We start from the raw sequence: 144,179 nt of genomic DNA on the forward strand, positions 1-144,179 counted from the left end.
AAGGTCTGAACTTTACAGCTATCTGAAGCCTGGTGTGGAAGCCCTTCTCTAAAATCCACCGGACTCTGAAGGTGCTTTAACATGCTATAACTGTGTAATAACTCATGTGTGTAGATATAGTTGGTTGTCAAATATTACATTCAGTATCTGTGTCATCCTAAATCTAAAGTAGTAAATGCTGTTTAGGCCTTGTGTGATCTTCTGTGAAGCTCTTTTGGTTGCAGTAAGTGTTTCTTCCTGTCCCTCCGGTCTTTCCAGTGTGTGACGCCGTTGCATACAGTGTGTGTGTTTGTCTTCATAACTCGACACTTGAGTGTAATTTGGGCTTTTTCTCTTCAGAAGAAATTTACATAAAAAAGGACATTATGAAGTTCCATGTTTGAAGCTGCATTGTTGGACGGTGGAGGAAGTTTATTTTAGTAAACTTGCTGCTGCTGCAGGCTTTGAGCCAATTTACAAAGTTATTTTAAGGTTCCTAACTGACTTCTGGATGCCTGGAGCCGATGTTGAGCGATGTTGAGGACACCAGCTCATTGTCATATTTATGTCAACTGTCTCAGGCTACAACCACACTTATACGGTTACTTCTGGAACAACAGAACTTACCTGTGATTACACAAAGCAGCCACAGTATTACAGACTCTAAGGGTGCTTTCACACCTGACAGCTCTGGGGTTCGTTTGGACAGGTGAGAACACTCATTTGAACTCTGGTGCCGACCGAACCACCGGACCATGGTCCGCCAGAAAAGACGAGACTTTGTCCGTTTCCTTCAGACTTAAAGTAAGACCTAATGTAGGAAACAAACGAAAACACAGCGCATTAAGACATTAAAGTCCGCCATCGTGTTGCGTGTGATTGAGGAGTGTGCTCTCTGTTTTTGTTTACTTCAGGGAGTTTTCTGATTTGGGAATTCTGACCAATCACAGAGCAGTTTCTTCACGCATCAGAACTTTTGGTTCCGTTGGTGAAAGCTGCCGTGGGAACAAAAACCAAACTGGAGGCAAAATGCAACTTTGTAACAATTTGGTGTTTGATTCGGATCAAACGAACAGACTTCAGGTGTGAAAGCAGCCTTAAACAGAGACATATTGAATCAGCTGGTTTGAGTTTGAAATCTCCAGGTTTCAAATATGAAGACTTTGATCTTTAAGCTGTTCCCTGATTGGTCACGCCCTTATCGTGTGACCATTGTCCTCAAGAAAACAACCAACATCAGCCTCGAGTTGTGCCTGATAACTTCACATGAATTACAGGTGAAAGAATCATCTTGACCTTGATTGCTTTCATTTTAAAATGAAATAAAGTAGTGTGGAAGTAGCCTCAGATGAGTGATTTATGAGTGAATGTTATTAAAAATTCTTTATGGCGTACCTCTCTTCACCAGGACGAGTATTTTCGGCCTTACTGCTTCAGATCAGAGATACATAGACACATAATTCCTCAACAAAAATTAAATTGCAGAAAGAAACCGAGGAAAATATAAAAAGTTTAGTTTAGTCATTGTCTGGGGGATTCAGAAATCTAAATGGCCTAAAATTCTCTGGTAGACTCCAATTCAGTGTAAAAACTAATTTGAGTGTTCATAATGTATTGGCCAGAGGATTTAAAGGGAGAAAATCAGCAGCTTCCAGGCTTTATTGTTCTAAAGTATCAGATCTGTGGAAAATATAATAACTAGAAGATTTTGAGCAGCAGAATTTGAATGTTAGACCTTTTCTGTTTCAGTTTAATCTTAAAAGTAGAAAATCCCTAAATGTTTGAAGATATTTTTCTTGCCATGTGACATCTGACAACTTACTTTGTATTCATCGTGCAATGGCTTAAAAACTACACCTGCAGTCATAGTGGGTAATCAGGTGGAAACTACAGATTGAGATGCAGATTTTTGGTGGTTGTTTGATTTTACTCAGATGCCAGCAGTGGAGTTTAACCCACAGATATTATGTGTGAGAGTAAAAGAATCAGTTATATACTGTTGTATTTAAAATGCTTTCTTCTAGTTCCTCATTGTGAGGAATGTCACCACTATTCTGCTTTAAAAATAGAATCGTTTATTTGTCAGCTTATATCCTTTTCAAGCAGTGAACTCGTCTGTAAAGACAATCAGCAACCTTTTGAAACTAAAGAAGTACAGGTGGTTTATATCCCTGAATTCATGTGCCAACAAAGCAGCAGAAATTTAGTGTTTCTGTAAATTTTTTTTGATTTTTTTCAACTGGAAAATGTGTACGCGTAGAGTGTTCACATATAACTCAAAGCACAGTGGTGTGAAAACCAAGTGACCGGATCAGAAATTCTGTTTTGTGGACAGAACTGATCCTCAAAGGATTTACAGCACAACGTGAGAAAAGCAGATATGGAAACACGACTGCAAGCAACTAACCAGTGTTCTGTTATTCAAGTCCCTCTTTCTCTTTCTCTCTCACAAACACACACAGAAACACACTCACCAAATGACAAACAAAACAAAGAGACAGGAGACTTTTGGTTCCAGTATCACCCTCCAAACCTCACCCCTAGAATGGTGCATTATCATGCAAACCATGCAAAAAACAATGAAAATGTATTCATATAAAAAAATAAGTGTTACAAAATGGCATAGCAAGTATATGTATCCATTCAATCGCTTTTTCTGTTTCCTGATATCCTGAACTTTGCAGAGTCTACACTAGAAGTCGCATGCGTTACATGCAGTGCGGTTGGCTTTGCAGCAATAAAGCTTTTGGGTGTATATAGTATGTATAATAATGTTCCTTTTTATTTTAGCTAAATTTTTGCGAAGAGTGCGCTGTACAGAGTTTTACTTTACAAACTGTCCGGTTTCCCTTTTTTTTCTGGGCAGTCACGATGCCATGGCTCTCTGTCTGAACGACGGTCACTTGATGAGATTGGCGGTTGCCTCCGAAGCTCAATGACCTCATTCGCGACCTTGCAGCATCGAGGTGGATTACAGTAGACCCACCTTTCCTCCAAGTGGTTTGGTCCAGAGGTGTGGCTTTGACCCAAGCTGATTTGGGTTTAGAGGCATGGGTTGGATTTAAGGTCTTAACTCAGAGTTTTGGATTTCTATGCGGTCACACGAACCCCTCTCAGGGCGGCGTGTTCCACACAGCGTCACCAAATCCCTCCCCTGTGGAGGAGAGTGGCAGGGGCCCCCCACTGGGCGTAAATGGGTCTGTATCCGTGTCCGTCTCCCCCTCTGCCAGGTAGCTTGGCCTGGGTCTTGTCCAGCTGGCCTCCCCAGTCCCCGGCCCAGCTCCCATTGAAAAGTCTTCCCCTTCCTCCCCCTCCCGCTCCCCAGAGATGCTGAAGCCGCTGGGCGAGCGCTCCAGTTCCTCATGGTTCACCGATAGCATGGAGAGCGGCGAGTCAGCCCCCCGCCCCCCTGTGGTCCTGCCTGGCCCCACTGACAAGTCCTGCAGGGAGCTGATGGGCAAAACTGTGGGACGCTCAGTGTAGGTGGGGATGGCAGCTGGAGGGTGGCGTTGGTGGAGGTGTGACGTTTGGGGTTGATGGTCTGAAGGTACACGGCTTCCACCAGCCAACCCCGTCCCTTCTGCAGCTCCTCTTCCTCTGCCATAATACGGATTCACCTTGCTGACAGGCACCTGGTATGACATGTGCGGGAACGCCTCAGCGTAGTTCAAGAAAACCCGACGGATCTCACCGTTCCCCGTTGGGTCACAGGTCTCCAGGGTCATGCGAGCAGCGCCTGCAGAGTCCACCTGCAGGTGCTCAGTGTGCTGGATGTGCATGTCCACAAGGAAGTCCAACTTCTTCTCCATGTCCTCCACCTGAGACAGAAACATGTTACAAAATGCCAAATTCAAGGCCTCATGATGGAAGTCCAAAAACTAATGGGTGACCAGCAGTTGGCCAAGTCCATACTATCCAAGATGTAACAAAATATTTGGGAACCCTTTCTAGGTTTAAAATTGATTATGTTGAAAAGCCACTTTAAGGAAATGAAGTCCTTTATGTTTCGGTTAAATATTTCACAAGTATTGGTAGATCTGAAAGCTTATTACTTATTTAAGCATTTCAGAAAGGGATTCAAAGTTGTAACGCTCACCTGTCTCTCAACCCTGACAAATCTACCCATCATGCTTTGGTCTTCGGCATCTGGCATGGAGGCGGCTTTGGCTAGGTAGGTCTCGTGCCTGGAACACAGGGAGACTGAGTATATGTGGACTGCACAGACAAGCATTTTTGTTAGACAGTCTTATATTGCAGGTTGACCTTATAGCATTGTGATGTATATTCATTATGTTTTCTCTACAGCGTGACAGTACCTTGGTGACTGATTGGGCGGGTATGTAAAGGGCGTTTTCTGAGTTTTCTTCTGTTTGGGGGTGAGGGGGGCTCCGGGAGCAAGGATCATGTCGATCCTTAAAGGAAGACAAACAGGATAAGCTTGAGGAAGAGGAGATATTTGCTTTACTCAAACAGGCTTTGTCTTCTGCAGTGTGGTTGCTGACCTTGTCTGGAGGTATTTAATTCTACAGAGCATGTCCAGGTGTCCAGCAGAGTACTGCTCAATCACATCTTTGACATCATAAGGCCTCAGAGTTTCCTTAAACCGCTTCTTGTTCAAGAGGAATTGCATGATCCTGTGAGACAAAGAGTTTAAATGTAACAGTTGTATACATAAAAAAAAGGCAGAAACAACTTTATCAAACCGGAAGTCTGGAAAGTTCATCTTAAGCAGCTGTTTCAAGGTACCCAGGTGTTTGCTTCAAGATACCCTTTAGTGATTGTGTCAAGGGACCATTAAGCTTCTGTTTCAGGGTACCTTTAAGTGGCTGTTTTAGGGTCCCCTTTTGTAACATTTCAAGGTAAACTATCAACCCAAGTGTCTGTTTTAAGAGACACTTAAGCAAGTGTTTTATGGGAGGGAACTCGGAGTAGAGCCGCTTCTCCTTCACATCTAAAGGAGCCAGTTGAGGTGGTTTGGGCATCTATTTAGGATGCCTCCTGGGGGCCTCCCCTTGGATGTTTTCCGGGCACATCCAACTGGGAGGAGACCCTGGGGCAGACACAGAGCTCGCTGGAGGGATTACATATCCCGTCTGGCCTGGGAACGCCTTGGATCCCCCAGGAGGAGCTGGAAAACGTTGCTTGGGAGAGGGACAGATTGATGGATGGAACTACTTGGTTTGTTTTAGGAAACACATTAAATCAAGTCCTAATTTAAGAAGGGACTCAAACCCTCGTCTCCTGGGTAAAAATATTGCATTGTTGCACTTATCCGCCCTCAAGCAGACCACTCTCTCTACCTCACCCGACTTTCAACTTGCTGGATGGGCATAGCAGGTGTCTGAGCATCGTATATTGCCACGGATGGGTCCAAATCAGCTCAGGATTACATAGTTTACATCCAGATTACAATACATTAACAGTCATTGGTAAAAGTGCGGACAGTAAATGAGAACAGCCTGGTCCACGAAACCTCTAAAGGTAACCGAGAATCATCCAAATCAGCTATCCAAACAATCTCAACCTGCTCGTTTCTTCATAAAGGACACATTGATTTTCAGGCTCTCTGTACCTTACTACACATATTTGATATCTGTCAACCAGAGTCGACATATTTTCGAGAGAGTGTAGGGGTTTATTCTTCACATTTCACCTGGGATCAATGACCAGCTCCTTGTCTTTGGTGTGCATTCACCAGTCAACTCTTCCTGATGACCTACGCAATAGCCTGACATCTTTCAGTTCTGTGAAGGTCCACACTGCCACCCACTGAGCTCCTTCTTTTGTCTGTCAGATCTCCCACTTTGAGCTGATTTCAACCCGACTCCTCTCAGAGTCAGCGGCTGCTGTACAAGCCTCAGTGTTTAGCAGAAAGACTTGGGTTGTGAAACTAAAACCCTTCAGGTTTGAGCATCCCATTCAGAGACCCATTCAGCCCTGAAATAATAGTGTGGAAGGAAGCAGCACTTTCACAGGGTTAATCACTCATCTCACATGCCCTCATGCTAGATTGAATTCCTGCATTATGTCAGCTGTGTGGCCTATAGATTTACCTGCACACTGAAAGCATGAGTAAGCTCTGCCTACACGCTTTGGTTTCAACTGCTTACCCTCGTTCTCCTGCTGCAGTGACTGAAGGTGTTTACACTCAGTGCTTTTCTATGAAATACCTGCAGAAAGGATTGTTGAAAGATTTTAAACTTAAAGTGTTAATATCCGTGAGCTCTTTCTAGAAGAGTTCTTTTCTGCCTTTGTTGGAGCATTGCCTTGTCTTTGTACGTATCCACCATAGAATGTTGATCAGTGGCCGAGATGAAAGCCATCACCAATCACTGTGTTATTTCTGAATGTATGGACAGTGCTCCAGGAGATAGCCAGCAGCCGTGACATGGGCTTTCGTGGCATTATCCTTGCTAATGTGGCCTTCTCTTCTGTTAAAGTGCCTGCTTTTGTCAATGCAAATTTAGTTTCAAGTGATTCTAAGCTTAATCCAACTGAAGACGTTTCACCTCTCATCCAAAAGGCTTCTTCAGTTCTAACTGACGGCCCTAAGAAGCCTTGTGGATGAGAGGTGAAACGTCTTCAAGAACTTCAACCAAGTCCAGTTGCCTTTTGGATTAAGCTAAGAATTACCCTGACCTGAGAACCTTCAGAGACTTAGTTTCAAGTGTCTCACAACATTACAGAAATGATTCTATAGAGATATACCTTTACCAAGATTCTGCTGCTGTTTAGAGGTTGCTGAGTACTTCCTGGTTTTGATCTTTGTCATATTTTTTGTAAAATAAGAGAACTACAGATTCAAAGAAAAGAAGATAGCCATCAGCTCATCCAATCACGTGGGTAAGAAACTACATCATGTTACCCTGACATAAATAAGATTAATGGAAGAAAACCATTTAAATGACTGACTCAACTTTGAAGGAGCAGATAATAATAAAATGTTCATTCATGTTCCTGACCTGACTGCCCTGATGACCAGTTTCAGTGTGGGGATCATCTCCTCCATGAGGATGTCTGGTGGGAAGCCCCGCTCCTCTAAGGCTGGGTCTGCCAGGGCTCCTGCATCTGACCAGAGAAAAGGAGAAAAACTGTAATTGTATGAACGTTAACGAACGACAGTTAATATGAAGATAAACACATGGCCCCATAACCATGCTTTAATCTGAATGTGTAAGGCCAAACCCAGCCTTTTATGTTGAAGGCTGACCTTCAGAGCTCTGGCGGAGTGTGTGGGCCTTCATGCGGAAGGCAGTGCGGAAGCGTTCCCGATTACTGAAACCAGCTGGTTTTGGCTCCTTGGAGGGACTTTCCTCGATGGCGTCGGCATTACCTGTGAGCTTCTTACCCGACCCAATGGATGGCCGAGCGTTGGGAAGGCGAACGCGCTCCAGTAAACTCATTTTTTGGCTGAAATGGATGAAAAGAGAGAGAGTGTGGTGGATGATCAAATGTAATGTACAACTGTCAAACCTGCAAGATGTTCAGCCACATGTAAGATACAGAGTTGTAGCTTTAGGGAGGTGTCACTGTTCAAGTGCTGCTTAATTAACATTTGTCAAGGAGCCAGAAACATTGTGAGGTCAGAATTTTATCAGATGGATTGTTCTGAACATCGCCCAGAAAATCACTGTCTTTTAGAGGAGGAGCCCTCAATGGATAATTCGACTTCCAGTAAAGTTGACAGCTTGCTATGCTGCTCCTGCTCCTGCATTACTCTGTGTTCTATGATGCAGCTAAAAAAAGGTGCTGATTCGACTGACAGATGCTGACGTTGGGTCTTTGGAGGAAAGTCCAAGTCGTTTTCAAATGTAGATATTCATGAAGATGGCTGTGAACAATATATCAAAATCCAAGCTAAAACTATCTCTAAAGAGGGGAATTACCAAATATTTTAACATGTTTGTATATATGTTTGAATGTATGTATGTACAGGATATAAAAAAGACATATGGCATTGGAGGTCTACTGGAAGCTGAGGACCCGGGGACTTGGACAGGTTTGGGTCCATGTATTACGACGAGAAGAAAGTATGCGCAGTTACGTGTAACACCTGTGTGGCTTCTAAAGGAGCCGCGCGTTTGTCATCCGTCTGCGTGACAGCAAGTGGACTTTTAATCTGAGATAACTCCGGATTAGAATCTCTGTTTTTATCAACACGACATGATACCAGGAAACCTGGATGTGTTTTATGAACTTTCTTGGCAGAGGATGGATTCTATGCACAGCCAGGCACTGCGGAGAAGGCTGCGTCACACAGGTAGGACAAAAAGGTTTGTTTTGACAGCTGACTAACAGCAGCTTGTTAATAGTAATCAGCTGTGAAGTCGGCGCTGATCGGGTCTGTTTCGTCCGGCTGGGGTCGGGTCTGACGTAACTCCGTTTGGGTCCCAGCTTTCAAATAATAGACGGGTTCGGTTCTGGTTACTACGAGTCTCTTAGGGTTCGGGCACGAAATTTTGGACCCGTAAAGAGCTCTATATGGCATAAGTGTAACTGAAACTTAAAATTGGACTGACAACAGCTTTCCAGGCTTCTTTCTGAGGTTGTAGTGTTGGCTTGAAAGGTAGTCAGTGAAATCCTGCCCAAACAAAAGAGCATGTGTTTGGATGGAGTGATCATCGCCTCATGTTCCTCTCCAATTTTGCTCTGGTACCGTTCAAACCACGAGTAGGAAGCACGCTGACTCTCGTAGCCTGGGATGGTGACGACAGATCTCCAAAGCTGATGTTTGATTTGAGATTTAAACTGACATTTTTTAAAGTTAAAAGTTAAATACAAGTTTTCTGTTTTAAGGAGCGAGCAGTGGGTGATTTGAGTGGAGCTGGGTGAAATCCTAAACAGAGCCTGGAGCGGGGGAGCAAACATGCACTCACTGTGTCTATGTCAATAAATTAAATAAATTAATATATATGGGTTGTGCATGTCCCATTTTAGGGTCATTTACTGTTCTCGCAGTCTGAGGCAAAATCAAAAGATGCCAGCATCTTCCTCAGGAATCCTTCTTCTGATCTCTCCTAGAACTTCATGGTCTGCTGCCTCCTCGTAACAATGCTGCTCTCCTGGAATAAGCAGGACTCAAAGAGCTGCGAGGAGATTGGTCTCTTTTATTGTCTAATGGCTGACAATATTTGGCAGTACAAAGACTTGAGGGTAAAATAAGACTCCTGTGTGCCTTGGAAGAGGCAGAGAGGCAGGGTAACCGGAGCCGAAAACAGCCCGAGCAGGGCCTCTGAAACGTGGAGCGTTCTCAGCGACTTTGCTCCCACAGCAGAGACACAATATGAGCCTCTATGTGGCCTCGGGGCAGAATAGGGACGGCAGATTACGGCGCTGAGAGGCTGCAGAAAAGGAAGCTCTAAGGGAAGAGAGAATCTCTTTCTGACTGCTTCTCGACTGAATAAAGAGCAGAAAATTACAGGAGATTATCAGGTGGATCTCTGTGAACGAGGCAGCACAACAGGAAGAAATAAAGCTCCTTATCTCCCACAGGTCTGCCTTCACGGTAACACATATTGGTTTACTGAGCGTGCACAAACCTGCAGTGACCGCAGTCACAGCTTAACCCAGAGATTTATTATTTTTATAGTGTTTCAACTTTTATGATGGCTTGAAATTTGTCCCCTAAAGGAAGAAGTGCCCACACAATGTGACACAACACACACACACATCACAGGGCTCTAACTTTCTCTCAGAATTGCGTCAAATAGACGACACAATGCTACCGAACAACTCAGGAGAAAAGGTCTAATATCAGCGAAACACACACAGACACAGTAAGTGGCTTATCGCCCTGTCGTTGGACTTGGCAGCTCTGTTGTAGTTTCTGGCTGTTGTCCACGTCTTCGCTCAGAGCAACAAGATAATGTCACACTGCTAATTTCCCAGCCGCTGATCCAGAGAGGACTAAACTCCCTTTCTGCATCACGTTGGGCCTCTGTCCCGTCAGCTTCTTCCCCATCTATCCTTTTCTTTCTCCCTCCCATTCACACTCGATCATTCTTCATTTTCTCCATTCAAAACAGAATCAGATATCTAATAAGACTACGATAACCATTGCACTTCAGAAAGTGGGGCGACGAGGTAAAGTAGCTGCATTAGGGGGAGCAGAAATCCTACAACCAAGACAATTCAATCCAAAAATCTGAGATGTGTTTCAGTGATGTGGGTGAAGTGACCCTTTAAGTTCCTTTAAAATAAACACTAGCGTCTCAGTGAACCCCCCCCCCTCTGTATCAGCCTGTGTATCAGGGCTCCTGTTGTTGCCACTCAGCAGTGGCGCTCAGTGGAGGCCAGGAGGCGTCGGAGCAGAACGCTCCGATGTAATGAGGCCATGTAAGGACCAGGTACCAGGTGAGTCCAGCCGCCTGAGAGGGGCAAGGGGGGGTTAGAGACACTGTGGGGCAAATGTTGCAGCCGTTTAACCTGCAGAGATCTCTACCTGTGTGACGTCTACCTTGATGAACTGCTCTGCCCTTTCTTTTCACATTTAGTTTGCCTTTGATAATAAATAATCAAATGTTTACGTCATTTTAAATTCACGTTTTAGACAGAAATCTGAAACGGTGACAGGAAATCCATCCATCATCTGTACCCCTTATCCTGTTCAGGGTCGCAGGGAGGCTGGAGCCTATCCCAGCTGTCATTGGGCGAGAGGCGGGGTCACACCTGGACTGATCACCTGTCAATCACAGAGCTGACACATAGAGACAGACAACCTTTCACGCTCACATTCACACCTACGGGAGATTTCTGAACCGGGATTCGAACCAGGAACCTTCTAGCTGTGGAGCGACAGTGCTGCACCACTGTGCCGCCCAGATATAGTAACCCAGTAGCCCAGACATTGTAACTGAAGCTGTAATATTGCTATGATGGTTACATCACAATCCACAGATCATTTCACAGTCACCTGGGAAAATGTGCGAGAAGATGATTTATTGAGCTCAATGAAATCATTAGTTAATCATATTTTGACATCATTATTATAATCAGGGTTTAAAGTGGTCTGGGGCTGTCCGGCACATACAGGTAAGTGGAGACAGTCTGGACACAGACAGCTTCCTCCAGGGAGGAATCCTCATTTTACAAAATTAAACTGGTGTCACTCTGCGTTTCTGTTGCTCACCCACAACAACCCACCTCCACTGGTCTGCAAACCTGGTTTCCTGTCATTCTGGGTCACAGCTGGTTTTGTTCTGGTACTGAAAACAAGAGAACCACACAGGCATCTCTACTGTTTTTCTGCATACTTTTTTTACCTCTTTTTGGTGCTTTGGTATATTTTAATATTTTGCAGTTCTTTATGTATCTCAAGGTGTTTCCATGCACTGCTCATTGGTTTAACAAGCACAGAGTTTATTGTCAAGCAAAAGGTAATCAATGCGTTCTGTCCAGCTGAATAGAAGGACTGATACAGCTGACAGAAACGCTGGTTTAATTTTAATGACACTTAGGACAGGATAAAGAGCTGTCAAGCTGAGGAAGGCCACAGCTTTTCAAAGGCTATATATTACATCATTATATCCAACGTACAGCTAAAGAATGCCTCACATGTATCTCCTCATCCTGAGAGTATACAACAGACAGGGACCCAACAGAGACAGAGAAACTCGATAAACATGACGAGGTCTAAACCTCGTATGTGGCCGACCGCATCGGGTCAATGTGCGCTTTCGTGGGCAACACTGGAAGCGAGGCCTGTGCATGGCGGCTGTGGGACTTGTTCATTTTTCATTTTAAATACATGAAAACAGATGAGTCTTCACACTGCTGGTGGGACACCAAACATGTAGGGAATAGCAATGACAGCAATATTAACATCTCTTCCTGTAGTGAAAGTCACAGGCATGGAGAGTAAAGTAGGTCAACACTTCCAGTCTGCTTTTCAAAGTAAAAGCCCGATCTGGATTCTGACTCCCCTTGTTTGTACACAATGCTTTTATTTTGAAGTGTTTCCCGGGCCGTCGTTGTTTTCTTGATTTGTAACTTTTCCAGGAAGTGATTTGATGGATAAAGTCACTCACAGGCTCCTTATTGTGGTTCCTGCTTAATTTTCTTTGAAATAAAAACGTAGTCATAAGTCTCCCGCAGGCCATAAGTATATATAAATAACATCATGTTACCGACGTAACTCTGGTGTGATCTCTCCCTCTCGCTCGCTCTCCGTCTCCTCGTCTCGGCTCATGCGGTTGTTTTTCGCTGTATGTTAATTAAGGTCCCAATTCTAATGTAGATAAGATCGTTTTCTGTTCCGACCAACCAAAGGAAACCTTTAAAACAAAGACCAGAATCAACCCCTGTGCGCCATGCGGACGATGTCGCAACTCTCTCTCTATATGGCTCTGAAAGCACCGTCACTCACTCACTCACTCAGTCAGACCCATGTGTAGCGCTGACCGCGGCGCTCAGCCAAAAATGACAGCGTTCCTTCACTGCTTCAGGCTTTATCGAAAGCTATTCTATAAACAAACATCAGCTCACTGTCTAAAACATGTCAGCGGATCTACAGCGTGCAAAACGCGGCTGTGCGTTTCAGCCGCTCATGAAGACACGATGACTTTCCTGCACTGATCAAACATCCTGAGTGATCTTAATGATGTTTTGCTGCACACTCATTAACGTCCCTCCACATCACCCCCCCGTCAAACCCAAAGAGCCCATCTCAGGCGCTAATTACTCAATCTAAACCGTCATTCATAATTGAAACGTAACGAATGGACTCACTAATAGGTTTCTATAAAAATCTCTCAGCACAAATGTCATCAAAGTGTCAGAAGTGGAAGGCTGAAGTTCTATTAAGGAACGGGACGAGGGGGACTTACATCTCCATTCACATGTAAGAGATTTATTCAGCTTGTGAATTAGTAAAAGCAGCTATTTAAAAGCAGGCGGGGGGATATTCTGGGAAACCTTCATTAGTCTCTCCAGCATGCAGGGCTAATTAAAGCTCCAGCAGAAAGACTCTGGGCACAGCTCTGTGTGATTTACAGGATCTCTGCTGGAGATGAAACAACATGACCTACCTCGCAATGGCCTCCAAGTGATCCTTCCTTCAGTGGAGAGAGAGAAAGAACAAAGTTAATTTACAGGAGTTTTTGTGCTGTGGAAGCAGGGTGAGCAACTTTCACAAGACTGAATGGGCGCTGCCTTGGAGTCGATATGAAGCATGGAGGGATGCAGGAGCAGCTGGGACACAAATACACGTCCTGACGAGATGCAGACGCGCAGTTTGCATCGGTTCAGACAGCGAGAAAGTGTGTTTTTGTACATTTTCCGTGACCTACCTGAAACAGGGAAGAGAGATGATGGTTTCATAAAATCTCCACGTGGCAATGAGGTCTTCCCTGATTGGATTGGTGGAATAATATCTCCAAGCAGACTTGAAATAAACATTGACAGAAAAGAAGGTTATGTCACAGAACATTGGTGTGAGAAAGGTGGATGTGATGTCAGGTAGCTTCTCACCTGGATGAGCCCGGCGGCTGGATGTCTGCGCTTCTCAAAGTGCTTCTGTCTGTGCTGCTCCTGGACCTTCAGAGCCAAGCCCGAACCCAAGATCCCCTACGGTCACAAAACACAGTCAGCAACATGTCTCTGAGCTCACTGTGCATAAACACCACCAGGCCAAGTTATCCTACGTCCATGTGTCAATCCACTCGGCAGAAGCCAATAGCCCAGAAGCCTGGTGCATTAGTATGTGATGAAATAGGAAATACAGTACAGGCAAGAGGCAAAATTAAAAAGCTTTATTTTTTAGCTAAGGCTGTTTCATGCACAAATCACTAATAAAGTTGTGCTTTGATTGCAATCCGGGATTGTTTAAGAAGACGGTGTAACGGTCAGTTCTTCACTGTGCATTGTTTTCTCCCAACCAGTTGGTGCTACTTGCTAGTAACTTGCTAAAAAGGTAGCTATGTTGCTTGTGACTCACTTAAAACATTTGCTCTGCAGCTCTCTGGTACGACAGGAACCCAATAATGTCTGCTTGTAATTACTCAGGATGAATCATTCGAATGGTTCGAATCATTCATTTTACATGCTAAATCAGAGTAGCACAGATCGTCTCAAATATAATGAGTACTGTTTTTATTATTATTATTTTTATAACTATTCCAGCCTTACACCAAACATCATTTTCAGGTGTTGTGGCGTGCTACACATCACGACTGTTTTGTGTAAGGTAGTCATAAACCTACGTCGCCGTTTTTAGTCTTTAGTTCAGTAACGTGAAGGTTGTCAACAACCAAGAGGAGCTGCTCTCTCCAGCACCAAACAGAAAGAGGCAAACCAGGTAGATGAGGAAGGCTGCTGTCACCGTGACATGATAGTAGGACACTTGTCTGTTGTTAGCACATGTCGTTAGCACGGCCGTGGTTAGCTCTGCTGAACAGGTGAAGGTTTAAAGTAGGGAGGGAGGACATGCCTTGCTAGCAGCCAGCTGGCTTTTAATGCTAACCCAGTCAATGTTACACTGTGGCCAAAAGCTGCTTCAGTTTCTGCTCCATTGCTCGTTTTTCTTGTAAATTTCCACCAGGTGCATGATGGGAAATCATTTCAACAGGATTACAGCTGCGGTCTTGTAAATAGTGACCCCACAGGACAGCCAGTCTTTAGACAATCCTAAAATGTGTGACGTGAGAGGGTGTCAGACGTTGTGTTTCATAACACCTTTACAAGTCTTCTAGTTTATGGTTGGCATTTCCAAATATCCTCGCCCGACACACTTTGTTATTGGTTTGTGTAAGAGCTATAAAGAATTCAGAACTGTTGTAATTGATATATGCTGCACAGGAGAGCGTACTCACGGCGGGCAAAGCAAAGAAGGACACTCCAATCAGAGCAAAAGTGCCGGCTAACAGTCTCCCAGCCCAGGTCTTTGGGGTTTTGTCCCCGTATCCAATGGTGGTCAGAGTGATCTGCAAAAGAGACAAATAAATGATCAATTTTTCCTTCAATTTCTAGTATTATTGTCACATTTCCTAATTAAGGACAGGTGCGTAAAATATAGATCGGCCACTAGGAGGATACACAGCAGCAGTGTCCAGCGGTGTCACAGTCTCAATGTCCTTCTCCCTGCAGAAGTATACCGTAGTTCTTCCGAGAAACTCGACTGTGAGCCCTCTTCGCTCGGTGACCTCAGTATTGATCAGCTGAAGGGCAGATCAGTGTTTCAAAAGGTCATCTAGAATATGCAGCCGCTGATGATTGAGTATGTTGCTCGAGGACACTTCAGCGGGGACGATGCTTGCTGCCATAGAACTTGAACCCTGGTTGAAGGACGTGCCTCTTAATGAGGCCACGCTGCTGGAAAAAAGAGCTATATGGTGCTTCCCTGACTAGCAGGCATTCATTAGAGCATGATGCTGTGCCAGGACTGGACAATTCCCCAACAAGCTGCTGTCTCACCTTTCCAACAAATCCTCTTTTCGTTCAGCAGCTGACTTTGAAGTTGTGAGTGTTGGAGGGTCCATGAACGCAGCAGAATATTAGTGGCTAAAAACCACTAATTGCTTTTTGGCAAAATAAAAACCAGGTTTGGATCACAGTCAAATGATATCAGTTGATTCACAAGGTGTAATCTGATCCTGCACTGAAGTTTGAAGACATCTAACAAAATGCACCGATATCAAGAGGAATTATGTTTTTTTTTAAACTTAGGCCCAATTTTTTAAATGTTTGGAGTCTACATGATTTCAGAAGCAACAACAAATTTGTGTAACACAGCATAACTCAAACAACCCAGCCAAGCAGCCATTGACCAGCTGCTGTAGTGTTCTGCAAGGTAAATCGCTGTTTTTATCAATGGAGTCTGGTGTGTTTGCAGAGAGCGATGTAACGTCTGTGTGTGGTTAAAACAATCATCTTCCTCTGTAACAAAAAGGTCTATCTCTGTAGGGATCCTTTCTGTCATGTTGTCACACACTTAGAAGAACAATCTGAGCCTGTCAGTGGAAACAACAACAACTTTTAGTGGACGACCTTTGATTTGGGGCATTTCCCCTGAAAGATTATGTGCAGCCATTACAGCCTGTTTTGTGGCTGCCAGCTGAAGCAATTCAAAAACTCTTTGTAACTAATTATATTTAGACCCAGAAATATGTGAAAAATGATGCAAGAATTCACTGTTGATGAGTTGTTCAGTCTTTAATTTAACATGAGACTTTTTGTAGTTGAAGCAGCAGAATGAATGAAGCTAATATGGTGAAATAATGTGACTTGTTCTCCAGTGGGCGGTCAGTTATTCTAGTGAATCTTGTTCTGCACAGGGGCAGATAGGAACTTCAATAACAGTGTGTTTTACATAAATGTATCATTCAAAATGATGGATTATTAGGTAATACAGAATACTAATGTACGTACCAGCCCCCACCACAGTGCGTCGGCGTAGGTGTCGAAGTCCTGCGGTTTGGGCTGAGCGGTGGGGTTGTCGTGGTTGGATAAGTCCATGGAAACGTCGTCCTTCTCCACCAGGTAGACCAGGAAAGACGCCAGGATCAGAGACAGGAAGCCGATGTACCAGGCTGTGATCAGCTCCTACACAAACACATGCATAATCTCACATCAGCTCAAACTGTGAGAAGATGATATCCTGAATTTGGAGGTAGTATAAATCAGATGTTACAGCGCTGGAAATTAAAGGGGGATTCTGGTGTTTTTAAACTTATTATTATATTATTGGTGCAAAAACTTCTGGAATTTCTCCAGGCGATGTCTTCAGCCTGCAGCAGTGAAACTGTACAAACTGTGACTTGTTTGACTTAGAAACAGTCGTATCAAACCGAGTCGGGTCTCTGCCTACCTTACTGTGAGCGTAGATGGCCGACCCCAACAGCTTCCAGGTTCCTCCTCTCCGGTCCATACGCAGCATCCGCAGGATCTGCAGGAAGCGCAGGCTGCGCAGGGACGTGGCCAACACATTACCCTGGTTACGCACCGCCACCACCGGCACCGAGGCAATCAGCACGAAGATGTCTGAGTGAGAGGAGACACAGCAGAGGAAGATTCATCAAAGATGCTCTGTGTGGGGGCTTTAATTAATGAGTCTGACCCGACACGGTCATTTAGGCTGCTTTGTGAAATGATGAATCCAGCGTGAAGACCAGAGGAGTTAGAAGGGGATGAACATGAGGACCTGCTCGAAGCTGCTAATGAGATTTATTAGTGACACATCAGGAGAGGATGTTGTGGAGGAAGCCACAGTGACAGATCTACAGAGCACCTACAGATCTACAGAGCACCTACAGATCTACAGAGCACCTACAGATCTACAGAGCACCTGCAGATCTACAGAGCACATACAGATCTACAGAGCACCTACAGAGCACATACAGATCTACAGAGCACCTACAGAGCACCTACAGAGCACCTACAGATCTACAGAGCACCTACAGAGCACCTACAGATCTACAGAGCACCTACAGAGCACCTACAGATCTACAGAGCACCTACAGAGCACCTACAGAGCACCTACAGATCTACAGAGCACCTGCAGATCTACAGAGCACCTACAGAGCACCTACACATCTACAGAGCACCTTCAGATCACCTACAGATCTACAGAGCACCTTCAGATCACCTACAGATCTACAGAGCACCTGCAGATCTACAGAGCACCTACAGAGCACCTACACATCTACAGAGCACCTACAGAGCACCTACACATCTACAGAGCACCTTCAGATCACCTACAGATCTACAGAGCACCTTCAGATCACCTACAGATCTACAGAGCACCTTCAGATCACCTACAGATCTACAGAGCACCTACAGAGCACCTACAGATCTACAGAGCACCTTCAGATCACCTACAGATCTACAGAGCACCTACAGAGCACCTACAGATCACCTACAGATCTACAGAGCACATAAAGATCTACAGAGCACATAAAGATCTACAGAGCACCTACAGATCTACAGAGCACCTGACAAATATCTCTTTCTTTCATGCTGCCTGTCTTTCTGTCTGCCTGTCATTCATTGTGTCTGTCTGTCTTTCTTCCTGTCTGTCTGTTGTTCTGTCTGTTTCTTTCCTTCTGCCTGTCTTTCTCTTTCTGTTATACTGTCTTTCTGTCCTTTTTCTTTCATGCTGTCTCTCTGTTTTTCTTGTTGTCTTTCTTGTTAGGTGCTAAAGGTGCTGCTACACATGATGGACGTGGCTCCACAATACATTTACCAGAAGGAGCTCCTGCAGTCACTTTAGTCAGATGTTTGAACACATATGTTCGCCTGAACGTTGTCTGGGACCTTTGATACAGCTTAGCTTTGTGACTCTGTTGTGTTTGAGAACTTAACAGAGAGGTCAGTCGTTTACCTAACATGCACAGAGGCTTGCGAGCGAACTTCAGCCTCCCCCTCCATCCTTTGTAGCGACAGCAGCATCCTGCGGCCCAGACCCTCAGTCCAAACTCGGCCCCGAAGATGAAGATGGCGAAGGTTTCCTGTGCGGGACATGAAAGCAGCGTGTAAGAAGGAAAAATCAGTGTAGACACTTTTCACTGAAAACAACTTTCAATTCAAACTCTCTAAGCTGCATTCTTACAGAAAGGTGAGATATAATGCAAACCAAGGTAAACTAACAATCCTCCATCTAAGGAGCATTTTATAGGTCATACAACAGAAGTCTATGGAAGCCCGGAAGGCAGAGAGAAAAAAAAAACGATCTAATAATACACAATTTTAGAACATTTAAACATATTTTCCAGTATTTTATATCCTGGGCTCCTTTTTACACCTTTTGGGGTCTGAATTGCGAAATAACCAGACTCCATTCAAAAAACAGTCAATTTACATGCAGAACACATGACTTTCTTGTCTACCACTGCCTTTGTGTTTTATTGAGGTATTGTGTGTTTCACAAATATTGTATTGGATCTGAACTAAGCATTTGAAACACCACGGTCACATAACAACACAAACAAAGTCGAGTAGAGGACCAGCAACCCCTGTGTTCTGTGAGGTAAAATTACTGTTTTTGTGAATGGGGTTTGGTGGCTTTGAAAAGAGCGATGTAACATCTGTTTATGGTTAAAGACAATAATCTTCCTCTTTAATAAAAAGGTCTATCTCTGTAGGGATCCTTTCAGACACTCTTTAAATCATTTAGACCTCAAAGTAAAAAAGTGCCCAGGTTTAAAAATACCAGAATTTGGCTCAAATAAGAAATAAAGAGGAAAGGCTGGATGATAAAGGAACAAAGTCCTTTAAAAGGCAGCAAAGAACAGAAGGGGTTGAACACAAAAGAAGAGACATTGCAGCGATCTCACCAGTATGACGAGCCAGTGTGCAGACACCTTCTCGTGCTCCCTGAATGTTGTCAGTATGGCCAGGATCAAACATCCCAGAACGATCAGAAACCTGCAGAGACACAAAACAACACACGGCTCAGTGCGTGCAGCAGAAACAGCTGTTCATATGCACCACATACAGGAGGCGGAGGAAGACGACCTTTCACCTTTACTACTGTAAATGAGGCAGTGCGTTACTGTTACCACAAGAGGGAGCTACATGCGTACTGTTCACCATCAGCTGCAGGACAGTCACAAGCTCTGAAGTTACTGTTCATCATCTCTTTCATAGATCAGAGTAAAAACCTTTTTATGCAGAGAGCTGAATCAATGACACCCCTGTGAATCACCACTCCTCACACGTGTTTGGTTTGAAACGCTCTTTGCTCCATTTATGAAGAGTGTAATATCAGAATACATCCACACAGCTGAGGGAGTCCAGCATTTATCAGTGTCATACTTTCTATTAAATATCATTTATCTTTTACAAACTCTGCTCGGCTCCCTGGAGGAGAGTTTATCTGAGGATCAAATTAAAAAAAGAAGCAATAACCAGTTTGTGAGATAAATGGGTTAAAATCATTCATCAGATTTCAGCAGGCAGTTATCCACAGCCTGCAGCAGTGGTGGTTTCACTGGTCAGAGGGTCGAGAAGATTTCAGCCAACATGATGAAAAATTCAGTTATTATAAGGAAACCATCTCTGTGCATCATATTTGTCCTCAAGTTGAAACCTTTCAAAACTAATAATATACCTGTGCTTGATTTCAGTTTCCAAATATCACATGACAGATAGGACTAACAATTTCATAGGTATCAGTTTTATTTTTACTCTGTAGCAGATGTATGGAAGCAGATGAGGGCCATGTTTATAACATTTAAATGAGTTTAAACTCTGAATTCAGACTTTATTAACAGAACCAAAACAAAACATTAAAATTCTACATAAGATAATAATAATAATAAAAATAATAATAATAATAAAAATCAAAACACAAAATTCTTATTAAAAATTAAAAAAAATTGAGATTGCTTTGAGAATGCTAAAAAAATGTTGTGTAAGAAAAAAACAACTTTTTATGACTTTATTTTAAGAGAAAAAAGTAGTAAAGTAAAACATTTTTAAAATAAGTTAAAAAAAATTCTACATGAAAAGAAAAAGTGAGAAATTTGAGATTACTCTGAGAATGCTTAATTTACTTGTGGGAAAAAAGTAAGTAAGTTCTTAGTAAAATAAATTAAAAATAGTCAGAAATCTGATTTCATTGAAAAAATAAAAAATCATAAGTATATAAACTTAAAATAAAAAAATTCTCTGTCAAAATCTTAACATAGTAAAATATAATAAAAGTAAGTAAAAAAAATGAAATAGTAAGAAATTTGAGATTACTCTGGGAAAGCTTACTTTGTAATTGGAAGAAAAAAATAACCATTCAAAGTAAAAACAAAACAAAAAAATTCTACAAATTAGGAAAGTAAAATAAAAATGAAATTTATTTAAAGAATACAAAATTATTACTATAAAAATTAAGATACAAAATTCTCATTAAAAATCTTCAAAAAAAAAAAAAATTCTTTGTGAAAATAAAACAGTAAAAGTAAAATAAAATGTAAAAAGTCAGATCTGATATTAATCCTGGCATAAACACACAGTTCTTTCACCATTTTATTCTAAGTCTTTGACATCCTGTCTTCTGCTCTAAAAATGAGCAACGTTTGAACAAAGTCTCATGTTTGACATCTTGTGAAGAACTGTTGAGTCGTCAACCCAAAACTCCTCCAGGATTCATCTTAAGACTTCACTCATCTAAAGTTGTAAAACCTCTAATAATGCACCAGTTCTCTGCACGTGTATGAAAGAATGAAAACAGCTTTATGCCTCCACAATCAGAGAATCTTCACTTTCACGTAGCTGAATCCTGGATGTTTAAAACGTGAAAGATCCCCTCCAGCCCTCTCTATACTCTGACATCTATATTTAGCCCATTCACAGCTGAAATTAATTGGATACACACGTACAGACGGCTGTTTAAATTCCCCTGCACGCTGGAGCACACCCTGGCTGTATTCCACATAGTCTGCAGTTAACCAGCCGGATATGATATATGACGTAGAACCGCACTAAATAAACTCAACCAGCTGAGGAGCCGCACACACACACACCACAGATTAACATTAAAGCAGTGCGGCTTGTCCAATATTCTCCTCCATCACCTCCGTGGAAAAAAGGTTATTGTGTTCTTTATCAGCTCAGACGACAGCACGGCACATTTATACTGGAGGAAACACTGGTGCATGCTGGGAAACGGGAGATTATGTTGGTGAGAGGTTAAGCACAGTCAGAGCAGTGATAGAAACAAAGGTACGCTTAAACATCGGTGAATTCTCCTGCAGCGCAACATACATGAAGAGTCTCTATTTTCACCTTCAGTGTGAAACTATCCACAAAGTTTTAGATTACTAGGACTGATCGCAGCACAAACGTGACCCTAAAGGTCGTCTGTGCACCAGCTTATTACAACCCACATTTGGGTTTAGAATCAGGCAGTGACCTCTAGTGGCTGTAGTCGTCATTACAAGAGAAAAGGCAAAAATCAGGTGATCCAGTCCCTCCACGATTTCGCAGCTTTTTCTGTGGAGGTCGAAGAAGATGACGGGTGACGGGTCAAACAAAAACAGAACTTTCCTTCAGGAGGCCACAGTTTAAAGGGACAGGTCGGATTTTTGGACACTAAGTTGTATGAAATCCTTGCTCGCAGTGTAGGGGATGCAAAGCTATTAGCTTACTCACCAAGTCCCGTGGTCGGAGTTCTGACCGGTTCCGAACGTAGAATAAGTTGTTCCGGTGAGATGCCAGGGTCATGAAACCAAAAAGTGTTACCCTACAAAACAACACGCAGGCGACACAAAAATCATCATCCTACGACTTCATTTACTGCGCCGTTCTTTTGGCACTATTTTCTCTCTTCACAAATCCAAAGCGTGTCACGCGTATCAATGTGTGCGCATATTGTTGTGTTTTTAAAGGAATGATTTCAGAATGTAAGTGTCTCTTCTGCACCTCTTCATGTTTTACGAAACAAAAATGTGTACAAACCCACTGAAAAACCATAAAAGAGAGCATGACTGATCGCTCTGCCCTTTGACCTCCTTCTTTAAACCTGTTTCTACCTCCTGAATCATTCATGCTCCGTTGTGCTGCCATTAGGCAGCGATGACATCTCGGAGAAGTTTCCGAAGTGCTGCACAACCATAACAACATGAATATTTTACAGCCAAACAGCCTGCAGAGTTTTACATAATTCACCAAGAGGAAATGATAGTTGAGAGCAGACACGCCTCTTGATTGACGTCTCGGCGCTCTGTAGTGGTTTGTTGTGTGTTGACTCTTAAGTCGCCACACATCATGTTTAACAATCACTTCCTGTCCCTTAAATTAGATCGTTCCTCCTCAAAGTTATCCAGAGGACAGAGATGATCCAGGAGCGAGCGGAGGGGATCAATGTTAACTCGATACGATCCAACAGATACTGATCTGCAACACAGTCGGCTTCCTATTCTGCCTCGTGTTTGTTCAATAAGACACACAGAGCGACGTCGATGCCTGAAAGTCTGCACACATCAAGAGGAGGCATCAAAGGGTGCAACAGTATCATAAAAACGCTGTCAAAGAGCTGATGTGAGACTCATCGATGACTGCAGATAACATTCACAAAGCTTTGATGCTAAATCTGTCCTCTGACTTTGATATTTTAAAGTTCTAATCTCCTGAGATCTGAACCTGCCTGTGTGCTCGTCTGCCACTGCTTTTGTTTTTATTGAGTTATTGTGTGTTCTACAAATATTGTGTTGGATCTGAACAAAGCATTTAAACACAAACAAACTAACCAGTCGAGGCAGCGATAGACCAGCAGCCTCTGTGTTCTGCGAGTAAAATACCTGTAGATAACAGCCAGCACGGCCCCTGTCAGGAGAAGCCGGCCAGAAGCTAAGCTAAGCACCGTTGCAGACGGGGTCAGGAGCACCAGGGGCTTTAGCTTCAAGAGTCCTACATATAAACAAACATGTCAGTCACTTATGGGCCTCTGTACATATGTGCAGACCCTTGTGAGACCCTTCCCTCTGCATCTATTCTGTTGTTTTGCTTTGCACGGGACGTTTTCAGGAGGGGCGCTGTAGTGGTTCCCTGAGCTAATCACAGCGTACAGGTGAGTGTGGGAGTGGTTCAAATTAGCACCTGGGCCCCATTCAGACCGGCGACCATGGTGAGAGAGCGACGCAGAGTAGGCCTTCTTTCTGTTGGACAGGTAGGTGCCTCAAACCGAGTAGGACAAGCTAACTGGCGGTTAGCATGCTAGTGCAAAGGTAACCGGCAGTTAGCAGGTAAGGTAACCGTGATGCTATCGGTGTTAGCTCGGCGGGGTGGGCATGTTCTTGCACGAGAGAGTGAGAGTGAGCTTCTGGTGAGGAAGAGCCCAGGAGGAGGAGGGGCCAAGTTTGAACGTGTTGTTGACAAAATGCAGGAAAAATCCTCCTTATTTGACCTTTAAGTGTACGCTGTATTTTAGTGTTTTGTCACCGCTTCACATTGACGTATACCTACACATGCAGCGCGCGGTATCACAGCAGCTGTTCAGATCGGCACTTTATGGAAGAGAACATAAGTAAAAGAAAAACCCAAACTATCCCTTTAAAGGGTTTTTTTTTCGGTGTGCATGATCCGGTGCTGAGGTGACCTCCACCCTGCTGTCACTAGTGTTTGAAATCAGACGCCGTGAAGCTGTCGGATGCTACCACTGTAACGCTCAGCTAGCTGCTGTTAGCTGAACAAATGAAGCGTGGAATCCAATCAGTGTTGTGATTGGCAATCAAGTGTTACTGAGAGAAACAGAGCCTCTCACACCCGACCAGAGAGAGACACAGAAAACACTTCTAACAATCCATTTTCTTCCTGTGAAGTTAAAGAGGCAGAACTCAACCTGGACCTGGCGTCTCTCACGTGGAATCGGCGAAGGTAATGGAGCTTTTTAACAAGGTGGGAGATTTACAGCGGAGAGACACGGCTCTCACAAGCTCTCTGCTTGGGATAGGTTACACGTCTCACTGGGTAACAGTTATTCCACATACATGAGGCTCCAATGGTTTGGAGGCGTCTGTAGTCATTCTCGTCCTGCAAAATATGGCAGCTATAGCTTCTCTAGTGTCTCTGGGGACCAGGTCTCACTGACTACTGTATAGAAGTTACATTTAACAACTGACAATAAAACATTTTATTCACTGATTTTAATGAAACTGGGTCATGTCTTCCATCTGATCCTCCTCGGGTACTCTGCCTCAGTCTTCTGTGAGTAATGGAGTCTTTATGAAGGACTGATAGCTTCGTGTATTGTAACCGCTAACTGCTAATGCTAAAGCTAACATCTGATTCTAGCAGCTAGTAAGCTATCACAGTCAGGGGCACAGCTACAGACCTGTTGGCTGAAATCTCGTACACAAAGTCTCACGTTTGCTGACACTACGATCTACTCTGTAACATCTCGCTGCTGAAGTGCAACATCCACTGAAAAAACAAGACAATAATAGGTACAAATCTTTGTCACATAAGACTGCAAACTTTAAGCTGAGAGCCAAAACTATTGACTAATTCTATTCTGGTGTTATGTTTTTATTTGTTATTAAAGATCATGAGTCAGTAATGATGACAGCAGCCCACCTGTACGGCCCCTCTCTCTCTCTCACTCTCTCTCTCTCTCTCCATTAATCCACTTTATATCCCTCGGCCCAGTGGAGGCCCGGCCCCGCTGGGCTCCCCGGTGCTGATACCACCCCTGAGGATTCCTAACAACCAATTTGCCGGCGAGATTCAATAAAGAGAGTGCCAACGATGCAATTCTGACAGATAATTTGCTGGGCGATATGCAAACACTGGTGGGAAAGGACAGCAGCGGCACGCCGGTAATGACTGCAGTCACAAGGACGAGATGAGAGACGGCGATCTTTATTCAGCCCGGGATCTCTGAGCAGAAGTTTGGAAGCAGCTTCACACTGAAACCGTCCTGCAGAGTCGAACTCCTCTGACACGCTGAATAAAGCTGCGCGGGGCTGGATGTGAGCATCACTGTGACAGCTGCGGCTTCTGAATCACTGAAATGTTGCAGACAGTCGCAGAGATGAAATAACTGACGGCAACAGCAGCTTTGAAATCACTCAGAGAACAATCGTATTTATGTGAAACAATCATCCACGTCATTTTAAATGATACAATCTTGCTTCTGTCAGGTTGTTAGTTTAAAATAGCAGCACATCTTCAGTTCAATGAAACTGATTTGGCTTATCTCAAGAGATACAGCTGAGCCAATCATGGCAACAAACGGCAACAACAAACATTATTGGGACGTAGCAGCTGGGAGGCAAATGCACCAAGGATCCTGACAGAGAAAGATCCTTTTTTTAAACCAGAAACAGCCGCTCTCATCGTAACCACCAGACTCCATTGACAAAACTCAGTACTTTTACTTTAAACGACACTGAAGTTGCTGGTCTACCACTTCCTCTATCGCTTAGTTTGTTTGTGTTTTTGTGTGACTTTGGGGTTTTAAATAGTGAGTTAGATATTTGTGAAAGATGTGAAACCTAACAGTTCAAGGCCGCTGTATAGCAAGCAACCCTCATGGTGTGCAAGTAAAATTAGTGTTTTTGTCAGTGGAGTTTGGTGGGCTTCAAGAGAGCGATGTAACGTCTGTCTTTGGTGAAAACAATCATGTTCCTCTGTACCAAAAAGGTCTATCTCTGTAGGGATCCTTTCTGTCATGTTGTCACACACTTAGAATAACAATCTGAGCCTGTCAGTGGAAACAACAAGAACTTTTAGTGGACGACCTTTGACCCATTGAAGGGCCATTACAGCCTGTCCCGCAGCTGCCGGCTGAAGCAATCTACTGGAGCACTGTGACACTTTTCGACCTGGACCCTGAAAAAAGAGAAAGAAAAAGGGTGCAGGTTTAAAAGTACTTGAATTCCCCTTTAAGTTTTCCTCCAGACAAACTGATATGTATGGACAACTGCAACAAAGGCGTCAGAGCCAGCAGTAAATTACAAGTTATATCAAAGGACTGTTGATGGACATCTCTGGTAAACTAAACTCACCATTATTTCAGTAAATGATATTCACCTGAAAATATAAAACTCGACACCTTTTATGAATAAATCTGTAGGATGAAAACGACAGCTAGGAGGTGGGCACAAGTCCATCGCTGTTGCCAAAACCCTCTCTTTGCACTCCCAGAGAGGACTCATCATCCTCATCATCCCACTTCCTGTTCCTCCCCGTCAGCTCCCGCCCTCCTCATCCACGAAGAAGACGTCTCCCCCTCCCCCTCCTGCACTCCGCACGCCCTCACCCTGGCCTTTACCTTTATTGACGACTTGACTGCTGGATTATTTACTTATTTATTAATTTTTTGGGCCGAGCGCCGCCTGTCAGGAACCTGCTGTAATTTCCCCCTGCGCTCCGTCTCGTGGGATACTGAGACGACCCCGACACAACCTCTCAACCTCGAGCGGAGGTCAGATTTGCCGGCGTTGCGCTGATCCCGACAGGAAAGTGTGTTGGGTGTGATGGATTTCTCCTCCACCGCCCACCCCCGCTCCTCTCCCACCGCTGTGCTGCCCCACAGCAGGGTGGGAGAGGAGGGAAGGATACTCAGACTGCGATTTGCTGATCATGCAGCAGCTTTTATTTGACCGGGACTGTCCTGACCCCTGGATGAGGTGGTGTGTGTGTGTGTGTGTGTGTGTGTGTGTGTGTGTTGGAGGCGTCCTGGCTTCCATGACAGCTGACGGCTTCAGTGACATTTACACGTGTTGATGTGGAGTCCTGCTGCTAAGCTGCACGCCACAATCATCCTGACACTTTCCCACTTATCAACATTATAGAGATGGTTTAAATATTTCACTTGGTCTTTTCTTATTAAGATTTAAAGCCACATTTTTCATCTTTATTTACCATCTTTAACGATGAAAAAATAAACCAATCCAGATAAAAAAAAGCCGGTTCTGTTTGTAAATCTGCGTAAAGTTCTGTGATGTGATCTCAAATCTTCTGATGATCAGTAAAGATCAGTTTACCTTGGTTTCCTTGGTAAAAGTCCTGCGTCTGAGTTTAAACAACAGTCACACTGTTTCTTACTAAGTGCTTATTCGCTCTGTTTTCTTTTGACACACTTAGAGGACAAACGGTAAGATGATTGGAGTTAAAAGCTGCACACAAACTGCCCAGGACATTTACAGTTCTGGTCCGAATAAGTAAGACGTTTTTTCCCCCTTTCACATACATCTGAAAAGTGGGGTCGTCTTATATTCGTGGGTCTGGACGGTGGCTCAAAAGTCACCAATGTTAACCGACAACTGAGGCGGAGTTATGATGCTGATGTAAGATAATGGTTATCAATGCAGCAGAGTCATTACACAGCTGTCAAGCAGGAAGGAATACGTGTCACAGAGGGTAATGTCCGAAGACGGCGAGTCCAAAAAAAAGCGCCTTAAAAATGCTAACAGTCTTAGCTAACAGATGCTAACAGCAAATCGTACCGTGGTGCTCGAAGCGGCCGCTTCAAGAGACTGACAGGAGAGTGTGTGTGTGTGTGTGTGTGTGTGTGTGTGTGTTACTGAACAGAACGAAGGTCCAGAGCTGTTTCAGGTCTGATCTATAAATAGACCTCACTGTGACGGTTAATGATTTATTGAAATGTTGAAAGGCTTTTTAATATAAATGTAATAATTTGATCTCAACGATATTGAAACCGTGAACAGTCAGTAGATAACCAGCCTCCTGTAGGAGCCTTTGTGTTGGCTCACGCCCTGACTGATGTTTGAACAGTACAAGCGAGGTAATTAGGCAAACTAATCTCGTTCATTAGAGCTAATTATGGAGCGTTGGATGCAAATGTGCTGATGCCAAATCAACAGAGAGTTTCCTCCAGGAGCAGAGCAGCGAATCACAAGGAGGCCGAACATCTACCTTCTGGATCGGACCGTTAAGCTTCCTGTCCTTGGAGCGAGCCAATCAAAATGAGTCTTACAGTCCCACCATGGAGTCATCTGTGGCCCCGCGGCCTCGTGGGACCAAACTCAGCCGTTCAGAGGGATCAATGAAGCTCTCTTTTAATCTCTCCTTCTGTGTCTGCTCAATAAAGATTTATGGGACGTCAGTGCACTTCTCTGAGATGTGAGCAAGGACGTCACGCAGCAGTTGGTTTTTAGTCGCACATGAAAGTTTTCATGCTCTTCTTGGTTTTGATGAGATGAAATGAGCTGCTCTGTGAGGTCGTCCTGAAGGATATTTATTTAAGACTTTATTTAAACAACTGACGCTTAAAAAAAGAGTAAAAACACAAGAGTTTCGCTGCAGTTGTGACGTGTTGTTTCATGTAAGAGCCATAAAAATTATTCTTATTAAGTTATTTTTAATCAGAACATAAAGACAAGAGAAAACTCATGTTTACCATCATGTTAAGTTTTTAGTCTTGAGAATTGACTGTACAAAGTGGACGTTCAAGAGCTAATCCAATCTGGAAATGCCTTAAACCTGCATTCTCTCTAATGGCCAGCAGGGGGCGACGTCACTGGTTACAAAAAGAAGTCAAATGAGACTACCTCTCCTGATTTATTCCCTCAGTAAACATGTTCCTAATGAGTTTATGGTCTCAATCTCTAGTTTCAAGTCTTCTTCAACACAGCATGATGTTCATTTAGTCACTGATGCTCCCGTTTAGAGTCACACGGACCAGGAAGAGGGGAGGGGTTAGGGCGGGGCTACCTGAGATTGAACGTCTGTTTTGAAATAATCTCTATTTACAGATTCTACATAGTAGACATAGTAGAATCTGAATGCAGGGGCGTGGATTTCCAGGAAGGCAATTGTGCTGGTGTTTGAACTACACTTATAGTAATTTTGACCAATCCCGTCTCAGCAGGCTGCGGCGTATGCAAGAAAAACAGTAAACGTAATCTGTAATGACATCCCGGCTCCCATCAGCGTCATCTGATGATGATTTAGCTTCTTATTAATCTCTATAAACACCTGCATGCTAACAGCTAACAGCTAACAATCTGTTATAGAGCTAAAATTTAAATTTTATAATAAATTCCCTCGAAGCTCTGTCACGAAAGCCGTTCAGCGTTCAGATTTCCCGACTCCCTCAATCCGCCCTCCGTTCAACAAACTTCTCATTTTAAAAGTTTTCTTCTCCTCTTGAGGACAGACCTGACAAAGCTTGAAGTTTGGGCAAAGGTAAGACCCGTTAATAACAAGTACATCACAAGAAAACGGTTTCTCTTTCCGAACAGTGCAGCACGCGGAAAGGAAGTCTTCACGGGAAGTCGTTTATCACTTCCTGCCCGGCACGTTCACCGCTGTCCCCAGAGGCTACATCGTCTCAGACTACAGCCGATGGGATCCAAAAGTGGACACAGCAGAGAACCGTCTTCACCACTTAAAAGACAATAAATATACTGGACAAACAACTTGAACAACTACGATTTAGGGTGAGGAACTCTGGGAAATGTAGGAGCGAAAAAGTACAACTCACAGCAGGAAACGTTTAAAACAGCAGGAGAGTTTTAAAAACAAAACCAAAGCCTCCTGACGGTTTCATGGAGCCCTCGTTGATGTGTCTGTTAAACAAACTGTCACCATTGCATCGAGCTTTTAGACAACACGGTGAACTACTGGTGTAAATTTCAGACAGAAAAAAAACAGGTGTGCAGCTCAGATTCTCCCGTCAGACAAAGTGATGCAGGTGAATCAGTTGTTTCTGTCCTCGACTTTAAATGATTGCGACTCTTCCGTCCGTCTGTTTCTGCGGGGGAAAGTGACGCACACGGCTGACCTCATCTTTGGAGAGTTAAGGACCAAATCTCAAATCCTGAGTGCTAATTATCTTAGATTTCCTGACCGTATAATTAGGGTCATTCCAAAGGTAATTATGTTCAGTGACGCCTCTCTGCCCCGTCAGTAATAGACGGAAAAACGAGAGGAAGACAAATATGGCTGCCACACTCGGACTACATCTGCATACGTCTGAACTGAGGCCAAAAGAGGACACTAAATGTTTGGAGGAATTCTGAGCCTTTAATTAAATTAAAGTATTAACAGTGCAAAGTATTCAGAGGAACCAAAGAAAAGAGGGATGAAAAGAAAGAAAAACTAAAGAAGCTGCAGAAAGAAAGCAGAGAGAAAGCCTGAAGCACAGATGGAGAGAGGTGAGGAAGGAGACAAAGGTTAGAGGAAAGGAATGAGGACAGAAGTGAGGAAGAAAAGAAGGTAAAACAATAGAGAAATATGTTGAAAGACTGGTGAGCGAGAAGAAAGAAAAACAGGTTATAGAGAGGAAGGAAAAATGGAAGGAAATGAGGACGGAAAGAGGGAAAGGAAAAGGAAGAGAGAAGGAGGGATAAAGACAGAACTGCAGAAGAGAAATGTTAAACTAAGGAAAACAGTGAAGAAAGAGAAAAGAAGAATAAGCACTGAAGGAGAGGAGGAAAGGATGGACGGAAGTGCAGAAGAAGAGAAGGAAAGGGAAGTAGTGTGGTAGAAAAGAAGGAAGGAAAGGTTGACCATAGGACGTTAGGAAAGAAAAAAAAGGACCAAAACAAGGAGCAAAGATGCCGAATGAAGAAACACAGAACAAAAGAAAAGAAAGAATGAAGGAAGGAAGTGTTGAAGGAAAGAATGATACTAAGAAACACAGAAGGAAGGAAGGATAAAAAGGAAGAACAAAGGCACAAAGGACAGGAAGGAGAGGGAAGGAAGACGACAAAAGTCACTAATGGAGAGGAGGAAAGGATGGAGAGGTGCAGACGAAGAGAGAAATAGAAAGTAGTGAGGTAGGAAAGGAAGGAAGGAAAGAAACACAGAAGGAAAGGAAGGAATGACAAAAAGAAAGGACAGAGGCACAGAAGAAGGGAAGGAGTGGAAAGAAGGGAGGAAAGGAGGAGAAAGTGCAAGGGAATAAAAAAGAAGCACACAAACAGAAAAGGAAGCAAGGATAGACACTAAAGGAAGGAAAGAAAGAAAGCACAGTGGCACAGCAGAGAAGGAAAGGAAGGAGAGGAAAGGAGGGAAACGTAAAGGAATGGGAGAAGAGAGGAAGTGCAGAAGGAAAGAAAAAGCAGGAGAGGAAGGAGGACGAAAATGCAAAAGAGGGCAAAAAGCACAAAGGAGAGGAGAACAGGTTGGACAGAAGAGCATGAAGAAGAGAAGGAAGGAGAGGTGTGGTAGGGAAAGAAGGAAGGAAAGGATGAAAAAGGGTCTTCGGGAGAACAAGGACAGAAAGAAAGAAGGAAGTGTGAAAGGAAAGCATGAAGGTAGAAGAAGGAAGAGAAAGGAAAGAAACATACCGAGGTGAAATGATGCAGAGTGAAGAGCTGTTCCATTGTTCCTAAAGGCCGTCACTCACCCATCAATCAATACCTTTCCTCTGACACTGTATCGTTCATCAATCAGCGGCTCGCCGTCACACTCGTGGCCTGTTTTCAAGTTATTAACAGAAAAATGGAGTGATGATGAAAAATGGCACTATTAAGCGTCCCGCGGGGAGGCCGGAGAGCTCCTCGCTCGCTCCCGCAGCTTTTTAATGAGCCGCCATTTGTGTTTGTTTACCGGAGTTATGAAGCCAGACTGACTGACCCGATTCCAGAGACGTGACTGATGGTCAGCGTCCGCAGGGAGCAGGCGTCACTACGAGCCGCTGTCTCTAAGAGGATGTGAGGGGAATGAAAATAAATGGGAAGTCGATTGGGTTGCATCCCTCGTACGTAAATGATGAAGGGAGGTGTTTTATGATTGGTGCTTACAGAAGAGGAGTGAGAGGAGAGAGAGAAAGGAGGAAACTCACATTCAGTGAAGCTTTATTTCTCGCTGCATCGAGAGGATCGGTTCTTATTAAAGGAAAAGATGCTGAAGTCGTGTTCAAATGCAAACATCGCTACAAGAGCTGATTTAGGTTTCACAAGGACAGACATTAAAAATAAGCATCAGGTTGTGGCAGATTCCTGTCCTTAAATCCCGATCTCGACCCCAAGTTTAATCTTGTTTTGTCTATTCTTCCCTTCAAACTGCTTCAGTAGAGAAACAAGGTGCACTGCTGATGTTCAGGCAAAATAAACTGACCCTGTTAGCGGTAACAAATACACTATGTCGGGTTAGACTTTCAAAATAAAGAGGTCTAGTATGCGATTACCATTAAACAACATCTATTTAGACTTTCAAAATAAAGCTTGCTGAGAAACATTTCACAAGTTTTTGAGGTGCAACAATGAATAAGGTCATTAAAGGTCAAAGGAACGTAGTGTTTACATAACTTAAAAAAAGTAATCTCCTTTGTTTCAAACGGGAATCAAACCAGTCTCCTGGATTTGTTTGACTGTACTGGACTTTTTTTACCTGGCTTCAAATGCACGTCACAACAGTAAGCTAGAGGACGGGACAAAAACCCATCCAGTATTCTCACATAAAAGATAAGGTCAATGAGAAAAGGCACTGTTTACAACATCAACAACAGAGGTCAGCTGACGAAGGGTTTAGCGTCCATTAATTATTTCTACAAACAGTCAGAGTGTTTGAGAGCTGTGATTTCAGCGTCCACTGTGGCAGCATCCAATTACACTCTGTTTAGGACCCAGCAGTCTGTTTCTGTCAGATGTTGTGATGAGAATCTACATACAGAGCAAACTGACAGCAGCCCACAGCTGTGTGATTCAGGAGGCCGGAACCTTTCTGCTGAGCTCATGTGACCTGGTCTCTGAGGGTTTCTGCTGCCAAAGGCTGTAATTTGTCACCTGAGCGCCCTCGAGGCCGGTGAAGCCATTACCGTCTTGGCAGGAGGAGGTGTAAGCAATCAGTGTCAGCCGGTCGACAGCGCTGTTCATTTGCACAGATACACCTCAGCCCGCTGACTCTGATATCTGACTTTTCTCTGTGTCCATCTACCTGACTCTGTGTCCGTCTACCTGACTCTGTGTCCATCTGCCTGTTTCTGTGTCCATCTACCTGACTCTGTGTCCGTCTACCTGACTCTGTGTCCGTCTACCTGACTCTGTGTCCGTCTACCTGACTCTGTGTCCATCTACCTGACTCTGTGTCCATCTACCTGACTCTGTGTCCGTCTACCTGACTCTCTGTCCGTCTACCTGACTCTCTGTCCGTCTACCTGGCTCTGTGTCCTTCTGCCTGACTCTGTGTCCATCTGCCTGTTTCTGTGTCCATCTACCTGACTCTGTGTCCTTCTGCCTGACTCTGTGTCCGTCTGCCTGACTCTCTGTCCGTCTACCTGACTCTGTGTCCGTCTACCTGACTCTGTGTCCGTCTACCCGACTCTGTGTCCGTCTACCCGACTCTGTGTCCGTCTGCCCGACTCTCTGTCCGTCTGCCCGACTCTCTGTCCGTCTACCCGACTCTGTGTCCGTCTACCCGACTCTGTGTCCATCTGCCTGTTTCTGTGTCCATCTACCTGACTCTGTGTCCTTCTGCCTGACTCTGTGTCTGTCTGCCCGACTCTGTGTCCGTCTGCCTGACTCTGTGTCCGTCTACCTGACTCTGTGTCCGTCTACCTGACTCTCTGTCCGTCTGCCTGACTCTCTGTCCGTCTGCCTGACTCTGTGTCCGTCTACCTGACTCTGTGTCCGTCTACCTGACTCTCTGTCCGTCTGCCTGACTCCCTGTCCGTCTACCTGACTCTGTGTCCGTCTACCTGACTCTGTGTCCGTCTGCCTGACTCTGTGTCCGTCTACCTGACTCTCTGTCCGTCTGCCTGACTCTCTGTCCGTCTACCTGACTCTCTGTCCGTCTGCCTGACTCCCTGTCCGTCTACCTGACTCTGTGTCCGTCTACCTGACTCTGTGTCCGTCTGCCTGACTCTGTGTCCGTCTACCTGACTCTCTGTCCGTCTGCCTGACTCTGTGTCCGTCTACCTGACTCTCTGTCCGTCTGCCTGACTCCCTGTCCGTCTACCTGACTCTGTGTCCGTCTACCTGACTCTCTGTCCGTCTGCCTGACTCTGTGTCCGTCTACCTGACTCTCTGTCCGTCTGCCTGACTCTCTGTCCGTCTACCTGACTTTCTGTCTGTCTGCCTGACTCTGTGTCCGTCTGCCTGACTTTCTGTCCGTCTGCCTGACTCTGTGTCTGTCTGCCTGACTCTGTGTCCGTCTGCCTGACTCTCTGTCTGTCTGCCTGACTCTGTGTCTGTCTGCCTGACTCTGTGTCCGTCTGCCTGACTTTCTGTCTGTCTGCCTGACTCTGTGTCCGTCTACCTGACTCTGTGTCCGTCTGCCTGACTTTCTGTCCGTCTGCCTGACTCTGTGTCCGTCTACCTGACTCTGTGTCCGTCTGCCTGACTCTGTGTCTGTCTGCCTGACTCTCTGTCTGTCTGCCTGACTCTCTGTCTGTCTGCCTGACTCCATGTCCGCCTGCCTGACTTTCTGTCCGTCTGCCTGACTCTGTGTCTGTCTGCCTGACTCCATGTCCGCCTGCCTTATTCATGTCTGCTTGTCCTGCTCCTTGTGCGTCTGCTGGACTCCATCCATAGCCATCCATCCATCCATCAGTCTGTCTTGAGTAAAGGGAAACTGCTTCCATACTGCACATAAAGTTCTATGAATGGAAATGTACCGCTGCTGTTTTCAGCTGGTCATGTACCATAAGAGACACATTTGACTGAGATTTATTTGCGATGAACCAGTCTAAAGGATGCTGAAGTAGAGTAAAGGTTATACGGACATTTAAGTTTTCGCATGACAACATTATAACTTGCTTATTACAAAGCCCCCTGTGTGATCTGGGTCTTTGACAGCCTCTTCAATAGGAGATAAAGAGCACATCAAACAAACAGTTCATATGAAAACATCGGGGAGTGTCGACATGTGAAGCTGGAGGAGAAAACTATTTGAAGTCATTCATCTTTTATTTGTTTTATGACAAATGTCAACAAAGCGAGTGGGTGTTTATTTGATTTCCCTGTGCTGAGTATAAATGTCATGTGTGGTTAACTGTATTATATGAATTGTATTGAATCAAAACAAGCAAAGACAGAGGTCTGAGGAAAAGGTTTCCACCCTGACAGAATGAAACAGGCGTGTTTCATTTCCAGGAACACCAGATGAGCCGCAGCAGAACACATGATGCTCTGTGTTCTACTAAATAAAGATTAATCAGGGTCTCGTCTGAGTCGCTTTGCTTAGTTAGCTTCTAATTTAACATTCTTGTAAACAAACAATTTGTTACAGGTGACCCCAGCCAGTGACATGCTCACTGAGAGAAGCCGTATACGGGTCCTTTGATTTCAGTTTCTCTGGGTTTTCTTCAGAGATGGAAACAGTACACACATCCTGTTTTCAAAATGAAAGGAGTCACAAGTCCAGATATATGTGTGTAAATGTGAGATGTATGTTTCCCATAAAGTTTTCCTCATGATCATCAGTCTGATCCTCTGCCAGCGCTGTCCCTCTCACACTCTCAGTCTTTACTCCGGCCGAGCAGAGGCTCATGACAGAGAGAAAAGAAGCCTCAAGTCCACCTGACAGCGCTGAAATTACTGCGCTCTGACCTTGGCCGGTCTGGGTGGTGACGCCTGGAGGCACGCTCATTAATCCTGGAACATAGTGGACATGCAGTTCTGTCCCGGCAGAGCACAGAAGAGACGGATGACGTAGGTGGACGGGAAGTGGTGGGACTGGAAGTGCACGATCAGAGACTGAACAAGAAGAGGATGAAGGTGTTTATGATGATGAAAAAGAAGCTGAAGCTGGTGTGCACAGCGACCGCTCTATAAAACCTTACAACCATAAATTCATTGAATAAATGTGCTTGTGAACGTTCACGTCACAGCAGAGGAGAGCATGGAAACAGGCAGACTCAGCAGGTGTAACTCTGACAGACAAAGCTTGACATCCTCTGTTTTTAACACGACAGACTGTGACACTACGGCACACACATCTTTACACTCTGCTCAGAGGTCACGCAGCCCATAAACCCTGAAGCCATACAGTGTGCATGCCCAGTGTGTGAACTACTACACAACCTCTGCACAAAGCGACCGTGCACCAACCAGAGCGGTGAGAAGTGACGCACAGAAATGAAAGGGAACAAACAAACAGTTCGACATGTTGCCGTGTTTTCTTTGATTAAATAGTCTGAAACACTTCTTTACATCTGAGCAAAACTACTTCCCTGGTTTGGGCCTCTTAGATCCAATGAAGGGACATCTTAGCCAACAGAGTCAACAGTGTGTTTGTCCCCTTCTAGTTCCAGCGTGACAGAGCCACCACAATAAAGCCTGTGTGGAAACAACCAAGACTCAAGGCAGCTTGTCTGCAGCAAAAGAGCCTGTACTGCTGCACCTACGGAGATCCAAAAACCTAGAGATGAGGAGTCTATTTTCTTCCTGCCTGTAAATGATCTTTGATGAGTCATATTGACAGAATACCAGCAATTTTATCACACTTTTAATGACTGTATCAGAAGAATATGTCACAGACAAGAGAAGAGAATCAGAAACTCGAAACATCCTGCGTCCTTTTCAGATTTCTGTCTCAATAGAAACTAAATTAAAACAAGACGAGATTTGATTATTTACAGGCTTTAAAGACAATCCTTTATTTTGATTAATTTGTAAAGAAAATTATAATACAGCAAAAAACTGATTTCAGTTTTGTTCTCTTGCCCGCCCCCTAATGGCGATACACGGTAATTTCAGGAGGACACTTCCCCAATTTAACCAGATGTACGGCTGGCTCTCTTTGTCTCAGTTGTAACTCTTGATTTTCCTGGCTGACGGTCGCTTTCCTTTTCAGACTGTTTGCTTCATCTGAGCGTCGAGTTTGTTTCTTCTTCTTTGGATTTTCACTTCTTGTTGAAGTTGTATCTGTAGTCATCCATCTTTTCTTTGTTTGTTCAGCCATAGTAGATTACTGTTTACTCGCAACACTTGCAGAGAGCGGAAAAGCAGCCGCTTAGCTCCGCCTACCCTCTCTGGCAGACCAACCACTGCTGGGTGATGGGAAACGCGTCACTAACTGGGCGCCGCGGGCCACAGGCTCAATCACCATTGTGTAACCTCATTCGGTGATAGATAGAGACTTCAGACGTTTATTTACATTAAAAGATTCAAGCTTATTAATTTAAGTACATTTCAGTTGTTTTCTCGACTTATTTATCTTGAGATATCAAAGCTGGTTTTCTCGTGATAACGGGATAATTTCCTTTCGATGTAGAAAACAGAACCACAGGCTGCTCACTGTGATGTTACAGAGCAGGACGTGCTGCCATCGCCCACACTGATGAGGTCAGTTCAGCCTGTTTCTATGTGTGTTTGGTGCTCTTGCAGCTCCGGGGATACGAGTTATGATCACCTGACGTTACAGACGTTACTGAAATGACTATGTAGGGCTACGTGTCCGCTCAGGGCTTCCGTAACAAACACCAACAGGCACCTGTATAACTGCCTTCAAGGCCTTTTAATCAAAGCTGTTATGATGAGGCTCAAAGAAGCTCCGTGGTCACTGCCCAGATCTCCAACAACTGATGCTTCTCATACTCCAACTGATCTTTAAGCCAGCTGTCTTTATCCAAACTATTCCGTTTCCTCGCCTTCCAATTAAGTATTGTCCGTTTGACTGCATGAAAACCTTATTCAAGTGTTGTAAGTCTTTTGAAGTTTCTCCATCCATCGTACTTCTCAGTAGCCCCCTCTGGACCTCCGGGCAGTGCCAAAATTGATGCATAGAGAGTGCCAGCCACCCCACAGCCGTAACAGAGCAAGTCTGAAACACTACAATCATATATGAGCTCCACAGAATCTTCTGGATGACTCTGAACCTCACACAACCAAAGACAGTTTCAGTGTACGGAGACAGAGCTGCTGCTTCCTTCAAACCGAACAACCTCCTCAGCATCAGGCATCGACAGCTCCGTCTGAAAGCACCTTAATGCTCAAGTGTGTGAATGTAGGTCAGCTAATCTCTATTTACAGATCCTGCACAGAAATACAGACGCAGGACGAGACTCTGGTATCACAAGTGTTCTGAGTAGTACTGACCAATCACGGATCAGCAGGCTTTGGTTGCAGGAAAAACAGTCCATGTGGAGAGCAGAACAAGTATAAAAATATGATGTAACGCCTCTGTAAATGTCATTTCAGACAGGAGAGAGAGGAAGAGGCGTCTGCTCAGCTGTACACGATAACTTATACACATAAATAAGACATGCACATTAACCACTGTCCGCTTTACCTGGCTGTCTGTCGTATTCAGGGGTACTTTCAGGTGTCTGCTGTGCAAGTTTCAGGGCCTGTTCTCATCAGAAAATCTTACATCAGGAGCAGAGAGAGAGAAATAACTCCTGTAACCGGATGTTTTTATTAGAAACATGATGAACTTATGGCTGACGTGTTTTTTTGTCTGCCCTGGAAACACATCAGAATAAAGGCATGGTGTACAAACGAGGGAAGTCCCTCCACAGAAACGCTCTGCTATGCTTTTATTTTGAAAAGTCGTGGAGTCGTTAGAAAAAAGACGCGTTTTTAATCTTTGTGCAGATTTGTGTTTTTCTCTGTCGAATGCGGCACATTAAGATGCTGCATCATCGCTGCCCCCCCACACACACTAAGCATTGGATGACATGCATTGTGCGTCTCCATGGCAACAGCTGCTCATTCCACTCTCACACTGGCGTATCCCTCTATCTCCAAATCACCATGGAGACACCTGTTCGCTTCCAACCACTGACATCCCCCCCCTCCCCTCCTCTGTTCAGGGATCACCAGTCATACCTCGTTCTGTGTGTGTGTGTGTGTGTGTGTGTGTGTGTGTTTCTGTTGCAGGGTGAGCGGGTTCAGCGTGTTCGGTGTGTGTGGTGCGATGTGATTGGTTGGTGTGTGGGGAGTGGAGGGTCTTGATGTGAGAGCGTCTCCTCTGTTCACAGCAGTCTGCTGTCTGCAACGTCGTCTGTGTGCAGCCGAGCTCTGTGCAGGGATGCGTTCACGATGCAAAGACTGATCATCCAAACTGTATGATTAGTGCAGTTAAGTGATCGTCCTGAACACGTAGCTTTGCCATAATTTTACTTCTTCCAAGCTTTTATTTCAAAGTAGCTTCAGCGACACTGACACAGCCGACGTGAGGCAGACCGCTGGCTGAAGCTGATCCAAAGGAGCCAATAAAAGGCCCTTACATGAGGAACATTCTGTGTGTTTTCATGTTTTGTCTTCACTTGTATCCTGAAGGCGAGACGACGCGGCCGGCAGGAACCTGGTTTAACGCTCGGATGGAGCGCTCTCTGCAGGGCCTGAGGTCATCCTGGGGATGCGCTCAGGCCCTGAGCCGTGAAGGAGCCCAAACGCCGCCTGAGCTGTCTCATTTTGAAATTTGAAAATGCCAATTTATCACAGCACAGATTCCCCAGAGAGAGAGGATATTAAGGCCACATAGTTTGTTTCCTGGAGGTGCGATGGTCCAACAGCAGGCTGCTGCTGTCTGCAGCATGTGAAGATGGTAAACGCGGCCCCCGGGAAGAATCGTGCACCACTAGATTTATGTCTGATCTGAATAGAAAGTGTTGAATTAAATGCCTTGTGTACATACTTACACAAACAGTTTAGATTAAGTATAACAAATGCTTTCTGTGTATGTTGATATGTTTATTACAAGGCAGAGACGTTCTTTAATGTTCGATAACAGGACTCTCTGCGAGGAAACGGTTGTAATTTGGTTTTAAACAAAAGTGATTCTCTGCACAGAAGTCATTTGTTTTCTGTGGTAACATTCACACTTTGACTTTATTACTCTAACAGGCTGTAATTGTCCCAGTGGAACACCCAGACTCCACAGACAACAGGCGTCTTCATCTGATGGTGATTGTAGTCGACTCTGCGGCTCCTGAAGTTAACTGCGCGTCGACATGCACACATAAAGAAGGAAAAGGTGCAGTGTGTCCCTCTCATGCAGGAAAGGTGCTGTTGCACTTTGCTTACATGCAAACAAGTCCGATCTCTCTCTGCTCTCCTGTCTGTGCTTGAAAGATAAAATAAGTGTCTCCTCTCTCCTCCTGCCTCGACAGAAATATATTTCCTCCAATCCTCCAATTGCCATGAGAGGAGACCCTGCCACACTCTGCCACACACACACACACACACACACACACACACACACACACACACCTCCTCGCGACAGGCCGAGTGTGATATATGCGCCTGGTTATCATGGGAAATAAACTGTTAAAAGCAGCAGAAATAGCTTTTTCACAGACTGGATGTGGAGTCATAAATCGGAGCGAGACGGCGGCGGAGGTGTCTCCGGGTCGTCAGCTGAGGCCTCAGCTCGGCGGGAACAGTTGGGTTTATTTACGTGTGATTACACCCAGAATCCATCTGGCCTGACTGCCTCTCACAGCACGGACACTTGATCTTTCACCGCCAGATTTACATGCAGAAAAGGATGTGTGTTTTGTACATGAAGGTAATTACGTTAATCTGTCACCAGTGGGATTTACACAGGGATAAAAGGTTTTCATAAAGGAGGGAAAGTGCTGCAAATTCAGAAACTAAAACAATTCTAAACAAATGAAACCTACAAGCTGCAAACGATAAAATGTGCTGCAGGAAACTAGAAGAAACATGTTCACAGCAAAGGCTGCAAATGCATAAACGATGGGAAGTCAAAAACACAAGAAACAAAAGCGGGCTGCACGGTGGTGCAGTGGTTAGCACCTCACAGCTGGAAGGTTCCTGGTTCGAACCCCAGTGCAGACGTAGCGGGCCTTTCTGTGTAGAGTCTGCATGTTCTCCCCGTGCATGCGTGGGTTCCCTCCGGGTGCTCCAGCTTCCTCCCACACTCCAAAGACGGGCTCGTTAGGTTCACTGGTGACTCTAAGATTGCCCGTAGGTGTGAATGAAAGCGTGAAAGGTTGTCTGTCTCTATGTCAGCCCTGTGACCTGTCCAGGTGTAACCCTGTCTCTCACCCAATGACAGCTGGGATAAGTATCAGCCCCCAATAGATGATGGAAGGATGAAAGACACAAATGCAACAGAAAAACACTGCATATGCTCATCCCATCAGAAGTGGAGCGGCCTGTAGGGGGCGCCAGTTACAACAGGATTTAGGTAAAAGACACTGCTGGGCCGGGAGGACCCCGGCCTCTGAGAGCAACAGAGCTCAGTTTGACTGCAGGGATTACAGGAGTGAGCTGGTTTACTTGCCGGGTTTGACCCTGCCTTAACCCCGGCTCAGGCCTCAGAGGGGGCGGGGCTGACTGATCCCTCTAGCTGCTCTCTTTCCCTGCCATAACCGTCTTCATCCAGAGAGTCAGAGTCCTGGTTGGAGCTACTGAAATGTTAATGTTACTCTCTGTTGTTCATCGTCACCCTGCAGCCAATAAGAATACAGTATACACCCAGAGCATCGTGTATTTGCAATAACTTAAAATAAAGGTGCATTTTTACAGTAAAAACATTTTTCAGGGACTGAGCGTCTCCTGTGAGTTAGACTGAAATAGCAAACAGCTGATCCGGATGACACAAGCACTCGTGTAAATTGAAGCTTTTAGACAACAGCAACTTTAAAACCAGTCGATCAGTTTTAACGACTGACTGAACAAATGTTTTCTGAAATGCAAAATGCCAATAAGTCCCGAGTGACTGTGTAGCAGGTGAAACGTTCAACGTGTCGATGCATCCTCTGTTCAATGTGCAGAACGAACACGACGTGAAGACAAAACGCACTGATGTAGTAACGACTGCCGTACGGGCGGCTCTGCGAAGCTCTGTGAGAGAAGATCGTCGCTGTCGTGTGATTAAATCTTTTATACTTTGTTTGTCGGTTCAGAGCTGCTCATCGCTGGTGTCAGGTTTGACACACAGTAATCTGAGTGTTTGTCACTCTCAGCAGCGACCTGATTCCACAAACGTGCGTGTGCATGACATTTAAACAGCAGACAGACGAGAGCAGGAGCCGGCTGCTCCAGGAGGAGGAGAGGACGCGCTGCTGCTGCTGCCGCTGCTGCCGCTGCTGCTGCTGCTGCCGTCATCACTGTTAACTATTCTCTTTGAAGAATTTAAAGAGTGCTTCAAACACTGTTATCACACACAGTGCAATTAGGAGTTTGTTTCTTTGCTTCCATAGAGATACCTGTAGCTCTCGCTCTCTCGCTCTCTCTCCTCTAGGCCGCCTCGTATTGACTTTCCTCCTCGGTCCTGTTGCTTTAAGGTGTGGTAGGATTTAAGACTGCATCTGATTAGCCCACTTTTGAGCTCCACATACACATGCTGCTTTGTGTCTGAGATGTTCAGATCAATCCAGTACAGGTCAGAGCAGCAGAGCGATGTGCAGGGCATAAGACTGACAGTTGTTTTTCTTGACGTAAACATTCACCTCCAGAATGTGGCCTTAAATCAACCCGTGTTCGTGCATCTTCATGTGACAGGTGTCATTTGTTCACTGATGTTCGTCTACTACGAACGGAAATGATGTTTTCTTTTCATGACAATAAGACATTAAAGGTTCTTCACTCGTTTCAAAGGGTCATCCCGGCGCTTGTTTTCTATATTTAATGACATATTGGTACAAAAAGTTCAAAAATTGCTCCGTTAGAAAGCAGCAGAGAATCAGGCGTCACGGCGTGCAAGCAGGTTTCATCAAAGGTCGTCCACTAAAAGTTCTTGTTGTTTCCACTGACAGGCTCAGATTGTTATTCTAAGTGTGTGACAACATGACAGAAAGGATCCCTACAGAGATAGACCTTTTTGTTACAGAGGAAGATGATTGTTTTAACCACACACAGACGTTACATCGCTCTCTGTACACACACCAGACTCATTTTACCTCACAGAACACAGGAGTTTCTGCATTTAAAGTCATCATCTAAAATCTGTTGTCTCACAAACCGAGTAAGAGATGCTTGTCCTTGCTTTTGTTTCTTCCCGGCTCGACTGTTGCAACTCCCTTTTCACCTGCCTCAGTAAGGCCTCCCTAGACCGTCTACAAATAGTCCGCTGCTGCAAGGCTGCTGACCAGGTCCAGCAGGTCAAGGCACATTACACCAATCATATTTTCATTACATCGGCTTCAGTTAAATTCAGAATTCATTTTAAGGTCCTTGTTTTCATTTATAAAGCCCTGCATGATCAGGCACCTGTGCACATCTCAGACCTGCTCCATCCCCACATCCCCTGTCGATCCCTCAGGTCTGCTGACCAGGGTCGACTTGTCGTCCCTCGTGTTGTAACTCTTGATTTTCCTGGCTGACGGTTTGCTCCATAATCCATAATAATACTATATACTGCAAATGTAAAGGCTTTCATCAGTGGGCCACAGGCTCAGTCACCATTGTGTGACCTCATTCAGAGATAGATAGAGACTTACAGACATTTATTTACATGAACATCTTCCAGATTAAACCTTTAAAACTCTTGCGACACACACTATCAGACAAGCAAGCCAATCAACTTAAAGACATCAGAGCTAAACAGAATATCTGCAGGTTATGTTGAGCTATGTCTGTTTGCCTCTGAAAAGTTTTTAATGTACATTTCTTACAAAGAACTTGAAGGTATTTGTTTTGTTCGTCTGAGGTGTCACGTGATTCAGAGGCAGCCGACCTCACAGTAAGACTACAGTTCATCTCTGTTTGAATCACACGCCGACCCGCCCCTCCGCTCGGCGCTGAATTTAGACCGCTTATAAAAATGTAAACAATGTGATCTCTCCGGGGAAGGAATTAGTGAAATGAGGAACAGGATGTTCTTCACAGGTTACACAGAAGAAGAAAGGTCTCCTCGGGTAAATGAGAGGAGATTAAACAGGGACGAAGATGAAAGGAAGTTCTTATCTGATAGAAATGCAGGACTAATGTTTGAAGTCACTTATTAACCACTCAGTCCCGTCGCCTCGCTGCCACAGGCCGACTTTCACTCATGTGACCGTGTCACGTTTACTGACAGACGTAAACAGCTGTGTTTGCAGCGTTGTGCTGAGTGAGGAGATTTCACTGACAGGAAAACATCTCTGCAGTAAAGTTGGTTTGTCTGCAGGGTTTGGTCGCAGCAGCAGCTTACGTGATAAACACTCTTCTTGTTGTTCGTACTCGTTTGTGTTCAGAGGAGTCTCTGAACTCTGGTCACAGGAGCGTCAATGATTATTGTTATTTTGCATCACCGCACGCCGCACGCCCCCTTCCAACATAAAGACCGACTTCAACCTAAGAAGATGAGACATAGGAGTGACCTTTAATTTATATCTATTAATATTTCCTTTCCTTTTAGCGGTTTCTTTATTATATTGCAGGTTCATAAAATGAAAAGGTCCTCTACTCAAAACATGATTGTAGCTCTTTTTGCTCTATTGTCAGTGTAAGGGAACACATCAATGTGTTCCATATAAACTAATAACAATTATACTTCATATTATTTGGGACTTTAAAGTTTATTTTACATAACAAAAGTATCTCTCACTTTTCAGGTGTGCTCTGCAGAAGAGATGCTCTCTGTGACATCAGGCAGACTTTTCCTGTAAGTGATGGAAAACGTGCACGAAAACCGAAACGTTTGTGTTTATCGCCGACGGTGTTACAGAATCCACGGCGCGGCAGGACGTGACACCGGTGACGGTGTGAAACGGGTATCCTGCCCACCCCTAAGACATCACTCACAAGAAGCTGATCCTCTGTGTCTCCATCAGGTCCTCTCACACAGGACGCCACATGAAGAAGAGGAGGTAAAAGACGTGTGAAGACAAACAGCAGCAACTCCAGTTTACACATTGGAGCAAAGTTCATGTTCCTCATTTTCAGTGTATAACTCTTTGATTTGAAGCTCCAATGATTTCAGTTTAACAGTCTCCAAATATGAGCTGAGCTACAGTTAGCTTAGCACAGACACAGCCGCTAGAAAGGCGGGAAGAGAAACAAAGGAAGTAAAGCTACACGAGAGACAACGTAAAACAGGAAATGAAGAAGACACAAATTAAATACACAACAAACAAGAATAATTCAGGATCGTGTTCATGAATCGAATCTTGCTGTGTATTTCAGAGAGCGTATGATGAGTTATTCTTCATCTATGCAGCGTATGAATTAGCTGGAGTCCCTCTGTGACCCTGCAGGCTCAGCGCTGCACAGCCCGCTTGCTTTGGCACAGCTGCTGAGCCAATTCATCACCGCTGCCTCCGAGGGACAACACAGATTCTGTTGTTCATCGGTGTGCGTGTGTGTGTGTGTGTGTAGGTGTGTGTGTGTCTGCGGGGTGAAGAGAGAACACTATCTGGATGTTTTAGGGATCAGGGTGAGCAGAGATAGCTCGACATAACACACAGAATGTGGAGGAGACGCTGAAGTGTCTTGTCGTGGGGTATCTGATCTCTAAACTCTGCAGGTTAACACGGAGGTGAATCCAGGTCAAAGCTCTGATCCCTCATGAGTTCACCGGAACAATCCATCAGCTGTGAAGGCGAAAAGGAGGGTGGGACAGAAGTTTGGACGACTTCAACCGAAGGAGAAGTTTTACATCAAAATCCAGAGAGTAATTTTCTACACTTCCAGGAAGCCATTTGTTTCAGCCGTGCCCGACATCTAGAGCTGTGATTATTCATTTATCAACAATGTGATCAACCAACCTGGTCTCACCAGTCTGTGTACAGTAGGGGTGCTGTGATCAGTCGTCACTGTCGACAAAGATCAATGACAAAATGAATGAATGAATGAATGAATGAATAGAGTTAACCTCTGTCCTGTGTTTGAGCCCCCACGACTCTCTCCATCTTCAGACTACCTCACCTGACGTGTGATATCTGGGCTCACCTGCTCTCATGAGTTCAACAGAAAAAGATTGAAAGTTAAATCACCTGAAACTCTCTGGTCACCGTTTCTGCAGCTGGTTTACTAGTTTTTATTTTATACAAGAAGCTGCTAAAAAATATCTGCAGATTAACCAAAAGAGACCTACGAACATCGCAGCCAACGTCAAGTCTGGATTCATGCGGGGTTATTAAAGTTGCACTGCATAACCACATGAATAGAAACTATATGTTCTCTCTGATGGATTACAGAGTGACTCCGGAGTGTGTCTGATGATTGATTTTAATCCGTTCAGAGGAAGTGGATGCAAATGAAAACCTGAAACGGGAGCAAAAAACATCTGTGTCTAAAACAGCTCAAATATCCAGGTTGCTCTTTTAACCTTGACTGCGTAACACCACGATGCACACACGGCCTCGGGCATGGAGATGAGTTGTGTGCATGTATATGTATAAATGTATATGATGCATTAATACTCAGCTCTGCATGCAGACAAAGACGTATCCTCTGACCTTCTGCTTAATGCCACTCATCCTCTGAGCCCGCCGCATGTTAACGTGTTTCACGAGTCACACTTAGGATGCTCTTTACCCGCGCTGAGATGTGAAACAGGGCCAGAGGACTGCTGGTGCTAAAAAACACACCGCCCATCTCAGAGGAGAAAAGTCACACTCAGTCAGGTCTGCTTTCTGACCGCTGCTGCCGTCATGTCCACGCCCAGCGCCCGGCGCCCGGCACCCAGCACCCAGCTGTGTAAGAAGAAATACAGTCGCCCTTCTGTGACCCCACGAGCGTGCTGTTCTTAACATGAGGTGTGGTCAGGGGGAATTTAGTGCACTGCTATCTTGAGGCAGCAGAAAGCAATTTCACCACTGACCAACAAAAACCTGGTCTAAAGTCAGTGTGCATTATTAACAAGCAGCTAAAGGTTCATAAAGCACCGCCTCTCACACACAGGGACACACAGCAGCGCCATTCAAATGAAAGACTTAAGGGTTCCTGTCTTTGAAGTTAAACACACAGACGGTTATTAACATTAGAACCTGACGGCCCTGTCAGTGTGTCCGCAGATTGAAATCATCTTAAAGCTGCTGTGAGGAGTTTGTATCTGGTTATAAACAGGCTGAATTAATCCTGAATCTCTATATGAGCCACAGAAACAATCACACCACCGGGAAGAAGTCTGATTATTTCTATATATTTATGTTTAATGTGTGGAAGCGCTGCCACAGAAACATGAAGATTCACAGTGAGAGAAACGTTTACAGTTCAAAGAAAGCAGGAGGAGATCACGCACTGTATCAATGATGGGCGTAGCCACCGTGACATCACACGTCGGTTTCTCCACTGCGTAATTGAAGCCTCAAGTTCGGGATTTGACCAACGCCATCTTGGTTTACCGGAGCCGGGAGTGACCATATTTGGATGAAAGGGTGGAGCTGGAGAGGAGCGAGTGGTCGGCAAACGCAGAGATATTAAAAGGTGTTTATTGACCAGACTAAAGAGGTAGCCGACTTGTTGCTCACTCGCCCGGTGAGATAGCGGCGGGGGAACGACACATACCGGGAAGCGTAAAATAACCGATCTTCTTATCACTACGGTCCGCTGTGATCTCTCCGGGGAGAAGCCAACAACTCCTGACTCCTGTTTACTGACCGACGATTCAATAAATGTATGATAAACACTGATCAGGCTAACAAGCAGCTAAAGCGAGCACAGTATACCTGCTACAAGTGCTAAAAATATTTCATGACAATATCACTTTTAATAACTTTTAACTCAGCGTAAAGCTGGCGCTCAGACTTCCTGCACGGACAGAAAGTTCCATAAATCACAGAGAGAGAGCGACAGATTATTTGTCCTCTAAAGGCTCCAACAACACAAACAGGTGAAGTTACGTTCAGTGACTGTGTGTCCGTGTTGACGTCTAGCAGACAGCCAGCAGGATCCACCTGTCACTCAAGTGACCCCGCCCCGATAATTTAAGTCTTAATTTAATTTAAACAGTAAAATTTGCTTTTATAACAGTTTTTGCACCAGGCTGTAAACATGTTTATTTCTGCTGTAATGTTATTTCTTGGTCTGTGGAGCCTCAAGTGGACACTGGAGGAACTGCAGTTTTTTGCACAGGAAGGTGGCCACTTCTGACGCCTGAACAGGTCGAGATCAGCACAGAGAGGAGATGGACCGCTTTGTCTACAGGGGGCGCCAAAAACAAACAACATATAAGATCCTGACAGGAGCTTTAAATAAAAATCGCTAATGCTAAGAATAATTTCATAAACAATAATACCACCTGAGGCAGTGTATCTCTGCTGTACATAAACATCTACAACACAAATATACAAAGATTCTTCTAATAAGAGAGAAGAGACGGTTCTCCAACGTTGTGTCATGACAGCGCTCCATCAGAGCAGGATTATTGTATGAGCTACATTTAGCATCATAAAAGGGTTCATCAGGAAATGTCAAACACTCACAGACACGTCTGCGGACTTCTGCAACAAAACACCTGATTCCTAACAGCCCTGAATGTGTCACTGAGCGGCGTGTAAGTGTTTTCAGTCATTGTTTTTAGTGCGAGCGTGCAGCTGTTCAGTTGTGTGATGAGAAATGGCCTTGCTTCCGATCTGCTCATATTTCTGCCTGGATGAAAATAATTAATGATTTACCGACTTTCTTCTGTAACATCTCCTTAAACACACTTTTTATTCTCGTGCGACAGTTTAATCCATTTAATTCACCAAAATAACGATTCTATCAATATTTAATGACACTTCCCAGCAGCTCAGTGTTCAGTGCTGTGCTTCAAGCAAATGTTTCACACTTTGCTTGTTTAAGATGTTTTCAGTCAGGTCTTAATTGGTTTCTGCTCCGAAGCTGCAGCAGCGTCTCCTTTTCTTTTACTTCTGTCTGAATGTGCAGCTCGCTCTGACGACATGTTTCAGAATCAGCTCGTCTGTACACACCAGACATCGCTTCTGTAATTCTACATCCTTTAATTAGCGTTGCTATCATGAGTTGTACGAGTCACACGCCCCTCCTGCATTGATCCTGTATTAACATTGTGGAAAATCAGCTTAGTTAATCCATCACATCAGTGTGGTCTGTCAGGCCAGCGACCAGTCGGGACGAGACAGAGAACAACAGTAAGAAAGGTAAATATTTTCACATGTTACACCCTGAATTACAAACATCACAGCTTCAGACACTTTGTGCAGAGACACAAAATGTAAAGACATGCAGCAAAAACATGTCTTTACTTCCTTCTCGTGGTGTGTTTCGACCAATAGGGAAAGACCTTTTTCTCCCACAGTAACAAAGTCAATGCTAAGACAGCAACAGCCACCAATAGATGCAAACACTCACACGTAAATACAGATGCAGAGATGAATCTGAATGAAATGGTAGACCAGATTCCATTCAAAAAACAAGCATTTAAAGCTTGCTGCTTGTCTCGTCTTGCAGACAGACCCGACAAAGCTTTAATTCAGACTTTCTATCAATCTGCATCATGATGTAGTTATTTCGGCATCTATTTGACTCGTTTATTGTAATTCATTCTGAGCTTAACCTGTTTATTTATGTTTAATCCTGCTGCAGATTTAAGCCAGTGTGTGACTTGCTAAAAGCAGCACTTTAGTTCATTCTGACACAGTTCCTGGAGCAGGAGGTTAAGTTAACCGACCTTCTTCATGAGTTGCACACTTATTGTCAGTATCAAAGGGTGACACATTCACAAAATTAAAGGGCCAGTTCACCGATTTTCAACCTCAGTCCTATCATGCTATCATGGGGAGTTAATTCCATTATGGGAGGAAAAAATGCAGTTTGGCTCTGTGCCTTTGGAGGATGCTATCCGCTTCTCCAATGGGCCCTGGAAAACCTCCGCCAGACTACGTAAAACGTGTCATCTGACAGAGGCCAGGGAGCTCGCTAAACTACACTCCCTCAGCCTAGGACGCCGCCTCCGATGTCATGTCTCGTTCAGAATCGTCAGGTTTGAAATGTTGACTGCAGACCTGAAGATGTTTCAGATGATCCACTGGTATATTCTCGTTGTATATCAGATTCTGTTCCGCTCTGAGCCGTTGCCTGAAGAGAAAACGGTCGTATTTCACTCCAGCGTCTCTCGCTGGGCCGTTCCTTTCAGAGGGAGGGGCGCAATGCATGCTGGGTGTTGTAGGAATGTAGAATGGTTGAAACCATGAGCTATGGCGCTTATTTCAAATATTATTGCTTCTATTGATTACAGAGAACACCTGCTTTGACTGACAGAGGCTTTTTCCAGGGCGGATTGATCCTTTAATTATCAAGTGATTGAAATACTGTCCTCCTCCTGTCACGTGTACTTTCTGTAGGAAAGATCATGTGGACTTCATCCACCAGAGTTTAAAGGGTTAACTGATGACATATTAGACTCATTAGATCACATGCAGTTGTGATACATGGCCATATTTGTGACATCTGCTGGCGTCATTCTTTCCTCATCCCACAGTCTCAGGCTGAACTAACACACAGTCCTCAGAGAGTTTTACATCAACAGCGTCTGCAAAATGTTTGACCTACATAGATTAAAATCCAACAGGCCCAGAGCGTCACTAAAAATAAGAAAGTCTGATTCTGGGATTTAAATAATAAAAACTCCTCCTCAGTGAAGACGGTGAACAGGAAGAACAGAATCAGGTGTTGCTGCTGAAGGTGTGAAAAGCTTCATGTGCTGCTGTCACCAGAGTTCAGCTGCCGTTCAGCTTCACCCAAACCTTCAGCATGCTTTTAAACCACAGACTGTGTAAAAAGATGGCCGACATGACGGCTCCCCTAAAGTGAAGCCAAACCCTCTCTGTCGCCCCCTGCTGACTGGCTGCAGTATAGCTCATATAACCCGCCTCCTCCATGTTAACAGATGGGACATGAGTCAAACTATAAAATCAAAATACACGTCAAACACATTTTTCTCAAACATGGTTTCTGTCATTATAGTTAGTTACTTTTAATTAGTTATTTGATGCTATAAAAAGGGGGCGTGGCCTCATGATTGACAGCTCTGTTGACAAATGGGGCTCCTGCAGCGTTCTGTTACCGAGTAGCAGAGTAGAGGAGGAACGGTGAGAGGAGACGTAACTAACACTAACACTACAGTCAGTGAACTTTCCATCAGCGTGAATATCTGCTTCAGACCGACACAAGAAGCTGTTCTGCTGCAGACTGAGCCCACCTGAGGGCTCCAACACGCCAAGGACACAAGGTAAAGGTGTGTGTCGGGGAGAGGAAGGGGCGGGGCATCGATACTGCAGCAGGATGTAGCGACATCTTGGCTTCATTTCTGTCCAATGAGAGGAGGTGGAGACGCGTCGGCCATCTTTACATACAGTCAGTGGGTTAAAACAGACGCAGAAGCTTCTCAGGCCGACCTTTCACAGCTTTCCTTGCAACCCTACAATCAACCCTATAACTGCTGATTTAACCATCTAAAGCATCCTACTAAGAGCCTATAAAGTCACAGGTATGTTCCTGTGCTTTAACACACTGATTCTGCAGAGTCATACTGCTGACACGTTCCTCTGCGTTTGCAGACCGAGGTGATTTTCATGTTTTCCTCTCGTCCCCTGATGTGATGCCTGTGATGTTTCTCTCGGAGTGACGTGCTGCTGCGTTCGGCATTTTAGTTTCCATCGCGACTGAAGCTCGGCAGGCTGGGGGAATAAAAACAACATTCTGCCCATTAACCAGCCTGCCTCCCTCCCCGCCTGCGCCCCTCCCTGCCTCATTTTTGCTCACTGCACAGGGAGTAAATGTGGTAATTAGTGCTTTTATTAGACTTAAAACAGACGGGAAGCTGCTATTACTCAACATTTTGATGTTCATGAAGGAAACTTCAAACAACTACAAAGATTTTCCCGTCAAAATCTGCATTTTTATTTGTGAAATTATAAAACACAGACCAACTGTTCTGTTTATCGCTTTCACACGTCTCAGTTTAACCTTCTTTTATCGAGTCGCCACCACTTCTGAATATGAAAGAGCATCATTGTCAGTTTCCCCCCGAACGCTGCGGGCTGATGAGCAAATCTGCACACAGATCAAAGCTTTCCTCCTCTCAGTGAAAGTTTGTGTAAAGTGTCTGTAAAGCAGAAAAAGAGCTTGATGAGCTCCTCGCCGGGCTGCAGAGATGCATCAACAACCAAGAGGAGAAGGGGTGAACACACGTCGACCACAGCGAGTCACAAACAGCTACACGTCGTACAGCAGCGACGTGATGACAGCTAGGGTTCAAATTCAGGAGGAAAAACTGCAGCAGGGTCTGAATCAGAGCAGATTATTGAACTGAAATGTTCCTGAAAGACCAAAAATAAAGAGAAAAACATCAAACACTGAAATCTGGCACCAAATATCAGAACGGTAATCTTTACTGATCAGATTTCATTCAAAGATTCTACTCGTTGTCAACGCTGCTCAATGATATCAGTCGACTTCATTTTATTATAATCTTCTTTCATGTTTAATTTCTTTGTGCATGTATTTTTATTTCCTGACTCACTTTGAAAAACCCTAAGGACAGTTTATTAGGGCCCAAAAAAGAGATAATAATAATAACTAGAAAATATATGAGATTATAAAGTCATACATCTGCTAGAAAAAAAACGATTACATTTTCTGACATTAAAGTCACAAACTTTTGTCAGGGATCCACATCGCCTCCCACTGTAGCACATGAGATGCCGCTGCTCGAGGTGCATCATGCCTGCCGCGCACGACCTCATCAAACTTTACTTTTCAATCCGATTTAGCGATGGGGAAATACTTTTGATTTTAGCCCAGAATCACAAATGTATGACTTTTGAGATCTGGGGAATTTAGAGGCCAAGTCAACACCTTGAACTCGTCGTGTTCCTCAGACCATTCCTGAACCGTGTCTGCAGTGTGGCAGGGCACATTATCCTACGGAAAGAGGCCATTAGGGAATACAGTTTCCATGAAGGGGTGGACTTGCTCTGCAGCAATGTTCAGGTAGGTGCTACGTGTCAAAGTAACATCCACATGAAGGGCAGGACCCAAGGTTTCCCAGCAGAACATCGCCCAAAGCATCACACTGCCTCCGCCGGCTCGCCTTCTTCCCATAATGCATCCTGGTGCCATGTCTTCCCCAAGAACAAGGCACAGGCCATCCTCATGATGTAAAAGAGAACACGATTCATCAGACCAGGCCGTCTTCTTCCGTCGCTCCGTGGTCCAGTTCTGATGCTCACTTGCCCATGAAGGTGCTTTCGGTGGTGGACAGGGGTCAGCATGGACCGCTCTGCAATGCTATGTGTTCTGACACCTTTCTATCAGAACCAGCATTAACACTAACAGTGAGAAGTGAAATTAAGTACAGATACATGAAAAGAATTTGTACCTCATAGCTGTGGTCATAATAAGTTGTGTCCCGTTTCATGTGATGCACGACGCGTCAGCAAAACCTCCTGCAGAAGGGAAAAAGAAACCTTTGTCTGCGTGCGACTCTGCAGCGTGCAGTCTCAGGATGACTGTTGGACGATTCACTTGATTTATAGAGACAAAAAAAGAGCGTCTGTCGCTCTCAAGGTCGTTCACAGAGTGCAAAAGCATGAGGAGCACAAAGTTGTCAGCGCGGCTGAGTTTCAGACTGCACAGTCATTGCAGAGGGAGTGAGGGACTGCTCGTGACGGCGGGAGGCTTTTAAACCTGTCACAGACAGCGTTCTCTGCTGCAGGGTGTATTTCATGGTGCACTTGTACTTGTTGCATCAGTACAGAGGGAATTCACTAGTTGTATTTGTTTTAAATTCATGGTCTGTTGGTCAAAGAAAAGAGAAATAAAACACGATGCTGAAAGTGTCTGATAACCTGCAGTGGACCAGGCACAGATGTGTGCTCGAGGTGCCCGTCTTCAGAGCTCAGGACGAGCTGGTTTTATCGACTTCTTGTCACCTCGCCTTGACCCCGAACTCCACACAGCAGCCTGATAGATTGATCATTCAGGATCTATGTGTTCTGGCCTGTCTGATGGATCGATTAGCTTCGGCTGATCCAGTTTGTTTAAACTTAAGTCCTCAGCCGAGTGTGTCGGGTCTCAGAGTGGAAGTTTGTTTTTTAATGACCGTCCCTGCTGCGGAAACAACAGCATCGCTCATCAAATATTACATCTATGTTCATGTTTCCCTGTGTTGCTATTAGCACAAGAAAGCGTCTTAAGGTCAGGGTGGATTTTATTGCATATTTAAGGCTTTATTTGCTGCGTATTTGAGGGTATATTCACTGGATATTTACATTTTCTCCGTGATGTGTTTTTCTTATGACAGACTATCCATCCATCCACCTAACAAAAAATTTATTAAGTCTTAAGTTGTGAGAACAGTTGTATGTGTGTTTGGGAAACACATCATGGTGTGGGTTAAAATGACAACACAATGAACTCTTTGTTTCACAGTGAACTCAACATTTGATCCCTCCATCTTTCTACTCTCACACCCCTCAGCTCAGGTTAAGCCCTCAAAACCAGCAACAATTACTGTGGTTACAATCGAATTACAGTTTATAGAAATCATGAAACCTTTAAAAATAAGTTAATTCCTTTAAATTGTCAGAGTGAATGAGTTGTACGTGATGCAGATGAGTTTGAAAAGGACAGATGGTTTGTTAAGTGGAGGATCAAAGGTTCAGTCACAGACCAAACTCATGTCCTGCAGCGACGTGATGAAAAGCTGCTGTCTCACTTATCCCGAGTCACTCTGGGAAATAAACTAAAACACACATATTGAGAAGAGACACATAATATGCCGGTGTATATAATATAGAGCGTGTGCTCCGGGTTCATTAGGGTGCTGGGATCTCCTGCAGTCATTCTTACAGACTGCTGCGTTATATTGAGATACGGGTGTCACAGCACGACGCACAAAAAGAAACTAAACGCACCATCCAGGAACATAAAGTTAAACACCAGGAGCAGCAAAGGAAGTTAGACGACATGTGGGTCACCTGGTTTAACATAAGTGTAAGTCTGGTTCACGCAGAGAGAAACAGCAGTCAGAGGAGACGGCTTTGATCACTCAATCAGTCAAATCAGAGTTTTAAAGAGACAGCACGGCCTCCTGAGAGGAGGAGCTCGGCAAGTCTGAGTTTGGAGAACATCCATCCTCACAGCGGACGGCGGGACGAGCCACAGCTCCAGCAACACAGGAAGGAATGGATGTGAGTCTGTTAAAGTTTGGGATGAGAGACGGAAACGCGTGCACTGCGTCCCAGAACTCAGTCGAATCCTGAATTTACTGTAAAAGCGTCACAGCTGCTGCTCGTTACAGTAATTACAGAGTGATGTAGGCGTTCCAATAAACACCATCGACAATAATAATACAACTAATACTAATAATAATAATTAAATGCTGTGCAGAACCTGCTCATTACCTCTACCAGCTGCAGCAGTGTTCAGCCTGCTCACACACAGCTGTGGCTTCAAACACAGGAAGTGGAACATTAAACGTTTCTTGTAAATGTAAATATAGTTTCAGATTTGAAGGTTAAATAGTTTGCACATTGTAAATATTTTTGTAAACGACTTTTACTCTACAGTTTAATCCAATATGCTGTGGTATCAGCAGATCAGTATCAACAGTTATCTTTAATTGTGTTTAATTTAATCAGTGCTCAAAATCTGAAGCACAGCTTAATCGTGGAAAGATTAGACTCTACTACATCATAACTTATCTATGCACAAAACCTCAAATTGTTTATGCATGAGACATGAGAAAAAAATAAATGCTAGAAGCTCATTTTTTCCCCTGACAGAGGGCTCTTTGTACGGTTGCAGACAAAGGCAATCGTGCTGCAATGGCCATAAAAGGATTCCATTAGAAGGAACGCGCTGCAAATTCAGAAACAAATGCAACGACGGAAACGCCCTGCAAATGAAAAAACATGCTGCGAAAAGCCGAAACAAATGCATTAACATCAAACGAGCTGCAAATACAGAGACGACGCAAAGTCCAAAACACACAAACCCAGAAAACACATGCAAATCCAGTCTTCACAACAGGGATGCTCCAGGCCTGTAGGGGGCGCTAGGTGCGACAGGGTTACTATTGAGGGGATCGAGACAAGGAGACAAGACTTTTTTAATGATCAGACTTTGTAACGTTAGACGCTGCTGCAGCTGAGCCTCTGCTGTTGATCAACAGATAGCTTTGCTAAAGTAACCGCTGCTGAGTGTAGCTTCTGTTAGCCGTGCAGCTAGTGGTACTTTATGATGACTCTGCCCGGTGTCGGGCTCTGAATACAGTAAAGTGTTGGTGTTAAATCAACTAGCACAGGGGCTTCAGGAGTTCTGGGTTATCTGGTCTGCAGCGGAAGCCACGGCCGGGCCGCTACCATACAGTCAGAGACCAGCAGAGCTCAGTTTGAGAACAGGGAAGACAGTAGAGTGGTGGTTTTCTGGACGGGTCGGCTCCTGGCATCTCAGAGGATTCCCCACCAAGCCCCCGCTCTGGCCTCAGGAGATGGGCACGAACTGATCTCCCATCCCCACTGTGTCCCAATCCCCCGGGGGGTGGGGCAAGGTAAATATATTTGTATACAAAAATATTTGTAGTCACTGTAACAGTACGATTAAACCTTTAATGTGTTCATAGATCAAAACATGGATTCAGCGTGCAATGGGGAGCTGGGGGCTATAGATAATAGATCAATATGTTAGGGGGTTTTTATGATCAAAAAGAGCATAGTGCAGTCTGTAAAATGCTCCAAAACATTACACATTTCTTGTCTGTGTCACAGTCCTAAACTCACTTAGTTTATAGAAAGCAACAAATGCTCACGTCTATGAATCTATAAAGAGAAAACAGCATCAGTTCATCACCTTTCTATGGAAGGCCTGAGAGGCAAGTGAGAAAAAAATCATTTCAAGTCTGATCTAAATCGTTTTCACTCGTGGGTTTAAGATATATATGAAAAACGTTTTAGCCAGTATTATCTTTCTAAGTTCCTACATTATTTTTCTTTTATGGGGAAAAGTGTGAGAAAAATGATCCTGAAACCTTTTCTTGCCTAAAATTTTATATTTGATATATATATATATATATATATATATATATATATATATTATTATTATTATTATTATCCTCTACCCCAAAAAATCAGTTACTTAAATGTTTTTCTCACTTGCCTCTCAGTTGCATTAATAAAGTCACCGAATTACATTGAATACTTTGGGCTACAATAAGTTAACAAATAGTGTGAAGCAGTCAGGGAAAAGAGCGTGATGCCGTTAGCAGCTTAGCACTTCTTTCTTTTGTTCCCCATCAGGGACGAGTTCCACGTTTCCTCAAATGTTGCACTTACCGCTAACATTAGCTACTTAGATATCAAGTTAGCTAGAGCTGATGTAAGTTGGCAAGCTAATCCACTTTCAGCCTCAGCGTTAGATAATCAGACGTCCAGTTAGCTACCTACGTTTGCAAGCTAGCCGGTCTTAGAATAGCCTTTATGATTTAACACAAGACTGCAGCTTCAGGGCTGGTCTAAATATTGTTCCTCAGAGTGAAGGAAAGACTCCTTACATTCTACCAGAGCTTATATTACTCAGTACAGAGTGTGATCTGAAAACAGAGACACTGAGTCATGCAGGAAGGTGTCTGTCACAGATCAGACTGAACACCTCTCTGGATGAGTATGCACTGATGTATGTTGTCATTACGAAAGCAGAGCAGCTCATAGAGGTGAATCACTGCGTCTCAGACAGGTGGACACCTGCGTGGGTGTGAGACGCTGCTGAAGTTCAGACCTCAGGAGACTCTTTGGACCTCAGTCTGGTCTGAGCCGGACAGAAATAGCAGCTGCAAGGAATTCTGGGCCGTTTGTTTCAGCCTGCACAGGAGGCTCAAAGTGTGACGTTTAGAGTGCTGAAGAGGATCAGGACGGCTGTCAGTCACAGGACAGCCGGCCTGAAGAAACTTTAAAACACTTTCCTGCTGTAATGAACACTTTCTTTGTTCTTTGCACTAAAGTTTTACACAGTTTCAAACGGAAACAAACAGTCTGTTCAGTTATATTGAGGGAGCGCTAAGGGTTCAGCTTTCAGTGTGACTTTATTTGAAGTTTAAGCAAAGGTCAGTGAGTTACACTGCAGCACCACAGCTCAAAACAACATATACTGGAGAGTAAACCTGCTGTCATCATGAAGACCTATTCAATGAATTATTGTTGACATGTGTTTAATTGTGCAAATGGTAGCAAACTATGAGGAGTGCTCTCTGTTGTGCAGTGTCGTGAGGCTAATCAAGTGAAACATGTAAAGCTGCTACTTTATTGTTGCTCTGTGCAAAATGAAAACTCACACCAGTTTGTTTTCCGTCACTGATCTACAGGAAGAGTCCGTCTGATGTCACATTAGTGCAGCACTTCACCAGAGCACAGAGTGAACTGACCGCTGGGCTGCAGAGTGTGTGCGTCACCTGCCTGTAAACTGTAAACACGCACGCGACGCTGCTGCCGTCGCAGATCATGTTGGCGGGGTGATCGAGGCAGACGCTCCGGTAAGTGACTGTATTCCCGTTATCAGCTGCACCTCGTCCCGGTGCTGGTTAATGCGACACAAACTTGAGGAGGTTTTTTTTGTTTTGTTAGAAGAAAAAGGTCCGGAATGACAAAAAGCCCTAATGTATATATTGTTTTAACCTCATTGGAGAACTGACTGATAAAAACCGTAAAGTTTAGTTCTTTGATCTGAAAATACTTCAATCATTTTATTCTGTTCCACTTTCTCCAGCTGACGTCGATCTTTCACTTTTTATGCCTCGTCAGGCTTCTCCTCGTCCCCTCTGGCCTTTGGGTCGAAACTCTTGACATCTTTTTCCCATCGTTGCTGCCATTCACCTCTCCTCCTGCTGGCTCTGACTCGACACCAACAACCGTCCAAACATGCTCATCTGCACTCTTAAAGTATCATGACTTTATCTGCACACGGGACTCAAAAAAGTTCCACTGCTTCAGGATATAGAACAAGTAGCTCCTCTCTTTGAGCTGAAAAATGGCTGAGCTGTCAGTACTCTGACCTCTCTGCTGGCGTCACATCAGAATTCAGCCTGGAGACGTTTTTAAACTGAAAGTGTTTCTTCTGAGGCCGGATCAGCATCAGGAAGCTCGGGACAGACTCTGTTCTCTGTGATTTAATTAACCAAGGTCACTCTGCACACACTAATTACTCGTCTTGGCTCAAACTGCAGCGCACGGACCGACTGCTAGGTTTCCAGGGCGAAGAGGGACTTGAACTTCTGCCACAGGACTCCGGAGGTCGGGGACAGACCGTTTTATTTCCAGAAAGTTCAGCAGGAGTGTAAAGGGCACACGAGGCAAATCTGCAAACTGGCATCTGAGATGGTTTAAAAGATAATGAAATAAAGTAAAGCAGATGCTTTTAAAGAAATACAAAAGAGGGGAAATACTGAAGTTTAAAGAAAAGGTTAAAATCACAGGAACACGTCACCAGGTGTCAGTGATCTGTATGCAGTTAATATATTTGTACACATTTTTACACCTTTCATACTGTAGGAGAGATGAAGCTCAAAGTCTAACAAGACGATGACATGACAGCTTCACAGGAGATAAAGTAAAATCTATTTGATAATAATTTTTGTCTGACAATGAATTGAATTAAAAATGGAAAAGAGAGAATATATTTCACTGAAGAACCACAGAGCTGTAGACTGAAGATGCATTCAGAGAGGCTCGTTAATGCCAGGTGTGAACAGCTGTGCAGGTGTACCTGCCTAACCGATGCTGATGACCTGTTTCTGAGCGCTCACCATAACAACCAGCAGGCTCCCAGAAGCTTCTCTCACAACACTCCAACTCCTCCAGCCGAGAAGCTGCTGCGCCTGCACACAAACTATATTTTGGTTGTTGAGCGTTTTCAGATGAGGTTGCCTAGCAACTGAGACTCTTTGTTGTACATGGCTGTGTCATCCGGCTGTAGCAAATGCACACACGAGGAGACACACACTTCCTAATCTGAACACGCACGCCCACCAACATGCTAAATATAGACGGCCATTGATGGAGTCAGCATAGTTGTGTTGTCACAGGGAGGGCGGTTTGCGCTCCGTGTTTCATGTATGAACACCTCGCAGCTCCTCCGGTGCGACCGTCTGCAGCAGGAAACAGCAGAAGCGTCCTCTGACAGCTTCAGTGGCTCTGCCGTGCGGTGGCTTCAACGGTGCTTCGTCAACAGAAAACGCTGCAGAGACTCAGCAGCAGATCAGAAGGTACAAACTTCACACACAAAGCCTGAGCCGAACCGACCGACCGCCGAGAGACGAGAGAGAGCAACACAGACCCCCCGCCTGCCCATCCAGTGGGGTTTCCGTGGCAACGAGTCACATGGTTACCCTTAGTAACCATTGCAACTGGTCCAGATGCCAGTGGGGAGCTCTAAGAGGAGGGGGGGCAGGATGGTGGAGAGCAGCGATGGAGGTTAAAGGGTGAGTGAGGATGAATAAAGTGTTTTGTGTGTGTGGTTCACAGGCTGACGCTGCAGCTCAGACAGAAGAGAACAGGATGAAAGATGAAAAGCCTCTGCTGGTTTCATGTGGGCAAAAAAAGATGATTTCTTATCACAAGTAGGAGTTAGAATCAGGTCAGTTTGCTTTGAATCAAACTTTAGTTTGAAAATCATCACACAGCACCGGCAGCTCGGTTTAGCTTGTTGCATCTTTTCATGATGCATTGTGGGATACTTTGAGTTCACTATATAAAGTATAATATTACACTTGGACACCAGCTCGCTGACAAGACAACAATATAAACCACTGGGAAACTTGCAGCTTTTGGAAGATGTTGTTTTGCTACTTTAACGGAGCTAACCTAGCAGTCCCCCATTGCTGGCTAAGCTAGGCTAAACCATTCTCCTAATAGATAGTGTTGTAGCCACTGTGACGTCACAGCAGTTTGTTGACTGCCACTATGAAGCCTCGAGTTTGAGATCTGGGCTGCCAGAAGTTGGTTTTCTGGAGCCAGAAGTGTCCATATTTAGACGAGAGGGCGGAGCTGTAGACGAGCGAGGGGTTAGCAAAGGCTTAACTGTTAAAACTAAACCATGTCCATGGATCATTTTGACGGCTAGCTAGTTTACCCTTAGATTTCCCAAAGAATGAGATTCTTCTTGCGTTAGTAGCAGACCAAGGTTGTACAAATTTATGAGACTAAAGGCCCCTTCAGATCAATGATTCGCTACGAGACCGCCAAAAGAATCCCAGGGCTGACATCTGATCGTAAAGGTTCTAAAACTGGGCTGTTCACATCAAAGCAACCATCTCCATAGCAACGACACACTGACATACACCACTACCTCTGCGTTAATACTATAACATTAGTTAATACTATAACATCAGTATTAGGCCGAGGTTACATGAATTAACTGGCTGGATTTCTGTTATGGTTATTAAAAGAAGTGGATGACAGCGACAGTGACATGCTCACAATGTTTGCTGTAACACTGAGTAATGAACACTGAAGACAGAGAGTTTAGAAAGAGAGGATCTGGAGCCACCTAGCAGACAGCTAGCAGCTCCCACCTGTCACTCAAAGAGGCCACGCCCCTAATGCGGCATCAATTTAAGTCTTAATATAATGTAAACAGGTGAGCTGTATAAAGATTCTCCCCGTACAGTTGTCATGAAGAGAGAAATGAGCTATAGAGACCCAAACTGTTTTTTGTACCAGGCTGTAAACATGTTTATTTCTGCTGTAAAGTTTAACATGGGGCTCTATGGAGACTGACTCACTGCTGGAGACAGCCTCAAGTGGACACCAGAGGAACTGCAGCTTTTGGCACTTCTCCACCTGGAGGTGACAGCCATGTTTATGTAGCATTATATATGGGACTATTTAAATCTCTGAGACAGCGCTGAAGAAAAAAGAGCCCAGCGTGGTCACATTGTCGCCCTTTTATTGTCTTTACAATCCCAGCTGAAGAAGAGGATGAAGAAGATGCAGAGAGATAAGCAAGTTACAGAGTAGAATGGGAAAAAGAGAATAGAGTTTATCTCAGATGGCTCCTGACAGAAAATGATAAGAAGCCAAAGAGACGGCAGAAGTGGAGCGAGTCTGGGGGTTTGGGGGAGAGATGAGGGAAAAGACAGCAGAGAAATAAGAAGGAAAGACAAACAGAGGGGCTGAGAGGCAGAAATGAAAGGCCAGACTGGGAAAAAGAAAGAACAGAAGAAGAAACAAGTGACAGCTGGTGGCAGAAACTGAGCGAGTGGTGACACAGGCTGATAAAAGAGCACAGAAGATGACTGGGGAAGGCCTCAAATGCTGACTTTATTGACCTTAGTTTGAACAGATCAAAACCTTTATATTCAACAGAACACATCTCTACCTTCTTTCATTGATACGTTTTATTTTTTAATACTTTGCTATCAATACAAACTCAAAAGTTCCTTTGTTTTAGCTGCAAATCTGTTTAAAGCTGGAATCTGAAAGTACTGACTTTAGTTTTGCAGGTTTCCACGTCGACTTCTAAAACAGAACTTATCTGTCTGCAGCTGTTTGACAGGCATGTTTGTCTCCGTGGCAACGACACTTCGTACAGATGTGGATCATTGAGGACTCGGTCTATCAGCTCGTCTTCAGAACTTTCTGCCATTGTTGTCCCTGCTGCTGTGTTGACCCTGTCACATCCCCTCTGCCTCTACACTGCTCCTACTGCTCATGTGCAGACTGCATCTTGTGTCCGCGTAGCGTTACATTTTAAGAACGTGCCCAGCCGACGCTCCAAATAGACGCATGTGCACGCATGTCAGCCGTCATGCACATGCAAACGTATAGGTAAAAGCAAGAATATCTCCGGCTTTACAAGGCACCCCTTAGCTTCATGCAGGGAGAGTGAGCCCGTCTGGAGTTCTTTAGAAAGTGCTGTATCTCCTCTAACTGCTCAGCACTCCCTCTAACTGTTCGCATACTGACACAGACGCAAACATCATTGTTTTCCAGTGACTCAGACCAGGAAATTGTAGCGTTTGACAGATATTTGTTGGTACTAGAGACACTTAACTTGATGCTGGAAAAATCCTGGACAAACAGTGATGTCTGATAGCTTAGTATCAGTTTGAAGGTGTGTTTTTATTCTTTCTAACAGGTAGCTAACCTGCAACTATGTTTGCTTAAGTTTAGTCCCAAAACTCATTTAAATACTGGCTTCTATCTGAGGATTAATGTTGCAGTTCCACCTTTGAAAGTTCTGAGAGGATTAAAAATGTTTGATACCACAGAGATACACAGGAGGAAATTAGAAATGAACGGTTAAAGGAATGAAAAGAGAAGTTAAATACATGTATGTATCAGAGAGAGGAGTGAGAGTGAGTGACTCGGGAAGGATGGACGACTGGGCGAGTGTTTGACTCAAAGAGGTGAAGCCTCTGATCAATTATTCACGAGCCTGGGCAGGCTGGAAAATGTCAGCAGGCTCTGCACATGCTCAGACCACACTGCACTGACACACACTCTGCAGGCCTGTGAGGCGGCACATTAAAGCAGCTTCCCTCCGAGTTCTGTGACAGGCGAGGACTGTCTCCTGCTCGTGTATCTGATCACTGATAACTCTTCAAAGATGAAATGCTTTTTTCTTCACAGAATGTCAAACATGTCGCAAACCTCCAAGCACATGTTGAGGACTGGGGGACCAAGTCATCGAGATGTAAAGTCTTTAAAAACCAGAGATTCAGAATGTTGTGAAAGCCACTCAGACAGGATACCATTACCGGTTATAACTCATCATTCTGGACATTTTTAAACCATTAGTAAATAAATACATAACAGGATCTGTGCTGTAACACAGATTTGTATTCAGCAGGACGAAAACAAAGAGCTAAAGGGAAGTTACATGAGAATATCTGAGTCAAAATACTTCTGACGGTGATAAGACAGAAAGTGGAGCAATTTTTTTATTTTCTCAAGTTGCGTTTTTTCACAAACTTAATGCAAAGAACTGATAAAAAGCGAATCTGCACCAGATGATGTATAAAAGTTCAAATATTTCATGAAAGCCTATCAGTGTTGAGATTCTCCTGACGTCCCGATGTAGCGTCAGAAATGGTCGAACCAAACTTAAAAAACGAACAATTTTAAAGTTTTTTGCGCGTCTCGTCTTACAGACGGACTGAAAGAGCATGAATTCAGACTTTCCACAAATCTGCGTCATTATTTAGTTATTCTGCATTGTTTTTATGATGTGGTTACGTCTGTCGTGTGAGATATGCACTGATACATACACAAAGGAATCGTCTTTTCTATGTGTTCTTGTTCCATCCATTTAGCTGGAGATCAGCCTTGATGTTGGGAAGGCGGCGCAGAGATGCAAAATTCAGACTAATGGATAATTCAGCTTAAATCATTAAAGCTAAAGCAACGAGTCTGTTTAGATGTTTGTGTTAAAAAGTCAAAAGTCAGAAAAAGTTAAATGTAGATACCCGAACAGTCCAGTACCTCCTCTCCTCTGATGGTGATGTGGGAGGTGAGGGAGGACTTAACGACGGCGGTGTAAAAGTGAACCATCATTAACATAGGCAAAGGTTGCATTTCCAAAGCTGCAGCAGGAAGTACATCCTCTGCTCTGCTGATGTGCAGCTCACAGTCCTGGCTGATGATGGCCCCCAGGAGGCGGAGGACTCCACTTCCTGAAACCCACGACCGTCTCCACTGTGTTGAGCTTTAAGCAGCACGCATTTTGTCGTTAAGGAATGAGGTAATTAACCAAACCTTATTGTGACATACTACTTTGTACCATGAATAGTTGCTTAAAGCAGGAGATGATGTCATGCATTTACAAGAGAAAATAAGCTAAAAGTCTAAAGGACCAAATGAAGCAGGTTCTTCAGCATCTTTAACCCTGAAACAGGAAGCCAGGTTTGGTTCCGTCCTGAAATCAGATTCACAGCTGAGAGTCGGTTATAATCACATCACTACAGAGGGACTGTATGAGCTCAGTGTGAGAGACACCTCAGTGTTAATTAACCAATCAGAGGGCAGCAGCAGGTTGATGACTGCTCTGATTCTCTGTCCTTCTTCTGTACTTTGAATCTGGCCCTTTACTTCATTCATCTTCCTGAGCAGCTCTTTACATGATGATAAAAACACATGCATGAGGTAGAACAACATGCTTCACTGGAGGGCTTCACCACTGGGGTGTGGTCTTCCTCTGTCCAAACGCTCAGAGCCATCTGTTCTGCAGATTCCATTATGCGCGTAAGAAGAAAGACATCTGCACGTCCCAGAGCCCAAATGTTTTCCAGATCTAATTATCCCTTTAATGATCCCTTTAAGGCTACGGAGCGGGAGGAGTCCTCGGCCTCGTCTCGTCCTCCGCTCCTCATCCATCATGCAGGAGACGGAGGCGAACATCAGCAGGAGGAGGAAGGACGATGAGATGGACCGACAAGGCAGAGGGGGTTTCTGTTGATTCGGTCTTTTTATGATAAGACTGTGTCACATGTTCGTTGTGTTTATAGCACAGACAGCTTCCTGCTCGGAAGGAAACGTGTCTCACTTTTTGGGTTCAAATGCTTCAATAAATGTGTCCCTGGTTTGGACTGACATGTTCAATCACAAACAGTGAGAGAGTCCATTTTCCAGCAAAAAAATCCCTTTTGATCCTCTTCTTTTTAAGATGCTTTTCTTTGTCTGATTAGAGAAAATAGATAATTATTTGATGGACAGAAAAAAAAGCAATTTAAAAGAAATCAACTTTTGGGATCTCACCTGCACAGCTACCGGATGAGCTTTACCTTTTTAGTTAAAGTGGCCTTGTGGGTAACGTATGCAGGGGCGGATCTAGACTTTTTTTAGAGGGGTGGCCCAACTGAGGCAATGCCTTATGAAGGGGTGGCATGAAGCATGTGTCCACACAAACACACACAAATAGCATGTAGCTATTAAGCTGTAAGCTGTGCCTAATACTGTATGCCTCTGCCCAGTTCACTGTCAGACTGTTAGCATCATAAAGAGCTGTAAAGGTCATACTGCGTCTGTCAGTCCTGTTATCAGGCTGCAGAGTTACAGACTATGGGCCGTAAACGAGGCGATGCAGAGACGGTAGAGTCGAGACATTCAAAGGTAGACGTACAGCAGGCGACACGCCGCCCTGATGATATAACACACATGTGGAACGAGTCGCTGAGGGGGTTTAATTTTTGGTAACCCAAAAGTAATCTAACGTGTTACTTTACTCAGAAGGTAACGTAACAAGTTACTTATAAAAGTAACGTTACCCAACACTGATAAACAATGTTTCTTATAACATTACACATTAATTGACATCATGAATGTGTGAATATCAGCGTTTTAATGACTTAAACTAACAACTTCTATCGCAGCAGGAAATTCTTCAGTCTGAGGGAAGCCTGGAGAGATGTCATCTGTTTCTTTTATCTTTAAGTCCCAAAGGAGACAGTGCGGCTTGTTTTAAATATTACAAAGACGTTGGAAGTGGGAAGAAGAGTCAGTGATGAAAATGTTTAATGACAGAGGTTAAACAGCATCGTTTAGCATCAGAAGCTGAGACACAAAGACTGAAGGTTCAGGCAGAGATTCCAGAATTGTCCTCTCAGACAGGATCTGCTGCTGCTGCCCTTTAGAAATGTTTGGAATTGGAAAATCCAACTTGTCAAGTCAGCAGTCCCCCTCAATCCCTCCGCAGTGGTCCCCCCCGCTGTGTCCTCTCCCGCCCTTCAAACACCACACGTGGGCCGGCATCTCTGCCAGTGATTTGGCTTCAATGTATGTTTAACATAGCGGATATACCTTCCCTGACTCCTATGATCCTATTTCCACGCTAACAGGACGCCTCCTGTGTTTCCCCCCCGCTGCTACAGCTCACCTTCAGTCCACACTCGGAGGTAAAACCAGAACATCTCACCTCTGAACCTCTGATGGGAAACGATCCAGTGTCTGTTTGCTCATTTGAGAAAATCAACCATAAAAAATGCTTCCAGATTATGACGTTAAAATACATATGATCTTCAAAGCTGCAAACAACCATGCAAATCAACAATAGCTGCTGCTGACAGACAGAAGCCCTAATTCAAAAGTCCCTACTGTAAGCCTGATGAGTCATATTAGGAATGAATGCTAATTAGCATCCATCAGATGTTAAGAAAGGTCACGTCAGCCCTTTTAGCTCCCTTAAAGCTGCTTAATATTTCCTTAATGAAAAGATCCGTTTGAAAATGACTACCAAGACACTCCTAACAGGTGAAACGACCGAGTCCGAACACCTGAGGGGAAGTGTTCACTTCCTGTTTGATGCACACTGAAGCCATTCATCGAGGGTTTGACACTTTTACAACAAACCTGTAAAATCTGTAAGTGCGGTCTTTTCTTTTCCAGGTTTGGGTTTCCAGTGGCTTCAGTTTCGGTCTTTAAATTCAGGTCAGATGCATTAAAGTAACGAGTCTGTGTAGAAAATGTCAGGAGCAGAAAGTTCTGATATTTGTGTTAAAAAGATAAAAATCAGAAACCCTCTCTGGCAGACCAACCACTGCTGGCTGATGGAAAACGCGTCACTAACTGGGCGCCGCCACAGACACCCAGCCTGTAATAATACTATATACTGCAAATGCAAAGGCTTCATCAGTGGGCTATAGGCTCAGTCACCATTGTGTTACCTCATTCAGGGATAGATAGAGACTTAACAGACATTTATTTACATGAAAATCTTTAAGATTATATCTTTAAGACAAGTATTAGGCACATTAAATGTTTTATGTCAATCAAAAGGTGGATTTATTGTGTCAGATATAGTGAAATAAACCAGAACGTGTCATCAGCCTGCAGAACCACCAGCTGCCCTGAAACAGAAGACATATATCTGCATGAGTCCATGTTTTTAAGCATGGCTGCAGCCCTCTGTTGACTCTCATCTCTCTCTGAAGCCTGACAGAAAAAAACATCTAAACCCCTCTGCAAACACAGACTGCTCCGTTCCCTCTCCTCGCTGCCAAAACAGGCCGTCTCCCAAAAAAAAGGAGAGGAAGAAACAAACCCTGTGGCACAGCCAATCACCAGAGTCCAAATCATCGGCATTCAGAGAGCAGGAAGCTTTACGGGGAGGGAGTCGTGTCTCAGGACGAGCCTCGAAGGAATCTGAAAGGATGCTCCATTACGGCCCTGAGAGAGCCGGGGGCAGAGAGAGGTTGATGGGGGTAGAAAAGGTAGAACAAATGGTTCCTGGTGCAAAATAAAGCATGAATAAATGATGAGAGCTTAGTTCACACTGGAGCTAAGTGCTCTGTCAGCTGCAAGGAGGGTGAGCCTGAGAGGAGGTCTGCAATGTGATGCTTCAGCCTCACACTCGCTGTGAAACCATTGAAGTAAAAAACACTTCAGAATCTGTGAAAAAACAACCTACATGCCCCAAACAAAGAGACACACACAGGTACACACCCCTGCCCCCACGGCGAGGAGCAGCCAGGCCAGTGGGACAGGAAGTGGATATTATAGTGATGTGTTCAAGAGGAGAAGAAGAAGAAGTAACTGACTTTACACCTGAAAGAGCTGAAAAGAGTTTGTGATTCAGACGGAGGATGGAGGTTGAATTTTGGCATCAACATGTCTTAATGCGGCTTTAAAGTAAGAAAATAAAACAGCCTCATCCACCACAAAGAGGAGAGAGAGGTGATAATTATCGCCTGGGGGTCGACAGAGGAAGCTTTCAGAGCGAGTCTGGGAGCCACAGCCTGGTTAAACACCGTCTGGTTCAAACCGCAGGCTGTCACTTTCCAAAATGGATCCCAGGGAGGGGAAGGCAGAGCGCAAACACACCGACAGGAAGCTGCCACCGAACAGGCTGGAGGAGAGGTGTGTGTGTGTGTGGTGAGCAGGGGAGAGTGTGTGAGAAATGAGAAGAGCCTGAAGGCGCGTGCGCGAGTGTGTGTGTGTGTGTGTATCATAAGGTGGTAATGGTGGCTAATGTCTCCTGTGTGGTAAGCTAGCAGCTAATGGAGCCATGCTACAGCTGCAGAGTGTCAGGATTCATGAGTGTTATTATTTAAAGGAACATTCCCTGATTTTCCAACAGGGCCCAAAACCTCACCTGAGAGATCATGATTGGTGTTAAAGGACCGGTCTGTAGGATTCAGTGGCTTGTAGCAGAGATTGCAGCTGAACGGCCGCTTTGAACACGTCTATAGATCTGATCCTTCATGAACCACTGAGCAGCTTTCAGGGGAATGAACCGCAGAGTCAGATCTCGCACAGAAAATACTTAGTAAACAAACTTTAAAGATGTCTTCTGCTTGTCATCCCCACGTTCTCTTCCAACGTTTCCAAAAAAGGCCAAAATAAACATCTTAAAACAAGATGTCTTTAATACATTTCTAGGTTGTATTCTCTTTTATTTAAAGTGATAATGTGGAAGATTTCCATGTAAATAAATGTCTGTTAAGTCTCCGTCTATCTCTGAATGAGGTAACACAATGGTGACTGAGCCTGTGGCCCACTGATGAAAGCCTTTGCATTCGCAGTATATAGTATTATTACAGACTGGGTGTCTGTGGCGACGCCCAGTTAGTGACACGTTTTCCATCAGCCAGCAGTGATTGGTCTGCCAGAGAGGGTAGGCGGAGCTAAGCGGCTGCTTTTCCGCTCTCTGCAAGTGTTGCGAGTAAACAGTAATCTACTATGGCTGAACAAACAAAGAAAAGATGGATGACTACAGATACAACTTCAACAAGAAGTGAAAATCCAAAGAAGAAGAAACAAACTCGACGCTCAGATGAAGCAAACAGTCTGAAAAGGAAAGCGACCGTCAGCCAGGGAAATCAAGAGTTACAACCGCAGCCGACCGTGGACGTTTGGTGTATCACCATTAGAGGCGCCAAACACAACAAAGTTGAGATTGAGTCTTTTAGTAAATATATCCGGTAAAAACACTGATTAAAGTACATCTAAATTAAAGATCAGGCTCTCAGCAATGCTTTAACTGATCACCTGGGCACACATCTCTCTGAAGGCCCAGCGGCGGCTCGACGTTCTGCCGGTATCCTTCTATCAGTGTTCTGATGAAAGCATCCTCTCTGATGGCATCCTGGTGGGGTTTTCTAGTTGCACTGAGGCTGACAGGACAGCACTAGAGAGTTATAAAATCAGCACAGAACATCACCAGACCACAAATGTAACCAGACTCAGCCCACCTCTAACCCTGCTGCCCTCTGTAGAGCCGCACTTCCAGACTCCTTAACAGCTTTTACCCCTGTGCCAACAAGGAACTGAACTCTGTGAGAACTACGGCTGACTATAATTTTGGGCAGAGGGCAATAATCATCACTGACTATTTATTATGATGGATATCTTACTGTTCTGTTCTTTGTAACCTTATCTTGTGTTTCTTGTAACCTGTTACCGCTGAGAGGAGGTTTGTGCAATGACAGTAAAGAAGATAGCAGAGCCGCCGCTAACAGTAGCTCAGCTTGTTTCTCTCCCAACTTTCAGACCTCTGATCACTGAAACCCTTTAACCTGTTAAAGATAAAGATAGTTAAGGACCTGAAAGAGATACTGACGTGACTTTTACATCGAGAAAGTCGTCGGCTGGAAAGTTTTAAAGTCGGCGTTGAAGCTTAAAAGTGCAGACTGCCTTTTTACAGCCATCGTGATAGTTTTATCCCCCAGCTGTTAACTCGGTTAAACATCTGGGCACCTGTTTTCATCTGGTTGTAAACTTTTTAATAACTGAACTGATGCATTTGTCGGAGGTAGGAGCGATGGGCACTTTCCCTGCCGCTGTAACTGAGATGATCCACTGCAAAGCACATCATGCTAACATCCTTTCCTGCCAGTGCACGGAAACGACTCCTGTAATGTGCACAAATTGCATTGCAAAGAAAAACAGCTGCTCGGGCTAATTGACTGCAAATTCATTGTTAACACAAACTGTGTCAAACCTCCTTTCAGGACACCGTCTCTCCCTCTCTCTCTCACACACACACACACACACACACACACACACACACACACACACACACACAGGCTGCAGTCAATCTTCTTCCTCAGCTCAGGAAGGTGCTAACGCAGTTAGCATGGAGAAGCTCAGACAAACCAGCAGCTCGCTTATGTCTCTAATTCAGCCCTGACCTCGCTGTAACTGCTACGAGCTCTCTGATTGGAGCAGCCGGTTGTACATCATCAGTTAATGAAGAGGAAGCTGGAGCTAAAGAGACACAAAGCAGTCGTGATTCAGACACAGAAAGATTCAGGAGGCGCTCACTGCTGATGATGTAAGCTGAGCCACAGAGCAGCCAGTTTAACGAGGTATTAAAGTTAGATTTGTAGCGCCAGGTAGCACAAAACGACCATAATGTACTGTGTCTACTGGACCTGCTCGGCTGCAGCGTGAAGCCAGACAACTTTAATAAAACATAATGTTTGTTAACTCAAATTAAAGCAGATATAAGAAGGATTCATCTCAGACAGACGGAGCCATCTTTTCTTTAAAATGAGTAAAGTGTTGGTTAGCTTAGCTTAGCACAAAGCAAATCCATCAGCAGCTGTTCTGCAGCTCTCAGTTCTTCACTCTGATTCTCTTGGGACTGTGCTGCTTTTGTGTTCCAGGTCCTTTTCTTCTCCTGAAGCACAAACAGCAGGAGAGTCTGAGCCCGTCAGCGCTGTCTCCGTGCATCCCGTGGCCGGCAGCACCCCGAGGCTGCCCTGACCCACTTTCTCCACAAACACACGTAAGAGAGAGGCAGCAGGTTTGTGGCAGCACCTTCATCTTCCTCCTCTCACACCAACATCGCTTCAGCGCCAAGATATTTATTTATTTAGAGCAATGTTCATTTATTCAGGAAATCCTGCTCAGATTTAGAGTCTAAGAGTCTGTACAATGAGAGCAGGTTCAGACTCACTTGCTGGATACTGTTTGAAAGTTAAAGGGACAGTTCGGATTTTTAAAGCAGGGTTGTGTGATGGTGTTACATACAGTTGATGCCGGTCAGCAAGACACCTGTTTGGTAAAGCCGGCAGGAGTACCAACACAGAAGCTAAGCTATGTACCGCTGTACACCAGGGCTACAGCTAACGACTATTCTGAGAGTCGACTAGTCATCGATTATTGAAATCAACTAATCAGATGATGAATTGCACAATGACTGAATGTCTCTTATTCAGCTCTCAGCTTTAAATGTAGTTGGAGGTTCTTTAAGCATGTGCTCACTAACAATAAAGACAATAAATATGACTTCTTCATTCAACATGTCTTTAATAAACTTGGCTGCTAATTTGGCTCCGACTGATACAGAAGAGAAATTAAAAATCCAACATCAAGTTTTCGTCCGTTTAAAACCAACGGCTCCATCGTGCCTTCTCTTCAGACGCTCGCACATTCCCGACGTGCTCCCGTGATAAACGAGCTCCTCTTCACAGACCCTGCAGGCGATCCTTTTCTCTGCAGCGCGGAGGCTGAAATGCTCCCAGACTTTAGGAGTTTGAGGACGCGATGGTGTTGCATCGGCTGCCAATATTTTGCTATGTTTTGTTTGCCTGTCGCTTCCCGGTCGCTGTTTTGCTGCACAACTCTCAGCAGAGATAGTAAAGATGTGAGACGGCTCACCCCTCAGAGACTCAGCGCCGGGAAACGATGTTATGTCCGCGCAGAGCATGAAAAACATGCGACGACGTAACCGACTGATTATTGACAAACATCCGTTGGCGACTAATTTTGTCATCGATTTTGGTCGACAATGGCAACTTGTATGTGTGGGGTTATAAGCCAAACAGATTGTTTCAGCTGGGACTTCATCACTATATCAGATTCATTGTACACTTTATTTGAATATTTTCACAGCTTCTCCTGGTGTCAGACAGCTCTGAACCTCGGCACGTTTATAAAATATATCAGAATTACTCTGCTGATTATAAAGTTATTATCACAGATAGAAATGATCTCAGATTTCTTTTAATAATTTGGTTTTCCTCGCCTGAAACTGAGCACTGGATCGCCAGTCATGATTGCTAAAATTCTGGGGGATGTAGCCTCATGGTTATAGAAGTGAAGCCGATGCTGCTAACAGACACTTTAAATGGCCAGCAGGGGGCGACTCCACTGGTTGCAAAAAGAAGTCTATGAGAAAATGCTCCTCCTCCTCTCCTGATGTATTCCCTCAGTAAACATCGTCTCAATCTCTAGTTTCAAGTCTCCTTCGACACATTTAGAGTCACAGAGGCCAGGAAGCAGGGGAGGGTTTAGGGCGGGGCTACCTGTGATTGACAAGCAGTGACCTGTCAAACAGTAAGAAGGCGTAGCAATGTGTATCGACCCTCTCGTCCACTTCTGGCTTAAAAAAGATGGCGACGGCCAAAAAGCCAAACTCAGAATTTAAATCAGAGTTCACTGGGTCACGACGGCTACGCCCACTTCCTATACACGGTCTATGATGGAAACACACACAGAGCTTGAAGGGGCAGCTCGACCTCCCACCCTGACCTGTCGCATCATACGAGCGTGTAAAGCAGCTTCAGCGTCTCCTCAGCGGTGCATTGATTTGTTTACTTCACTAATGTTTCTGCTTCAACACGACGATGATGATTTGTCAGTGTTAACGCGCTGCACACAGCTCTGTTAGATGACTCTGCTCCGCAGGCTAAATCTGTCCACCAACCACACACAGAGCTGCACATAGATCTGCCGCTCTGCATGACTCGCTGGTTCAAATCCACAGAGGCTCTGACTCATCCCTCGGTGTTACGGGGAGCTGGGGGGGTGGAGGTGGAGGAGAGGATCGGTAATTGTCTCCAGCTTGTGCAGTTTAACTTTGGGTAAACTGCACACCTGCTGCAACTGAAACAATCTACCGACACGTGCTTAAAACAAGCGACAGTAAATCAATTACTCCGACAGCTTATCTAATCGAATATTAATCCTGATCAGGATTTTGTCGTCCTATAAAATAAACACGACTGACGGTGATGTTGACGTTTAAAATGCTCCGCCCGTAGAAAACTGTGCTGCGTATCAAATCAAGCGCTCCCTAAACTAACAGCCCCTCCTCCGGGGGGCGATGGAGAGGTTTGGGCTTCACTTTTGGGGGAGCTGGCATGTCATGTGATGAGCGCCGACCTCGCAGCGTTTAAGAGTAAACAACAGAGACGGTCGGAGAAACTAAAGTCAAACGTCTGAACAGAAGACGAAGAGCTGGTCCCCTGAAACGGCTCGTCAGCGCTTGTTTGGAGGTGTTTCAGGTTTAAGTGATGTGAAGAAGAAACAATAATCAGCAGAGAGGTCATGAAACCTGCGTCTGCGCCGCGAAGCAACACGACTAACTTGTTGAAGCAGCTGAAAGAACAAAGTGCAGCATGATGAGTGTGTGAAGGCCGAGAGGAAGAACGAGCTGCTCCCCGTCCTCCAGCGTCACGTCAGACATCCAGAACAGAGACGCTGCACAGAGACACCCTATCCACCACAGGCACACTGACATTACCCATGATGCACCACATTCAGGTAAGTCTTTTAAGTGTAATCTACCAGGTAATAGGTACAACCCCCCCTCAGAGAATCTGAACTGTCCCTTTACGCTGGACCTGCAGCCGGAGACAGTTTAAGTGTAATTTAGAACAAATGCTGCCTTCAAGTGCAAATGATTTCCCACACACAGTCATGCAGCATTCACAGACAGTCAGAAATGACAGTTTGGACGGCAGCGGGTTATTTTTACCGCCATGTTACAGGAAGTAGAAGACAGCGAGGACTCAAGCAGTCTGTGAAAGTCACTGACACGGCAGATTCAGACGAGACTGAAATTACAGACAGTAATGATCCCCTCACCCAGACTCGCCCCCCACCTGAGCTCTGATTCCTCCTGCAGGGCATTAACTCCCCCCAAACTCCTCCCTGACAGACTTAGCGCATGTTCAACACACACACACACACACACACACACACACACACAGGATCAGAGACCAGGCTTAGGTTTGGTGTTGAGCACCAGCAGTGGAGAAAGGGATTGTGGGATTGGAGAGGGGGTTTCCCTTTACAAAAGCCAGATCTAATTTCCCGTCCCGGTAAGATCATCCTCCTCAGGGTCCGACTGCTCCACCTGCACCCATCGATCCTCGTCTGTGAGCGCGTGCGAGGGCGAGGGTGTCAGATATCAAATTAACCAGTCAGTGAGGATACTGGGCAGTGATCAGGGATGCTATCCTCTGAGTGTGTGCGTGTGTGCGTGTGCGTGTCTCAGATATCACATTAACCCACCAGCAGTTGCAGAGATGACAGAAAAGTGTTTGTCTGAGAGGTCATACTACAACTACTACTGCTGACATTTAATACCACTACAACACTTCGAATACTGCTTCTCCTTAGAAAACTGTCAGTATTACAACAACTAAATTACCGTAAAACTTGTAATAAAAGCCGACCTCGATTTACAGCCGAGTCCCTGCTTTGTTAACAGTCCAGTCAGCAGCTCGAGAAGCGACCGTGTGTTCAGATCAAAGGTAAATTCTCCCTCCAGATGTGTCTGCTAAATAAACGCTGTCATCTCTCGGTTCGTCCCATCCCCCGGAGGAGCGCCCGTTCATCTGTCTGTGCTGAGTCTCAGTCTCACTGTAAACAGGAAGTTACACAGAGGCTGCACTCTGGCTGACTTCAGCGGGATGAAGCCCAAACGCCATTATTGCACAGAATTATTGCATAGCATGATGAACTACGTATGGAATGGAGCGTCAAGCAGATCGTTCAAGTTGAATGTTTGATCTAGAACAGATTGTTAGCTGTTAGCTGTTAGCATGCAGACGTGTGTTTATAGAGAAGCTAAATCACCTGACGGGAGCCGGGATGGTGTAACGGTGGATCACGTTCCGTTTTTCTTGCATACGCCGCAGCCTGCTGTGATTGGTCAATACTACTCGGACTACAAGCGTACTACAAACAGAACGGACGCCTGTCCGAAATAAAGGCAGGGTGAGTTTGAAGACTGGAGCAAAGAGTATCTTCTGTTTCTCTCTGCTCTCTTCGTCGATGTGTTTGATCAACGTTTGCACTACATGATATCTTACGACAAGTTATGCACAATTCTTTAGCCTCCGTTTTAGTGTCAGTTCCTCCCAACTGCCCCTCCAAACAGACCTCATCCCTCTCTTCTTCATCACCTGACTTCCCACGTGCTGGATCATCTGTGGCAAAGGATGGGTTATATTTGAATGAGAGTGCATCACTTCTTGTGGTCATGGGATTGGACAGTGAATGAGCACAGCTTTGTAAATTGTTATGCAACTAGTTAGTTAGAAGAGATCTGCTGAGTTATTGCCCTAACTCGGCCCTCATTGCTGCCCTTTCCTTGTGTGTCTGTTTCTGCCGTCTCTGCACCGCTCTGTCTCCTGCATGCTCCTAAACAGTCATTTCTCACTCACTGATCGCATTAACGTGATGAGTGGAGCTGTGTGTTTGCACTGGAATCAGGCCAACACGGAGGGTCACAGCCCACATCTAACATCATCCATCCCCGGTCGTCGTGTGTTAATTACCCGACGCCTTAAAACTCTGAGCAGAAGTCAAATTAAACTATGAGTAATGTTTAATCGTTGACGAGACTCCCTGAAATTAATAATGACTCTGTTTCCCGGCATCCGGCGTCGGAGCCGTAAACGTCGATCGCCTCCGAGACAAACGAGCAGAGAAATGATCGTTAGCCACCTGCTAAACTGCAGCCGCTCGGCTCCCCTCCATCACTCAGCAGCTTATATCAGAAAACGTTCACTCGACTAGTCCGTCTTTTCTTGTTGAGATATGAGTCTGAAACTCTCCATCCCAGCTCACTGACACATAGCTGAACATCATATTTCCTGCTGCACAACCTGACGTAATGAACCTGAAGGCATCAGTCTGAAGCAGGCTGAGGCCACAGGCAAACAACCTCTGGGGATGTTGGAGGTGGGGGCCTCTGGGCGCCATGAACATTACAGTTGTCTTGGTCCGAGGAGGACGAGGGGGAAAAATGATGAAGCATGGCACAGAGGAGAAGAGCGCCAGAGGGGGACAGTGAATTTATTCTGGGGTTTTGGGTTCAGGAGGACAAGAGAGCCAATTCATCCAGTACGCTGAATCATCAATAAAATAAGCAACTGTCAAGCATGAAGCCTCTGACACCAGCAGCCTGATTTATACAGCATCATTGAACAGGAACATAAGGTGTTGTTCCATACATCCTGTTACATTATTTAGCAATAAATGTGCTTTTCTGCAGGGACAGAGTTGAAGGCAAATACAATAAAGCAGGACACAGCCAACGATTGAATTAGAGTGCAATAAAAAGCCAGCCGTAGCGTCCTCTCCAGGGGCTTCCTGCTCTGTTAAAGGGGAATTCTGGTATTTTTAAACCTGGGTCCAAACGGGCACAAAAAGTTTTGAAACAGCTAAAAGTTTTTGTTTTTGTCTCTGACAAGCTCAGAATGTTTCCGAAAGGATCCCTACAGACATAGACCTTTTTGTTACGGAGTAGGATGCTTTTTTTTAAAACCAGAAACAGACGTTACATCGCTCTCTGCAAACACACCAGACTCCATTTACAAAAACTGTAATTTAACCTTTGAGCACAGGTGAGTTGCTGGTCGACTGCTGCCTTGATTGGTTACTTCTTTGTGTCATTATGTGACTTTGTTGTGTTAAATTGTTAGTTTGGCTCAAGATAAAACTGGTGCAACAGGCAATAACACACACAAACAAAGAACTGATCAAGGCAGCAGTGGACCAGCAACTCACATGTGCTTAAAGGTTAAATTAACGTTTTTGTAAATGCAGTCTGGTGGCTTTAAAGAGAGCGATGTAATGTCTGTTTCTGGTTTATAAAAATCACCTTCCTCTTGAATAAAAACGTCGATCTCTCTTGTCAGACACTGAGAATAACAATCTGAGCCTGTCAGTGATAAAAACAAGCACCTATGTTGCAGCTGTAAAAATAGAATCCAGGTTAAAAACCCTGCAGCAGTCATGATCCCCCATCTTGAAAGCCATTTTTCTGCAGAGATAAGTGCTTATTGACAGCTTGTCATGTACTGTCCACTCAGGACGAGGTGGAGGCTTTAAAGACGAGTCCCAGCAGAGCAGAGGAACAGCCCAACACATAATAAACCTGCCTAATCACCTTCATCGATTAAGCCATAAAACACAATTAATCATATTCCACTTCCCAATAAATGTACACAGTTCCACATGTAGGCAGCCTGAAGTGTTTGAAACTGACAGACGTCCATTCTGTTTTCCAGATCAGGCCAAAAAAAGCTGCATATTTACATAAATCTGGTGTCTGAGGTTCAGTTTTTGCTCGTCACATGCAGGACCTGGCAGCAGACAGTACCCTCCTGGCAGCAGCTCGGCTCAGAGCCAGCCTCAGTGGGAGTGACTCCTAAATGATCATGTAACTTCAGACTGTCAGAGACTGCAGGCGCAGTGCACACACAAAGCTATCAGCCTGCTACGGGCGCTGCTAGCTGCAGAAGAGTTAAAGCTAATGATTCTGAATGCGTCAGAAAAACCGGGAAGGAGACTGAACATTATCAAACCAAAGTGTAACACTGTCCCTCCCCAGCTTCGGTCCTCTGAACTATAGACTGCTGGTTTGTTGATTCAGTTAGCGTCCTAGCTGCTAACTAGCAAACTAACTAAGAAGTATCTGGATACTTTCTGCTGACTGTGACGTAACAAGACGTGGAAAACATGCGCTGGACTTTGTCGGAGATCCTTTATTCACACTCAGGAGAGGCTCACTTCGCTTACAAGATACATCATATGCATACGTTACCCACAAGGCCACCTTCCTTAAAGGGCAAGGCTCATCCAGTTAAACTACAAAGTGCAGTTTTAGTAGTGCGAGGGAAGGACATGAATGATGTGGTAAATATGACGATAATGAGACACACTTCCAGACTCTTCACTTGTATGCCTCTGACAGCTGACCAATCAGGGCACAGAGTTTGTGTTCATGTCGGATTTTGCTAAGTTACAGAATTGTTGGTTTTTTCCCATTTAGCACACCACATAGAGTGTAAAAAGATGGCCGACATGACAGCTCCCTCAAAGTGCAGCCAAACCCTCTCTGTCGCCCCCTGCTGACTGGCTGCAGTATAGCTCATTAAGCCCGCCTCCTCCATGTTAACAGATGGGACATGAGTCAAACTATAAAATCAAAATACACATCAAATACATTTTTCTCAAACATGGTTTCTGTCATTATAGTTAGTTCTTATCATGCTGATTTATGTCACAGTTTACTTTTAATGAGTTATTTGATGCTGTAAAAAAGGCACAAGGTAAAGGTGTGTGTCGGGTAGAGGAAGGGGCGGGACGTTGATACTGCGGCTCCACCAGCCGATCTCTGCTGCGCACACTCTGGATACAGATGACGTCACCAGACACACGTGTGTATTCCTGTGTTTGGTGTTCATGCAGCCTGTTTTATATCATGAATCATATAAAGATCCTGAAGTCGTTTACAGTAATGTTGAGTCTCCTACTTTTAACACTCCGTTGAAGAAGAATTTTCTGCTTAATTGAGCCTCGATTACATTTCTCCGTCTCTCCACTGAACGATTCTCCCACTGGAGCAACATTAACGTCGTTACACTAAATGACCACAACCACAGAGTCCATTAGGAACCCTGAGCTGAGACCAACGGGTTAAACAGACGGAGGAGACATTTTAAATGAGCTCATGGACAGATGTTTCTAATGAGCTCTTTCACCTAAACTTCCTCTCAGCACTTTATCTTCTTCTGTATTAATTACAGCGAGGACATTTGAACAAAAGTAAATGTGTGTTTTGTGCCACATTATGTCACAGAAATGTTTTAGCTCTGTGTGTTTGTGCCTGAATTTAGCCCAGCGGCAGATTCTCCTGGCTGGAAGAGCACCTGGAGTTTACCTATCTTACCACCGTGAGCATCTTGTATTCTCTACCTTTAATAAAAGCCTCAGTCAGTATTTGAGGAGATACAGTGTGCAAACATTGGGGGCAAATTCTCCCCTTTGTATCCAGATAAGTCTCTTTTAGTAGCTGAAGCACATATTTATAAGCGTTGTCTGTAAATACAGTTTGTTAATAATATTTGGACATTATTATTATTACAGTCAGAAGTTAATCAGTCCAAAGGTTTGAGGCTGAGCTGTATAAGTGGACAATATTCTTCACACGCCTGCCTAGGCTTAAATATTAACTCTGCCACAGCTTCACATTTACTTCTATGTTAATACAATTTCCATAAAGTCATCAGTAGGGTTGTCCAAATGTTATATTTACGTTTGATAGGTCGAAGCTTTAAACAACAGATCACAGTCAGGTTTCAACCCAAAGCTGTGGTCAAGCGACGGACAGGAAGTGAAGAGATCGAGCGCCGTTAATGTAAACAAAGCAGTGACACAGAAATAAGACGTTATGTTTCTGATTGTTTCAAGCTAACACGCCTACACCTCCGTACGACCTCGCAGGAAGAGACAGGGTTTAATTTTAATAAGCCGAAGTCGACAGTGAGTCTGTTCTGTGCCGATTTCGATACCGATATATTAGGCTCATGTTTTTTTCCACCTAGTTGCAGAGAACATCAAGTCTCCCTGTCGTGGAGTTGATATCATGCCTACTCTGATTGTAGAGGCCAAAAACTGCCATAAAGCAGACATCTTGCACCCTTCTTAACACTGCGCGGAAGAGGCCTTCTACAAAAGGCCACGTGTCTGATCACTCATGTTTCTGAGTGCACCTGAATGCAGCATCCCCCCGGAAACACGGCAGTGAGGAAGACCTGTTTACTGCACCTACTACAGAGACATCAGTGATCGCAGTGTGTGCGTCCATGAATGTGTGAGTTAGTTTTGCTGTTAAGTCGGTAAAAAGACGAGAATGTGAGCTAACTGTTAGCTAGCTAAGAGTTGTGAGTTTCTGTGTCTTTATTTGTATATTGTTGATAACTTTGTGCAGGCTGTGCGCGCACACACTCGAGGGAATCATCGAGCATTTAGGCAGAACTTAACGTTATGTTGGCGGAAAATATCTGCAGAAAAAATGACATATCCGCAGATACTGACGTGCTGATAATATCGTGCATCCCCAAGATGTGAAAGTTACAGACAGACAGGCAGAGAGCAGAGAGACAGACATGTTCATGTTGTCGAGCTCCAGACCTCTGCCCAGAGATGGACGTCCACAAACGTCCCAAACAGCAGAACGATAAGAAGAATAGAAACGCAGCAGAGGGCAGATCCTCTGCAGACACAGACAGCAGCTCACACTTCCCCTGGATGATGAGTGATGATGAGGAGGGAATATTTTAATATGGAAAATCCTGCTCATGAAGCCTTTTATTACTATTAAATGAGCTGGTCTGAGTTTAGTGACTGTTTCTGTAGCGGCTCTGTGTGAAGGCGGGAAACTAAAAACAAGAAAATGACCTCATTCGCCGTGCTAATGAAACAAGTATCGAGTATCACATTGAAGTCTGAAATTCATGTATGGTGAAACCCTAGTGATCAGAGTTTGCTCTTAATACTCTCACACCTCTGAAGAGTGATCACATGTCCATCAGTGACCGCCACGTTCACGGTGTAGCACGCCGCTGTGACTGACTGAACGCAGCGTCGAGGTTACCTGCGATTAAACGTTTAATTCACTGAGATCCTTCAGCCGTGCAGGAAACAGACGAGGGCTGAGGGTTCGTTTGATCAATGTTTGTTAAAGTATTTCTGCTGTTGGGTGGAAACGATGAGTCTTCAAAAACAAGTGTTGCAGGAACACAGCTTTCTCTGCACAACAAGCTGAGACATGAGGCTGTCAGCTGAGCCGGACAGAAAGACCGACCAAACTCTAGGCTCGCCTTAAATCGCCTTTTGATTTTCCAATTCGAATCACAAAAGTGCAATTATGTTCTTCCTTTCCGGGGCAGAGAAGATCAGAGCTTTAAAAACAGAGCTGCTCGTTTAACTCCTCGCACTCAGCTGATCCGCAGTGTTTCCCCCGCCGTGCACCGCCAACAAATGACTCTCGCTCTGTGAAATCTGCTGCCGAATGCTATTTAGAGTGACTAATTGCTAATGAGTGCTCATAGCCTCTAATGAGCTGCTCACAGCTCTTCCAGTCTCTAACTCCTTCATGTGCGTTTCATCCTGCTGCTGTTTGATCAGGTCACTTTACCCTCGCCGACCACTTCCATCAGAACAAACATTTATGAGTCAGGAAGCTAAAGTCTGCTGTCATTATTCAAAGACCTTTTATATGTACGCATCAGAAACAAGCCACAGATTCACTCCTGAGAGGATGACGGAATAAACAGGAGTGTGTTTATCTGTGTTTTCTGCCTTTATGAGGCGAGACAGTCTTGTTCAATCAGAGGAGAATCAGTTGTCACAAAAGGAATTGAAACAAACTTGGGATGCTCTCTGAAACCAACATGAATTCAGCCTTTAATTGGAATCAATAACTGGGTCCAGTTATTAAAACCCCTCCACAAAAGTTCTTCCACCATGGTCAGAACAAAAACATAAAACCCTTTCTCACCAAAATTAGCGCGCTGACGCAGGTTTTTCAGACACGCTGATTGTCTCTTTTCCCATTACCAGTGAAGTATCCTCCTGTCGGTCTCTTTTCTGCTGTGTCACCGTCTGACGTCACAAATGTGCCGGAGACAGGGTTAGTAACCAGTGAAGATGCTACGGTGGTTAGGTCTTTATTGTCTCTATTACTCATTCAGTCTGTTTATCAAACTCGGCGCAGACAACTTTGGAACGATGTTGATGATGTTGATGATGATGTGCCGGAAAGGAATTGGAGATTAGAGTGTCGACACGTATTCTGTGTTCCCATCAATGCCGATCGGAGCCGAGGCGATAATTACCCGGGTCTACTGCAGAGTCATGTGACCCGGGTCTGAATGCTGATTGAAGCCTCTCCCACTGCCGAGTGTTGGCAAGTTTTTTGACCAGTGTGAAAAGGGCTCGAAAGAGCAGCTGCAGATATTTTTATCTTTCTTTAAAGGGGATCTTAGCCCTATTTTGTAAAAGGTTTCGGGGTCTTAATGATTCATACAAAGGTACAAAAAGTTGTGTTTCAGCCTGCAGCAGTGAAACAGGCTGTAATGGCTGCAAAGAAATCCTTGATAAATCAAAGTCCGTCCACTAAAAGTTCTCAGGTTGTTATTCTAAGTGTCTGACGACATTACAGAAAGGATCCCAACAGAGATCGAGGAACATCCTTTCTTTGTAGCCAGAAACAGCTGCGACATCGCTCTCTTCAAAGCCGCCAGACTCAATAGATTTGAGCGACCATTACTGTTTTTATCGATGGTGTTGAGTTGGATCTGAACAGACACTTTCAACAACGCAAGTCTCACGGAGCAGTCCACTGGGTCACCTCGGTGTTTCTCAGAGGTTATCATCAACACTACATCAATTATTCCAAACACAGGTGTATTTCTGTAGCAGGATTAAACATCTTTAAGTGTCCTATATCTAACAGTTTTTAACCAAACCTCTGAACAGGCAGGTATCACACAGCAGTCGAGTGACAGAGAGAGAAAACCAGCCGACAATCACACCTGCTGAGTCGATGAGGAGGCAGCAACCAAAGCTTTTAAAGACTTGATTTCTAACAGGTCGGTTTGTTACAGACGTCTGAGGAGTCCTTACTGAGCCTGGTTTCATGCTCAGGAACATTTATTCACTTCACAAGAAAGTTTCACTCCAGTTTGTTGATTTATTCAGCATCACCTCCACATGTTCTCTATGTGGACAAACCCAAGGACACGTCAGCGGGGAAACACACGTCTGAGCGTGCACGATGCTTCTTACTGAAGGAACAACGTGATCACTCCGCCTGTTGATTACTATAGGATGCATAATGTGTTGTTCCGAGGCAGAGACGAAGCAGTTGTGGCTTCACTGGAGAGACAGATGTGACGTTAAAGTGTGGCATTAATCTCATTCAGCCCGGATTCAGGCGGGAACGTGCTGAGGTTTGAGGTAATTATGAGCACGAGGAGCTTTTTGTGCGCTCAGCAAAATCAGAGATTGAACTGGAAACTCATCAGCCTCCTTTTGTTTCAGTTCGACACCCGTCACACAGATTATACATTCTCTGCTGAGGAAGAGGAGAGAGCTAAAGCCGAGTGCAGGACTGCATCATGCTTATATTTACATTTAAAGCTGCATATTATTATCATCATATTACTGAGTCTTGCTAGCTTCACATTTTCTCTTTCAATTCATCTTTCCTTTCATTGTCCAAGAATCAACTTATTTGTTGGACTAGAATAAATATATATAACTGTGGGAAAATGACTTCTTTAAAACCAAAGAGACGTGTTTTAAAAGCCAGTCCAGAAAACAGAGAAAATAAAAACACAGTAAAAATAAAACGATAAAAATAATACGAGAAGAAAGAAAGGAATTCTAACAGTGATAATAAATAACCTTCACTATATGAATCTAAAATATAAACTAACATACCTGAAAAGTAAACCTACCTACCTACACCATGTTGGCCCCGAGGTTTCAAACGAACAGAAAGCAAAAAGCCACAACGAAAACAGGCAGAACATCTCCCGACTGTTCTTGTTGTTGTGTAACATGTGGGACAGAGAAGCACCTGCCCGTCGCTCACTTCTGTTGTGGCTTTTGTAAATGTGTTTTTTGTTCGAAACCTCTCGGCCACGTAAATTACCCTCCTGTTGCCAATCTGCCTGCACACCTGGGACCCGCCCACTCATCCAGCTCCTGCAGTAGATATACCCTCTGCTCTACACACCAGTCTTCACCAGACTGACCTTATTCCTTAAACACTAAACAGAACATACGACAAATCCAAGCACTGAGGAGTCTGAGCAGGCGAATGTTTGCATCTGCTGATCTGAAAATGTGTGTCAGTGATCGGCCTCTTAAAACTGAGCCATCGTTTCAGCACCAGAAGTGATATTATACCAAAACACGAGTAAAGTTCTTTATGAAGTTTGGCACTCTGCTACAGCTTGGTGATGTCTCTGTCCATGGTGCTGAAATCTCTGCACCATGAAGTTCTTAATATATCTGAAGCTTGTAAGTTACATGAAACATATTTTAACAGTTTTTGACCACATCAGGTCCTGTGCATGATTTCTGCAGAACATCAGCAACATTATAACGTTAATAATAATAATAATAATAATAATAATAATAATAATAATGATGATGAGGCATATGTGGTTCATTTGACAACAATACGGTTCACTCAATGCAAGAAGGACAAACTTAAAGAGAAAAACCAGCTGAGGCTCTTCAGACCCAGCATCCTTTGTAAAGGACATCAAATGTTGAATGTTTTTTTTTCCTGTTGTTAAGGCAACCACCGAATCATTAGCTGCCAGTTTAACCCTGACTGTTCCCATTTATTTTGGCTGGCTAAAATACTTAACTCTGTGTTCAACAGATTCTGGGTAAAAAATGGACAGGCGGAGGGCACTTGCTCCAGCAGCTGAGAGGCTGTTCCCACATTAAACGCAGGGAAACAGAGATCCGTGTGGGTACAAGAGACCCTCAGAAAGAGGAAAGATCGCGGCGATCACTCGACGTCGTCACCCCCACAGAAGGCCCGCCTCTCCATTCATCCGGTTGGACAAAAACACCAGTGATGTCGGGCGCTTTTCTGCTTTGATTTGTTTTTTCAGCTCGAAGCACTCAGAGCGTTTCCTCGAAAGCGAGGCACACAGAACGGGAACACGCGAGGCAACGCAAAAGGCAGCGAGGTGCAAGAGAAGCTGTTCACAGAAGATGTAAGAGGGCATTGATTATATCGAAGTGGTCTGTATATCTGGAACTTGAGTGAGCACAGATTACGACATCCTCCAAAGTGTCTCGGACAGTCGGTGCCGACAAAGACAGAAAACACAACAAAAGGGACCATCTCAGATTTTCAATATATTCTCTGAGGGTTTCCCAGAAGATGACCGGATATAAAAACATTTCCAGGCGACAAGTTGAAGTTAGCAGTGTTTAACTCTACTTATCTAAAATCTCAGTTGTAAGAGTGTCATTGTAAAACCACCCAGGCTTCCTTGTTTCAGGAGGATGACAAAGCACGTGTGACATCAATCCAGTGAGCCTGAGGGGCAGAGGACGGCCTCCACCTGCACAGGAACGTGTAATCCTTCACAGTGAACCGAAAGCATGAAAATCACCAACCCTGACGATACAAGGTTTCACCTGACAGCCATGATTCACACACACAGCGCTGCTGTGAGTGTTGTTTTCCAGTTAAGAGAACAACATCAACATGCTGGAGAAGTACGGGTGAGAGAGCACTTCTTGAGTATCAAATAGAGAGAGATAGATATGGGAATTATACAGCCGTGCATTCTGGGAAGGAGCCTCCTGTCAGGCCTGTCTGGATGCCAGGACGGGGCCAAGGTTCACCACTGATCTGCCACCGAAACTGCTGATGTTGAACATCTCGTGTTTCCCTCGCTCGCCCCCCACATCTTTATCTGTCTCCGTTTCTCTCTCTCTGTTTTCACACATGCTCGCTCTACCTGACTCTCAGCCTCCACTGCAGATCTGATTTCACTCTCTCCACAGTGTTGTTATGGTAACCAAAATTTTGGTACCACAGTGCTTGAGTCCTGTAACAGTAGCTCGAATTTGATACTTCTGCAACCTGAAAATCCCTCACGGTGTTACCTCCAGGGGGCGCACAGCGGGGTCTGAACACTTACTGGGAAATTGGGATTTAACTGGGAACCTCTGTGGGAACCAGTTATGAAAATGACTTGGATCCAGTGTCCTGATGGTTCCATCGATTATGATTAATCCCTGGTCAGAGGACCTCCAGCTGGTTTGCATACAGAGATAAAAACATTTAGATATAGACGCTGAGGGTAACTTGATACAGATGCTAAAAGGTTCCTTGAAATGGACCTAACCACGTGCTAGAAAGGAAGACGACAAACCTTCAAAGAGAAGATAAGAATACCTTGAAACTCATGCTAAAGGATGTTTTAAAACAGACGCGAACAGGTTCCTAAAAACAGACCTAACCATGTATTAAAGAGGAAGAAAACAAACCTTAAAACAGAAGCTGCATGTACCTTGAGACAGACACTAAAAGGTATCTTAAAACAGACCTAATCGCATGCAAGGAAGTGAGAAAACAGACCTTTAAAAAGATGCTTAATGGTATCTTGAATCATATGCTAAAGGGTACCTTTTTAAAGACCTAAACACTTATTAGAAAGGTAGGAATCAAACTTAAAAATAGTCACTAGAGTACCTAAAACACCCACTAAAGCATACTTTGGAAACAGACCTAACCATGTGTTAGAAAGGAAGACGACAAACCTTAGAACAGAAGTTCAGAAACCCTGAAACTGATGCTAAAGGATGTCTGAAAACAGACACTAAAGGGTTCCTTAAAACAGGCCTAATCACTTTTTAGAAAGAAGGAAAACACACCTTCAAACAGATGCTTTAGGGTACCTTAACATGGACCAAACCCTGTGTCAATAAGTCCCGGTTTTGATCAGGCCCTGTCCCGGGTTTTAACCAATTGAAATACCAAAGTACCATGCTTGGAACACTGATTTGTCTGTATACATGTCAATCAACGTCGTTGCCGTTGCTGTTTTAACCAATAGAAAAACATCAGTAATGCACCACTGCTCAAAGTTCAATACTGATTTGTTTGAACATGTGTTAATCAATCTCGGCGTGCGGCTGTTGCTTAGCTAGCCCAGCTTATCATACTGACAGGACGTGCTGCGTAACATCAGGTAGGCTAGCTGTCACGCCAAATAAGGAAGTCAGCTTTTTTCCATGGTGCTGAAAAGTGCACTGATAAAGAATCCAATTGTACCATGAGCTCAAACGTGGATTTGCGGTAACATTAAAGTGTCCCTATTTAGAGGTTTGAAAATATGGTAATGCTAGGCAATGGGTTCATTGACACAGACGCTAAAAAGTACCTATATATGGACCAAACTCCCTGTTAGTAAGGAAGACAAGGCTAAAACTGAAGCTAAGGGGTATCTAGAAACAGATCTAACCACGCGTTAGAAATTAAGGTAGGAATCAGACCTGAAAACAGCAGCTAGAGTACCAACAGGCGCTAACGGGTGTGTTGAAACATAAGCTAAAGATTTGATCACATGAAAGAAAGCGAAAAAACAGACACTAAAGCACACATTAAAAAACAGACAAACATGCGTTACAAGGGAAGAAAACAGACCTTCAAACAGACGCTACGGGTGGTAAGCTAACGGGTGGTAAGCTAACGAGTGGTAAGCTAACGGGTGGTTAGCTAACGAGTGGTTAGCTAACAGCAGAATGTCAGGGTATTGATTGATCAGTAAGTGGTTCCTTAAACATCTGAGTAGCATATTGAAGACAGTATCTAGTCCAAAAAAGTGTAAACAGGATGTTTGTAACACTAGCCGACGGACCCTGCTGGTTAGCTAGCATGCTAGCAGTTATCTTACTGTATCCCCACAGGCTCTAACAGAGACAGAAAGGTGACGGTCATGTTACGGCACCGATCTGAAAGCTTTCACACAAAACACAGCCTCTTCCTGTTTCCAACTGGATGCTAAACACTGATCATTAATAATGAGCACAGAGCCTCTTCCTTAAAGGAGCTCCAGGCAGGTGTGACTGACAGGAAATAAAGACCGCGAGAGAAGCTCAGTGTGAATTCAGTGATTAGAAATTGTGCCTACAGGTAGTTCATCATAGCACGAATGTCTTAATTTCCCCCTTCTATATTAGGCGTGGGTATTGGTCTCAAAATCCCATATCAGTCAGCTCCTGGTTCCGCTCTCTCTCCATCCTCTTTTCACTCTATTGAAATTAAATTGTAAACCTCATTCTGCTGGGGACCCCCTGAACGCTCCTCTGGGACCGCCGGTGTTTCCCTGTGAGGGAGCTGAAGTGATCCAAAGTCATCCAGCGGATATTAAAAAGCCCTGAGGGGAAGAAAGGACCGCCAGCTTACATTCAATTATATGAGAGATCAGTCAAGCTGCCAGTCTGTCAGAAGAATTGTTAAACAGGCATTTTGACCTGCCCAATCAGATCGGCTTTAGAGGACTCTGAATGAGGTACCACCATCTACAAGCTCTGGTTTTTATACAGGAAACCTCCTGAACAGAGCTTCAAATAAAGCAGGTAGCTGTTGAATTCATTCAGTTTGACTCTTTCCTGGTGTTAAATGACATCTCTCCTCCTCTTCATATATCTGTGTTTTCCTTCTTTCGTTATCTCAGAGCATCCATCTGTTTCTGCTCCTTAATCCCCGTCCCACTTGCCTCTCCTTCCTATGCATGTGTCACGTTGAAGTGCTGCCTATGCATCATAATCTGTGGGTGAAGAGGGTGAGTAACGCTTCCCCTGCTGTCAACAAAAACCACTGGAGTGCCCTTGAGCAGGACACTCCACACCCAGAGAGCTCCAGCGAAGCCCAGCGCTGGTTTAAAGCTGCAGCACATGTCCATGTCTGTAACCGGATCAGTTCTCTGCAACTTACAAATAAACAACATACTGTCAATATGCAAGGATGCAGGTAGGACAAAACTCCTGCTCAGGTATCGCAGCAAAAAGAAAAAGTTGCAGGCACATGAATTGGATAATGTTTTCATAAGCAGCCTGCAGACCGTGCTGGTAAAAGTCAGCAGTCATGGCCTCATCATCATAAATATTAAATATGCTGAGTATTTATGATCCAATCTCCTGTTGTGTGGGGGGAACCCCGAGGACGGTCGCGCACGCTCTCTGTGGATCGTCATGTGGAACCAAACGATAGCCAATCAGTAACATGTGCAGCTCGTGTTCAGGCCGTCTCCACCACTTCATCCACAGTTTGTTCTTTCTTCTTCATGAACTATCATCACCAAATCTTCACCAATTCAGAAACATTCATTTATCATGTGACGATACGGTGGAGCAGCTTTCAGATAAATACGTTGAGATCTCGAGACAACAGAAATGAGTCGAGTAAATAAAATGCAGGGATGCATGTCTGCTCGGGGCTTCATCCTCTCTGTACAACACACAGCAAACTGTAAAGTGCTCCGACGTGTGCCGACTTTTTAACCTCAGATAATTTAAATAAAGATAAGTGGGGATACAGTCCGAATGTCTGTGAGGAATATTTTATAGAACGAGCGCGAATCCAGGAACATGAAGCTCACTGTGAACGTCCAGGAACATCACACAGGGCCGGATCTTTTGGAATAATCAACAAATATTTCACATGTTGTTCATTAATAATTCAGTAGTTCAGTGATGTCAGAAATGTAATATAACCCATCAACAACGGTGCAGGAAATATCTGTTTACACACAGACACACACACACACACACACACACACACACACACACACACACACACACGCAGTATCTGATCACAGCAGTCGACAGATCCTCAGTTTACCTCGACCTCGTGTTACCCTGCCATTGACACCACCTCCCTACTTGATCACATCATACCTTCAACGTGAGCTCTGATTGGTCACTTTCACACCTGACCTTACGGCACATTAACCTGGACGGGGCTCTCTCGTCTCCACTGGAGTGATACCGGCTGCTAAAAGGCTGAATCCTCACATGGAGATTCATCCTCAGCGCAGCTCTGACGCCAGCAGCCCATATGGAGCGGCCATATTGGACTTTCATATGTTGTGTTGCAGAGAAACACGCGTGGCGTCAGGCGAACGCGAGACACGCGACGCGCTGAGGGTGAGTCAGGATGATCCTCGCCTCTGAGCCAACGAGAAGAACAGAGAGAGGCTGTCGGACAGGTACAGGGCCTTTTTTTGCCCTCAGTGGAGACTTACAGGCAGAACTTTCTTACACGTCTTGGTAAACCTAACAGGTAGTTTTGGTGCGTAAGTCACCAAAGCTCCCGTGAGAGTTAAGTCTAACACATCCTTTTTCTAAACTCAGCCGTTAAGCGAACCTTTCAGAGGGGAGGATGATTTCAGGTGTAAGATCACAAGATACATTTTACTCCTGAACAAACTTAAAAAATGTTCTTCACAGAATGTTCTAAAGGAGGTTTAAAGGGATAGTTTGTTTGTTTGAAGTGGGGTTGTATGAGGTACTTGTCAGCTCGGCACCTGTTGGGAGAAGCCGGCCAGAGTTCCGACGCAGAAGCTAAGCTAAGCACGGCTGCAGATGGGGTCAGGGGTACCATGTACTTTAGCCACTTAAAGGAGTCCTACATATAAACAAACATTTCAGTTTAAGGTAGGGATGCACGATACTGGATTTTTTGCCGATATTTTCCGCTAAATACAGATATATTAGACTCATGTTTTTTTTCCACCTAATTGCAGAGAACATCAATGTTCATGTTGCACCCTTCTTCACGCTCGACGGAAGAGGCGTTGTACAGTAGGTCACGTGTCTGATCACTCACGTTTCTGAGCGCACCTGAATGCAGCATCCCCCCGAAACATAGCAGTGAGGGAGACATGCCCCGACTTGTTTACTGCAGCTACTACGGAGACATCAATGATCGCAGACGGACTCTATTCATCGTGTGTGCGTCCATGAATATGTGAGTTAGTTTTGCACTGATGTTTATGTTACTCTCTGTTAGTGTTGGCCGCGAGTGTATGTTCGGCGTGTTTGATGTTAAGTCGGTAAAATGATGAGAATGTGAGCTAACTGTTAGCTAGCTAAGAGTTGTGAAAGTTGTTTCACTTCTGTTCATCAGCTTGAGTTTCTGTGACTGTTTAGTCTTTATTTGTATATTGTTGATAACTGTGCAGGCAGTGCACACGCACACTCGCGCTGAGTTAATGTCGGAGCATTATGTCAAGTTTTTTTAAGCAATCATGGAGCATTTATTTTAGAATTAAAGCGTAGCTTTATATCGTGCATCTATAGTTTAAGTGTACGCAGCAGGCTATTTTTGTTTTTGGTCACCGCTTCACAAAGGATAGACGAAGGTCCTCCCAGAGAAGTGCACAGTGCACAAAGGCAAACATTAAAGTATCCCAGGAAGGATCTGATGCTGCGAACATGTCGAGGTGCTTCTTGGTGAGCTGCACACGAATGACAGGTGGTATAAAGACAAGGTTTAAATTACTGTACTCATGTACAGGTGAATTTATGTGGTTAATTATTAACTTTTCATCCACATCTTGTTTACTTCCAATCTAAACTCTTTAATAAATAATCTTGCAAATCACCAAACCTCTGCTCAGTTTGGAGTGGATGACCTGACTGCACAATCTGCACTTCTTTGGATGCTAAAAGACGCAAAAAGCCACTAAAAGCAAACACCAGCCCAGCCCAGCTGAGGCTCTGGTTATCCAACAAGATACCACACTGATCATGCACCACATTTCAGCCATCTGTCGGAGCTGCTCTTATGTAAGTTTGGTGGGTTTAAGTGTTTGAAAGTTTTGGAAGAAGACGCGTTCAAACAACTCAGCTGTCCAAAAAACCCACGACTCAAACCTTAAAGTTTGAAGCAAAGAGACAAACAGGAGGAAAGTGTTCGTTCTGCACATCAGCGAGGTCACAACCTCCCTGATTCCACATCAGTGCAGTACAAGCTTCTCTAATGACTGAACGCTGCTACAACCACACTTTCCAGCAGTTCCGTGCCTGCCGGCAGGCTGAGGAGCCTCTCAGTCCTCAGCTGCTTCTTTCATCTCATTACAAGTTGTTGTGTTTTTGATGTACTCACACGAACGCGTGGTAGAGCAGCGCCCATCCTCTCGGCCTCTCCAGCGCGTCGTACAGCAGGTTCTGGATCCTCCTCTTGCGGATGTTATTCCTCTTGGTGGGCCGGGTGTAGTTCAGGGGGGTCTTGGCCAGCAGCCCGATGGCGATGCCCTGAGAGCCCCGCTTGTAGTCATCCCGACCCGAAGCCACCAGCAGCAGGGCGCCATCCTTGTCCGCTCCCCCGGTGCCTTGGTCCAATAAGTCCCCGGGAGCAGCGCCGGAGGTCTTCTTCTGCTCCTCCGAGCCGCTAGCGACGGTCCTGGACCGGAGCCCCATGGTCAGTGCTGGATGCCCGGTGTGGGCAGCATGCCATGATCCGGGCGCTGGATCCGGAGACACCCCCTACTCAGCCGCGGGTCATTTAAGGATGTGGTCCCCGGAGCGAAGGGAGGTGCTCAGCAGTCTGACTGGGAGATGAAGAAAAGAGGGAGGGATGGAGGGAGGGAGAGAGAGAGAGAGAGAGCGGAGGGGAGAGAGAGTATAAGTATGTGTGTGTGTGTGCGCGCGCGTGTATGTATGTGTGTGAGTGTAACAGCCTGTATTTTAGGAAACCATCAGCATCTGGAGCATTTCTCGGCGCAGACAGCAGAAACGCGATCAACAATTTGGAAGAATTGTGCGTAAAAATCGCAAAAACAAACAAAGAAAAAAACCCACGCCCTTATTATTAAAGCCCGGTGGGAATATTACAGTGATAACATACAGGAGGCACAATCACCACAAAGTGATGAACTCCGTATGAAGCAGCACAGACGCGGTTTGATTTCTGGATTACAGGATTATTAGAGATTTTAAGCGACGAGAGGCGATAAAACATCTGATTCCTACAGATACTTGAAACCTGTCAATCAATCAATTCATTCAGAAATCAAATGTGCATCAAGCAACAATTGCCCACTTACAAAACACCTCTCTTCTACACACACACACACACACACACACACAGAGAAAGAGAGACACACAGAGAGAGAGACACACACACACACAGGAGAGACAAAGACCTGGCATTACGCTGCATCCACACACACAAATAAAAAGAGACACATAAGGGAGGAAACCCGCTGAAGACAAAAACAGCCACCCAGCAGCCGCACGAGTCCTACCAGCAGCGGTGCTCGTGCATCTTGGCTCGTGTCTCCGGGGCTTCCAGCCTCCATCCACCTGCAGAGGAAGCGGCGCTGAGGCGGCGGCGGCAGCGGAGGAGGAGGAGGAGGAGGAGGAGGGTGGAGACGGAGGATGGAGAGCAGAGATGCTGCGTGAAGGAGGTCGATACTAAAACTGAATCTGAGGAGAAGCAGCAGAGAGAGAGAGAGAGAGAGAGAGAGAGAGAGAGAGAGAGAGAGAGAGAGGGAGAGGATCAGGCTTTCATCAGCAGCGCGCGCTCTCTAACTGTCTCTCTCTCTCTCACACACACACACACACACGTGTGCACGCGCAGACAGACACTGTACACCTTGATGTATTCAGGAGGAAAACATGCAGACACATACAGGCAAACGCGCGCACGAGACCTTAAGATGCACAGTCATGCACACGCGCTCGATGGCATGTGTAGGGACGTCGAAAGAAACATAAACACACACTATAGGAACACATGAGTTAATACACACTCTAAACAAAAGTACACACTGCTCAGGAGGTGCTCACTGAGTATCGGAAACACAAAGCAGGCTTTAAAAATCAGAAGAAAGATGATAATTATGCAACAAGGACTCCTGTCACTCTGAGACCAATGGTAATACTAGTACACCTAGTGGCACATTGGAGTACTGCAGGGGGGGCTTAATCATTCCTTAATCAATAAGTCTAATAAACTGTAAGTGTGATTAACCACATTTTACATTGAATATTTCCTGTGTCAGTGCAGCTGTTAACTATAAACCCTCTGACAGAGGCTCTCACACCGTTTGGTTTATGCGAAGCATCGACACAGCTGAAAACAGAGCCTGCAGAACACCATCCCTACAGGAAGAATCAGACTGTGTGTAAGAAGTGCACGTAGCCAACAAGTCACCTGTCTGTTGTGCTGTGTTGAAGAAGACCTGAAACTAGAGATTGAGACCATGAAGTCATGAGGAACATGTTTACTGAGGGAATACATCAGGAGAGGAGGAGGAGCATTTTCTCATTGACTTCTTGCAACCAGTGTCAGGAGTCGCCCCCTGCTGGCCATTAGAAAGTATGCAGCTTTGAGGCACTGAGGTAACGCTGAAGTCGACTTTATTGCATCAACATTGTGCCGCATTTTTATGTCATAGTTGGTGGAGCGTGAGCTTTTTTTTTAACTATAAGCATGCTGTTTGGTATTTTAATTCAAAGGATATTTCCTCTGAGTAGCAGCAGGGATGTGACGGGTTGTTCTTCTGCCCTTGCTATTTTCTGAAGGTTTGTTTTCTTCGGCAGCAAACTAAAACACACTTTCAGCAACAGTCCCAATTTCAGATTACCAGAGCTCTAAATGTGACGTCACACTTTGTCCACAGGGGGCGCCAAAATCCACACAACATAAAAGTTCCTCACAGCTGCTTTAAATTGAATATTTCATGTTTGATGTTGATGCTGTTCTGTGGATTATTTTATGATTTTTTTTTTATAACCCTAACCCTTTTTTTATAACACTTTATCTGCTCTGCCTGTGTACAGATGCAGTCATTAAAACATCTACAGTCTAATACACACAGTCTAAATCACATGTGGCTCCTGAAGTCCAGCCTCAGTCCTCCTCTGCTGGGATCAGCATCATCCTGATGTGTGGATCAACGTTTTCACAATCCTGCTCAAAACTTTGAACACAAACTGGTTTGATCAGATAAAAACAAACTGGATCACCTGATCTGGTCTGATTTCAAGATTTGATCCAGTCTGATCAGATTACCAATATCAGTTAGATGTGCTCCTAAAATGACCCATCTATCCCCTTTTTCTTCCACTCTTTATTTAAAAACAAGCTAATGTGATGTTCAGTTTCCTAGACTCTTCACCTGGGCCTTAAGACAAGCTCAAACAAGAGAATCCCTGCACACAGTGAAGACAAAGACCTCCAAGCTCAGCTGTCAATCAGCGCCTTAAAGAAGCAGTCCGCCCCGGGAAAAAGACGCTGTCAGTCAAAGCTGGTGTTCTCTGTAATCGATAGAAGCAATAATATTTTAAATTGGCGCCATAGCTGTGGAGAAAGTTGTACAAACAGCTCGTGGTTTCACCCATTCTACATTCCTACAACACCCAGCGTGCATTGTGCCCCTCCCTCTGAAAGGAACGGCCCAGCGAGAGACGCTGGAGTGAAATACTACCGTTTCTCTGCAGGCGACGGCTCAGAGCGGGACAGAATCTGAAATACGACGAGAATATACCGGTGCGTCGTCTAAAACATCTTCAGGTCTGCAGTCGACATTTCAAACCTGACGATTCTGAACGAGACGTGACATCGGAGGCGACGTCCTAGATTGAGGAAGTGTAGTTTAGCGAGCTCCCTGGCCTGTTAGGTTTTCCAGGGCCCGTTGGAGAAGCGTATAGCGTCCTCCAAAGGCACAGAGAGACATAATGGCATTAGCTCCCCATGATAGCATGATAGGACTCAGGTTGTTAATCTGCGAACTGGCCCTTTAAAGAAAGATGTAGCGACACCTTTTTCACTTCCTGATACCCTGACCTGGGTACTGGCCGACACAGAGTAACCCTCTGATACCCAGTGTGGTAAAAGCTGTTTGTTGTGACTTTATGACCTGGTTTCAGATTGGTGCATTGACTGACAACAAAGAGCCATTGATTAAACTTTGCTAACAGCTCGTAGTAAGGGTCAGAAAGAACGCTCGCTGCACTCTGATGCATTTTTACTTTTTATATAAGTAGTTAAACTTTATGCTGCTTTTGTCCGTCTGGTGAGCGCGAGGAAGCAAAGGGCCACAGCTGACAGGGACAGCTCAGTCATTACTGATAAAGGTGAGCGTACAAGAGCTTACTCTGTACGTCCAGACAGATAGAACTGTTAATCCACGAGATGAAGGGCGGGCAGGCAGGCAGGCAGGCAGACAGACAGGCAGACAGGCAGGCAGACAGACAGGCAGGATCCAAACCAACCACATAAAAACAGAGTCAGGGGCAGAAGAAGAGCCGTTTCATCTGTGAGCTAAAATCTGTGTTTTTGTCAATGGAGTCTGGTGTGTTTAAAGAGAGCGATGTAACAGCTGCTTCTGGTAAAAAAATCATCTTCCTCTGTAAGAAAAAGGTCTATACTATATATATTATATGTACTATTATTATTCCCTTTCTGCATTGTAATCTGAGATGTGTTTGTCTGCACATAGTCGACACAGTGAGGCCGCTGACTTTCAGCTTATGAGCTTTTAAATTGTACGAGAAACAAACACAAGTTGGTTCATTCTTCGCTGAGAAACATCAGAGTCTCAGCAGCTCATTTGAAAGCAAACGCAGGCGTCAGCATCGACTATCAATGAGGTCAAATCCCACAGGTAACACAGCGGACTCACCTCACATGAACCCAGAGAATCAGGAGATGCAGGGACAAACATGAGTGGAGACGTATCGTCATGTTTCAGCTTAAATCAATACATCAACGGTGTATTTTGGTTTCACACTGAGGCTACAGGTTAAGAACAGAGTACATGTTTGGTCTGTATTGATGATAAAATATTTGATGAGCTTAAAAAGATCCTTTATTTACATAAGAGGACTTCTGCAGGATCACTGAAAACTTTCTGATAGGTAGACTGCTTTAACTGTGCAAATGCTAATATGTTGTTCATTTAACATTACTTTATTCATTATTGTTTAATTTAAAGTTTTAATCTGGAAGATGTTCATGTAAAAAAATGTCTGTTAAGTCTCTGAATGAGGTAACACAATGGTGACTGAGCCTGTGGCCCACTGATGAAAGCCTTTGTATTTACAGTATGTAGTGTTATTACAGACTGGGTGTCTGTGGCGACGCCCAGTTAGTGACGCGTTTTCCATCAGCCAGCAGTGGTTGGTCTGCCAGAGAGGGTAGGCGGAGCTAAGCGGCTGCTTTTCCGCTCTCTGCAAGTGTTGCGAGTAAACAGTAATCTACTATGGCTGAACAAACAAAGAAAAGATGGATGACTACAGATACAACTTCAACAAGAAGTGAAAATCCAAAGAAGAAGAAACAAACTCGACGCTCAGATGAAGCAAACAGTCTGAAAAGGAAAGCGACCGTCAGCCAGGAAAATCAAGAGTTACAAAGTGTGCTCCCATAATTACCTGTTATTGTATCTTTAAGGTACTTCCTGCAACATCCCACCCATCCGAGCACACTGCACGCCGCATCGTAGTTTGACTGAGCACATCACACATGTAGGTTAAAGGATATGTGAGTAAATGAGCGAATCATCCGCTTCTTTTGATAAAGAATCAGCTTCAGCTGATAAAGAAAACCCAAAAATACTAAAGTCAACAAAATGGGACGAACTGGCACAAAACACCAATGATTCGACACGTCCATCGACTTATTGTGTCACACACGAGGGTCATGCACACATTAAACATAAAACAGTAGAGACTAAAAACCCTGATTCACTCAGTGCTCTCGTCTCTTTTTGATGACAGAGCGCGCGCACACACACACACACACACACACACACACACACACACACACACACACACACACACACACACACACACACACACACACACACACTCACACACACAGCCTAACAGGATTTGTCCTGCAGAACAGAACAGAACAATCTTAAAATAGATTGATTGCGTGTCTTGGTGGCCTTTAGTATTTCTACTTAATCGTTGGCGGTCGGAGGATTTGACTAATTATGTGGAGGAAAAACGGCCGGAGGAGTCGGTAATTGAAAAAGCAATAATTTGACTCGGGCTGTCTGCTGCTCGACAGGACCGTCCTCCGGTTCACAGCAGCTCTGACACAGTCCACACGGACGAGCCGTACTGAGCTGCTTGTTAAGATCTTCTGATAAAGCTGATCTTCCTGCTGACGCTGCCTCTTTCCGACTCCATTAAATCCTCTCATGAACTGACGTTGAGCAGGCTATGTACGGAAAACACTGATTAGTGCTCTGAGGGAAACATGCAAAACATGCAAGATTAGTGGAGAGCGATTTAAAGAGAGTTTTAGTTTAGCACTTTTTACCTTCTGTAAAACTAGGACTACAATCGCTCACAAAAATGCACCGTGGACCTATTTGGTTATCTTTCGGTCCAGGTCCAAATCACTGAACATGTAAAATCAGTGTTCCTCAAAGTCACGCTGGGTCGTCTTGTCAACTTTTTGGATAAGCTAGCAAAACTGTGAGCTGAAGAGTATTCCCTGAAGCTTTGTGTTAACCTGCAGATGAAAGCTCCAGGAGAGCTCAGCCTGACTGTCACTTCACACAGACACCCGTCTCCTGAAAGAGGAAAACCTTTGCTGTGACCGTTGGAACCAAATTCATCATCCTATAAAGCCCATCGCCCATCTTGGTGAAATATCCTGGTATAAGGGGGGAGTCCAGATTTGTAGGTTTACCCTGTCCCCCATCTTAGTCCAGCTTCTAAGCATGCTAACATTTGCTTAATAGCACAAGCACATTGGCTGATTAGCTAATGCTGATGGGTATGTCAACAGTGTTGCAGGTCTATGGTCATAAGCCGATGCATCGGAAGATCAACAAAGTTATGATGATTTCTCCCGAGGGGAACACGAATGTTGGATGCAAAGTTCATAGCAATCCATCAAATGGTTGTTTGACTATTTTGAGTAATCTTGCAAGCTTCTCTCTCTCTCTGTTCTTGTGAGTCAGCCATGTTTTTATGGTTATTCTTGGTAGATTACCACCCCCCTTTGGACATGAATAAAAGCAACCCTGATGTGCATGTAGCGTAGAAAGCTCAGACAGACAGAAATCAGATTCGGGATCCGGACAACAACTCAATCACTTATCCTATCTGCAGTGAAGTCCAGGGATTTAAATCTGCAACCTCCTGGTCCTGGTCCTGGTCCTGCTCCTGCTCCTGCTCCTGCTCCTGCTCCTGGTCCTGGTCCTGGTCCTGGTCCTGCTCCTGCCTCTCTGACACACAGCTCACAGGCAGTGTGAGGCATTTAGGCAGCAGTAGATTGATAGAGCTCGGCAGAACACTTACAAGCGCTCTGTGTGTAAATATGTGGGTGTAAAGTGATTGGTGATGGACGAGGCTCCGATCAATACTCGTGTCCATGAATGGAACCAAATTCATCATCCATGTAATTTGACTGGCTGAGAGGAACACGCCGTCCCAGGCCAGAGACCATCCGTCTTGCAGGGAGCTGACAGGACACGTGCCGCTGCAGGGCCCGTGACACCTCGGTCACAGGTTCAAGTCCCTCAGAGCGGACGTCCTGCTGACGTGTGCTTCCTTTTCACTCCGTGGTTGCTTTAAACCCTCAAATATGTACAAACATGGTATAAAAATGAGGCTTGTGAAGCCGCCTGAGGACCGAAATGTTCTCAAACAAAAACAAATGCAATTCTTAACGTTTTCATGCGTTTACAATCTAAATCTAACGCCTGAGCGTTTGACTGTTACCTGAAACAATCAGTACCACACCTACAGGTTCTAATGCAATGCAAACGTTGTTCACTACTCCAGTAAATAGATCGGGTCTGAGCTATGACTTGGGAGATACTCATAGTCTGCTCAGCTCGTAGCACGCTTCAGCTCAGCTACTAGCCAAAAGCTAACGTTACGCTTGCAGATTCAAAGTCAATAACATTGAGTATGGTTGACATACAGTGCATATAATCTGACAGTTTGATTAAGAAGAACCAATGATTGGCCATGTTTACTGTAGGCCATGTTTAATGTAGGCCATAGCTGTGTCCCAATCCAGGGGCTGCATCCTTCGAAGGACATATTTGAAGGCTGATTGCGACACAGCGGCGTGTCGAAGGCTGTCCCATTTCAAAGGCTCCTTCAGATGTAACTGACAAAATGGATCCTCCTTTTCTCGGGCCGCGAAGGATCCAACAGGTGCATCCTTCGCAGCCCAACGTATCCCAAGATTCATTGCGCGCAAATTCAAATCAGATGGCGGACTCTTGCGCGGCCCAGGACTACACTTTAGATGTAAAAGTTTTCGGTTTCAGCTCAATCGAATAGCTGAGATACAAATGTAAAAAAAACCCAAAGGGGCATTGAAACAAATTATCTTTGAAATAATACGTGACGCGAGAATAGCTAGTTAGCCCGCAGATCAGACCGTCTCATTTCAGTTCGGCCTTAGCGTCTACACAGACTACGAATGACTCAGCCTTCATAGGCGGAGTCCTTCGAAGGATGCAGCCTCTCGACAGAGACACAGCTCATGCTTACTGTTGGACGTTGAGGGGCCGAGAGGGGGGCAGTGTACTTCCTGCAGCTTGTGTGTAACAGGCGTGATCCTGTGGTGTTCAGAGGTACTGCAGGACGACACTCATTTCTCTCTTTTCTCCTCAGTTTCTCTCTTCAGCTGCATCCTGATCAGCAAAGTTTTCTTGTTCTCCAAAAGGTTGAAAGAAATGATGTTAGCTTGTAAACGAGTTGTATAAATGGAAAACGCAGGCTGGTGTGACGGTAAGTAAAACCACCTCAGACTTGTTTGAGGATGTTGGCTGCTGGATCAGAAAGACGCGTGCTGCTCTGGATTACAGGTGTTTGAGTGTTTCCTGTTTATTCTGACCCAGTGAGTGTTTTGGTTTCCCGTGGAGGAGAAGGGTCTCTGTCAGGGCTCCAGCTGGTGAATAATTGAAGGCGTTACAGGCGATGTGTTATATCTGCATGATGTGGCCCACATGTTTTATTCACCTGCTTCATCCAACTTTCATAACACACGGTGAAAAGACACAAAGACAAGAGGCTTCCATGGAGGAGCTGCACAGGCAGTGATGAAGAAAATGAGAACAAGAATCACATCTTTCATTCATCCAGGAAGGTTTGCTGACACGGCCGCTTGTTGTTTCTGTTCTCATTGCTTTTTCTAGTTATTCATCATCTCAGGTGGGAGCTTCCCAGCTCAGCGTGCTGTCTGAAGTGTGGTGGCGCCTGGGAAGATCGCTGGGGCGTCTGGAGGAAATGCCTTCAGCACTGTTTATCTCAAAAATATACTTAAAACATAAGACAATGAATTATTTAACAGAATAGTAAAGCATGTTACAAGACTTAATACCCGCAAATAACACAAAATGGTTTTCTTCTTCTGACAAAATAATTAAAAAAGAAAACAAGAAATTAGATGTTTTGAACGAAAAAATATAAGAAACGGTATTTTTGATACCTGGACAAACTCACAGATTTTAGGGTCTAAAGGACGAAGAGGTACAAAACGTTTTGTAATGTCTGCAACATAATCCTTGATGGGTCAAAGGTCGTCCACTAAAAGTTCTTGTTGTTTCCACTGACAGGCTCAGATTGTTATTCTAAGTGTCTGACAACATGACAGAAAGGATCCCTACAGAGATAGACCTTTTTGTTACAGAGGAAGATGATGGTTTTAACCACACACAGACGTTACATCGCACTCTGCACACACACCAGACTCCATTCATAAAAACACTGATTTTACCTCACAGAACACAGGAGTTACAGGTGTACCGCTACCTTACTCATTTAGTCTTATTTTGTGTTTCTGTTTGACTTTGATGTTTCAAATTGTTTTTTGAATCCAACATTATATTTCTGCAACACAATGGCATAAAAAAAGAACTAGTGGATCGAGGTTTCTGTAGACCAGGACCTCCTGTTCTTTGAGGCAAAATGACTCTTTTTGTTAATGGAGTTTGGTGGCTTTGAAGTTGCCATGTGGCTAAAAGCCTCTTAGTCTTTACAGCCTGTTATGCGGCTGCCGTGCTGAAGACATATACTGGAACAATTCCAAAACTTGTTCTACCTTTGAGTCATTTAGACCCCGAAATATGTCAAACAGGTCGCAGGTTTAAAAACACCCATACTGTTGTTTAAGTGCACACACTGTCTGCGCCAACATATCAAGGAAATGTGAAGATGTGAGTAAATGTTTTTCTACTAATAAAGGAAAATATGATATTATATAAATTATTTACAAAAATACAGTCATGCAGTTCACCTGAAACAGCTTCACAGATTTCCCTGGTCTTTGATTTCAGACTAAACTCCGGCTGCTCTCAGACGTCGAGCAGGAGAGATTCGGTTTCATCAAAACAGGACGAGCAGGAAAAAGAATCCCTGACATCAGCACTTAATTTTGGTGAGAGCATCTTCAGACCGGCGTGGTTCCTGTTACATGATGTCTCCTCAGCCCTCACAAACTCAGCACTTTCCCTGAGACAAATCCTGCCAAACATGATCCTGAACATGAGACCTGCCGGCGGGAGCTCAGAGGGACGAAGGCTAATATTTGCCCCCGTTAACTTTAGCTGAGTCTGCTGGGTGTGAACACAGGCAGCTGTTTGCTAACATGTTAGCCATCTGAGGAGAACAAGGCTGTGGTCAAATAGTCAAAAAAAATAGAATACACTTTTCCTTCCTCATTGGAAAACTTCAAGAGGGAAAGATGTGAAGGAGAATTCATTCAACACCAAAAAAAAACGCAGTGCAAAGAAAACCCACCGTCCTCTGCAGCAGGGGGATGTTTTCTGTGACGGCGGTGATTTAAATGGTTAGTTCAGCCAAACGCAATATTTGTTAATGATGTGCGAGTCACGAGTCAATCGTTTGTTCAATCGACTCTTCTTACTGACTCAGGAGTCACGGGTCCTCATCTCCACTGACTCGTTCACTGACTCACCCCTCCTACCCGCTGCTAGCCACTGCAAACTGTGAATCTGAGGCGAGACCACCGCGTGAGCCCTGTGAGAAAACAAACAATCTGCTCTGTTCAGCTCGACGCGTGATTGAAACGACCTCCGTCAAAAATAGACCCGACGCATATCTTTAGGGAAGCAGAGCGGAGAGACGCTTCTGGGACGCTCCAGAGACGCTCCGGAGACGGACCGCGGCACGTGCTGCGGAATCACGAGCATTGACTTGAATGGGCGCGATCGACTCCTGAACTCCTGGAATTTGAGGGTCCCACAGCCTGGCGCCCGGAGCTCGCTCCCTGCCCAGAGCTGAAGGTCTGACTCGGGTTACACAAATCACTCACTCAGTACCCGCTCCAACACGGCAGGGAACAAAAAGCACTTTTTCCGCACACAATCATTGGAAATTGAGCGTCACAAACCTGCGAGATGACTCACATCACCATCAGAAATCAGTCAGTCAGGTCCAAAAGCAATCAGAGGGTGTAGAAGAGCTGCACGATTCAATTTAATCTCCATCAGTGTTAGCGGAGTGCTAAACCAGAAGTTAGCCAGATCAGGCGATGGAAGTCTCTCGTGCACATGCTCTATGGGCGCTTGGGCTGGTGGGGGATTCAAGCTCTGGGGAACTGACTCGAGTGACTCGACTCTCTTTAGTGAGTGACTCATACAAACTGCAGTTAGTAAAAAGAGTCGAACCTTCCATCGCTAATATTTGTGTAACACACAACAACATAAAAAACTAAAGCCGGGCTCGGACAAGAGGAGGTTTTAAATCCTGGCCAATTCAAAATCTAGTTTTATGTTCAAGGAGAAAACTTAACCTGATAATCTGGGCTGAACTTTGGTACAAGACAAGCAGCCAAACCAGATTCCTCCTCCATTCATCAGGACGAGTAAATCTGGTGTAAAACAGCCCAAACGTCTGTGGTCTGAGCAGAGCAGCAGCTCCTGAGTTCTGCAAGGTAAAATGGCTGTTTTTGTCAGTGGAGTTTGGTGGCTTTGAGGAGAGCGATGTAACAGCTGTGTCTTGTTTAAAAACAGCATCTCCGTCTTTAAGAAAAAGGTTTATCTCTGTAGGGATCCATCATACTCTTACAATAATCTGAGCCTGTCAGTGTCAAAACCAATCACATTCAGTGGATGTACTGTCATTGGTCGCATTGCCCTCAAGGATGACATTGCAGCCATTACAGCCTGTTTAAAGGCGGCAGGCCGAAGCAGTGTAATTAAAAAATTCTACAACTTTTTGTACCCATTAGTCGTTTAAATATAAAACGTAGCCCTGGTTTAAAAACAGCAGTATTGTCCTTTAACCTTCATGTGACGAACACGTGAGGCCGTTCTGTGTTTCAGCCTCTGGAGACGCTCGCTGACTTAAAGCCGTCGTGAATCAAGCTGCCCGTGTCTCCGGCTGCATGAAAAATGACTGCAGCTGTCGGCTCCCGGAGGATGGAGCTGCTGCTGAAGTGACACTCACAGTTCACCACATACAGCGATTCAGCATAAATGCTAAAATAAACATATCAATCTCACCCATCGGCATTAAATCACCATGTGACCTCTCCGAGCGCAGGCAGGTGCCCCACGTACAGAATCGCCTGGTGGATGGAGCCCTGAGGCCTGCTGGTGTTACCATGGTGAGACCAGGAAACACAGCAGCCACATGTCAGTCACCGTGTTGCTGTAATCATTCAAAACTAGTGACTACGTCTTTCTTTGGGGGAAATCAGACGGCTTAAATCTCTCTGCTGTCAGAAACCTTCGATGACTGTTTCCCAAAATCTGCGGGTGTGTTTTTTTAACCTTTAAAGTGATGATTTGTCTACATGCAGTGCACATGCAGGCACTTCTGCGGCAGCGGCAGCATTGATTGCACACAGATGGAGAGGTGTAATGGACTCAAAAACATGGGGTCGCGTGAAAAGGTCGCTCAGCCAGCAGCTTTTATGATGTATCCAATGCATGGTTGGAGGAGGTTGATTGATTGGTTTGATTTAATACACATTTCTGTGACTTGATGGTTTCTGGTTTCTGATGAGCAGGGTCTGAAGCACTTGATCTGCACAGTTTAACACGTTGTTTTCCTTATGAAAGCAGCTGGAGGGTGATGAGGTGCTGAGTGTGGTGCTTTTCTGACAGTGTGTGGCTGTATGGAAACATCGGCCTTATTTCTGCAAGTTTTGGGCTCTAAATGACGAATCGGTAGAAATTTCTGCAGTAGATTGCTTCAGCCTGCAGCAGTGAAACAGGCTGTAATGGCTGCAGATAAATCTTTGGCTCTGATCAAAGTGACTCAGATTGACAACATGACAGAAAGGATCCCTACAGAGATAGACCTTTTTGTTACAGAGGAAGATGGTTTTTTTTAACCACAAACAGACGTTACATCGCTCTCTGCACACACACCAGACTCCATTCAGAAAAACATTGATTTTACCTCACAGAACACAGGAGTTACAGGTGTACCGCTACCTTACTCATTTAGTCTTATTTTGTGTTTCTGTTTGACTTTGATGTTTCAAATTGTTTTTTGAATCCAACATTATATTTCTGCAACACAATGGCATAAAAAAAGAACTAGTGGATCGAGGTTTCTGTAGACCAGGACCTCCTGTTCTTTGAGGCAAAATGACTCTTTTTGTTAATGGAGTTTGGTGGCTTTGAAGTTGCCATGTGGCCAAAAGCCTCTGACTCTTTACAGCCTGTTATGCGGCTGCCGGGCTGAAGACATCTACTGGAACAATTCCAAAACTTGTTCTACCTTTGAGTCATTTAGACCTGCACTCGCAGGTTTAAAAACACCCATATAGACTCCATTGAGAAAAACACTAATTTTACCTTCAGAACAAGGAAGTCGGCGGTCCACCGCTGCCTAATTTTTTCAATTACAGTTCGTTACAATTTTAGATGACACTTTCTTGCCTTCTTCAAAGTAAATCCAGTGATATATGGGAGATACACTGCAAACGGGAGCAGCTAATAGCTTCAGCATACCTTTGATTATGCTACGTAGCTAAAAGGTAAAGAAATACAGGCTTTAAGAAAAACTGACTGAACCTATTAAACTTCCTGTAAACCGTTATGAGATCTGTAGTTCCAAATTTTAGAGCACGACTGAATGAACCTGATGGACAAAAAAAGAACATCTACTTCTTTGCTGACGCACTAGAAGTATTTGATATGACTTATGGGGTCCTAAGGGGGATATGGAGATATTTGCTAACTCACTGAACAGTTTCCAGTCAGCTGCACAGAATCTGACTTTATCTACATCTTTAGATAACAATGGCACAGACGGTCGGGCGTTCAGAAACATGATCACATGTTGGAACTGTGGTCCCCGTAATGTCCCTCAGGAGGTCTTTTCAGCAACAGATCACGAAAAGACAACTTAAATAATATTAAAGCCATAAAACAGCTTTGACGTTCACAGTGATAAGATGTTTCCTATTGGCTCTTCCTGCTGCAGAGCGAGCCGCCCATCGCGGCTCTGCATCTGTCCTTGGCTGCAGCACAGGACGCCTGGTCCACCAGCAGAGATACAGAAAGAGATGGAGAGGTGGGGGTTACTCCGAGGAGAACGGCTAAATAATTCATCCCAGAGAGGAAAGGAGGGAGAGAGGGGAGGAGGAGAGTCCGGAGAATAAAGCAAAGACCACTCATGAGCCAAAACGTCTTTGGATTTCCTCCCCATGAATCCTTGAAGTGTCCCTTTGACTCCGTGTTATAGTCCAGAGTGAGAATCAAACATCCGATCTGAATTTCCATCCCCAGCAGGGACTCAATCTCCTCAACATAATTTCTGGGCTCTGCGTGTAGCCGCGGAGCGTGCTCGGAGGCCGTAACCCCGCTGAGTGCCGGTATGGCGTTAATTAAGCCGAGCTGCAGCTTCCTCAGATTTAAAGCCGGCAGGACTCGCTGGTTTTACTGTCCGTCATTTGCCTGAGCAGCACAACACATGCTGACATTGATACGAGGCCAGAGAGGCTCGAAAACCTCCCATCAGCCCCTGGGACAGAGCCACAGAGAGGAATCACAGAGCAGCAGCCCTATTCATCACAGACAGGCCTGCTAATGTCAGTGTGGAGGGCACATGAAGCAGAGCCGAATGAATCCGTCCGACACGTCTGAAGTGTAGTGAACACATTTAGTACATTTAAGGACTTAAAGTCAAAGGAGTGATGAATAAATAAATGTCCAGCCGATCGATAATCAAGCATCAATCAGACACTTAGAATAACAATCAAAAACAGGCACCTTAGTGGACACATCGGCTGCAAAGGATGACGTTGCAGCCATTACAGCTTGTTTTGTGGCTGCAGACCGAAGCAATCTACCGGAGCGATTCCCAAATTATTTTTCCTCATCAGACATTTGGACGACAAAATCCAGGTTTGAAATAAGTTAATCATTAATCATCATAACCATTTGCCTCCAACACAAAGTGATATTTGCAGTTAACAGAAAAGCCGCAGAAAGAAAGCAAAAGCTTTGAGACTGAAAGAATAGAAGTAAAAGAAAAGAGGCTGAACTGAGTGAAAGCCTAAAATCAGACTCCATCAACAGTGTCTCAGGTGAGTCTCAGAGAAATTAAAGGAGGAACATTAAAGCTACGAGTCAGCTCTGTCTGTCTTCTACTCAAAACTATAGTGACTATCTGAAGCTGAAGCAGGTGGTTCAGGACTGTTTCTGCCTCTGAGTGTGATCAGAGACAACAAAGATCACACTCTGGATTCTTGTCAGCCTGGTTCTGATCTCCTCCCGTCTGATTCAACAGGAAGGACTTTTTTTCTCTGTTTGCAGAGAGAGAAGAGGACGAGTGCCGTGATGGGAAAAGGCTAAACAGGTGTCCCCCCCAAAGAAATCAGGTTTCTCATTAAACTCAGTTTGGTTATTGGAAGCTAACGATGAGATCAGGTGCAAAAACACGACGTCGTTAAATGACACTGTAACGGGTTGTTTAGGACCCCAGCTGCAGCACACTGAAAGCCTCGGCAGGTACAAGAGCAAACAGGAAGGTAATAACGTGCACTGTTTTTTAACTTTGTTTCTCTTGCCTCTACGCTTCTTGATTCTCGTCCATAATTCAGTACGGATGCTGACAAGAACACTTAATCTTGAGCGTGTTTGTGTTCCCTGTGGAGAAAGCTGAACTTGTCCTGTACATGTGTTATAGCGCCCCTTGTGGACAAAGTGGTACGTCTCCAAAGCCATGTTTCAGGACAATTGTTACTTCTGATTGTGAGAACCCAGAAAACTCTAAAACTGTCACATAACAAGTTCAACATGTTCTGCAGTTTTAACCCTTGTTTTGTCTGTATCGCTCACAGAGAACATGATAAGATCCCTGTTCAGACGTAGTGGGCCTTTCTGTGATTAGTGTTTCTCCGTGCATGTGTGGGTTCCCTCCGGGTGCTCCGGCTTCCTCCCACAGTCCAAAGACATGCTTGTTCATTGGTGACTCTAAATTGCCCGTAGGTGTGAGAGTGAGCGTGAAAGGTTGTCTGTCTCTCATACCCCTTTCCCACCAAAACTAGCGCGTTCACAGGTTTTTCAGACCCGGGAGGACGAGCTAAAAGATGCCGACTGTCTCTGTCTCTCGATGGTGTGGTTCACAGAAGATATGTGTCTCTAGAAAGGTCTCTGCTGCTCTCAGTCTAACAGCTTCTCCTCTCTGATCCAGTGTGAAACCACTGTACTGCATCTTAACCACATTATACTTAAATCATTACTAAGACGAGATGTTTGACAAATGCTTTTAAAAGAACATGTTATCAGAATCAGATCTAAAAGAATAGTTTCGGATGCACAGATAAAGACGAACACTCTTCGGGCTCACAGGTTTCTCATGCAGCAACCAGCTACAAACATCAAAATCTGCTGGTTGATACGAGCCAGGCGCTCCAAATATAGAACGGCAGGATGATAAGAGAAGAGTGGAGCTGTCAGGAGGAAAGATGGTCCAAAGCCAAAATGTTCCCTCAAGGCGCTGCGCCTGTGACGGCACTCAGAGCAGCTCCAGGGACGAGGGAGGAGAGGATGGAGTCGTGACCTCCAAGCTTTCCGGGTGACAACTCGGAGGGAAGCACAGAGCGAGGAGACTTCAGCGGAGTTTCAAGGAGAGATGAGCAAGCTTCAAAATAAGTTTTGACCAGTGTCCTCTGGGCACAGAGAAGAGCCTCTCTGATCAAACTCTGGCAGGGTATCGGCAGCCGCTGGGGAGCAGCATCGCAAGAAAAGACAGAACACAGAAAAGAAAGTGCAGCGGGTCTGAAACACACAGACGGGCCGCAGGCGAAGCAGAGCACAGGCCGATTGATTTTCCTGCTCTCTGCAGCGTTTCCCTTCCAGCTGCAGTTTACGGGACAAAACCCAAACATGTGCAAAAAGGAAGACGGAAAAATAACTTTAATTTCCTCCCTGGAGCTTTTTATATTCTTCTCTGAGTATCAGGAGGTCAAAGGGTCACGAACCTTTCAGCTCATCTAGAATAAGACAACTTTCCGTTTTCAGCAGCTTCAGGTCGACACCTCAGGACTCCTGAATATCTCATATCTACAGTTTGTCTGTTTATGACTTGAATGAATTTGTAATGAAAGAACTTTTTATGTAATTATGCTCTTTGACAGGCTGTCCGTCCGTCTCATTATCGTGAGTGTGATTTCCCAAGAACGACTCAAAGGAACATCCTGAAACTTGGCGGCAAAGGTCCCTAATGAAGATCAGTGTGACCTCACGTCCAGCCCATTCTAAATCACTTTGCATACTTTTCCTGCGGTCCAAGCTATAACATCATTCTTAATGAGGTACTCAGACGAGTCCGTTAGATATAAATGAAACGTATTATTGTGCGTTTGCAGCATTCAGATGCAAATTCTTTCCATTTCCCGGACACAGCTTGGAGCTCTCTCTGCCTCTTTCCTTACTCAGCACGAAGCAGCAGGTTTGGTTTATGTAATAAGACTTCAGTTTAAAACCTTTCACATGTATTCTCATCTCGTGCTCTTCAGGATGTCTTTAAAAATCCATCTGGAATAACTTTACACTTTTTACTTCACCTTCTCATGTTGTCCCTCCGTCCCGTGTTTGTGAATGTGATGTCTCGGGAACACCTGGAGCGATCCTTCTTACACTTGGCTCAAACATCCACAACGACTCAAGGATGAACGGGTTGGATTTTGTTGGTCAAAGGCCAAAGGTCAAGGTCACTGTGACCTCACGTCCATACAGCTGTTGTTACTGCTGTATCTCTGCTCGGAGGGAATTTAAGAGCATTTGGTTCATTTGTGTATTTTATACTTATCACGCCATCCGCCATAGATTAGAGGACGATCCCCGCTGGCTCTACCCATCATGCACCTGTTTGTTGTGCTGTGGTAAGAAGGGTCTACTGACAGTCACATGACCTGCAGACGAACACAGACAGTGTTTTCCACAGTGTGGTGCAACGTCTCCTGTTTAACGTTGTCCTACTTATGCTGCTGTTTGGCTTTTTATATTTTCAATACACACAAACACTGGGACAAACAGGACGCAGCTCGCTCTCCAACTGTCTCTTTCCTGTTGTGTCAAAGAAATTCCCTCAAAATATTCAGTCAATTTTCACTGAAGCGTCTTTTAAACTTTTATTTTCCATTTTGAATTTAATTCAAATCCTCATTTATTGTCATAAATTGAGGACAACAAATCGCTCAGGTGCAGTGATAATTGCAAATACATGAGATAAGAAAGAAGATGTTTATATTTATATTGTTTCTTTAAATAAATCAACATTTTCAGGAGCTCGAGGAGAGTTAGGGATGTAGATTTACTGACAGGGAACCCAAAGTTATCTAACTTTATTGTGAAAGTCAAAGTGGTTGGAGCCGGTATATCTCTAACACCTCTAAAACTTGGATTTCCAGTGAATAGTGTTTTTACCTCTCATCGGTTTGGTTGACGAGTCAGTAAATCAAGATTTGGGGAGGAGGTCTGATTCAGTCTGAAGAGGAAGATTAGTTTAATAAAACCCTCCAGAGCTCCACAGTCTGCACCTTTTACTTAGAAACGGTTGAGTCCAACCTCTGTGCTGTTTTTTAAAGTCTTATATCAGTGGGGGAACATCAGGGTCGTCCACAAACCCTTGGGAGGAGCTGCTGGCACCTGCAGGGGGGGGAGGAGGAGGGGCCGTCCTGGACGTTTCCAGCGGACCCTGTTTGGTCCTCTGGTGTTTTGGCACAATGTTGGCGAGGTCGATGGCTGCGTGCTGGCTGGGATCCACCTCCAGCCTCTGAGGAGCATTGTTCTTTCTGTGGAGGGAAACATCAGAGAAGAATGGAGTCAGGGGCAAAAACACATGACTCCTCTTTAAGGGCGTTTCCAACCTATAGTCTGTTTGTTTTGGTCCGAATCAGTGGACGAGTTGCTGGTTTGGTTCATTTTTACTTCGGTTCGGTTTCACAAACCAAAACTTCAAGCCAACTGAAACATATCAAACAAAGCCATGTGGGAGCTGTCACTCCGTTCATTGGTCAGAAATCTTGTGTGGTTGGCGGGCGGTTAAAGGAGTTTTTCGTTATTAGGAACCATCGGCAGAATTGGCATTTGTTCATAATCACAGCCATCGTTTGGGCCATATACCAAGCCAACATGTGCGAGCAGCATGGCACATTTGAACGCACTTCACAGCGACTTCTAGAGAACAATGTGTTGCTTCACGTGATGCGAAGAAGACGTGCTGCGCTCAGTCGGCTGAGGAGGAGAAGGGAGCCACATTGAGTACGTACAACGAGTCTAACCTTCCAACCGTTAAACCGAAGACGACTCAGGGAAGCTTGATATGTTAGGCCCAGGCACGGCGCCAGGATGTTTTCCAATCTGTTGGGGTGCGAAGAAAATAATCAATTCTCATGACATTAGAGTTACTTTATCAGTTTGTTTGTTTTTTTAATAACATCAGCTCTGTTACAAAACACATAAATGTAGTTTTTAACTGAATTTGTCCAAAGGTATTCAACAAAGTAGCTAAAAGCTTAAAACAACTGACTGAAGGCAAGGACAAAAAGGTTCCACGTGTCAAGGTGAGAGACTTCAGCACCCGGCAGCACCGGACAGCGCCCAGGAACAACAACACAATACATCCATAATGACAGGTGCATTTCTTATGCAGAATCAGACGCCTGTGCGTTGGTATTGTTTCAGTAGAAATGGCTGTCACAAGGTCAGGAATAAAATTAATGATGAGAAGAAGTGCAGCCGCAACGTGTGGTGCAAACGGCCTGTTAACTGTGCGCACGCTTGAACTGAAATGAACATCACGATCTTGGTGAACACATTTGTATTGTAAACAAACATACATGCGTCCCGCTTTGCATTAAACGTTACAGATTATATCACAATGTCAAAAATAACTCGGTCGGATCACGTTCTTACCACAAACGAACTGCAGCAGAGTTCATTTGGAATCGGACCGAGACCACCTCTTCAACAAGGTCTCGGTCCGGTGGTTTTGGTCCGCACCAACGCAATTCTGTTGTTCCCACCTGCCCAAACGAACCGCACCAAGTGGGTAACCGCTCCAGGGTTCGATTCAACTGAACTTAACAAGGCAGGTTTGAAAACGCCCTTAGACTGAAGGTTTAGTCACCTGCAGTCTGAAGGAACGCATTTTTTTTAGAGGGGCCACATTTGAAATAAGTGGAGGCAGACATTTTCGTTTGCTTCATATGTGTGATGGAAGAAGCAGCAGCTCACGCCTGCACCTAAAGCTCCAAGTTGTGTGCCGGGAATGGAAATAATTTGTATGTGATGCTGCAAACACACAATAATATGTTTGATTTATGTGTAATGGACTCTTCTGAGTACCTCATGACTAAATGATGTTACACCATGGACAGCTGCAAACACAGTCGCTGCAGAAACACAATGAAATCAGCAGCTCAACAGTTTTATCTGGTTTTTGCATTAAACTATTTTAATACATTTATTTTAATCACTATTCTAATTATTCATATCTGCACTGTAGCTTTTACTCTTATTTATATTTTGGCTTCTGTTTTAGCTGTTTTATTTTATCTTCACTTTGCTTTTTAATGTTTGTTTTATGATGTGTTTCTTTGCTTTTGTTTGTCTTGTTGCTGAATATATATATACATAAACTTGCCTTGCCTAAATAAACGTCTCACTATCTAAAACCTGAAGAGTTAATAATTGTTCACTAATTTAATTCAATGGAAGCAAATATTTCCTAAGATACAGTGTATGTAGTGGGCAGCAAAGGTGAGCTGTGAAGAATGAAACCTGCAGATTTTCCTGGAATATTGGGCATTTTAATCTCCCGCACAGCAGCCGACAATAAACAGCAGCATGACGCAGGAGGAGGAGCCACTTCATTACTCTGTGCATTCTGTTACTTGTTTATTGAGAGGGGAATAAAGCTGCCAGAGGACATATATAAATATACTGACACTTTCAGTCCCGTCTTCATTCACTGCAGTGAATTCACTCTGCAGCAGGAAATTTAGCAGCTCGGCCAGAGAAAATGGGAAAGTAATTTATCACATTTTCCCGCTGATAGAGAAGAAGCGATGCCTATTTTTAGAACGGACAAGTTCAGAACAACCAGCAGGGTGTCCAAAACAAGCTGCAGCCTCCTCTGCTCGGAAATGAAGCTCACTTGGAGGTTCAATAAGCTGCAGTTCCTCTGGTGTCCACTTGAGGCTGTCTCCAGCAGTGAGTCAGTCCCCATAGAGCCCCATGTTAAACTTTACAACAGAAATAAACATGTTTACAGCCTGGTACAAAAAACAGTTTGGGTCTCTGTAGCTCATTTCTCTGTACGGGGAGAATTTGTTAAAATTATATTAAAGTTATGCATAATTAGGGGTGTGGTCTGTTTGAGTGACAGGTGTGTGTGCTTAGCTGTCTGCTAGGTGTCTTAGTCTTTTAGAAACAACAACTGGCTGTGTGAAACTGAACAGGACTGATAAACTTAAACTCTTACTACTTTGCAACTCCACATGTTGTGGTACAATCAGTGTTCATTTCGTTAATGAAAATTATGACGAAAAATGTTCGTCAACGACGATAATAAAACTCTGACGTCATGTTTTGTTTTTCGTTAACGAGATGGGACTAAAATGCGCTCACAGAAAAAGGGCCGTTTTACGTATCATCTGACACACAGATAAAAACCAACACTGCTGCTGCAAATAAGGCGAGAGAGGAATGTGGAGAATGTGCTACTGTAGCCGCACGACTTCTTTGTGTGGCTTTACATGCATAACGTTACGTTCAAGAAGTTTCCTTATACACACATAACCTCAGCTGAGGATCTATATTACCTGTGCTGAACATCGTCAGGAAACACTTAATGTAAGGACGGATGAAAGGACTTTACAGCAGAGTGAGCCTGTATTAGGCTGATTGAATTAGACTGAACTTGACTAAAACTCTAAATTATAAAAATGAGTAAAATGTGACTAAAACGTTTTAACATTTCTGTCGTAAGAGAAAGACTGAATCTCAAATAGCTGCTCAAATGAACACTGGTACAATGCTGACTCTCCCAGTCCCTTACATTTCCAGACAAATGCAGAAGACACGAGTGTCCTCGCTGCAGATACAGACCTGAGTAAAATCAATGCCAAAGTGCGAGTGCGTCCGTCTGCAGAAAGATAACTGTGACTAAGCTCATATAAACTCATTGACGGGGAACGACAGTAGCTGAGCTGTAATCGACTGCAGGTTCTGCTTAGTGTCTGTGGCCGCTGATCCTCAGAGGATTAGGTTGGGAGTGGAAGTGATTCACACTCAGATAAGAACCGGACTACACAAGTCACATGTCGTGTGCTGCATGGCCCCAACATGGAGGCCTTCTATTTATGACACAAAGAAGAGAGATCAGAAGATGACACATTATTGGCTGTATATTGGTTTCAGATCAAAAACACCCAAAATGTCAACAATGACTTCCTTTTTTTATTTTTTACCAACAATAATAAAAATGAAGATATTTATTTTACAGGATTCAGGTATGATGCACCTGATCGCAGTGTTACAGCTGCACTGTTGTGTCTTCCAGCTGTTCCCAGGTGACTGCTCGATGAGGTGCACCTGGTCTTAGGTGTTTAAAAACCCCAGTCATTACATCTCAGCAGGGATTTTGTGTTGTTGTGTTTGTTTATTGTTTTGGTCTTCAGTTAATGATTTGGTTGTTTGTGTGTCCTTTAATAAACCCCATGTATGTGAGCGTTATAAGGTGAACACCACCTGGTTATTATCTAGCAGTTCACATGTAATCCGAGCATTTCTTTATTTTCTGTTCTCATTGTTGGTCATGAGATTAAGACTCTTCACGTAAAGCACCACGTTATTGGAAAGTATTTAAAGTAATAGTGCAAAGGATAAAATAAAAATGGAGGAGGGTGATTTTTTTAAAGAATAACGTCATCATGGAGGCTGGTCTAAGTTTAACACTCATCTTGGTGACGGGGAGGGGGGGTAAACCTAATCGTCAGCACTTCTCTATGCGAGATGGATGGAGTCATTAGTCCAGGGCTCCTCTACTAATGCCCTCTCTGGTTAAGAAGTCCAAGATGGCTTCCTGTAATAGGTCACCCAAGGCAAAGGCCCGCTGGTCGTCATATCTCACAGGTAATGAGGTCTGTGGGCAAGTCAACACAGGAGCAGGGTTTCTGCCATCCACACCTTATTATCAGACAGAGGGTGTGCTGTAATGAGAGAGCTGCAGACTAATAACTGCCCATGGTGCAATATCGATGATTGTTGTAAAGTTTGCAGCCTGGCTGGTGCAGGGGTCAGGAGGTGGGAGGGGTCAGGGGGTCACAGTTTACTCATGTGTTATTCTGATTTACCTGCAGAGGCTGTGCTGCGTGCTGTCGACTCTTTGCTGTGATAGAATACGTTTAATGTGTGACATACAGTTTATGTACGAACCAGAACCTACAGCCTACCACTAGTTTATTATAATTATTAACATGTCATATTAGAAAATACTGCTGGTTACTGTTAAAGCTTTAATATCTGTTTCAGTTGTTAACAGTAGATGTTACTGATGAATGGGATAACAAGCCTACCATTAACCACATGTGCTGTTTGGCTGTCAATCAATTGAATCGATCTGCTTTCAGTGTTTCCACAAAATGTTCGTGTTGTTTTTATTTCCACAAATATTTTGGCCGATCTCGTATGTGACGGTGTTAAACTCCACACACTGTTGTAACACACTCAGTGTACAGCTGCTAACAGGGATGAAACGACTGGTTGGTCGTTGAATAGAAAATGTACAATAATCATCAAACATCGTTACGTTCCATCGTGTCAAAGGTCAGAGGTTTTTTTGCTTCACATTCCTGCAAATCAAATGTTTTGAGTTTTGGACTGTCGTGGACTGACCAAAGACTTCACCTCGACTTCTTAGAAACACTTGACCATTGATTGATTTCATGAAAAAACAGAGTAAATGCTTTGAGCCCTGAGCTGCTCAGCTCTTCCAGATCCTGGTGCGGCAGGAAGTTTAAGTTGTGTGTTTTAGATGATGTACAATCACCTGTAAATATAAGTAAGCATTATAAACAAGCAATGCTGTGAGGACAGTTTTTGTTAACTTAGAATGAGCTTTTCAACTATACAGAGGAAAAGTCTCGCCTACGGAGCTCGCTATGTCGCACAGCCATGTTTCTACAGAAGCCCAGAAGGGACAAACCAAGCTCTGGCTCTGGAGAATCATTTTTTGTGAGTTTCTTAGGCACCCAGATTCTGCAACATTCTTGTAAGGGGGTTAGGAGAAGAGTTACCAATGCAATGCAGTCTGCAACCCCACCGACAGATGCCTCTCCAGCCTTCAGGCTGCTCCTTTAAATTTAATAGCACAAACGTGGCTTTGCAGTTGACCCTGACCTCTGACCTTTCAAAACCCACTTGGGACATCATCCCAGCAGACATGAGTTGCGGGTTTTAGATGTTTGATATTTCATTTCATGACAGAATTCAAACATTGCCCCGCCTTGTGTCATCGAGGCAAAATCCATTTCAAACCCTTCAATGGCCTTCAGATCCATTTCCCTCCAAGCCAGAGGTTGAATATAGAATCTGTGGCTAAGCATGGGGTCAAAGGTCGGCCCTAATCACATCCAAATGATGCAGTAACTCAGCAGCCCGCGGTGCTGCTCACCTTGCCGTGGTGCAGGAGCAGCTTAGGGTTTTATCGAATGTTTAATTTGAGAGTAGAGGATACGCAGGGGCTCTTTACTGTGTTTGATGGGGCCGGCTGAAGGACAGGAAGCGACTCGTGCTCATAAAATGGTAATGATGATGGTGACGATGCACCGACAGGCAAGGAGAGGAAACAGAGCTCGGTCAAACAGCACTGTGTACTGCAGATCACTGAGAGGTGAAGCTGCTGCGATCTGAGCTCACCTAAACTACAGCTCACTGAGACAGGGTTCATTCTGCTGCACGGGGGGAGAGGTGCTGTCAATGACTCATGTTAGTGTTGGGTCATAAAATACACTAAGTACTATAAATATGCTCATTAAGATAATGTCATCGTTTACAGTCTGCTTTACAGATTTTAAAGCTAAAGATTATTTTTGCAGAGATATGGACCATTTCTTTAATGGAAAATAAATCTACTGTAAATTCTCCAATAGTGGTCAGAGCATCTGTGTGAACAGGTGTATATTAGAGTAACAGGACAAGGCCTATTTCCCCTATATTCTGTGTAAGCATCTCTTATTGGTGCTAAAATCAGTAGCTAGGATTTTTTTAGTACAATTTAACTCAGTCATTGGGCATGAGCCTTCCACAAGCTTAGGCAGGCAAGCTAGAGACACAAGAATGACAGAGAAAGGGAGCTGAATACTGATAGTGATGACATTATTTGCTGCACTCCTCAAACAAATAATCCCTCATGGACTTGTTTTGTTTATTTTTTATTATCACTGCTTTGGAGACACCATACCCTATATGGTATCATATATCATACCGCATTGTATCGTATTGTAGCATACCGTATCGTATCACATCGTATCGTATCGTTTTGTACTGTACCTGCCATATCATATCAGACTATATCATACCGTATCGTACCGTATTTCACCGTATCGTACTGTATCCTACCATATCGCAACGTATCATACTGTATTCTACCATATCGCACCGTATCGTACAGTATCCTACCATATCGCACCGTATATCGTACCGTATTGCACCGTATCGTACTGTATCCTACCATACCGCACCGTATATCGTACCGTAGCGCACCGTATCGTACTGTATCCTACTGTATCGTACCATATCGTATTGCACCGCATCGTACCATTTCGTATTAAATCATACCGTATCGCACCGTATTGCACAGTATCGTACCATATCGTATTAAATCATACCGTATTGCACAGTATCGTACCACATCGTATTGAAACCGACCATATCGCACCGCATCGTACCATGTCGTATTGTATCACACCGTAACGTATTGTATTGTACCGTATTGCACCGAATCATAATATATCGTATCATATCACACTGTAACGTACCGTAACATATCGTATTGTATCGTATCGCACTGTATCATATGGCTTTAAGGTATTCTGGGGTGTTTTTTGATGTGAAACATCGACAGGAATTGTTGGAGAAAGTAGAAGTGACTGGAATCCTCTTTATTCTGTTAAAACAGTAAAGAAGCACACTTCTGAATCATTGAATTTCTAAGCCTTTTCTTTACTTGGCCTTTATCTGTGACCTTTATGTGTTTGTATCCACTTTAATTTATACCTTTCTCTGAATACTGGCTCTAAGAACTTAGAGGACTTTGTAAGAGTTCTGACCATTTTCCAAAACAAGCTGTAATATCTTCAAAGCTAATCGATCAAAGTCTGCTTTTACTTTATCAAATTGAGATTTTTTGTTGTATAATAATGCAGGTGTAAGTGCAGATTGATTTGAAAAGTCTCCACTGTGTTTCCTCCTGTCACTAATGTAATTTGTGAGCAAGTTTTAAGTCTCTGAACATTGATTTGTATACTATGCAGGAAATAACAGAAGCCAACGACTAGCTGGAAGGAGGGAAATGGTTTTTTTCAAAGTAAAAAAAGAAAACAAGGCTGTGTCCAAAACACTCACCACTCACTATATGGTACTGTATTGTAACATTTTATAGTGCCTTCCAAATGTTTGGTGAGAACTATATAGTGGACTCAAAGTATCTGGATCCTGAAATGTAGCATGTGGTCACTCGCCAAGCACTTTAATTAATTAATTACTTTTGAAAGCACGTGTAAAGCGCTAAATGGGGTATGGAAAGGACTTTCCAACCCGGTGCTGATGCTTCTCTTTCCCCCTTTTCTTTTTGTGTTGAGTGAGCAGTGTTGAGTTTTCTGTTGAGCTTTACCTGGATGGAGAATGATGAACAAGAATCTAAAAACTATTTTCTGCACGTCTCACATTATAACTGAAATGTGGTTTCAGAGGGAGACATTTTGGGATTTGAGAATAGATATTAATCCTCCTCATCACCAAAAACATCACCTTACAGCAGCTAGAGCCTGAGTTCCTGGAGCTCGGACTAAACACTGCATTAAGAGACGTATTCAGCTGAGTGTTTTCCTGTATGTGAGACGCTGTGAGTCTCTTCCCCCCGGTGTGCTGCTGCAGCTCTGGTCAAGGTTATCAGTGGCCTGTACGCATTAGCAGGGGGAGCGCTGTCTTCAACACGGCTGATAAAATGAATCATGCAGAGCGTTTAGTATACAACAAGCATCTGTAATTAGGACAACAGGGACCTGATAAGCCAGAGGCATTTGAATATGTGCGGATTCAACTCAAGGCCAAACAAAGACTAACACCACGGCCGACCGGGACCAACACTTGACTCTGATAAATTCATACAAACACACAGCTGCCCGCAGGCCGCGGCCCCTCTGCTTCGCTCTTTATGCCTCATTTATATTATAAACAAGTGTTTTGTTACCGACAGAGACGGCCTCATGAAAATATCTGAATTTTATCATTGAGACAGCACAGCCAACAGGTACGCCACGGTTAGAGCGAGGACAGATGAACAGCTAACGGATCAGGAATGTTCTGGCAGGTGTATAAAAATGTAAAATACATTTAGAAAAGATAGCGGATTACAAGAATGCCACAAACACAAGGTCACAGTAACCTTTGACCTTTGAACAACAAATTCCAATCAGGTAAAACTTGAGTCCGAGTGGACGTTTGTGCCGTATTAAAACGCATCGTGTTCACACGAGTCTTTTCAGGATATTATGATATCGCAGTGAAGCTGACCTTCGACCCTTTGGGTATATAAACGTCAGCACAACTTTATCCGATGAGACATTTGTGTGGAAATGATGTCATAACTATGCCCCGGAGAGGAGCACGAACAAAAAGGATTAGCTAGCATGGGATGCAAACATGCTAGGTAGTCGGGAGGTCCTGTGCTCCAGACGATAACTGGCTTTATTGTTGTTTTCGCGGAAATGACAAACTCTAAAAGATCATTAAATATCTAAAAAAGTAACAATATGTGAGAATAAATGCAGCACATGAGGGCACACCAGAGAGCTCAGGCTGTATGCAACTACCGTATGTGCAGGATGAAGAACACAGACATGGCGACACTCGAGGAGGTGAAATGTGTTCATTCTGAGATCAGGACAGAACACACCGTCTGCTCCGTCCCCGCTCCGTCTCTCCAACATGTTCCTCCATGCACGGACGTAACAGAACTTATCTGTCTGCAGCTGTTTGACAGGCATGTTTGTCTCTGTGCAGTGGCAACGACACATCGTACAGATGTGGATCATTGTGGACTCGGTCTATCAGCTCGTCTTCAGAACTTTCCCTGCTGCTGTGTTGACCCTGTCACATCCCCTCTGTCTCGACGCTGCCCTGTCATGTGCACGCTGCGTCTCCTGTACGCGTAGTGTTAGTTTTTGAAGACGTGCACAACTGACTCCCCAAAAGGAACGCGTGCTGTGGACGTGAACGGGTAGTTATAAGCAAGTACACCTTCGACTTCATTGTCCACACATTACTGGGATGTGTGTATCAGCAGGTTTGCAGCTGCAGTGTGAGTGGTGGATGTCTTTACCTTCTATTATCCTCAGACGAGCTGGTGTTTCTGGTTTGACACCCTCTGGGCTGACGCGTGACGGCCTTTGTCCCTTTGATTTCACCTTCAGCCTAAAAAGACACAAAAACAACTTCCTCTTTCATTCCTGAACTTTTCACTGGCACTCTGCAGCAGGATGTATCAGACACCATATGGAGGGTAAATAGCAGCAGCTCTGACTCTGCACTTTCAGCACCTGCCTCTCTTTATAGTCACCATAAAGATTCCCTCATTACACCTCAGAGATCGAAATGCCTGCTCCCCGTTGGCAGGAGCAAAACAATCACAGAACACAGGCTGAAGTTTATCAGGAAAAAGTCGTAATTTAACCGTTAACGAGATCTTTTAAAGTTCTTCTTCTAAGAGAATTTTAAGGTTCATATTTCATCACATGATCTTATTCCTTCTCTGGTGTCGCCCTCTACAGGAAGCAAACTCACAGACAAAACACTGCACCTTCAAAAATCTGTAACTCCAGGATTAACTTTGTAAATATTAAAATACAATAATGAGCCAAAGCTGTCTGGGGGAATTTGGGAAGCTCTTAGAGATGTAACAGTAACAGCTATTACATGTTTCCTTCAGACCCAAGACAGACCTATCTATTTATCTCTCAACCTATCTATATCTTTACATCTACATATAAAACCAAACTACCATGGTGGAGTTTGTCCTGCGGCTAAAAGTTCAGTTTTATCTGCAAAAATAAGAAAATTCCCAAAGACATCCTCAGGACAGAAAGCGGACCGTTGAAAGTTACTTGTGTGTCTCTTCTTGCTCCTCCCAGCAGTCTTAGTAACTCTCCTGTTCCCTGTACCTGGCTCAGGTATACGCGTGTCACTGTACGTACCCGCGGCATGGTGAGGACCAGGTGTCCCGTGGTTTGGGACCTCTGAGCTGTCGAGCTGTCGGGTTTCACTTCAGCAGGCAGAACCATCTGAAATATCTGCAGAGTAAATTATTCACAACTTTAATTAGCAAGATTAATGTGCTGATCTGGCACCGCCGCTGTCCCAGTGTGTCAAATGACTTTAATCATTAGCGGGGCTTTTTATAGGAACACTTTCCAGAAAGGACTTGTGACCAGAATAGCTCCGACTGAAACAGTGGCAATCAATCACTGGAGCGAACTCCTATGAAAACCAAAATGATCCACGTGGGAGGAAAAATTGGACCCTTTCATTTTTCAATCAACTTTGATTTCATTTCGGGGAAACCATGCTCACAGCAGGAGGAGGAGAAGGAAAACTCCAGCCGTCCTGTAACTCGTCTGCAGGCCCTGCAGCTGTCAGGTGAGGATGACGTGATATACACACACCTCAGCTCCTGCACTCAATTACCCCTGCTCCCCTAAACGGGCTCAAATTCAGAGCGGACTTTAAAGGCCTGCGTTGATGTATCACTGCGTAAATCACACCACCCGTCCAATCAGGCTGACCCCCGGCATAAAACAACCACCTATAAACATGCTAACAGCTCGAAGTGGAGCCATGACATTAGGACTCTGGCATTGAAGGATGGAGAACTCCAAACCTGTTCAGTTCTGTATTTATCATACAAAAAACATAATTACACCTCTCAGACTGATGTGTGCTCAAACAGCTGTGGTCTGTCTGAGGGAGATTAAAGCCCTCTGTGCTGCTGAGGGAAACATGACCGACCGGGCAGCCAGGGCCAGAAGAATAAACGCACAGAATCCATGAATACGACTTCTGCTGCACATAAACTTGTGTGATTTCTGTGTTGTGTAAAATCCTATTCAAAGATGCATTAATAAGTTGAATGTTTACACATATCGCAGCTGAGGTCCTGGACAGAAAGAGCTGACATTACCATCCAGATTCTAAATCCTAAAAATCACACACGTTTGATACGATAGTGGCAGCTGCGATGAGTCTGTGCGACGTTCGAGAGGTTAAAGATCAAGGAGCAGTTCTCTCCTGGAAGAAGCTGCTGTCAGTCACAGCTGGTGTTCTCTGTAATCGATAGAAGCAATAATATTTGAAATTGGCGCCATAGCTGTGGAGAAAGTTGTACAAACAGCTCGTGGTTTCACCCATTCTACATTCCTACAACACCCAGCATGCATTGCGCCCCTCCCTCTCAAAGGAACAGCCCAGCGAGAGACACTGGAGTAAAATACTATCGTTTTCCGGTCAAGGACACTGATCGCTGCAGGCAACGGCTCAGAGCAGAACAGAATCTAAAATACGATGAGAACATACCGGTGCATCATCTAAAAAATCTTCAGGTCTGCAGTCGACATTTCAAACCTGACGCTTTTGAACGAGACGTGACATCGGAGGCGGGCGATTGAGGAAGTGTAGTTTAGCGAGCTCCATGGCCTCCAGTCAGATGACGTGTTTTACGTCGTGTGGAGGAGGTTTTCCGGGGCCCGTTGGAGAAGCGGATAGCGTCCTCCAAAGGCACAGAGAGAAACTGCATTTTTTCTTACCATAACAGCATCAGCTCCACATGATAGCATGTAAGGACTGAGGTTGAAAATCGCAGAACTGACCCTTTAACTCTGCACAGTCACAGATAATCTGGGTCAAACATCAGCACCGACCCAGGTTCCGGAGCGGATGTCTCTGATTGATCTGAAATTGGTACCCAACTCCTGTAGTGTGAGCCCGGTTTGAGATGACAAGCAGAACTTATCCTTCCTTCCTAATAAACCAGTGAGGTGTCAGACGATCTCATGCTGAGCAAAAAATACCTTCTGACTCTGCTTGAATCTTCCTCTTTATGCAGGTAAATCAGAGGATTACTGGTCCTATTTTACTGATCCTGACATCGACACTTCCACTGATACGTTTTGGACTTACAGAAAGAATCTACCATTTAGGATAAACCTGTGTGCAGTAAGAGCGGGGACATGACTTCACAGCCAGTGTAATAAAACCTGTTCATAAACGTATCAGCCCAGCAGATCTGATGACACAGCAGCTCCTCGCAGCCTTTTACGTGCTCTAAATCTGACTTTTCATCCATCACACGTCCAACTGCTGCGACTCAGCAACAAGCATCGTCTCCAAGAATCCACAGCAGCCTGTGATCATGTGACTCCCTCCAAACTGTGGACAAAGTAGTATGTCAGGAGCCACTGAGGACATTATTGAAGAGGGCAGCGTTTCAGACAACATATGTTTGAATATCTAGAACTGTAATGGTGTGTAATGTCTGAACAGACAGCTTATCAAAGAGTCAGCACGATTGCACTTCTAGAAGATTTACACATTAACCGAGGGCAGCGTGAACTTTGCAGAACATTCTTAAACTGGTTTTAGCTTGTGCAAAGAAAACACTTATCCCACGGCGCGGCTCTGCTTCATAAACGTGCAGAAAAGGAGAAGAAAAAAGGAGAGAAAGTGGAAGCAGAAAAGAGCTGAAACAATCTGAGCCTGTCAGTGGCAGAAACAGCTCTGTTAGTGGACGTACTTTGAGGATTACGTTGCAGCCATTACAGCCTGTTCTGAGGCTGCAGGCTGAAGCAAACTGTTGGAACCATTCCAAAACTTTTTGTACCCATTCGTCATTTCTTCGGTCCCTTCAGGATTTCGTCGGTATTCACTGTGTTTGTTATAGTCAAAAAATGATTTGAAGGTTGTGATGTGCTGAGGCTTGTTTTCCTGTGTGAGCATCCTCTGTGAGCGACCGGGACAAACACTCCAAAGAAGCCATCTATTGGCTGAGCGAGCTGTTTGTCTTCTGACATCACTTACGATCGATTTCTGTGACAAGACGCCAAATAAAATGTGTAAAAATGTAATGACACTAAAGTCAATCGCCTTTAGTGTGCACGTGTATGTTCATATCATACGTGCAAAGGAGAATCTTCTATTACATTCATGCTGCTCTACTTGTTGTTTCGACTGCTGTGGCAGTAGAAGGCATCGGTAGAGACAGGAGGATTACTATCTCACTGTACAATCACTCTTTGAGATCAGCGCTGACACAAACATCAGGAGCCTCTGATTGGTGGAAAGTTAGAAACAGCCTCTGATTGGTCAAAAGTCTTACACAAGGCATCAGAAAGAGGCTAAGTGGAAGGATAACAGTTTTCAACACGTAAACATGAATAAATGATCACAAGAACACATCGAGCGTTGAATTTGATATTATGGATTCACTGTACAGATTCTCCTTCAAGACTCAGGAAGCTGATGAAAGTGAGACGATCACATCGCAGCCTGGTCAGAACGGATCAGCCGTCTGCTTCACAGCAAAAACAAAGCATGTGTCTAGCATGTAGCATTCCAGAGATATTAAAGAAACTGTGAAATATAACCTCTGATGTTTATACAACATCGCAGACCTCGGAGGATCAATATTTGGAATATCAAAGAAGTGAGGTTGGTGATGATGTCATGCACGCAGGGAAATCGGAGGATCGGTCAAATTTGTGGAAAAGTTGCAGGGACTTCCTGGACGGACTGTTTACACCCCAAAATGTGTTTTTAAAAAAAGGAAATACTCTTAATAAAATGAACAACTATAAATGTGTCCTTTTGAGGAGCAATATTAAGAAGTTAGTGTTTATTCTCACACACTGTGGAGGCTTACATCAGAACGAATCAGCAAAAAGCTGACAGTAAATATCTCTGTGAGGGTGAAAAGTTGCTGAGCTTTGGTCTGACCTATAAACCTAAGAAGTCAGAAGACATTGGAGGGCCTGGCTGTGTGGAAATGTCTGCTGCTGCCCTTTCAGGAGTTACAAATGTAAATTAATGCATCGGTTGGAAAGTTCAGAGAGTGCAGCAGAAAACCGTGTGGAGGAAAAACTTGTTTTGTCTGGAGCTAAAGGGCACCGAGCAATCATTTAAAATCTCCACAGCGTACCTTTCCTTTGACGGAGACTCTGGCGTACGATGGCTGAACATCCACGTCTATCAGGGAGGTGTCCATGTGTCTGTGGGAGAGGTGTGGTCGGACGGTTAGTTTTTAGACACGCAGGTGAAGCTGTGTTTGTATCTGAATCTGTTTAAGCCATGAAGCAGAGCAGGAGCAGCACACGAGCAGCACATGATGGTTTAATCAGAATTAAGTTGAAGCTCCGACTGTGCAAACAACAAACTCCTTAAAGAGAAATCAAAATCTAACAACAGCTTAACAAAAACAGGAAAAGAAACAAAGAAAAACACTGAAAAAAATAGATCTATAATGTATCACAGGTGGATTAACATAAACACAGCTGAGTGTTCCTGTCTCCACAGGAAACTTTACTTTTAATCAACAAAACCAGTTCCTAATGATAACAGGCGTTGCACTGATTTCCACCTACATAAAGACTAAGTGTGTATATATGTTTGTAAATGAAGCTGTGGAGAGTTTGGGCTCAGGGTTGGTACCTGTAGACGGCCAGGTCTAAGACAATCGTGTTGTTGTCTCCATCTTCAGTCAGAGAGAAGTCCAGCCTGTGAATGCACACAGAGAGGATGAATACATGATGTGTGATGAGTTATCGCTCAGGCTGCAGCTAACCGTCCTGCCCCGTCTCCCTGCGGATGCAATGTGATAAATCATATAAAGGATACATTCCAGACCTGAGTTTGTCCTCAGCTCAGATTACAAATGAAACCAGCCGTGTTTTCAGGCCTCGACCCCCTGGCCTCGCTCTGGATATAAACCTCTGGCTAATGGAGGGAGACCGGGGTGGCCTGCAGCATGCTGCTGACGCGAGCCAATCGAGTCGAGACATCAAAACCTGAAGGCCGCTAATAAAGCAATCACACAGCACCTGGTGGCTTTCTACCCGCCGCGCTGTCTGAGGCGCTGGACCAGGCGCAAGAGGAAGTAATCGAGGGTCTCGAACAGAAAATCATTACAGTTATGACGAACTGTGGAGGGGAACTATATCAGAGACGAGTTGTTTTCTTCATTGTTTGTTTCCCAACCAAATTGAAGCAGCTGATTGGATGTGTTCTGTCGCTGTGGCAAAACTGGGAGCAATAATGTTTCTTTGTTCGACGTTGGATTGGTCCGTTTCCCTCACAGTCAAACATAACAGGTTGCACAGTTTAGCTTCGACCTCGACACTTTGTCTGGATAAATGTCTGCGTGTCAGGATCCTGCAGTTTTCACATTCTTCCTGCTGACGCCTCTTAAAGCCACGTTTGTCTTCTTAAAGGTTCATTTCCATCTGTTCAGATGCTTGTAAAAACTAACCCACCCAGAAGATTTAAGGCACTTTTCTGTTTTTGCTAGCATGCAAAGGTGACAAGGACACACCTTCATGTAGCACAGTCAATGGGAAGCCATCACCTGTTTCCCCTGCAGTGTGGGGGCGGGACTTGATTGAGCCCTGTCTCAAAAGAATCCAAAAATAAGCCAAGCAGTCAAATTCCATCCATCCATCATCTACACCGCTTATCTTGTTCAGGGTCACGGGGGGGGGGGCTGGAGCCTATCCCAGCTGTCATTGGGCGAGAGGCGGGGTTACACCTGGACAGGTCACCTGTCAATCACAGGGCTGACACACAGAGACAGACAACTTTTCACGCTCACACTCACACCTACGGGCAATTTAGAGTCACCAATGAACCTAACGAGCATGTCTTTGGACTGTGGGAGGAAGCCGGAGTACCCGGAGGGAACCCACGCATGCACAGGGAGAACAGCTACAGGACGTAGTGTAGTGTGTGGAAAAGAAGTGGATGGGATCATGGCTGAGGAATATTTAGTTGGTCTGTGTCTGCGTTTACTTCGGCTCGTTGACGTTCATGACTCGTCCATCAGCAGTGATCAGCGTCCTCGGGGCCCTCGGCTTCTTCTCCTTCTCCCTGCAGATAAACAGGAAAGCATTAGTGCATCCTGTAGTGTGTGTGTGTGTGTGTGTGTGTGTGTGTGTGTGTGTGTGTGTGTGTGGACAGATGACAGCAGGAGAGTTATGAAGTCTTTGGGGTGAAGGAGAGAGCGGCCTATTCTCCAGGAGCATCCTTATAGAGAGACACAACAGATATTGTGCAAGTACACGTACACACACACAGATATTACACACACTGTACAGTGAGCTCTTCCTGCACACAGCTTTTAAACTGAAACATTTAAAACAGGTCAGAAAAAATAAGCAAATATAAATGAAATCTGTGTCTGACAACATCACAGAGAGGATCCCTACAGAGACCTTTGTGTTACAGAGGAAGATGATTTCTATTTTATTTATGTAACCTTTATTTAACCAGGAACATACAAACATAACACAGGTGTGACTATAATACAGTATTAACAAGTGAAACCAGTCAAACATCATTTTTTTAACCGGAAACAGACGTTACATCGCTCTCTTCAAAGACACCACGTCATTTTAGCTCACAGAACACAGGAGCTGCTTGTCTACCGCTGCCTCAACCTGTAAGTTTGTTTGTATCGTTGTGTTATGTTGGTGTTTTATATGATTAGTCTGTATCCAACAAAGTATTGAATGATGTTGTTGAAGCCATTACAGCCTGTTCTGTGGCTGCTGGCTGTAGCAAAAGCCCAATCGATACTGGATTTCTGGGGCTGATGCTGATTGTGAGTCAAAAAATTCTGATAGATATATCGGCCGATATTATCACAAAAAAAAACAAGAGATGCACTCTTAATAGACGTAATGACACTGCCTTACACCAGTCGAGGCATCTTCTTACATTTTGTATTCTGTAAAAATTCATATATTAATATCGGAGCATATCAGAGGATATATGCGCCGATACCAATATATCTGAGATATGCTAATATATCACAGCTAACCGATAAATCGGTCTGGCTCTAGTAGCAATCTACCCAAAGTATTGCAAAGCATTTTCCTTTAGACAAACCTCCAAGGGTTAATATATATTATTATAAATTAAACTACGACTAGCTAACAAATGATTTGGCTTACAGATGATAACGAGGAGTTTATTTTATACGTAATGGCTGGTGGACGGATGCACGTCCTGCTACATCTCCAGCATGGATAGAAAATGACCTGCTTCCTCCTCACTGTGTGACTCTTAGCATGTAAAGTTATTGTGGTCAATGGAACTAGTAACCCAGGGAGTGTTGGTGCCTCTTCTGACCGCTCAGCTCCACAGCACCACTTACACTCATTACAGGTCTCTCGGCAGCCCGGCGCTCTAATAAAAACATGAACCTAACATCCTTGAGTTCAGCAGATTGAAGGCTCTTCGAACACGCTGTCACACGCCTCCTCTCTGTGGCAGATTTACAGCTGCAGAGGTCGTGACGGCTGACCCTCCGCAGAGTGCTAAACACTCGCCCGCCTCGCCCGCCCACTCATTCATCTGCTGCTCAGTGGGCTTAATGGATGGACATATGTGAGGTGTGTGCTCCCCTGCCTGTGCCTCTGTCACAGCCTGCTACATGTCGCTAATGGACTGACTGGTTTTACAGCAGGTAGGGATGAGAAGACAGTCACTCGTTTGTCTCAGATGTGGTGCTACTCAAAATCTGGGGAGGATTTCCATGGAGACTAAACATTGTGATTATTTCTTGTAACCTCTCATTTTGGATTTAAGGTTCATTTCCTGAACCAGTCAAAGGTTCCACTGGTTTAGGTAACATCTGTAGCTTCCAGTATTTAGTCTGGTTCCAGACGTCTGAGACTAAACCAGTGCTGCCATCTGGTGCTGGTGAAGTCATCTTTATCCAGAGTGTGTGCAGTAGAGATCGGCTGGTGGAGACGTAGTATTGACGTCCCGCCGCTTCCACTCCCCGACACACACCTTTACCATGTGTCCTTGGCGTGTTGGAGCCCTCAGGTGTCCTTGGCGTGTTGGAGCCCTCAGGTGTCCTCGGCGTGTTGGAGCCCTCAGGTGTCCTTGGCGTGTTGGAGCCCTCAGGTGTCCTCGGCGTGTTGGAGCCCTCAGGTGGGCCCAGTCTGCAGCAGAACAGCTTCTTGTGTCGGTCTGAAGCAGATATTCACGCTGATGGAAAGTTCAATGACTGTAGTGTTAGTGTTAGTTACGTCTCCTCTCGCCGTTCCTCCTCTACTCTGCTACTCGGGAACAGAACGCTGCAGGAGCCCCATTTGTCCACAGAGCTGTCAATCATGAGGCCACACCCCCTTTTTATAGCATCAAATAACTAATTAAAAGTAAACTTGTCAGAAATATTAACACTTGGACATAAATCGAGCGATAGAGAGGGTTTGGCTTCACTTTTAAGGAGCTGTCATGTCGGCCATCTGTTTATACAGTCTTAGAGTTGAGTTCTCCATCGAGTGCAGCAGCTTTTTCTGTCGTTTGATAACAAGTGAAAGTGACGATATCAGACAATATAAAGTCACTGGAGAGCGATTAATTGTTTTCCATTCCTGCAGGGGCGGGACTTATACACGTTTTGTCTCTATAGCAGCATCTCTCAGCCAATCAGGCTAACTTAAACACAATCTCCAACTCACGCTAATTTAAAAACAGAGCGTTTGGTCGCCAGCCTCAATCCTTGAGCATCTCTTCACACATGGAAATCAGAAACACTCGAACATTTCTCCACTCTTCATGATCATCCAACAACCACATAACCATTTCACGTTGGCTTCGCATTAAATGCCTGACGGGGTTTTCCAGCAGGAAGTGGGCAAACATTGGGATTCATTCTATATTTTTTGTAGAAATGCTCCACACATTGGAGAGTCTTGAGGTGGAACAACATGTCCCTAACACGTTTCCTTTAGTTAGTCGAATATGTGATTTAACGTTTCAGCCAACTGTGTTCAATGGAGCACGACAGCAAATGATTGGAGTCCATTTCTACCCGGAGATTACGTCCATTCGACTGAAAATGTGTTGACATTGTTCAGTTGTGGTTTCACTCTATGAAATAATATGAAGACTGTCAGTTATAGTGTGTGTGTGTGTGTGTGTGTGCGTGTGTGTGTGTGTGTGTGTGTGTGTGTGTGTGTGTGTGTGTGTTGGGGTGAGACAGAGGGCAAGTATCCACTTCAAAAGATCAAACCAAAAGGAGCATCTCCATCACTTTGCCTCCCACTTCAAACAGCTTCTCCCCTGCGTCCATCTCACCCAAAGCCCCAAACACGGGGACTTGTCAAGGTCACCGTGCGGCCCTCTGCACCATAAAATCTTCTTCTGTAGCTTTTTTTTTTTCTAAAGTGGGTGTGACAAGGCATCTATCAAACAGCTGAGTCATGAAGACATCCGTGGTGACAGCTCCTCTGCTGGTTTCAGATGAGTCCAGAGATGAGGATGAACTCTGCAGACAGCTCTCTGTTAGCCATGAAAAACTCAAGCTCAACCTCCACTGGTGAAAAATGAGGCCAATGAGGAAGTGCAAAAAGTACAGTTCCTCGAGTGTCCATGCGAGGCTGCCTCCAAAAGCCAAGAAAATAACATGATGGCAAAAAACCCAACAACACAGTTTTGGTCTCTGTGGCTCATTTCTCTCTTCATGACACCCTGTGCGTTGCCTCTGTGCGCTGCCTGTCAGCACCTGTCTGCTCACACCTGCTGTTTGTTGCACTGACTCACGCTGTTCCCTTTGGTCTAGATCGTTGCTTGTGTTGTTTTAACTCTCACATGTACGTCTGCTAAATGAGATTGTAACATTGTGCACAGAGCAGTGCACCGGTCTTCGATCCCTGACTGATACAGTCACATATCGAAGTGTCCTTGGGGGAGATACTGAACCCCAAATTGCTCCCAAAGGCACAGCCGTCGGGTATGAATGTGTATAGATACTGATTGTAGATTGGCACTTAGGTTTGCCATCTGTGTGTGAATGTGAGTGTGAAAGGGTGAATGTGACATGTTCTTTAATTACAGTCCATTTAAAATTCTTGTCATAAACAAACGGACCTGGATCTTTTAGCTAGCTTGTTTTTAGGCGTTTAGCTAGCTTTCAAGATGAGCATTTCTTCAGAGTTCATCCTTCCGGAGGTTTTAATCAGGGGCTGAGTTATCCACAGAGGTCTCCTCCTCCTCTTCAAAACAAACGAGCAGGTGGTTAAAACAGGAGAAAAAACAACACAGAATCAAGCTGGGTCTTCTGACACTTATTGGTGCATCCTAAAGGTCTGTGAGCTGAGCTGCCCATCCTGCTAAATGATGGACACAAAGACAGTCATCAGCTGGTAATATTTTAACGCCCAACCAGCCAATCAGCGAGAAGGAAAAGCTCTGATTTCAATGTGCTTCGTTAAGGTGAAACATGAGACTCATGTGGGCCGACATCTGAGTTTGTTGTTAATTTTCCTTTTGTTTCATGTTGTTCACAAAGAGCTAAAATAATCTGCAATCCAAGCAAACCATGTTATCAATCATGTTTCAGTCTGCACAAAATCTTCTCACGTAGGAACCCTTTATGCAAAAATCCAGCCGTCCATCTCATCCCTACACATCGATTACCTACATCCATCATCGGCCTGTCAGCTTTCCTCGGCCTGCACGCTGCTCTGTGTTTTAAGCTTCAGTCGTACAGACTGCAGGATGGACCTGCTGCTCGTCTGGTGTTGTGCTCCCTCTCGGAGAAACGCAGAAGCCATTAAACACTGAGGCGTCTCCTGGTCGACCTTATCGCAAAATCCACCTCAGGAGCAGCGAATTCATCTTTCCTGACAATCCAGTGACTGCTCGACTGCATGCATCAAGTCAGCGTGCTCTGACAGCCGCGCAGGGAGACGGTAAAAACGGCAACATCATATCAGCCTGATTTTCTGCTTGGACAGCGCGCAGGCCTGGGATGTTTTTGTGATATGGATTAGGAGGCAGACTGTCAGCGGTCGGCTTCTTAGCCATCACACTGGCTTTCTTTAAATAGGCCTTCTTATCACTAGAAATAGCTTTTATTGAGACTTTCCTTCCATTTCCTTTCTAATAAAGACTCCAGGTTAATAAAATACAAACAAAGCAGACTCTGGGTGAAGTATCAGTGTTGAAACTTGCAAGCTTCAAAAAGATCTTCCACATTCAGCTCACATGAAAGTGTTGACATGTGACTCTTCCCTTTGAGGAGTGCAGGAAAAGTCATCTCGATGCATAGGACAGAAAAGTACCCTGACAAACACAATACAAGCTGAAACAGCTTCAGGCCCATGTAAGGAGCTTCCTGTGGGCGGGAGATAAGGCAGCGGTGGAGCTCTAACAGCAGGATAACTTGCATGGAATTGGTCGTACGCAGCTCAGCTTTTTGTGGCTCGAGGTGTTGAGAAAACTAAACGCAGTGAGTCAGCGATGTGTTCACGGGTCAGCAGAGCGAGGGAAGGATGAGGAGACAAAAAAAAGCTTTTCCCATGAGAGAAAAACAAACAAGTAAAAGAGATCAGCGACACCTCAACCAGGAACACATTCTGCAGCCGTTGTAACTTTTTGTTGACGTTTCTGAGCTCATTACTGTTCTTTATACGATCACTGGCCCTTTCACACAAATCAGTTGAAACGGACGTTAAATAGACTCCAGAGTACGGACTCCTTTAAAGTCCGCCTGAGTCGATGTTTGAACACAGCAGGTGGTTGTCAGGAGCACGTTGACCTTGCAGAGCTAAGCTGCTTCGTACTCCACTCTGCTTGCTTGTAAAGTGTTTTCCAAACTTCTGATATTCTGGATACGTCAAAATACATGATGTAGTATTTTCTATTTACAGATTCTGCATAAATATCCTGAATCTGTACGTGCAAGACCGGTGATCAGTACGAGAAGTGTTCTGGTTTCTGTTTGTTGGACGTTTGTCATCCCAATAGTGTTGATCAATCCCGTATCAGCAGGCTTTGGTTGGTCTCCATGTGGAGAGCGAAATGTGCAGAATGCAATCTGCTGTAATACCATCCGGGCTCCCATCAGCAGTCAGACTGTAAGCAATGCTGCGGACAGAGAAGGAAGTCTTTTATCGATTACTGCTGACGAGATCGACTTCGAGCCTATAATCTCAAAGATCTCAGTTTCATTCTCTTTGGCGGCACCTGTGGTGATAAACAGTAATTACAGGAGCACACTTCCCAGATATCCAGACAGTGCTGCATGTGTGACGTCCACGGTCGGCTCCGGTTGTAACTCTTGATTTTCCTGGCTGACGGTCGCTTTCCTTTTCAGACTGTTTGCTTCATCTGAGCGTCGAGTTTGTTTCTTCTTCTTTGGATTTTCACTTCTTGTTGAAGTTGTATCTGTAGTCATCCATCTTTTCTTTGTTTGTTCAGCCATAGTAGATTACTGTTTACTCGCAACACTTGCAGAGAGCGGAAAAGCAGCCGCTTAGCTCCGCCTACCCTCTCTGGCAGACCAACCACTGCTGGCTGATGGAGAACGCGTCACTAACTGGGCGCCATGGACATCCAGTCCATAATAATACTATATACTGCAAATGCAAAGGCTTTCATCAGTGGGCCACAGGCTCAGTCACCATTGTGTTACCTCATTCAGAGATAGATAGAGACTTACAGACATTTATTTACATGAACATCTTCCACATTATCCCTCTAAGTAAAACAGGAATTCCCTCTGGTATTCACAGGCCCTGTGTTTGTTTTTCTTCACTCTCCACCAGCTACTGCTGAAGAGGACCGTTCATCCAATAAGACGACTGATGGTTTAAAAATCAGACCCAGCAGGAGGGTCTTTTCCCCTGTGAACTGGAGACTATATGTTGGTATCGGAGTGCCCTTGGACAAAGTTGAACCCCCTCACTGACCCTGAAGTCTCAGCAGATCTGGATGAGCGTAGGAGGCAGCATGTTTTATTTACTCCAGATGTATTACACGTCAGGATTATTTGTGTGGTCTTTAATCACAGTTACTGTCCTGGCCTCACAACGCCCACATCAAGGAAGAACAGAGGATGGCACAACGTGAAAACAGAAATGACACTCAGACCGATTACAAGCTTAATTCAGTAACAAGCACAACAAGCAGTGTGTAAAAGACAAAAGGCTTTAGACAATGAAGAAGGAAACCATCAGAGGAAGGGAGTCCTTCAAGGACACTGCAGACGGACAGAGAGAGATTAACAACTCAGAATAACTAGCAACTTCATGTTGGAGAGAAAACACAACAACACAATTCACAACTAAACTAAAACTACGTTTTTAAACAAGACAGACAAGAGTGACAGTGAACTTCTCTGTATTTCTGCTAGCCAGCGTTCAGCGATAAACAACTTCCTCCTCCGTGCGCTGCATTGTTTACAGACCAGTCAGCAGCTCGAGCAGCGACCGTGTGTTCAGATCAAAGGTAAATTCTCCCTCCAGATGTGTCTGCTAAATAAAGCTGTCATCTCTCGGTTCGTCCCATCCCCCGGAGGAGCGCCCGTTCATCTGTCTGTGCTGAGTCTCAGTCTCACTGTAAACAGGAAGTTACACAGAGGCTGCACTCTGGCTTACTGCAGCGGGATGAAGCCCAAACAGAAACAGATTCTCTTGTGATCGACTTTAATTAACGGCTCTTCAGTTTGCTGAAAGAACAACATCATGATGCAGATTAGGAACAACATGAAGCTTTGTCAGGTCTGTCCTCAAGAGGAGAAGAAAACTACTTTAACATGAGACGGAGGGTGGAGCCATCATTTATGATGCATTTAAGGAACTCTGGAAACGCTGAGCGGCTTTCATGACACAGCATCAAGCAGATTTGTCTCAAGTTGAAATTTCGAGACGCTAACCTGAACCTTCTTTCTTCAGTGTCTCCTGAAAGATCGTTTTCTTCTACATGCAACAACTTCAGATTCCTGACTGGAAGCAATAGGAACAATTGAGCGAGCAGTAGTACTTGCAGTATATGTGGACTATATTTTGCTCTCCATCAGCAATAGTATAAATGACACAAAGTTAAGGAATCGCTCCAGCCAGCTGTAGTGAAACAGGCTGTAACTGGATGCAAACGTTCCCTCAAAGTACGTCTGTTAAAGGTTCTTGTTGTTTCCACTGACAGGCTCAGATTGTTCTTCTAAGTGTGTGACAACATGACAGAAAGGATCCCTACAGAGATAGACCTTTGTGTTACAGAGGAGGATCCTTCTGTTAGCTAAAAACAGTCGCTCTTTTCAAAGACACCAGACTCCATTGACAAAATCAGTGATTTAAATCTACCAGGACTCGGGAGTTTCTGATTAACCGCTGCGTCAATCAGCTAGTTTCTTTGTGTTCTTATGTCGGCTGACTAATAACAAACACTCAGTGTGTTTCCTGAGACTGTTGATGTTTCCCCATCAGTCCGATGACTGCTCTCGCTGAGTGAAACCTCACAGCTGCCAGCTGACATCACTGCACTGACAGAGAGCGGCAGAAAGAGTGTGTGAGTGTCAATGTGTCAGAGAGAGACAGGAAGCACTGCAAGAAGAGGATGTGCAACACACACACCCAATTAACGCCCCGGCAAGAGGGTCACCTTAAGGGTGAGCGCTAATTAGCAGCATGGCGGGAAAATTAATTAGACTTTAGCAAATGCTTTGCCAACTCACTACCAACCAGGAGGACAGGCAGCTTCAGTGTTTAAAGTTATAATGTGGAAGACTGCAGTTAAATAAATGTTAAGTCTCAACAGATTTAAAGGGGCCGTATCTGTTAATGGATGTTCTCATGTTTTCATGGGCTTCACATTTTTGGTTGTTTACCGTTCACAGTGAAAAAGTGAAAACTGCATAATTCGGTGTTTTTTCAGAATCATAAAGAAAAGGTCGCCTCTGTTTCTCGCGTCATTCACCAATGTTCACCTCAGGCTGCCTTCTTGCACGAGCTTGTAGTCAACTCGTCAAGATTTCAGCTTACCATTCCGACACCTCCTCACGATTCTGGCTCGTACATATAAGGCCGAATAACCGATCCTAGAGCAGCCATGTTTTCTACAACTTTGGAGTGACAGTGTAGTGAGGCCGCTCCCCCACGTCACTCCAAATACCATCAGCCAATCGTGGCTAAGGTCTAACCCTGTATGGCAAAACGGCTTGTGGGATCAGGAGGAAGGAGAGGCTCAGAGAAATAATTAAATTAAAATATGTATTTTTAAAAAGAAACAAACGTCACCGACGTGATTCAAAAACCTGACTGAGAACATTGATGAAAGCCTGCAGCATTTGTAATATCCCTTAGCTGTATGAACCGGGTGTCGGGGCGATGTTCCTGGAGAAAAGTCACAATCGGCCAGCAGTGGAGTTTTTCTTGACAATACAGGACAGCACTTGGTCACAGACAGAAAAATGTATGTATTTATGACAGTAAATGTTGTAAAGAGAGACCACTGGTATAAATTTTCATATGCACTCCCAATTTTGAGCAGCACTTTTGGAAGACGAGTGGCATATCGCTGAGGCGATCAGCACATGCTGCTGGCTGCCTAGTGGCATGCCATCGGTCACTTTTCACTCTCGGCGCTGATGCTCAAAGGGTCAAAACTCAAACTCAGAAACATAATGGGTTTAAAATACAAACATTGCGTGCCAGGAGAGGGCACACACGTCACACCGCACAGCTCATCCTACCAACAGTCAAGTAGGCGATCTGAGCGAGGGGCTATTTCCAGGATATTTGGTCATTTTAACCAATTTCCATGACTGGAAAACTAGTCTCTAAATTTCCAGGTTTTCCAGGACGTGTGGGAACCCTGAAAAAGTTCTTTGCAGATATCACTTATCCTTGCGATACCTGTTAGTTCAGTCAAATATGTTTTGATGTTCAGAGCAATATCTGACTCTGACAGCTTACAGATAATCTGTGATTTGTGTAAATAATGCAAATGTTCAGGTTCAGCAGAGGTTGCAAATAATTATCAGACATTTCTACATGAACATCTTTTTTTTAATAACAAAATGTATGCCTATACACTTCAGTTCGTTCTTCCCCAATCAGGGACGGGCAGTAATTAACTCTTAATGCAGCAGATTCATTTAAAGCAAAAGTCCAGTTGGACAGCGGTCACTGACAGTCAGGTTGTGAGTCAGCACACCTCAACACACTGTGTGTAAATCACACAGGATAATTGGCGTCCTCCGGCTGACCGACAGATTCATCGGTCACAAACGTGTAAACAGACGTCAGAACAGAATCCTCCGTGACGCTCCGGACTCTGCTCGCGTCTCCTCTCGTTACAGTACAGCCTGTTCTCTGCGGCCGTGACGGCCCTGAAAACGTCTCATTAACCCGACAGATGAACCCGGGCTGAAGCACCTGTGAGTGTAGCTTCATCCGTCCTGTTAATTGTCGTGTCAAAAACGGGATATTTATGATGATTCCTTTCAGTCCTGAACTGAAAACAAATCACTTTGACCTGGAGTCAATAGAGTGACTGATGGACTGATCTGTTCCTCTGCTGATTGGTTGTGAAGGCAGCGCATGTTTCCTTCAATCACCAGTAGCATCAACACACTTCAATAATCAGGAAAAACGGCATAACTGAAGTCTACAACCCTGTGTGTCCAAACGTGCGTGCACTCCTCTTCTGGGACAGTTTCTCCTGGTGGTTTCATCCTCTCTTATTTCCAAAGGAGGGAAATGTTAATGCTAAAGAATTCTGATTACTTTAAATCAGCCTCCAGTAAAAAGTCTTTTTTAGCGCACACGTTCCCCAGAAGAAGAAAGGAACAGGGAAACACACAGGCTGAGGTGAGAGCAGGTAATGATCTGCTCAGCGTGTGTCACTGATGTTACAGCGGCACCCAGTGGCCAAAACACAAACTGCAGCCAAAGAGTCAAGCAGAATACAGAAGTGGGTTTTTCATTTAAGGTAAATTAGATTTCAGTCCAACTGTAGCTGAGACTTGAGGCTTTTCTGTATGATGAAGGTGATCAATGTTTTGTTCTCTCCACATGCGCAGTCTTCACATGGTTTTTCACGTGTCGTTTACTTGACTTCACAGGCGGAAGGCGGTCAACAAATTCTACGACTTTAAAGGGTGAAATAAAAGAAAAGTCAAGCTGTACAGGAAAGCCGTTACATCGCTGTCTTTAAAGACTCCATTGACAACAACAGTCATTTCACGTCACCGAGCACAGGAGCAGCTTGACCACTGCTGTTTTGATTGGTTTGTTTGTTAAAGTTGTTGTGTGTCATATAGATACTGTGTTGAATCCAAACTAACCTTTTGAAACAACAAAGTCCCACAACAACACAAATAAACTAATAACTTAAAGGAGCAATCCGCCCCGGGAAAAAGCCGCTGTCAGTCAAAGCTAGTGTTCTGTGATAGAAGCAACAATATTGGCACCATAATGGCATTAGCTCCACATAACGGCATGAGAGGACTGAGGTTGAAAATCGGCGAACTGGCCCTTTAAGGCAGGGAACATTTTCCTCTGATAGATTAAGTTCGTAAATCTGAAAGAATTTACTGGAGCAGCTCCCAAACAGAGTTGTATTAGTCTGTTAGATAGTAAAGATTCAGGAGCACTTACTTCTCCTTTGCCTTCTTCTTCTCCTCCAGGTGGCGGTGAGCCTCCAGGCGAGATTCGGGGGTGAACGAACACGGTGTGTGCCAGAACTCCCTCTCCCGCTGCTCGTCATCCCGGTCAGGTTTCATGTTGCTCTCCTCCACCTCCTGGTTCTCCTTATTCTCCTCTGACCCTGGACTACAGCGACAGAAGAGATGCAGTGAGTTTAGATTCACTGTGAAACTTCTCGCGGAGCTTATCATAAAAATGTCTCTCCTATGTTTTTATGGTGGCCAGTGTATTGAATGTATTTCAGTTCAGCAGAGACAGACCCCTTCTGGCACAGTTTAGAGATTCTTTACTGTAACCTTCTCCCACATTATATTTCTGAGGGAAGTCACGTTAATGTTTTCAATGCACAAATACACCTGTGAGGTACAGGACACAGATCCATGAAGAGTCTTTTAGAGCTAAATATTTTCACATTTCTTTTTTTAAGCCAGTGACTCATCTTTGACTTCACGGAGTTTCAGAGAGTTGACTCTGAGTACACGACTTTCCATCTTCCCCATTTCCCTCTCTCTCTTCTCAGTTAATCTTAATATAAATACAGAAGTTGTATTTGTTGTTAATATATATTCTTCTCTTCTAGCTGTTTAGTATTGCACACCCAGAGAGTCGGGTCATAATTGAAGCACAGGTAAAACCCAGAAGAACACATTCCTACATTTCCCATAGTGCAACACTTAAGCTGCTTTCTTAAGAGCATCCTTCATCCACCATTGTGGACTTAGTGCTAATAAAGCAGTGAAAGAACAGTGAGAGGAAGCAGTGCTGTTAGTACTCACGCTGGTTTCCTCTCCTTGTTTCCTTTCTCCTCTCTGGCTGCCTCCCTCCGAGCCTCCTCTTTCTCCCTGGCTCTCCTCTTCAGGTATTCCCTCTCCTCCTCCCAGACTTTCCTCTTTACCTCCTCCAGTCCCTGGGAGGCTTGAATCCTCTCCGACCGGCTGATCTCCGTCCCGTCCAGGAACTGAGTGAAGAGAAAAAACACAGCAGGGACCAAAAGTGTGAATCCAGATCCAAACGGACACTTGAACCACAAAGAAACAGATGGTGCTGATTTATTCTTTTACATTTCAGTTCTGCTTTTACACAGCTAAGTGAAAGGCTTACAGGACAGAGGGGATCCCTCCAGAGACCTTTTTGTTAAAGAGGAAGATGCTATGATCAGCAGAAATAGTTGCTGCATCGCTCTCTTTAAAACAGTAATTTTACCTCCCAGCACACTTGAGTAGCTGGTCCACCTCTTCCCCGATTGGTTAATTGGTTTATATTTTGTAGTTACCTTGAGCTGAGGCAGAGAGGCCACCACGTACTGCCTGTAGCCCTCGAACTCAGTGCAGGGGTTCCCCACCAGAAACAGCTCTGTGAGGTGGATGTTGTGCTGCAGAGACTCCACGCTGCTCAGGCGACCCACAAAATTCACAGTCAGATCCAACTTCTGAAGGCTCTCACAGCCTGAAGACAGGAGGCAAACACACGGAAAACCAGCTGGTGTCATTTATAGATCACAAATATTTAACACAGCAGGATCCATCGCATCAGTTTTTGTTTGAGAGCAGCAGGAAAACCTGATGTACATTTATTCATGGCATGTTTTACTTTCTATAGTTACACTTTTCATCACGGAATACACAAAAACACTGTCTGTGTTCTGCATACTGACCTCCGAGGTTCTCAATGACCTCAATGTTGTTCAGGGCCAGATTTAAATACTCCAGCTTCTTCAGGCGGCCGAGATTCTCTGGATTTTAAACAAATTAACAAACATGTGAGCGCAAAGTGTGAGAAGTTCCCTGGTTTAAGACTGACAGAGTTCTTGCATCATGTTTAAAATTGAATGCTTTTTAAGACCTTTTTAAGACTTTGACAAATACAATTAAAGCCCCACTACGACCAGCTGCTGCTGCGTAGCGCTGGTGCTTTTGAGATCTTACGTGAGATTCAACAGCTTTCACCTCCTCGGTCCCAAACGAGAACGTCTTTCGGTATAAATTGCACCTTGCGTTGTCGTTCCTTGCTAGCGCCAACCACCTCCGAAACGCCTTCTTCCAACCATTTTTTGCCAAAACTACTTCTCCCCATCTCAGCTCAATTATACCTAAACACATATCCCTGTTTGTAGCTGGCGAGCATAATGTAATACCTTCAGCAAAATTTGGGTAAATTTAAAGACAATTTATGACCTCAATTTCCCTGATTTTATTTTAAGGCTTCTTAAGGAGCCGCGGGAACCCTGAGTAAATTTGTTAAACCTTAAAGTAAGTAATTTAAATGTTTTGGTTACATGTAACAGCTGGGTCAACACAATTAAAACTACAAAGGTTGAATGTGTTAAGATCAGCATTACATAAATAAGTCATATGAATACTAAGCACATTTTTAACCTAGATGTCTTGAGATCGTCAGTGTTTACTGAATCCGCTGACCGATGTCTCACCTATCCTGGGGATGAGGTTGTTTTGCAGGTATAGGATCCTCAGGTCCCGGCACCACCTGCCGATGTGCTCGATCCTCTCGATGTCCTGCTGATGCAGAGAAACTTCCTCCAGGGAGAAGATTTCGCACTCGTTGTGCTCGGCCCGCCGGCGGACCATGTCCTCTGTGACTGGACGGACATAACAGGACTCAAACATGTGATGTGTTCAAGTAGACTGAGATAGCTGAACAAAGTATGCTGTATAATAAGAAGACAACACTGGGGGGCAGTAGCAGCAAAACACAAACAAACATCAGGAAACACATAAACGTAATTGTGTTTGTTTATTAACAAACATTAATTGTTCAAATGAGTCAAAAGGAGTTATCAATATCTCCTTTTGGTGCCTAAAAAGAATGATATAAAGCCCTGCTCTCCTTGAATCCCTGACGACTGAAATGTAGAAGCACCACTTACTTAGTTTACTTGATTGATTTGTTATTTATTTATCAGAACCGGTTATTCTGCGAAACGTTATGTCTGGATGTCTATAAGAAACTTAGGAAACCGTTTGTGTAGCAGACATTATTTGCTAAGCTTGGGAGAGAATTAAAGGTGAATGTTCACAAAGACTGTAATTCAATTAAATGTTTGACACCTGCAATTGCACTTCAGTTGTCTTTTAAACCGGTGAGATTTAGGCATTTTATGCGAATGAGACAAAATTAAAGAGCAATCATCAATCACGTGTGCTCCACAATAAATGTGAGGCTATGTATTCACATATTTCACTACACTCTCACTATACAGCTATTTTTATTCTAAAACGCGATTTGTGTATTTTTGCCATGTTTACCTTTTACATCTTCTCTTTGAAAGTATCTTACCTGTAATCAGACTTCATTTATTAGTATTATTTATTTTAAATATCCTATATTTTAGCTTCTTTATAATTTATTTGTTGTCTGTTTTATGTACAAGCTCCTCTAAACCAGTTGCACCTAATTGAATTAATAAAGTTGTTTGGTTAATAGATGGATTAATCACTTTCAGTGTTCTTGTCGGTGACAGGAGCGAGCTTGTATTTTATTCTTTCTATAAAAAGTAGAGATAATAAACTTTAAAATTAAATGTATTATTGGAAGTTGAGCGGGTACATTACGGCGCATTAAAATCAGCAAAGTTCATGTTAGCTTCAGTGTGCTTAGCTAAAATATGTAAACAGAGCAATGAATGGTACATGTGGAAATAGTTAAGAACTCTCAACAGGACTTGGCTACCTTGATTAACAAATATAATAAACAGCATTACCTTAATCAGCTAGCGTTGACGTTAATTATCATGAAGCAAGCTCAAATCCCCAAATAATCGGTTAAATTGCTAACGAGCTTTAGTTTACGAACGTAGGCTAGTTTAGCTAGCGTAATTTAGCAAGCGATGTTTAGCTAGCGTTACCTTTACTCAACCATTGTGGCTTTAACTTCTTAAACTACTCAGATATCTCCCGAGAAATATAGTTAAAATTCTAATTTATATTAACGGGTTAAATGACAACTTTGAAGATATCGATAAATGTTCTATCATATAAGTTAAGTTATTTTTGGTTATCGTTTTTAACTTACTGTAAACCATCTTCCTCTCTGTTGTCAGCCGTTGCCGTAGAAACAGATTTGGTG

General features: G+C 44.4%; 2 protein-coding genes across 2 annotated transcripts in view; both read right to left on the reverse strand.

Annotated features, from left to right (window-relative positions):
• Nucleotides 1–2,279: 2,279 nt before the first annotated feature.
• kcnq3 (potassium voltage-gated channel, KQT-like subfamily, member 3) lies at nucleotides 2,280–93,109 on the reverse strand. The gene is made up of 15 exons (XM_069684365.1): nucleotides 92,796–93,109; nucleotides 19,245–19,335; nucleotides 18,293–18,419; nucleotides 16,781–16,953; nucleotides 16,342–16,515; nucleotides 14,787–14,897; nucleotides 13,447–13,542; nucleotides 13,266–13,360; nucleotides 13,005–13,031; nucleotides 7,190–7,389; nucleotides 6,942–7,047; nucleotides 4,482–4,613; nucleotides 4,296–4,391; nucleotides 4,076–4,163; nucleotides 2,280–3,797 (listed from the first exon to the last, which is right to left on the reverse strand). The coding sequence occupies exons 1-15, from the start codon at nucleotides 93,107–93,109 to the stop codon at nucleotides 3,093–3,095; spliced, it is 2,535 nt and encodes an 844-aa protein (XP_069540466.1). The 3' UTR covers nucleotides 2,280–3,092.
• An 18,585-nt stretch (nucleotides 93,110–111,694) lies between these two features.
• The window catches only part of dnaaf11 (dynein axonemal assembly factor 11), a 32,494-nt gene continuing 9 nt past the window's right edge, over nucleotides 111,695–144,179 (reverse strand). The window contains exons 1-12 of the mRNA XM_069685387.1: nucleotides 144,126–144,179; nucleotides 142,525–142,692; nucleotides 141,751–141,828; nucleotides 141,370–141,542; nucleotides 140,873–141,054; nucleotides 140,049–140,279; nucleotides 128,440–128,517; nucleotides 127,087–127,152; nucleotides 126,578–126,647; nucleotides 122,586–122,681; nucleotides 121,715–121,806; nucleotides 111,695–111,899 (exon numbers count right to left, since the gene is read on the reverse strand). The exon at nucleotides 144,126–144,179 is cut by the window's right edge and continues 9 nt beyond it. Coding sequence (XP_069541488.1) covers nucleotides 111,695–111,899; nucleotides 121,715–121,806; nucleotides 122,586–122,681; nucleotides 126,578–126,647; nucleotides 127,087–127,152; nucleotides 128,440–128,517; nucleotides 140,049–140,279; nucleotides 140,873–141,054; nucleotides 141,370–141,542; nucleotides 141,751–141,828; nucleotides 142,525–142,692; nucleotides 144,126–144,135 — 1,449 coding nt within the window. The 5' untranslated portion in view covers nucleotides 144,136–144,179. The remainder of the gene's footprint in view (nucleotides 111,900–121,714; nucleotides 121,807–122,585; nucleotides 122,682–126,577; nucleotides 126,648–127,086; nucleotides 127,153–128,439; nucleotides 128,518–140,048; nucleotides 140,280–140,872; nucleotides 141,055–141,369; nucleotides 141,543–141,750; nucleotides 141,829–142,524; nucleotides 142,693–144,125) is intronic.

Source organism: Semicossyphus pulcher, unplaced genomic scaffold (assembly GCF_022749685.1).
Source record: "Semicossyphus pulcher isolate SPU_LCO1_2020_fin unplaced genomic scaffold, fSemPul1.0.p SCAF_7, whole genome shotgun sequence".
In the NCBI taxonomy this organism is placed as follows: domain Eukaryota; kingdom Metazoa; phylum Chordata; class Actinopteri; order Labriformes; family Labridae; genus Semicossyphus; species Semicossyphus pulcher.

Bases quoted from the DNA above. Each gene is read 5' to 3' on its own strand.
- kcnq3 (XM_069684365.1), bottom strand. From the start codon at position 93,109: ATGGGGCTCCGGTCCAGGACCGTCGCTAGCGGCTCGGAGGAGCAGAAG. The intron at 13,543-14,786 runs GTGAGTACGCTC...TTGTGACCGTAG, and splicing joins CCTTCTTTGCTTTGCCCGCC to GGGATCTTGGGTTCGGGCTT. The intron at 13,032-13,265 runs GTAGGTCACGGA...TCTCCACTGAAG, and splicing joins ATCTCTCTTCCCTGTTTCAG to GAAGGATCACTTGGAGGCCA.